Source organism: Schistocerca serialis, chromosome 2 (assembly GCF_023864345.2).
Source record: "Schistocerca serialis cubense isolate TAMUIC-IGC-003099 chromosome 2, iqSchSeri2.2, whole genome shotgun sequence".
NCBI classification, from domain to species: domain Eukaryota; kingdom Metazoa; phylum Arthropoda; class Insecta; order Orthoptera; family Acrididae; genus Schistocerca; species Schistocerca serialis.
Window position 1 is genome coordinate 377,539,952 of NC_064639.1, and position 144,179 is coordinate 377,684,130.

At 43.1% G+C, this 144,179-nt stretch overlaps 2 non-coding genes across 2 annotated transcripts; one reads left to right on the plus strand and one right to left on the minus strand.

Annotated features, from left to right (window-relative positions):
* Window positions 1-14,768: 14,768 nt before the first annotated feature.
* On the minus strand, window positions 14,769-14,843 carry Trnas-uga (transfer RNA serine (anticodon UGA)). Its single transcript has one exon. It is a non-coding gene; the product is annotated as a tRNA-Ser (tRNA).
* Window positions 14,844-14,938: 95 nt separating this feature from the next.
* Window positions 14,939-15,013, plus strand: Trnas-cga (transfer RNA serine (anticodon CGA)). Its single transcript has one exon. It is a non-coding gene; the product is annotated as a tRNA-Ser (tRNA).
* The last annotated feature ends 129,166 nt before the right edge of the window (window positions 15,014-144,179 follow it).

The window sequence follows — 144,179 nt, forward strand, 5'->3', positions numbered from 1 at the left end:
TCATCTTCAGTATTAAAGGCTTTCCTTGAAATAGTACACATGGATAACGCAGCACCCCAAAACGACCAGAACGATAAAGCACCATTTACCAAAACTTTCATGTTGAAAAATGAACAAATCTGTTGACCGGTCTCCACAATTAGTATTCCTTCTGTAAACACTTCCTGAGGGAAGAGATAATACAACGTAACTCGAGCCTCAGCTGTTTTCAGTATCTCATATATTCAGACAGAGAATGTCTCACGTTACCACAGATAAGATAGCTTCTTCAGATCCACTTTGCTACTGGTATGTTTCCACAAACACATCGTACGGACTCAAGTACCCATGAGTATTTGTGACACGTCTTCCCAAGTAATCTCAGTTCCACAGCTGACTGTTGTCAGTTAATACCTCAAATGGTGTGGTCAGTCACTGTGATATAACACCTATGTCGAGAAAGTTAGGTGTCTTGATAAAGCAAATATTTTCCTTTTCCAGCTATCCACAGATTTTTCTTCTGTCTATCCTCTGATTTCCATTGTAGTGAAAAGACGTTTAGCTGGCGAATTCCCGGTGGGAAATTGTCGAATGTTGGCACTACCCGATGTTCACGGACTGATGCTAGTCGTTAAGAGAGTAAATAACTGCACAAACAAATACACAAAAATACACACAAGCACGCGCAATCCGAAAACATAGGACACGTAAATCCAACCAGAGAAAACGCTAACAAAAAGGGTAAAAATAAGTAAATAGAAAGCAGAGAACGAATACTGAAACGTCCCCGTTTGAACAATTATACATGACTGTGCTTAAACTGACACCCAATGTTTTTAGCGCAACGCAATCTGACTTTCAATAATCCCTACAAAAGAATGGCCCTGACTAACATTAACCTATACCTTTCACAAATCACTTACCTCACAAAAATCTTCGTTACTCGAACTACTGCAATATAGCGAGCGCCACTACTGCCAGATAAATAAAAGATTCTAACTACTGAAGGCACTAACTACTGATAGGCACAGTTAGCAAATGAAAGATTTTGATAGAGAACAAATGATGTATTTACCTTAATAGTCATAATATATATAGCAGTTCATGACATCCAGTCTTACAAATTTCAAAACTCCGCCATCTCTCTCCCCACATCCACCACTGCTGGCGGCTCACCTCCAACTGCGCAACGCTGCGCGCTGTTAACATCCAGCTGCCCAACACTACAATGGCAGATAACAATGCAAACTAGACACAGACTGCACACAGCACAGCCAGTGATTTTCATACAGAGCGCTACGTGGCGTTACCAATATAAAAACCTAGACAGCCTACTTACAATACTACCAAAGGATGTTGTGCATGCATAAACAGAAAATGTGGAGTCAATAATCAAGAACTAAACACGACTCAGAGCTGGAAAAGGAAAATGCAACCTGGATGCGATTTACAATGTATGTCGGTATCAGAATGACGAACAAAGGAAAGTAAAAGTTACAAGAGGAATAATTATCGGTTTAGGCCGGCCGGTGTGGCCGTGCGGTTCTAGGCGCTTCAGTCTGGAACCGCGTGACCGCTGCGGTCGCAGGTTCGAATCCTGCTTCGGGCATGGATGTGCGTGATGTCCTTAGGTTAGTTAGGTTTAAGTAGTTCTAAGTTCTAGGGGACGGATGACCACAGATGTTAAGTCCCATAGTGCTCAGAGCCATTTGAACCAATTATCGGTGTAAACACTTCTTCGAGCGTTCACAAAAGCTCCCAAATTTCGTGATAATATTACTTGCAAAAAGAAACACTGTGGTGCAACACACTACTGAAGATCGTTTTACTTGAAAAGGGAACTGTTTGCTTTCGTCGTGAGTTTCACATTACAATGAAAAAAAAAAAAAGAAACTAGAAAAGTGCAGTAATTTCAATACCAGCTGTGAGAATAAAACTAAGATAGGAAGCGAAGCTATAGTTTTACAGAGTTATCTGGAAACATTCATTTTAACGGTCATTGCAGTAACATTTCGTGCAGCGAATGTCGAGAAAAATTACGTTTGCTTTTGTACACATAGTGGGTATAAACTTCCTCATCGTCGTGTCGTTGCGCAATATGGCAGAGCGGAAATTTCCTCGTCTGGCGCTTCCTGTAACCACACGGCTTTTTTCAGGATTAATGGAAGACTACAGCGCTCATTCAGTCAACAACGGGGGCATACATTATGAATCAAACGATAGCCCGGGTTTTGTGGAACGTTTGCGATTCCATACCTCAAGAGATTTAGTTGTGACTGACGCTGTTTCAAGGAAATATCACCCCAGACACAGGTGCGTTGGCGACGAAGTGGCCTTAACTGCGGATTCATATTTGAGTCCTTAGTGGCCACCATTGTCACATTCCGTACAGCTACCTGTGTTTGGAAGACGAAATCAGCGGTAGTGGAGCTTCTGTTTGATAATGCGAGAGATATTTGCATTAAGGAATGAAACACAAACGCATTTGTTAAAATAACGCATTTACTAGAATTATCTCTCTAACTACAGTTTTTACTTACTTGTTGTCAGCCTGCTTTGCTGAGTGGTAACGTATTTGCTTCCCACGCAGCGGGCCTGGGTTCGAATCCCGGCCAGGTTGTCGATTTTCGCCGTTTCTGGATTGAGTGTTGTGTTAACCTCATCATCCTTCATTATCATCACCGGCGTCCAAGTCGCCCAATGTGAAGTCGACTGACATAAGGCTTGCAACTCGGCGGCCGAACTTCAAGAATGGTTCAAATGGCTCTGAGCACTATGGGACTTAACTGCTGTGGTCACCCGTCTCCTAGAACTTAGAATTACTTAAACCTAACTAACCTAAGGACATCACACGCATCCATGCCCGAGGCAGGATTCGAAACTGCGACCGTAGCGGTCACGCGGTTCCAGACTGAAGCGCCTAGAACCAAACGGCCACTGCGGCCGGCGGCCGAACTTCCCCGGATGGGGCCTCCCACCGAAAATGCCGCAGGGGCATTTCATTTTGTTAATTTACTGCCCGAGATTAACTAAAGAGATTATCAAAAAGACAGCACTAAATCAGTCTGACGGACACTGGTAAGTCGTTTAAGAATGGCAATTACCTTTGCGATGATGATGATGATGATGATGATGATGAAAACCATGAAATGAAAATGCTCATAAACTTAGTGTCGTAGAGAATTTAGAAAATCGTAAAGAGGAAATGCGGAAGGTTAGTCTAGCTATATAGTGGGTGTCAGTGAAATGAAATGGAAAGAAGACAGGGATTTATGGCCAGACGAACATAGCAGAAAATAGTATAATGCGAGTAGAATTCCATATGAATAGGAAGACAGGTCAGAGAGAGTATTACTTTGAACAATTCATGTGACCTTTTTCATCAGAATACTAGTCCGCAGCTCGTGGTCTATTGGCCAGCGTCGCTGTCTCTAGCCGGCCGCTGTGGCCGAGCGGTTCTAGGCGCTTCAGTCCGGAACCGTGCTGCTGCTACGGTCGCAGGCTCGAGTCCTGCCTCGGGCATGACTGTGTGTGATGTGCTTATGTTAGTGAGGTTTTAGTTCTAAGTCTAGGGGACTGATGACCTCAGTCCCATAGAGCTTAGAGCCATTTGAACCACTTTTTTCGCTGGCTCTGAATCACGGGGTAATGGGTTCAATTCCCGGCCGGGTAGGGAATTTTCTGTGCCCGGGGACTGGGTGTTTGCGTGGTCCTCATCATTCCTTCATCATCATCATTCTTGACAGTGGCTGGATTGGACTGTGTCAAAATTGGGACCTAGTACGGACGCTGATGACTGCGAAGTTGAGCGCCTCATAAACCAAACGTCATCATCAGAATAGCAAACCGACGCCAACAACAACAGTTCACAGGAAGTTTGAATACAAACTTCTTCAGTCGCAATTTTTCGTGTTTTATTAAATTATACGTCGCATTTCGAACCCTGTGGGTCCAATTTCAGGTGCACATCGTCTCAAGAATAATTTATATGTGCTCTTGAGTGAGGTGAAATGCATTTTCCTATTGCAAAAAAGTTAGATGTTAGCTTTCGTGTTTCGTGAATCGAGTGTGGAACTATGCGAGAAGCAGTGGGAAACAACAGTGAAAAACTTACCGAACAAACAAGGAAGAACATTTTTAACTTTTTGAGGTCAGAATACGTTGGTTTATTTATATTGTCGTCGCACATCATGTCACTCAAAGCGCACATTTGTTTACACTGTTAAAACACTTCACAGAAGTAACTTAACCTGATGTGATCAAAGATGATGTTTGACACATAGTGTCAGAGATCTGAGTTCTAAGAAGTCGATAAGTGCAAGAAATAAATTTAAAATAAGTCCTTAAAATATCTAAAATAACTATGACCATCGGAATCTTTTTGTTCATTTAACATTCATACACTTCGGATTTTTGATTTTGTGGAGGTATATTTCCAATTGTTCTAACAGATTTAGGGTCTTACCACTGGCTTCATTGTGTAGTACTGTCAAATTGCTTTCTATCTCATCGATCAGGTTTTTGGTTATAGCATATGCCGTGCAATAACTGATTTTCAAAGTGGTTGAGTCTGGAAGCATTTACGTGTTCTTCGAAATGGGTTTTGAAATTTCTGCCTGTTTTCCCTATATAGTAGGCAAGACAGCTGGGACATGATACTTCTCCACTGTTGTTGAAATTTTGGGTATCTGTTTTTAATTGCGGACATAAGTGTCCTAACTTATTATTAATGGCGAATGCAACTGTTGCATTTTTTAAGGTTTGCACTGTTTTGTGATACGAAGCCTTGGTATGAGATGCTGCCGAACATTTTTTTCTTACTTCTTAGTGTGGCACTTCGTTGCTTTATTTTTATGTATTTGTGTGTCCAAATTACAATTGTTTTTGCTGTGTAACCATTGCTAAGGCTGTACTTTTTATTCGTCCAATTCTGTCCTAAGACTTTTTACTTCTATATCAACTGAGTGTGCTCTGTGTAGCATGGACCTAAAGGTAGCACATTACAGTACAGTGGAATGGCCTGCTGAGTTGTCAATTGTTATATCTGTGTACGTGTGTTTTCTGCATGTCGAAAGTGTGGTACTGCCTCAGAATTCAGAATAACGGAGAGGTTTTGTTATAGCAACATTAAGGCACTTAAGAATGAAATAAAAGGAAACTAAATTGAAGCGAGGACGAAATGCCTACATGGAGGCTGTGAAGAAATCCAAAGAGACTTGGTAGTCGGAAGGCTAGCTTCAGCATATACGAAAGTAAAAGGAGCGAATGTTGCGTTTTTAGATGTCCATTGTTTTTACATAAGACGACAGCCACGTATTTTGTGACTGTGATTCGGGTTTATTCTGTGTTTATGTTTTATATGCTTTTATACTTCTGGACTAGAACAAGGAAAAAACAAATAGATGACTTATGTGCTTTACTGGTGCTTCGTAGAATGTTACCTCAAGAGTACTTCAACATTAGAGTATCATAATTTTATGTGTTCGTTGTTTTGTAGTTGTTTATAGAAAATCGAAGTCTGGTACAATTATAGTTACGACGTACGTTACAAGGAGATAGTCCAAACAACGTCAAAATTAAAATTTGTTAACCTGAAAGAAATAATGAATCGTACTAACGATATGGTAACAAGTATCAGACGCAGTTGTGGCTACGTGTCAGCCCATAAGCTTTTCGCATCCAACAGGGACGTATCACACCGCACAAGCTCGTAACATTAAAAAGTACGGTGTCGCACAAAGAGAAGTTTCTGCTTTACTGCTTGCCTACATACGACAAGACATTAAAGTAGTAACATCTCTACGTTTTTAGCTTATAATGCCTTCTCATTTCTATATATAGGAAATGGATGCACTAATGTCATCAAGAAGCAGTGTAAGAATTTTGTCCTAGTGCATGTTTCTGAAGTAAGCGCATACTACGTCACTTAATGGCATTTTATCGCATTCACAAAGTGGCAAACATGAAAATGAGAAATGTGGCTCCATAACCAGTATAGTTTAACGGAATCAACAAATATCTAATAAGCTATCCACAAACTATAAAAACTTAATGATGTGTCACTTGTCGAAATCGTAACATTGTCTTCCTCAGCCGACATAGCAGTATGCGAATTTGAATCGAATGTTGAAATTTATCATTCCATAGCATGCATGGAATAAGATTTTCAGTACCTACTCCTGCCAATATTTACAGGATTCAAGACAACTGCCTTCAAAAAGTTCTTTTTTCTTTTTCTTTTTTACAATTAGTAGGTCTGGGATTCAGTACTTTCTTATTAGGAATGATATCGAACGATTACATCCCTACAGTATTGCCAACTTTTCAGTCAGACCAACTCCCTTTTATGTGAATGTATCAGTGTATGCCACGAACACAGATGTGAAGTGGTCACAGTAAAAGTGATTACTAGGCAGTCAATAACTAACACCCGAGAAAGTGATTCCGAAAGTTTCGTTACTATAATATATTATCATTAATCAAATTATTTCCTTTTTCATCTTTGTTTGTTCTGGAAAACAGTAATTGCTTCAAAACTTACTTTTGCGAAAGGTAACTGCAATCAATCTACCCACAATTAATAAAATATTCCGGGCTATTATGCCGTGGTCGAATGGATTCACCTTAAAACACGACGTTTCGCCGCCATCTGCCGACATTTTCAAGGGGGATCGTAGCTTTGTTGGATGTCCGATTCAGACACTGGCTCGCTACTGACGGACATTCAACGAAGCTGCCATCCCCTTGGAAAACGTCCTTCGCAGATGGGGACGAATCGTCGGTTTTTAACGTGAAATCCATTAGGACCAGAATATTTTATTAATTGTGACATTTCCGGCCTTGAATATTAACATTTTACAATCAGTCTATCCGCGGTCGAAAATAGATACATTTTGTGTAAGCAAAAAAAAAAAAAAAAAAAAAAAAAAAAAAAAAAAAAAAAAAAATAATTTGAAACATACGCAATTTAGATTAGAGCAGTTGGTGCACTTCGTCCTTTTATTCGATATTTATTGCAAGTACCGCACTCTGATATGGCAAACTGACAGCAACCATTTTATAATTAATAAATGCAGTTAATCATAATTTGTTTCCCTTTGCTTCGTCACAATAAATATCACTACAACTTGTTTTCTTAATACACCTTAACAGAAGAATAATCTCTACTATATTTTCGAATGTATTATACTTTAACGAATGGCGGCAAATAAATTTCGTGCTGAATGTAAGGAAAAATTTTGCTTTTTTCAGTTCCAAATTGCTGCTATAGCCCTGAAACTTGATACAACAGGTTGAAGACAACAGAGGTTACAGACAATAGTTTCATGCATTACCGAATCCGTTAAAAGCAATGACGTTCGTCTGTGTAACGCGCAATACTGGCCATACCGTCCGCAGCTCGTGGTCGTGCGATAGCGTTCTCGCTTCCCACGCCCGGGTTCCCGGGTTCGATTCCCGGCGGGGTCAGAGATTTTCTCTGCCTCGTGATGACTGGGTGTTATGTGATGTCCTCAGGTTAGTTAGGTTTAAGTAGTTCTAAGTTCTAGGGGACTCATGACCACAGATGTTAAGTCCCATAGTGCTCAGAGCCATTTGAACCATTTTTGAACTGGCCGTGCCAGATGACTTTTCTTATTTCAGTGCCTTACTTGCGAACTCTACAACGCCGTGTAAGGCTAAAGTAGAAAACGCTTGTGTGTGCAGTGCACGATTCGAGTGTAACAATGTGACTAATTTAGCCTCTAGCTGTTGCAGGTTTTATTTCGGGACAGAGACGAGGGATAGAGTTTTAAGGCGGCTTATCAAGAGAGAGCTTGCAGTGCACGTGCCAGGAATAATCCCCAGTCTTTATCGTAAGCAGGGAATTTCAGTTAAGCTATGGAGATGCATCATGAAGGATATTTCTGGATTAGGCTGCTATATCTTGGGAACAGCTGAAATGGTATGCTCAAAGTACTGATTCAAAATAACTTTCTCAGTGGACAGTTTTCAAGTTCATAGTCGCACAAAAATACACCACACATAATGAAATTCGAAATTACTGATGAGCATCCGAATAGCACATCTGCGACTTTGGTAACTGCGCGAGAAGAGGCAAGTGAAAAACTGTCGGAACTAAAGAACACTCTCTCCCCGCATATCATCCACAAATACACTGCGCAAAAGAATCAAAGGCTCACTTTTTAAACCCCTATCATTTTTCTCCATTGCGATCAGAAACATGCGATTTGGCTGAAAGGTTTCACGTGCCCGCAAGCAGGCACTAGAGCAGCAGTGTAACATCACTCAGCTGTAGGATGCCGAACGGATTGGCTGCCTGCAATAACCCAGAAATCAGTGAAAGGTTGTCTCTGTATTGATGCCGTTTGATTGTTAGTAAACTGACGGCGTTCCGAGTGCTGCAATGTGGCTGCATGCATTGCACGATGCTGAAACATTTTAGATGTGTTCATTAATCGGTGCGATCGTCGCAGTATGCTGAGAAAAATGATGTTCTACTTTCTGGCGCCAGGTGAAGATTTGGCGCTGTAAGCAGTCAGAATATGAGTATTACCTGTTTAGACGTCAGTGTGCTTTTGTCGCTTGGTGATGCGTCTTGATTTCTTTTCTGAAGTGACCGCTGGTGTAATAGGTTAAGAAGATTGAAGATTTTCGTACGCAACGTAATGGCTATTATGATTAAAGATTGTGCACTGATAGTAAAGTTGTTTTCCCGGAGCGGCATCAATAGAGGTGCTGCAATGTTGGAATATCGGAGACAGAAACAGCTGCGAAGAGGCCCCATGTTAATAAACAGGCCAAAGAAAATGTCAGGAAATTTGAAGAAACAAGTGATGCAGTCAGAAGAGGGAGGTGGCCCACTCCCGTGGCAGTTGTTGATGAAACGACTGTAGCTCTAGCGGGCCGTGCACCACATGCCAGAAATATTGTAATCTACATCTACATCTACATCGATACTCCGCAAGCCACCCAACGGTGTGTGGCGGAGGGCACTTTACGTGCAACTGTCATTACCTCCCTTTCCTGTTCCAGTCGCGTATGGTTCGCGGGAAGAACGACTGTCTGAAAGCCTCCGTGCGCGCTCGAATCTCTCTAATTTTACATTCGTGATCTCCTCGGGAGGTATAAGTAGGGGGAAGCAATATATTCGATACCTCATCCAGAAACGCACCATCTCGAAACCTGGCGAGCAAGCTACACCGCGATGCAGAGCGCCTCTCTTGCAGAGTCTGCCACTTGAGTTTATTAAACATCTCCGTAACGCTATCACGGTTACCAAATAACCCTGTGACGAAACGCGCCGCTCTTCTTTGGATCTTCTCTATCTCCTCCGTCAGACCGATCTGGTACGGATCCCACACTGATGAGCAATACTCAAGTATAGGTCGAACGAGTGTTTTGCAAGCCACCTCCTTTGTTGATGGATTACATTTTCTAAGTACTCTCCCAATGAATCTCAACCTGGTACCCGCCTTACCAACAATTAATTTTATATGATCATTCCACTTCAAATCGTTCCGCACGCATACTCCCAGATATTTTACAGAAGTAACTGCTACCAGTGTTTGTTCCGCTATCATATAATCATACAATAAAGGATCCTTCTTTCTATGTATTCGCAATACATTACATTTGTCTATGTTAAGGGTCAGTTGCCACTCCCTGCACCAAGTGCCTATCCGCTGTAGATCTTCCTGCATTTCGCTACAATTTTCTAATGCTGCAACTTCTCTGTATACTACAGCATCATCCGCGAAAAGCCGCATGGAACTTCCGACACTATCTACTAAGTCATTTATATATATTGTGAAAAGCAATGGTCCCATAACACTCCCCTGTGGCACGCCAGAGGTTACTTTAACGTCTCTCCATTGATAACAACATGCTGTGTTCTGTTTGCTAAAAACTCTGCAATCCAGCCACACAGCTGGTCTGATATTCCGTAGGCTCTTACTTTGTTTATCAGGCGACAGTGCGGAACTGTATCGAACGCCTTCCGAAAGTCAAGAAAAATAGCATCTACCTGGGAGCCTGTATCTAATATTTTCTGGGTCTCATGAACAATCAGTGCTCGAGCTGTGCCGTAGGAATTCTCTCTCTCTAGGTCAACAGTTCAAAAGGTTTTGCAGCTCATTTTAGGCTGGTATTCTTACAAGGTTCAGAATGTGCTCCAAATGAAGCCCCAAGATAGGCTACAACGCCGTGACTTTGGCTTCGTTTTTTAGCGTGCAGGGAAATGGATGACACATGGCCAGGCAATATTCATACAAGAGGAAAATTTTACTCTGCACGGTGCCGTGAAAGTACAAAACTGTCGAAGAGGGGGTCCGACTCAACCACGTGTTGTGCAGGAACTCAGCTTTTGTGGCTCTGTGGTGTCGTTTCACAAGCTCTTTCATTTTCCACCTGTTTTTCTTGGAAGAAATGACACCTCGTGTGCCTGTTAGCTGTGCAGTAACATCTGCACCTTATAAGGACTCCAGCTTTGCAAGAACGCAAGTGTGTCCACCCCACTATTTCCACGCAAGATGAGGCAAAACCACATGTTCCTCGGCACGTGAAACATTTGCTTCGAGAATCCTCGGTAACGACGGCATCATCTCTCAGCAATTTAGAGATGTGTGGCCTTCCAGATTCCATGATGTAAATCCATGTGACTTCTGGTTGTGGGGATATCTGAAATATCGTGTTTATCAAGGATGTATGCAGACTCTTCCAGATCTGAAGGCTAGCATGCAATATCATGCTGCTGATTACACTGTGTATGATGCGATCAGCTGTTGACAACGCTGTGTTACGGATGTAACAAGTTCCCGAGTCAGGAGATAATATTGAACATATGTTGTAGCTTGTGACCATGTACTGATAAAATTGCCAGAACCAGTGTTATCATGTGTTTGACCGTTCCTCCCCTTTTTCTGCACCCACATCAAGTGGGTCAAATGGCTCTGAGCACTATGGGACTTAACTTCTGAGGTCATCAGTCCCCTAGAACTTAGAACTACTTAAACCTAACTAACCTAAGGACATCACACACATCCATGGCCGAGGCAGGATTCGAACCTGCGACCGTATCGGTCACGCGGTTGCAAACTGTAGCTCCTAGAAACGCATTGCCTGGTGGCAGAAATTAGAACTATTACATTTTTTCAGCATAGTCCTCGAGCGCACTGATTGACGAACATACTAAGTTTAATTATAACCACCTAGTACATTTTTAAAGTCCTCAGCAAAGGTGCGTGGATGGCACCGAGGGTGTTGCCAAAAGGGGGGGGGGGGCATTAACGAGATCCTTTGCCTTTTTATTCATGCACATGTCAATATCGCAGCCCCCCTTCCAATGATCACGCCACAGGAGATCGCGAAGCAGGCGTTCTGAAACAGCGTAAACAACCTTTGCTGGTTCTAATCGCGTTAAAATTTCATCGTACGGTTTTGAACATTCCGTGTTGGTTCCGGCCTGTATACCAGAGCAAAAAGTGTTTCCAGCTACTGAAGTCGTTGTGTTGCAACACGACGATGTCCTTAGAGAAGGATTGAATCGTCCACGGAGTGACAGCAATGTTCAGGGTTGTCAAGAACGTCGCTGTGTTGCACATCACACTACAAACTTTCGGTGCAGACCGCTAAATGTGAACAAACGTGTGGGATACTGCCCACTCGTCTAACATAGGGTGCCTAGGAAGCTGTTTTCTCGGATAGCTAGACAACATGCAATCAAATCTTATTAACGGAGTTTATTACAGGGAATTGAATTGACAATACTTAACTTTGCCTTTTCGCAAACAGGTTTCGCAAGCAATTGGCGGCATGCAAGTAATAAAAGTCCTTCGATACATACAACTTCCATGCAAGCAATTAATATAGATCACAAATCACGACTAAAGAATTAGGATGAGAGCTCGTGCGGCATTTCTAGGGCGCGTCTTCTAGCGCGACCGAAGCTAGCTGGAGCGGTGCTCGTATTCTCTTCGTATAAGTGCTACTCCTGTCGTGGTCTCGTCCCAGTCAGCGTTCTATTGGCTGACGTGCCGGCACTTGATGTTACGCCGGAACAAAATGGACACCGCAAGGGAAGGGGATGTTTCATTGACGCCCTTATACTACCTCCTGAGGCCTTTTCGTGTTGATTCTGGCTGGTGATGGGTCTGAAATGTTTTCGGCGGCCGCCTATAAGAAAATCGGGTGATTTCAACACTCTCTTCCTTGTAGTGGGGTGAAGACCAGGGGTGATACGTGGGTAAGAGGCGAGGGGGTGGGGGGTGGATGAACTTCTCATCGCATGATCACGATGGCGATGGGCAGAACTGTTGTTAAATTTGGTGCCAATGTGACCATGTCAACTGACCTTTTACCTTACATGAATACCTGAGCTCTTGCCTTACTCCTCGTATTTGTCGACACCAAGCTGTTAGAAGCATCGCCGAGCCAGGAGTGACGTTGCAAGGCGCCACACCGTTGCGCCATTACAGGAGAGTGTTGTCGGCATCTTTGAGCTAAATTTTGAACTTCATAGCAATTGGAGAGAGTGAAAGGGTTTCGAAAAAATTGATCCACTAATTCTTATACAAGTTATAAAATGGAGATGGTGAACGGTGAGGTGGGGAATAGGCCGAGTGCATGTACACCAACTACTTACCGGACCTCATATGCTCTTATAACTTTGAGCAACCGATAACAGTATCGGCTTAACTCGAAATAATCCGTATTGTTCGAAGTTTTAGGGGGATTTACGTGAAGTGTTTTGATGTTGATGTCAGATCTCAGTGATGAGGAAACGAGATTGTGATATACTGACGCATCGTATTCAATAAAAAAAGAAGATAAAAATCTCAAGGACTGAGAGATTAGATTAGATATATTTTTCGTACCAATAGATCCATGCTTAAGACCTGCCGAAAAACTGTCTTTTCTTATAATGACTATGTATGTAGACTGTTTAGATTTTTATGTTGGTAACATCACGTAGCACTCTGTATGAAAATCACTGGCTGTGCTGTGTGCAGTCTGTGGCTGGTTGGCATTGTTGGAATATTCGCTATTGTAGTGTTGGGCAGTTGGATATGAACAGCGCGTAGCGGTGTGCAGTTGGATGTGAGCCGCCAGCAGTGGTGGATGTGGCGAGAGAGATGGCGGAGTTTTGAGAGCGGATGATCTGGACGTGTGTCAGCCAGAAAGAGTAAATTTGTAAGACTGGATGTCATGAACTGATATATATATTATGACTTTTGAACACTATTAAGGTAAATACATTATTGGTTCTCTATCAAAATCTTTCATTTGCTAACTGTGCCTATCAGTAGTTAGTGCCTTCAGTAGTTAGAATCTGTTACTCAGCTGGCAGTATTGGCGCACGCTGTATTGCAGTAGTTTGAGTAACGAAGGTTTTTGTGAGGTAAGTGATTCGTGAAAGGTATAGGTTATTGTTACTCAGGGCCATTCTTTTGTAGGGATTTTTGAAAGTCCGATTGCGTTGCGCTAAAAATATTGTGTCAGTTTAAGCACAGTAATTCATTAATTTTTCCAAGGGGAGGTTTCAACTAAACTAATGCTTATTGTTACAGAGTGTCTTTGTCACTCTTCGGCTTAGCATGCACTAGGCAGTGAGTCTCACTTTCCAGTGTTTTCTGTTGTTCCGCGTGTTTCTCGCGGCTGGGGCAATGACGTGTCACGCAGGCTGTGCTTGCAGTAGTGGGATGGAGGAGTGAGCAGTGATTTTGGGAGTTATAAGTTGAGAAATTGAGGACGTCTGTGTTAATATCTGGGGATAGAGTCGCGGGAAATGGAAGATGACAAGAAAAGTGGAATTTTTTTAAGGAGTTATATTGAGGGATGCATTATTTTGATACACAAAGGGTAATTAGAAGATGTCAACTAGAGATCCTGTCGCAGAAGTAAATTTACGGGTTCGGAAGTCAGCTCGCCTCAATAACTGAATGTCGCTCGGCAGTTCGAGATTCGTATCAGACATGGTTGATAGAGGAGCACGTATCGTTACAGGTTTATTTACTAAGTGGAAAAGCTTCACGGAAATGTTTAGCCAACTCCAGTGGTAGACGATGAAAGAGAGGCATTCTGCACCACGGTATTATCTACTGTTATTATTCCGAGAATGTACATTCCTGGATGAGTCAACCAATATGTTGCTTCTTCGTACTTATATGTTTATAAAAGACTATAGACAGAAATAGAGAGATTCGAGCCCACAAAAACTACTCTCCGCCACACGCGTGTGAATAGCCATTGTTATTGTGGACACAGGCACGCGGAATAGTTTATGTGGAACCAGATTATATTAGATTTGAAGTGAACTACGTGAGTTGGATAAAAGGTAGTGGTAACACAGCCGAAACATGAAGGATGTGCGTTAAATGGCATGCGCGCGGTCTAGAGCTGACAGCAGAAGGTCAGTTGAATTGGTACAGTGAGCAATGACGGCTGTGTTTGAGTCTGCTGCAGTGTGTACTGTCCGAAAGTGCAGGAGGCCAGTTCAAGCTCCTAGACAGTCAGTGGCATGCGCTACAGCACAGCAGATGACATCGTCCGTGCCATAGGGCGGTCCTTTCAATACATCGACAGAGACAGACGAGCTGATGTTGTTCGACGCCTTCCATCTGTTTGGGGGAAGGTGATCGATGTGCGAGGCGATTATATTGAGGGCATGTAATACGACGAACGTACGCCATTAACGTCTGGTGCGATTTATAACAGTGTTAGCACTAACATGAGATTTTCACTCTGCAGCGGAGTGTGCGCTGATATGAAGCTTCCTGGCAGATTAAAACTGTTTGCCGGACCGAGTCTCGAACTCGGGACCTTTGCCTTTCACGGGCAAGTGCTCTACCAACTGAGCTACCCAAGCACGACTCACGCCCCGTCCTCACAGCTTTACTTCCGCCAGTACCTCGCCTCCTCCCTTCAAACCTTACAGAAGCCGTGAGGACGGGGCGCGAGTCGTGCTTGGGTAGCTCAGTTGGTAGAGCACTTGCCCGCGAAAGGCAAAGGTCCCGAGTTCGAGTCTCGGTCCAGTGCACAATTTTAATCTGCCAGTAAGTTTAGGTGTTGCCACTACTTCTTACACAACCCATGTAAAACGAGAAACTGCGTGTAGCTTCTCTGTTATGAACGAGTTTTCTATTGCGAATTAGAAGGATATAGGTTGTTTTGTAGTTTGAAAAAAAAATGGTTCAAATGGCTCTGAGCACTATGGGACTCAACTGCTGAGGTCGTTAGTCCCCAGAACTTAGAACCAGTTAAACCCAACTAACCTAAGGACATCACAAACATCCATGCCCGAGGCAGGATTCGAACCTGCGGCCGTAGCGGTCTTTGTAGTTTGAAGATTGATAAACTAAGTCAATGGACATCGTCTATTATTTACAGAGGATCCTTGACACTGTTATAAAATTTGTGTCACAGTTAGCCGGCCGAAGTGGCCGTGCGGTTAAAGGCGCTGCAGTCAGGAACCGCAAGACCGCTACGGTCGCAGGTTCGAATCCTGCCTCGGGCATGGATGTTTGTGATGTCCTTAGGTTAGTTAGGTTTAACTAGTTCTAAGTTCTAGGGGGCTAATGACCTCAGCAGTTGACTCCCATAGTGCCCAGAGCCATTTTTTTTTTGGTGTCACAGTTAATTACAGTCACGTCGCGGGTAGTACGCATTCTTTAGCTGGCGTGATCTCCTTGTAAGTATCCTTCCTTCGTCAGATCCGATTGCTTTCGAACTAAACGAACTGTAGTATTTCGAAAAAGAAAGGAGAAATTACAAGGATGAGACATTTCCTAGGTCCAGAACGAAATCCCATTTACACTCGTTCAGATTCGTGTCTGGAATTTTTCGTTTGCTTCACCCAGGTCATCTCCAGTTGCATGTACTCGCTGTTAAAGAGCTAACATAACCTCCAACATAAACATATTTCTGTAGCTAGTGCTGCTTTGTATTACACTGGTTACATCAGTCTCATCAACAAACCTTTTCGTACTGTGCTGAAACTGGAAGCAAATTGCTGCGTAGCTAGTATTGGCTGCTTTGCTAGTGTTTAGGTGAACATGAACAGTTAGCGAACAACGTATTTACTGCATAGGAAATACCTCGCTACGAAATTATTACTCCGTCCGAACAGGCCATGAAGGCCCAACGGTACTGACCGGCCGCCGTTTCATCCGCAGCCTACAGGCGTCACTGGATGCAGATATGGAGGGGCATGTGGTCAGCACACCGCTCTCCCGATCGTGTGTCATTTTACGAGACCGGAGCCGCTATTTCTCGATCGAGTAGCTCGTCAGTTTGCCTCACAAGGGCTGAGTGCACCCCACTTGCTAACAGCGCTCGGCAGACCGGATGGACACCCAGACAAGTCTAACCCAGACCGACAGCGCTTAACTTCGGTGATCTGACGGGAACCGGTGTTACCACTGCGGTTATAGTTAGCTTGAGTTAAAATGAATTTTGTACTTACATCTTGGTCTTTTAAAGTATATTGGAGAAACATTTAATTACAAACAGTACACAAACATTGTATTAAATACATAAACAATTCCAAGATGTGTATTAGATTTGGCTTAGGGTCTTCAAGAACTCTGAACCTCTTTTTTCTTCTTTTTTTTGCGTCTAAATGCAATCACATTTCTCTGTTGCTCCGTTGTGAATCATACTGTGACAGTCTTCTTTCAGCGTGTTAACTGTTGCCTTCCATTTCACAAATTATATCTTTATTTAACATATTGTTAATCACTTTTTTATTTATGCATGAGATACATCTATAAAGTTTGTGAGTGTTTCGGAGTGACAGAGAGTGTCAGTATCAAACCGATCTCTAGATACTGCCCCCATAGCAAAAAATCATAGATACGGCGCTAATATGGCACTAACCGAGACACTTCACTTTACTTTTTATCACTGAGTTTTCAGTACAGAGGTCGATTCAGGACAAAATGAAGACAAAGTTTGCAGAAAATAGCTCGGCCTGTAGCTGCACGGACGGCGTGGTAGAAGAGGGAATGTCAGCAGTGGTTGGGACTCTGTTCTGCCCGGTAGGGCAGGCGTAGTTTGGCAGCTGACGCTGTGCACGGACTTATATCTCGCATAATGTGTGTGCTATAGGTAGGGAGACTGCAAACGATCATATTAATAAGTTATGTCAGGATGACTACTAATTTGAAGAATATAGACGTTCACAGTCGATAGTTTCTCACAATAATACTCAAAAAGGAACAGTCACATAAACAAAAGATCAACCTATCCAAAAGAGAAACATAAGATGAAAAATGAAATGAAACCAATGCAAGTCTTTTCAGTTGATGCCACAGCGGGCGGAGCGTGTGTCGACGATGAGGACATCAGAACACCCACACCCCTAGCGGAAAATTTCCGACCCGGCCAGGAATCGGGCCCAGGAGAGCAGCGTGGCCGTCACACATGCTGACATTTTTGCTAAGGGGCGTCAGTAAAAGACAGAGAGAGAGAGACCGAAATAAAATTAAATAAATTCTGATATCGGCTGCAATTGGGCATTGAAATTAATTCAATGACGACAAGTAAAAATTTTGTGATGGACGAAGACTCCAAATCGGATTTATCACTTTATGCAAGCCGTCGTCACAACAAATTCGCTACCCAAGCACGTTTTCCGTCCGACCCAAATTCCCATCTTGTCGCACACTATTTACGTAACGCCCCTTGTCCAATATACTCATCGTTCGTCGCATAAAGCTGGATTCCCGCACGTGTTCAGGAATGAGAGAGACAGGGCATCTGCAGTGAAATGATCTTATGGTTGTCAGTCCACATGTATTTATATACACTGATGGGAAAGAATCTCAACACGAAAAGATAATTAACGTAGAGTAATGAAATTTCGGGAATATATTTTTCCAGGTAACATACTTAACTGATAAAAATTGCAAGATCACAGGTTAAGGCAAGCGCGAGATAAGCCATTTCAAATCTGAAATTCTGGAACATTAATGACCCGTGTTAACGACAGGCCGTTGAATGCAAGCATGCAAACGTGCATGCATTGTGGTGTACGGGTGACAGATGTCAGTTTGTGGGATGGAATTCCTTGCCTGTTGCACTTGGTCGGTCAGCATAGGGACGGTTAATGCTGTTTGTGGATGACGCTGGAGTTGTTCTCGATTGGAGAGACGACATGTAGACACTCTATAGAACATGTCGGGCTACAACAGCGCTATGTGGGCGAGTGTAATCCTCTTGGAAAACACCCCCTGGAATGCTGTTCATGAATGGAAGCATGACGGGTCGAATCACCAGTTTGACGTGCAATTTGCACTCAGGGAGCGTGGGATAACCACGAGAGTAGCCTTACTGTCATGTGAAATCGCAACTCGTACCATAACTTCAGCTGTAGGTCCAGTGCGTCTACCACATAGACAGGTTCGTTGTAGGCACTCAACTGTCCTCCGTCTAATCAACATACAGCCATCACTGGCAACGAGGCATAAATAGATTTCATCAGGAAACACAACATACCTCCAAACTGCCCTCCCATGGGCTCTCACTTGATACCACTGAAGTCACAAATGGCGGTGCAGTGGACACTGTAGGGTGTCTGGCTCGGAGCTATTCTTGAAGAAATCTATTTTAACAGTTCGTTGTGCCACTGTGGTCCAACTTCCGCTCAAATTGCTCCTGCAGACGCTGTACGACGCGCCAGAGCTGTAGTGCTTCATGATCGTAAGGAGCCGGTCTTCTTGAGACTGTGTTAATAATGACGTCTTTGTTGAAGGCAATTTTGACTAACATTAACTTACCACCTCCAGTATCAAATCTAACGCTCACGACCGTGACAGCGTGTATTTATAGCGAACTTAATATGCAGTCTCACAGTGGAGCTACTAGCACCACTCGTATGCGACTAGCGCGAAATGGTAATAGACATCACCTTTCATACGTAGAAACACGCCTGCCAACTTTCGTTTATGTCACACAACTGCTTCTTGTGTTGCGATTTTTTCTCCATAGGTGCACAAAATTTCCTTATCCTTTTTCTCCAAAGTAGCGAAGTACTTTTGAAGACGTTTTCCGAAAAGTCTCTGTATGTTCATATTTTCAGCGATGGTTGCGGTACCTCGGCTGTTCAATACAGAATGTCAAATAAAACAACTTTCAGCCTTTATTGGACTACCAGTTGCGGCGCTTATTACACCTTCTTCAGGCCCCGCGACTGACATATAGGAAAATTCCAACCTCGATTCCGGTCAAAATAGAGGCCAGCATTCAAAGACTAGTATCTGTAGATATCTGCTTGATACAGCGAACACATTTCAGCAGGATAATGCACGACCGCATGTTGCAAGTCCTGTACTGGCCTTTCTGTACACAGAAAATGTTCGACTGCTGCCCTGGCCAGCACATTCTCCAGATCTCTCACCAATTGAAAACGTCTGGTCAACGGTGGCCGAGCAACTGGCTCGTCACAATACACTAGCCACTACTCTTGATGAACTGTGGTATCGTGTTGAAGCTGCATGGGCAGCTGTACCTGTACGCGCCATCCAAGCTCTGTTTGACTCAATGCCCAGGCGTATCAAGGCCGTTATTACGGCCAGAGGTGGTTGTTCTCGGTACTGATTTCTCAGGATCTATGCACCCAAACTGCGTGAAAATGTAATCACATTTCAGTTCTAGTAGAATATATTTGTCCAATGAATACCCGTTTATCATCTGCATTTCTTCTTGGTGCAGCAATTTTAATGGCCAGTAGTGTATTTTCAGCGTAGGAGCATACTACAAAAGTGTCACCAACATACCTTCACAATACTTTGGGCTTCAAGTTAGCAGGTTCCAGAGCAGTTTCCTAGAAAGCTGGGCACGAAGGGCGACTAAAGACTACACATGGCGACATCGACTATCTGTTCATAAAATTGTTATTTCATTCATCAGTGCCGCTGAAGAAGCTATTCGACCTCTTTCCGCTGAATTAACAGAAGAAATAAGACACAAAACTTTTCGAGCAATTATGAAGGCTAACCTACAATGGACTTCAATGGCAAACTAAATTCACTCAATCTGAACAGTTCTGATATGTTAACCAGTTTCGATGTAGTGTCCTTGTTCACAAACGTTCTTCTTTCAGAATCATTATTTCTCATTGGCAAAACCTTTGATAAAGCTATTTCAGCTTTGTTTGAACGTGTTTTTGCTTAGCAGGCATTTCATCTATTCTTGGGGCAGTAAATTTTATTACAGCAGCAATTAATATACCATCAGAAAGAGTAACTCTAGAACAAACTGCATGTCCCAAAATGCCATCATGGGTAGTCCCTTGTCGCCCTTGGTGGCCAACTTTTTATGGTGGACTTGGAGAAAAAGGCGCTGGAACTTGCTGGCTTGAAGCTCACAGTATTTTGGAGGTATATTGATGACACGTTTGTAGTATGGACCCACGGTGAAGATAAATGAGAAGAATTTTTAAATCATCTGAACTCCATCCATAAACAATTTCAGATCACGACATAAATCGAAAAACAAACTTGCCTTCTATTTTTGGATGGCCAAAAAATCCTTCAAGATGTGTCCGTATATTTCGTTAGAGAAATAGATTTGGTAACAGGAAACGAGGGAGCCTCTAGGATTTTTAAAGAACAGTAAGTCCTTATGTATCAGTACACGACTTTATTTCAGCCTTTAACTGGATCCTTACGCGGTGACACGTTCCATCAAAATGGATCAGTTCAGCGGCAGTGGACGAGCAGTACATTCCAGATGTATCCGGTTGACTACCAGGCACTGAAAATTCAGTACAACCTCATTTATCTGGCGCTCATCAATTCAGACTCCGCATCTCCAGTTTTTCTGGATCGATTTTTTTAAGTACGATAACTGTACAATATTTCACAAACCGGAAGCAATAGCGACGTTGAGGTGCAGGGTACTGAACTACAGCATTTGTTTACAGACGAAATTGTAAAATGAAATTAAAGAAAAAACGTGAGAGGTCTGTATCGCATATGTTGGCCGGGAGTCACCTTTTGGAGAGTTCGGCTGGCTGGTGCAAGTCTTTATCTTTGACGCCACTTTGGCGTCTTGCGTGTTGATGATACTAAAATCATCGTAAGGACAGCTCAACACCCAGTACCCCACCGGAAAGACCTCTAAGCCGGTCGGTAATGTAACCCAGGCCCCTTGCAAGGCAGTCATCCACTTTAACCATTCACCTACGGAGGTGGACATCAGAGAGAAAGAAGGTGGTAGTGTCTATGGCCAGAAATTTTTGGAAATTAAGATCCTATGGGACCAATCTGCTAATGTCATCGGTCCCTATGCCTAAACACTACTTAATCTAACTTAAACTAACTTACGCTAAGGACGACACACACACCCGTGCCCGAGGGAGGACTCGAACCTCCGGCGGGGGGAAGCCGCGCGAACCATGACAAGACGCCCTAGACCGCGCGTATGGCCAGAAAGGTGCGTTGCATACAAACTACAAAAGAAAATTGTTGAAGGTAATTGTTAGTAAATTTGGTGTCGAGACTTACGTGGTGTCATACTGGTAGATTAACCAGACGCAAACTGAAGGCATTTTGTTCCAAAATGATGATACCTGAGGGCGAAACTGTATCTGTTTGTTCATCTGCAAATAATTATGATATTTATGACGGATTACTTGGCGAACCTTGCGTCTATTATGGTGACATTATGATATACAGGGACAACAATGCAACTGGACAAAATTATGGTTTGTTTGGAACGCTAGGCGGAAATAACATCGGCCGAATTAATGCTGGTGAAACACCTGTTTGATAATGTTGCACATAAATAACACGAATCTGGCTCAAAAGGAACTCACTAATTATTTCAGTGTATAAAATTCACTCTTTCTTTTCCAATATCTCTTCAAGATATAGGTGAAAATATTGTGTAATTTATGTGTCTATCTCTTCCTTCAATCATTTTTTTAACTACTCGAGTAATAGGTCTTTATTATTGAATCTTGTTTTTGTAAGATTGCTTACATTTCTCGTAAGAGCGACAAACATTTTGATATTGCTCCAAATACGACATTATGGCGATTTGAAGTAGAGTAATTTTTTATTTGTTTGTTCAGTTATGATCTGGCAGACTGCATAGAGATAATGAGAAAGAGGAGTTACTGTAAGTACCCTAATGTAATGAGGGATGTTCTGAGAAGTTGCGCAAAGACTATATCCATGAAAATCCTGATATTACGTGACCTTCGGTTAACATGACAAGTCACAAGTATGTTATCCAAATTTCTAGTTCACATACAGAGTGACGAGGTTACATTATCAGCCCAAAGCGCTGCTTTATCTGATCACCCGCATCAGTCACAAACTGATAACTACAAGTGGTTTGGTAAGTGCTTCAAATTAAACTACAATTTCTGCAATAATACGTCAAGGCCATGGACAACAAAAGCGATTGCTTCAAATGCCAGTGCAAAGAATTCTCTGTGCTCTGAATGATAACAGGAAAGGAACAGCTCTGACAGACCTGTAATTGACAGTAACTGGGAAGAGTTTGCTTAATAATGCCTTCAGTGTCATTTCTGGAACTCATGAAGATCTCACTTACACAGTATCGCGGAACGGCATGATGGCAATCTTCGATAAGCTTACTCGCAACACAAATTTGGAAATATTGTTTATTTCCTTGTATCTTGACTCTTGTCGACCCGAAAATTTTGACATTTTTACTGAAGGGAAGGGTAGAGGACGCGGTAGGATATGACGCAGGAAACAAAATGCTGTAACTTTCTCATAGAGTTGATTTCGTGACAGATACGACAGCTGTGATATCCATGCAGTTTCATCACAGAAAACTTGTTCCGTAAGTTCTTGTGAGTTACCTGGTGTTTTTATTCTTGCAGTTGATCAGTCGCGTTGTTCAACACCATACCTGCGAGTTCAATAAAACCGCGACCGTCCACTCAAACACTCCCCTTAAAATTTTTCTCTCTCTTATTGGTCCACGTTTGCTTAAGAGTTTATCTACAATTCGCATACGTACCATACTGCAGTTACAGGAGATGAAAGGAAGACAGTATTGTGGAAGAAGTGATGCATGGGTGTAGCTATGGCCTGTTATATTCAAGCTGTATATAGGGAAAGGAGAAATCTGGTTGAGGAATTCAAATTTATGTATAAGAAATAAAAATTTAAGGTTTGCCGTCAACTTCATAATTCTGTCAGAAATAGTGAAAGGTTTGAAGATCAATTAAACGGAATGAAAACATCAACAAAAGTAAAACTACGGCAATGGAACGTAGCTAGAATAAATCATGTATGTTGTTCGGGCGACAAAATAAGTGACGATCACCGAAATGAGCCGGCCGCGGTGGCCGTGCGGTTCTAGCGCTGCAGTCCGGAACCGCGGGGCTGCTACGGTCGCAGGTTCGAATCCTGCCTCGGGCATGGATGTGTGTGATGTCCTTAGGTTAGTTAGGTTTAAGTAGTTCTAAGTTCTCGGGGACTGATGACCTAAGATGTTAAGTCCCATAGTGCTCAGAGCCATCACCGAAATGAAGAAAATATAAATTGCAGTCCGGCAACAACAAAAATCGTCTTCCTCAAAAGCAAAATTTTGGTAACTTAACAGTCGATTTCCCCGTAGGCAATGCCCACTCTTGCTACAGTAATCACGTTGAAGTGTTTGTAGGTAAGAGAGGCTATTCAGAACAGCAGAGGCTTGCGCAGATTCAACTAGCGTGGGAGGCTGCAGCAAACCAGGCTTCGGACTCAACAACCACAACAACAAAATGCGTCTTAAGTGTCAATGTTTGTACGAAAAAATGAGAGATAGTACAAGCCTGAAATGAAGACCTCCACGAGGAATGTCTGCCATTCCGCGCTTGTTTTTATGTGAAAATTCCCTACAAACTTAGCATGTGTTTTACCGCTGTCTTCCTCTTTTCTCGAGCTGTGACAAACAATTAAGAAAACTGTTCGGTAGTTTTTAACGCACGTATTGCTGGACAGCAAAGTTAAGAGTGCTACAGTGGAATACTCACCTCTTCGCACACTACCAATTGCGGGAAACACTAATTGCGCGTATTACGTGCGATATCTTGTAGAGCGATTAATTTCTAGTTTCTTTCTGCTTTGTTACGTAGCCATTTTTCCGAAGGTCTTGCAAAGGATAAAACCATTTCGCGTTCTACCTAGACTGCTTTATTCTTGAATAACTTAATCTATCATTCACAGTGGAACGAACGGAAGCGAATACAAAGTATCCGAGAAGCTGACATGTTGATTTCAGTGTTTGAGAAACTGAAATGGCTTAGTTTGTGGTTTTCATATTTATACTTAGGTGTTACGAAAATACGCAATTTTAATTATACACCGCATTAAATATCTCACCGAAACGCTTCATTTTTAGTATGTTTTCTTGTGCTGAACTGTTGGAAAGTGTACGTAATCTGAAATGCTTGGAGGTAGTGCATTTAACACGAACTGAAGATCCAGCTTTCCTTAACACTAGTCCAAAGCGCTACGTGTATGAAAGTTGACGCTTTTTTCTGGCTTCTCATCACAACTGAGTACGAAATCTGAAAGCAGAACTCTAATAATTGACTACCAGCGTAACCTGGAGAAAGGCCAGTATTAACACTCTAGTTATTATATGTGACTGTGTGGTGTCTGTTCTTTCGGACCGTCCGAAAAAACAGATACCACGCAGTCACGTATTATGTTTTGCCTAGATAGGCAATGAATCGACCACCTTAAGTGCGGATGCACATTTACTTTCCGCCTCCTGCGGGACTTTCAAAGTAGCGAGCGTGGAGAACATGGACGTGGCTGGGGACAAGTGGTGTTAGCTCGGAATGTGGGTCACCCGGGAGGTGGCCCGAGATATTTCGCGCAGTAGCGTGGTCTAGGGGTAGTGTCTTTGATTCATAATCAAAACGTCTTTGGTCCCGGGTTCGATCCCCGCCACTGCCTAAATTTTGACTTCCGACATAAGAAGTCTGCCTCATTCTGCCAACGGCCTTGTCAAAGAGGGCGGAGGAGCGGATAGAGGTTCAGGGCACTCTCTTGTCCTGGGGGTGGGAAATTGCCCCTAAAGGCGGAATAATCAGCAATGATCAACGACATGAGGATGCAAAAGGCAATGGAAACCACTGCATTAAAGACACGTAACGTGCATCCACAGGAAATGTGGGCTGTAATTGAAGAAGTGTCATGATGATCTCTCCATTGGCAAAAGATTCCGGAATAGTCCCCCATTCGGATCTCCGGGAGGGGACTGCCACGGGGGAGGTTGCCATGAGAAAAAGATTGAATAATCAACGAAAGGATAACGTTCTACGAGTTGGGGCGTGGAATGTCAGAAGCTTGAACTTGGTAGGGAAACTAGAAAATCTGAAAAGGGAAATGCAAAGGCTCAATCTAGATAGAGTAGGGGTCAGTGAAGTGAAGTGGAAGGAAGACAAGGATTTCTGGTCAGATGAGTATCGGGTAATATCAACAGCAGCAGAAAATGGAATAACATTTGTAGGATTCGTTATGGTTCAAATGGCTCTGAGCACTATGGGACTTAACATCTGTGGTCATCAGTCCCCTAGTACTTAGAACTACTTAAACCTAACTAACCTAAGGACAACACACACATCCATGCCCGAGGCAGGATTCGAACCTGCGACCGTAGCAGATTCGTTATGAATAGGAAGGTAGGGCAGAGGGTGTGTTACTGTGAACAGTTCAGTGACTGGGTTGTTCTAATCAGAATCGACAGCAGACCAACACCGACAACGATAGTTCAGGTATGCATGCCGACGTCGCAAGCTGAAGATGAACAGATACAGAAAGTGTATGAGGATATTGAAAGGGTAATGCAGTATGTAAAGGGGGACGAAAATCTAATAATCATGGGCGACTGGAATGCAGTTGTAAGGGAAGGAGTAGAAGAAAAGGTTACAGGAGAATATGGGCTTGGGACAAGGAATGAAAGAGGAGAAAGACTAATTGAGTTCTGTAACAAGTTTCAGCTAGTAATAGCGAATACCCTGTTCAAGAATCACAAGAGGAGGAGGTATACTTGCAAAAGGCCGCGATATACGGGAAGATTTCAATTAGATTACATCATGGTCAGACAGAGATTCCGAAATCAGATACTGGATTGTAAGGCGTACCCAGATCACAATATAGTAGTGATGAAGAGTAGGCTGAAGTTCAAGACATTAGTCAGGAAGAATCAATACGCAAAGAAATGGGATACGGAAGTACTAAGGAATGACGAGATACATCTGAAGTTCTCTAACGCTATAGATACAGCAATAAGGAAGAGCGCAGTAGGCAGTACAGTTGAAGAGGAATGGACATCTCTAAAAAGGGCCATCACAGAAGTTGGGAAGGAAAACATAGGTACAAAGAAGGTAGCTGCGAAGAAACCATGGGTAACAGAAGAAATACTTCAATTTGATTGATGAAAGGAGGAAGTACAAACATGTTCCGGGAAAATCAGGAATACAGAAATACAAGTCGCTGAGGAATGAAATAAATAGGAAGTGCATGGAAGCTAAGTCGAAATGGCTGCAGGAAAAATGTGAAGACATCGAAAAAGATATGATTGTCGGAAGGACATACTCAGCATACAGGAAAGTCAAAACAACCTTGGTGACATTAAAAGCAACGGTGGTAACATTAAGAGTGCAACGGGAATTCCACTGTTAAATGCAGAAGAGAGAGCAGATAGGTGGAAAGAATACATTGAAAGCCTCTATGAGGGTGAAGATTTGTCTGATGTGATAGAAGAAGAAACAGGAGTCGATTTAGAAGATATAGGGGAGCCAGTATTAGAATCGGAATTTAAAAGAGCTTTGGAGGACTTACGGCCAAATAAGGCAGAAGGGATAGATAACATTCCATCAGAATTTCTAAAATCATTGGGGAAAGTGGCAACAAAACGACTATTCACGTTGGTGTGTAGAATATATGAGTTTGGCGATATACCACCTGACTTTCGGAAAAGCATCATCCACACAGTTCCGAAGACGGCAAGAGCTGACAAGCGCGAGAAATATCGCACAATCAGCTTAACAGCTCATGTATCGAAGCTGCTTACAAGAATAATATATAGAAGAATGGAAAAGAAAATTGAGAATGCGCTAGGTGACGATCAGTTTGGCTTTAGGAAAAGTAAAGGGACGAGAGAGGCAATTCTGACGTTACGGCTAATAATGGAAGCAAGGCTAAAGAAAAATCAAGACACTTTCATAGGATTTGTCGACCTGGAAAAAGCGTTCGACAATATAAAATGGTGCAAGCTGTTCGAGATTCTGAATATAGTAGGGGTAAGCTATAGGGAGAGACGGGTCATATACAATATGTACAACAACCAAGAGGGAATAATAAGAGTGGACGATCAAGAACGAAGTGCTCGTATTAAGAAGGGTGTAAGACAAGGCTGTAGCCTTTCGCCCCTACTCTTCAATCTGTACATCAACGAAGCAATGATGGAAATAAAAGACAGGTTCAGGAGTGGAATTAAAATACAAGGTGAAAGGATATCAATGATACGATTCGCTGATGACATTGCTATCCTGAGTGAAAGTGAAGAAGAATTAAATGATCTACTGAACGGAATGAACAGTCTAATGAGTACACAGTATGGTTTGAGAGTAAATCGGAGAAAGACGAAGGTAATGAGAAGTAGTAGAAAAGAGAACAGCGAGAAACTTAGCATCAGGATTGATGGTCACGAAGTCAATTAAGTTAAGGAATTCTGCTACCTAGGCAGTAAAATAACCAATGACGGACGGAGCAAGGAGGACATCAAAAGCAGACTCGCTATGGCAAAAAAGGCATTTCTGGCCAAGAGAAGTCTATTACTATCAAATACCGGCCTTAATTTGAGGAAGAAATTTCTAAGGATGTACGTCTGGAGTACAGCATTGTATGGTAGTGAAACATAGACTGTGGGAAAACCGGAACAGAAGAGAATCGAAGCATTTGAGATGTGGTGCTATAGACGAATGTTGAAAATTAGGTGGACTGATAAGGTAAGGAATGAGGAGGTTCTACGCAGAATCGGAGAGGAAAGGAATATGTGGAAAACACTGATAAGGAGAAGGGACAGGATGATAGGACATCTGCTAAGACGTGAGGGAATGACTTCCATCGTACTAGAGGGAGCTGTAGAGGGCAAAAACTGTAGAGGAAGACAGAGATTGGAATACGTCAAGCAAATAATTGAGGACATAGGTTGCAAGTGCTACTCTGAGATGAAGAGGTTAGTACAGGAAAGGAATTCGTGGCGGGCCGCATCAAACCAGTCAGTAGACTGGTGACCAAAAAAAAAAGCTAAGCACTCTGTGTCCGGGTGGCGCACCTGCCTGATTAGCAGGAAATCCAATGTTCGAATCTCGGCTCGGCCCCCATTTTAAATCGTCGCCGCTGATTCCGCATAAAGTTCCGATGCGACTGACATCAATAATTACTTTTCTTTCATTTCCTTTCTCCGACCTCCACCCTCAATTTACGTAATTATGGTTATTAGCAACCGCAGACATTTACGTTGGTGAGTGTGTCGCATTTCAGTAGATGCTATATTTCAGATAGTTCTGTTGTCTGCAATGACATATGCAAAGTACTTAAAAGATTTTATTAAGCTACGTGTAAGGAAGATAATGTCAATAAAATATGATTAATGAAATGTGAAATAGACATACTACCTACTACAAAGATTGCTTGATAAAATCTGCTGTATAGGTTGTTGTCGGGCGGATAGAGTGAACACTTGTCTGTCTGTCTGCGTGTTCGACTGTTAAAAATCTTTTGTCTCTCGAAAGGGTATAAGCACCAAGTTGAAATTTGTCACATATTAAGATCTACAATCCATTGGTGGTGTAAAAAAATTAAGCTTCTAAGTCATTGCAGTCAAAAAATATGGTCAATAATGCCACATATTTTGACACTCGCTTTGTCAGTCAATAAAATCTATAGGTTATTCCCCATTGGCCCAGAATCATGAAATTTCGCAAGAAGGAAGATTTCACAGTACAAGTAAAAGAAAAAAACCGAAAAATATTAATTTGTAATTATCTCACAAGAAAAAAATTTTGTCATTAGTTACCTGACTTTCTGTCTGCCTGTCCATCTGCTAAGACTCCTTTTTCTCAGGAACTAGTAGACGTATCGAGTTGAAATTTTTGTCACATGCTAAGGTCTATAGTACCTTGGCGGTCTATTAAATGTAAACTTCTAAGTTAATGTAGTCAAAAGATACAGCGATTTATGTAACATATTTTAATGCTCGCAAACTTACTCAACGAAGCGGATAGTCTAGTGCACTTCCCGGTAACCTAGACTCATGAAATTAGAAGGAAGCAAGCTTTCACAGCACAAGTAATGCAAAAATCAGCATATTGTTAATTTGAAGTTATATTACACAAAAGAAATAATTCTTTTGTCACTTGTTGTCCGACTTCAATCTTAAAAGGTTCTCGAAAGTCTTGGAATTCCCGGGAGCGGTATCTTGCCAGTATCAATGTCGGAAACAGGCAAAAATCGTCAAGATTCCTGAGTCCCTGGATGGATGAACTGTCTACATGTATAGTTAAGTTTGTGCAGAACCCTCAGAGCGAGAGTCCAATTCGCACCTGGCCAATTTTTTGTTGTTCATTTTCAGGTACCTGTCTTCAGTCTTGATACACATTGAAACCCTCGAGCCACAGTGCGGTAGCACGCAGATAGGGAATTCAAAACGACATGATGCAGCATATTGATAGAGTGGACTATCGTGTGGTAATTCACTTTTGGCAGCAGCGGAGGCCTTGCTCCTGTGTGTCCAGTGGAGAGAACTAAAGCCTTTATCTGGATCGGTCTATACACCATCGACATTTACACTGCTGCTATAAACGAATTAGCGCACGATACCTCACTCTATCAAAGGTCTGCGTCCCCGTTTTGAATCCCCTAGCAGCGTGCTACGGTACTGAGGCAAGGAATGAAGGCAAGTGAACAAACAAAAATTTAATTACGTAACTTTGATATTTTCAGGAGGTACTTAAAACTTTATGACTAACCCACGTAAACATTTTTCTTAGGAATTCCTTATCAAACATCAAGCATATGATCAGTTTTACCATTCCAGACCTCTGGCGTGGTTAAGCAGTAAATTAATTAGTGTCTTTTTGTGGATTTTCTCAATCTAAAAAGTCTTGCAAAGAATAAAATCATTTTCAGTTCACTAAAATAAAAGTTGTAAAAATAAACCCATACATTTTTATATCGTTGCTAAGTTAGTTGACAGCTATGGAAATATCGTAGGTGAAGAAATAGGAAACTACAGCAAAAGCGAGTAGTAAATTTTATAGGTCGTACATGTGACTAATAAACTAAACAAAACAGCTGCCTATTCCACGTTTGACAACCACTAACAACTGGCGTCCAGTTGCCATCTCGCATCTGCGAAGGACGAAAGACTCCCACAACACTGACAAACAGGCGTAATTGCCTGGAGCTCTGGCAACACAATGAAATTGGCGTAGAAACTAAAAACATAATCGGGTTAAACTGTATCACACGTCCGAAACCGATTTAAAGGCTTGGGCATGTCATACATGTTTACTGATGAGCCAAAACATTACGGCCACATGCTTAGGAGCGTGATGGGCTACCTGTGGAACGCAATACAGCAGCGATTCTACGTAGCATGGACTGAGCAAGTCCTTCGTTGGTTTCAGGAGGTATATTGCATCAGATGTCTAAGCACAGATTATGAAATTAGTGTAAGTTACGAACTGGTGGTTTGTGGTAGTGGAGGTGGCGCCTGATAGCGTCCCATATGTGTTCTATGAGGTTCAGATCACGAGAATTTGGTGACCAAGACATCAGCATGAGTAGCCTGTCACGCGGCTCAAACCAGTGTGGCTCGATTCTGACCTTGTGACACAAAACAGTTAACTATTAGAAGATGTCGTCGCCATCGAGGAAGACATCATCTATGAAAGGATGCATATGGCACTTGTAGTACTAGCAATACTATTAATAGCTTTTGTTGTTGTTTTATATATTTGTAGATGTATTTTCCAGAGGTACCGGCCATGGTGTTCGAATTTAAGAACAACAGAAATAAAATAATTCACATGCACAGATATTTGACGACTCATAGGTCTAGTATGACAAGGGTGCGACAGATAGTTTTGGCTTTACAGTAGGAACCACCCTGGCTCTTGCGTCAAATAATGTAGGGAAACCACGGAAAACCTAAATCAGAATAGCTGGATGAAGAATGAAGCCTGCACCCTCCCGAATACAAGATCTCTCTGTTTAAAAAATCCTACCTCATTCAGTTTACCCCTCATATACAATAATGTATTACAAATAAGTTATTTAATAATGCCAAAGGCTGATGCTACACTGTCCATTCATTTCTCACACTCAGCCACTGCACACATTAGAAACATTACACCATATGAAATGTGGCTGGCAAATCTGCATGCCTTTTTCATTAACTTTTATATTGGCTTACTAATTTAGACAATAAGAATGGTGGGGTTGGAATAAAAAATTATTTATTAAAGATCTTGGACTACAGTGGCGTTTCTTTAACATGGTGAAGGACTCACTGATTTCTGAACACACGACTGGTTTCGCGCCGGCTAAAGTATCAACACGACTTTAGGGACGATTCAGGTTAATGATATTTTACAATGCATCATAATTCCGATAACAACATTAATTTATATGCATCTTTCAACGACAAATCAGATATTAGTGGAACAAAAGATTCGTATTCTTTTGAAACTCACAATTCATTTCTTTAAATTTAACCTGCTGTTCATTTAAAATATACTGATAAAAAGCTTCATCCAAGCTACTCAGGTGCTGAATAATTACTTCAATAAGTATCTCTGCTATTTCGACCTCTTGTTCTTCTCAAACGCCTTTTAATGTTGGGCAAGAATCAAATGCATTGCAGGTTTCCGTCTGGTCTCTGATAAATACAACTTTGTGCGCTGTCTGTGTTCCATTCATGCAGACAATCCAGATTAGTGACTGGAAGCAAAAGTTAGTTGTTATTCAACTTTTTTTAATTTCCTGGATACACACATATATATATATATATATATATATATATATATATATATATATATATATATATGCGGAACCTGTGGGGGATCTCCAAGGCATTATCGGGGTTCGGCAGAATACAGTTTAAGAAAAACTGATTAAGAAGCTAACTATTAAGACACAAAATCTGACAATCAGTGCTCCCACAAACACAAACGGGACGGCAGACGGCTGGGCAGCTGTGAGGACGAGTGCAGGAAGTGATGTAAGGCCGGCTGGGCTGCTAATTTGGCAGCGCTCTATGCGTTTGCAGAACCGCAGGCAGCTCGCCAAACCGGGAAACCCGAGCTGCTCACTGCGTCCGCATCACGGAATGGCTCTGTTACCACTACGTCCCCCCCTCCCCCCCCCCTCCCCGCCCCCCCCCCCCCCAACGTTCTGACGTTTTGGGTTGACAAATCGCCCAGGCCTGTCAAGGTCGGGTGATGTACACCGCGTCCAAACGAATTTGGACTCTACAAACGTCACGTAAACCAACAGGCCAAAGACATGTCACCTTCTACGACTTTAGCTGCTGAGACTGAGGTTGGACAAGCTTCTTGATCTCTCCCAGGTGGCAATGCTGCATCGTAGCAGTGTCCGTGTGGGCGGAAGAGTTTGTGATCCGATGAAGCTGAAAGCCTTACCGGCAGTAGAGTAGCTACTGTAGGTCTAGCCTAGCCAGGTTGGTCTTAGCAGGGTAGCCAGACAAATCGTGTCTCACAAACACACACATTCCTCGATTCTGTTGCCTAATCACTTCTTATTTCACACCCCTTCCTTTTAGTGAATAATTGGCGCAGCAACTACGGAAACGACGATCGGCAGTACGGCGGTGGTGCTGGTGCAGAGGCAAGCTAGTCATGAATAGCTAAGGGAGTAAACCCCTACAGAAAATCAGGGCCTGGTGAGCTCTATAGGCGTAGGGAAGTCAACCGCCCTAGGGGAGAAAGCCCGGTACTTATAGTACAGTGAAACACATGACGTATCAGTAGATAACGTCACAGACCATCCGTGTTCGGGTGATATTTTGACCTATGAAGGACTCGGTGAGGTTCTGTCAAGAATAAAAAATAGGTAGGTGACCGGGAAGGATGGAATAGAGCATATAAAAATACAGTGGTACCTTGCTAAAATTATGAATTTTCCATCTGTTTAGTACGTTCTGAAAGAATGGGCATATATCCAGAGTGAAATTGACATACCTCTTTTAAAACAGAAGAAAAAGGAATAACTGCGATAATTATGGAGGAATACGTTTGGTAGAAGCAACCTATAATTATTGGCAAGAGACTACAGGTTGTAAGTGAAACTCTCCTTTTATGACTAAAGTATGGTATCCAGAAGGAAAAGTCTTGCGGTTATTTATTATAAAACAGTTAATAAAGGAAAGGCGCATCAGATAGTGCTGAAAAAGTAAGTCTGAGAAGGCAGCGCGCAGAACCGCGGTTTGGGGAGGCCCTGGTGCTCCGTTCCTATTTCAGTTAGGAACGTGGAGTGAGAAGCTTTTGGTTTACCTCGGACCATCGGCCATTTGTATGGCCCTTCGAACAACTGTCTTACTGTAACTATGTCCAGCATATTAAGCAAGATTTGAACGACGAACCGGAGCTGGCTCTCAGGCAGATTCTGCGAATCGATTAATCCCTTTTGCAAAAGATTTTAATTGGGCTGAAATTAATGCTCAGCTAAAGGCACCATTTCTATGTGCCCCTTCGGATTTTACGTGCAAAAACATGCAAAAAACGTGTTTTTCTGGGAGGTTTCTGAAGCGCGCCGCTTCCATACATTAAACTTGTGCGAATTGGTTCAAACTTTGCACTAAGGTAAGTATACGGATAAAACCAAAACGATTTTTTTTATCCAATAATTACTAGCCGTTGTCGAGAAACGATCATTTAAAGTCCAGCTAAACGTGGCAATTACATAAAAACAGTTTTACTGGGAACTTTCAGAATCTCGCAGCCTCTATGCTTCAGACTTGTGCGAATCGGATCAAACTTTGCACGAAGACAGATAAATAGATAAAGTCAAAATGAATTTTTTTTTTATCCAATAATCTTTATCTGTTTTTGTGATTCGGTGGTTTCAAACCGAGCTACATGTAGCACGTACGATACGTTATTATATTAAATCGATTCGTAGAAACAATTTAAAGTGAATAAAATAAATAAAAAATGCATTCCTACGATAAAATTGAAAACTTGCTTTCAAAAATGTAGTTTCATTCGGATTTTATACGCAAAAAAAAAAATTCCGTGGGTTCTTTTACGTGCGCCGCTTACATTTCCAGTGCTGTGTGAGCCGGTTAAAAATTTTGTAAGAAGGTAGACAAGTAGGTGTAATTAATGGTCATCCTGTTGCTTTATGAAAGCGTTATGCGTTGCCACGATATAAGCAACATTGCTCAAAAGACAACAAAGAAACCTTGCCGGATCTACGCCTGTTGCCAAACTGTAATTGTCCGATTTCAAAATGATGGTAGAGTAAAAGTTGAGAACCAGAATAAAAACTGGCCTTATCATAGCACAAAAGAAGCGAATATGTTCTGAGCACAGTTTGGGATGTAGAAGAAGGGAACTAATTATCCGATACCTGGCACCTTCAAAGACATTTAAATCAAAATACCCATTTTGACGCTTTTTTACAAGTTAATCCTACTTCCCCAGCGCAGTGAACTCTCTTAGCTGCAAGGTGTTGGCACACCTGCATCTTGCAGTATGGTATATAAGCTAAGTTCCCTGATCCTAAGCCCAAAATTCGGTAGATTCGTCAACCATAGTAAACGATGGATAATGCCATATGGCTGAAGAGCATATACATAATAGCTAACAAAGTTTTTCTGGGGAGATAAGTCGTCCGGGGGTGGATTTGTCCCTGGGAGGGGGGTGGGGGGGAGGGGGGGGGACGCTGAAACAATTTTTTTATTTCTTTTTGTGTGGGGGGTTATTTTTTGCGTAAGGGACACTTTATCCCCAAACCCCCCCTCCCTGTAACATGTATGGCGACGGATGTAAGAAAAAATAGACACAGATTTATGTGCTTCTAGAGAGTGGGATGCTTCTACAACAGGAAGTACCTGAGAGTGTGGGCGTATCTATAATAGGCGTTATCCTTCATTTGGGGTGCATGCAACGTAAATTTTAATGACACATTATGTCATACTGCATGACATGACGAATGCGAAGTTAAATGACATGACTGCAGGTGTCATGTCATAGAACATGAAAACATGTATCAAGTTAATTTACTTGACACGATGCATTATATTACATGAGATTGATACTAATACTAACAAGCAAAAAAGCGCGAATATGTGAAGATGTTTTGTTTAAATGTCTTTGAAGCTGCCAGATAATTCGAAAAGATAGTTTACATCCTCTACATCGCTGACGCTGCCCAGGACATATTCACCCCTTTTGGTACTATAGCAGGAGTATTTTTCATTCTGGTAAAAGTAGGGCTGTGACGCAACTGCTGCACGGGAGTGAAAGCCTAGATTCTGACAAAGAGAGATAAGAGCAAAGTACAGGCAGCTAAGATGACATTTCTATGAAGAGTGATTGGTTGCCCGCACCAAGACAGGTTTGGGTATGAACAAATTGGAGAACAACTGAATACTGAGGGATAAACAAAAGAATAGATAAGTATAGAAACAAGTATAAATAGCATGTGAGCAGAATGGCAGAAGAGATACTGACGAAATAACTGTAGAGATAGAGGCCAAGAAGAAGAAGAAACCCAAGTTGGCCCAAAATGAGAAGGCATCAACCATAACCTTTGAAGACGGAACAGGCAGTTAGCCTAACCCGTGGATGTGATGATGATGATGATGATGATGATGATGATGATTATGCAAGCTTCCGGATGCGGGAAATACATAAGTCCAAACACTTCTGCAATAACAACTCGATCATGCAGCAACAACTTACGTACGGCAACAGTCATTTCAACGGAGAGAAATTGTCAGACGCAAAAGTACAGGGTGAGTCGAAAATGACTTTCCAACTTTGAAATGATATAGAAATTTATTGAGATGACTTACAGAGTCACAAGATATGTCATTTTGTCGCAAATAATCTCAAATTTGACATAAAAGTGTCAAGTGTCATTTTGGTTCGAGGTGACTACTATTTGTGATGCGCCGAACATCTCACTGGTAATCAGTTTCTTCTCACACTTGTGCAATGGCAGCTTATATACAATTTTTCAGTCGAATAAATTGTTTGCTATGGGAGGAACAGACCCACGTTCATTAATGAAACCCCAGAGAAAGAAAAATGGTTCAAATGGCTCTGAGCACTATGCGACTTAACTTCTGAGGTCATCAGTCGCCTAGAACTTAGAACCAATTAAACCTAACTAGCCTAAGGACATCACACACATCCATGCCCGAGACAGGATTCGAACCTGCGACCGTAGCGGTCACGCGGTTCCAGACTGAAGCGCCTTTAACCGCACGGCCACACCGGCCGGCAGAGAAAGAAATCTGGTGGTGTCAAGTGTGGGAGAGCGAGTTGGTTATGCGATTGGCCCTCGGAAGCGATTATCGAGGAAACTCGTTTCAACAAAGTTCTAGTGCCAAGAGTAAATTGTAGGCGCTCTTGGAGGTTCTTAAGCTCCTTGGTTGCGAAATTTACGCCGAACTGTTGCTGCAGAGTTGACACCAAGTCACACAGCGAGCACGCTCTGCACTAGTGAACGTAGCCATTTTAACTGCGCACGACGTTGGCGCTCCTGGTGACGGAATGAAGTACTGATGCACTACGAGAATCAAACTTGAGGTTTTTTCCTAGAAAATGACATATCTTCCGATTCTGAAAGCTACCTCCATATCCTCCCCCATGAACCATGGACCTTGCCGTTGGTGGGGAGGCTTGCGTGCCTCAGCGATACAGGCGGCCGTACTGTAGGTGCAACCACAATGGAGGGGTATCTGTTGAGAGGCCAGACAACGTGTGGTTCCTGAAGAGGGGCAACAGTCTTTTCAGTAGTTGCAGGGGCAACAGTCTCGATGATTGACTGATCTGGCCTTGTAACACTAACCAAAACAGCCTTGCTGTGCTGGTACTGCGCACGGCTGAAATCAAGAGGAAACTACAGCCGCAATTTTTCCCGACGGCCTGCAGCTTTACTGTATGGTTAAATGATGATGGCGTCCTCTTGGGTAAAATATTCCGGAGGTAAAATAGTCCCCCATTCAGAACTCCGGACGGGGACTGTTCAAGAGGATGTCGTTGTCAGGAGAAAGAAAGCTTGCGTTCTACAGATCGGAGCGTGAAATGTCAGATCCCTTAATCGGGCAGGTAGGCTAGAAAATTTAAAAAGGGGAATGGATAGGTTAGTTTGATATAGTGGGAATTAGCGAATTTCGGTGGCAGGAGGAACATGACTTTTGGTCAAGTGAATACGGGGTTATAAATACAAAATAAAATAGAGGTAATGCAGGAGTAGGTTTAATAATGAATAAAAAAATAGGAGTGCGGGTAAGCTACTACAAACAGCATAGTGAACGCATTATTGTGGCCAAGATAGACACGAAGCCCACACCTACTACAGTAGTATAAGTTTATATGCCAACAAGCTCTGCAGATGATGAAGAAATTGATGAAATGTATGATGAGATAAAAGAAATTATTCAGGTAGTGAAGGGAGACGAAAATTTAATTGTCATGGGTGACTGGAATTTGAGAGCAGAAAAACGGAGAGAAGGAAACATAGTAGGTGAATATGGATGGGGGAAAGAAATGAAAGAGGAAGCCGTCTGGTAGAATTTTGCACAGAGCATAACTTAATCATAGCTAACACTTGGTTCAAGAATCATAAAAGAAAGTTGTACACATGGAAGAAAAAGACAAGGGAAAAGCTGCACGGTCATCAACAGTAACTGTTCTTTCGAGAACAAGTTACTGTCTTCTAGTTAAAGGGTACCCAGTCATTGACCTTCGTCTGTGCGAATGCGCACAGGTTGCCCAAACTCTTACGGGAATCGCCAAAGCGTGCGCGAGTAATGAGTGGGTGTGCAAATGTCTATAAGGTACAATACATATATAGAATTGTGGACAGTTGGGAATGTGAGTCTCACGGGAAGCTTTCAAGGGATAAGTCCCTGCAGCTATTCATATGTGTCCTCGGTGGCTCAGATGGATAGAGCGTCTGCCATGTAAGCAGGAGATCCCGTGTTCGAGTCCCGGTCTGGACACACATTTTCAGCTGTCCACATCGAGTCATATCAACAAAACCTGTCGGCAGCTGAGGTTTTCATTTAGTCATCATTTATTCCAGGGAAAAGCTGCACGGTCATCAACAGTAACTGTTCTTTCGAGAACAAGTTACTGTCTTCGTAATGAAGAGGTATTGAATAGAATTGGAGAGAAGAGGAGTTTGTGGCACAACTTGACAAGAAGAAGGGACCGGTTGGTAGGACATGTTCTGAGGCATCTAGGAATCACAAATTTAGCATTGGAGGGCAGCGTGGAGGATAAAAATCGTAGAGGGAGACCAAGAGATGAATACACTAAGCAGATTCAGAAGGATGTAGGTTGCAGTAAGTACTGGGAGATGAAGAAGCTTGCACAGGATAGAGTATCATGGAGAGCTGCATCAAACCAGTCTCAGGACTGAAGACCACAACAACAACAACAACTTCCATATATTTCTATATCATTCCAAAGCTGTAACGTCCTTCTTGACTCAAACTGTAAGTCTGGGCGTACCCCAAAGGAGGACCATTATTGCTCATTGTATACAGGGTGGTCCATTGATCGTGACCGGGCCAAATATCTCACGAAATAAGCGTCAAACGAAAAAACTACAAAGAACGAAACTTATCTAGCTTGAAGGGGGAAACCAGATGGCGCTATGGTTGGCCCGCTAGATGGCGCTTCCATAGGTCAAACTGATATCAACTGCGTTTTTATAAATAGGAACCCACATTTTTATAACATGTTCGTGTAGTACGTATTGAAATATGAATGTTTTACTTGGGCCACTTTTTTCGCTTTGTGATATATGGCGCTGTAATAGTCACAAACATGTGCCTCACAATTTTAGACGAACAGTTGGTAACAGGTAGGTTTTTTTAAATTAAGATACAGAACGTAGGTACGTTTGAACATTTTATTTCGGTTGGTCCAGTGTGATACATGTACCTTTGTGAACTTATAATTTCTGAGAACGCATCCTGTTACAGCGTGATTACGTGTAAATACCACATTAATGCAATAAATGCTCAAAATGATGTCCGTCAACCTCAATACATTTGTCAATACGTGTAACGACATTCCTCTCAACAGTGAGTAGTTCACTTCCGTAATGTTTGCACATGCATTGACAATACGCTGACGCATGTTATCAGACGTTGTCGGTGGATCACGATAGCAAATATCCTTCAACTTTCCCCACACAAAGAAATCCGAGGACGTCAGATCCGGTGAACGTGCGGGCCATGGTATGGTGCTTCGACGACCAATCCACCTGTCATGAAATATGCTATTCAGTACCGCTTCAACCGCACGTGAGCTATGTGCCGGACATCCATCGTGTTGGAAGTACATCGCCATTCTGTCATGCCGTGAAACTTGTAGTAACATCGGTAGCACATGACGTAGGAAATCAGCATACATTGCACCATTTAGATTGCCATCGATAAAATGGGGGCCAATTATCCTTCCTCCCATATTGCCGCACCATACATCTACCTACCAAGGTCGCTGATATCCCACTTGTTTGCAGCCATCGTGGATTTTCTGTTGGCCATTAGTGCATATTATGCCGGTTTACATTACCGCTGTTGGTGAATGACGCTTCGTCGCTAAATAGAACGCGTGCAAAAAATCTGTCGTCGTCCCGTAATTTCTCTTGAGCCCATTGGCAAAACTGTACATGACGTTCAAAGTCGTCACCATGCAATTCCTGGTGCATAGAAATATGGTACGGGTGCCATCGATGTTGATGTAGCATTCTCAACACCGACGTTTTTGAGATTCCCGATTCTCGCGCAGTTTGTCTGCTACTGATGTGCGGATTAGCCGTGACTGCAGCTAAAACACCTACTTGGGCGTCATCATTTTTTGCAGGTCGTGGTTGACGTTTCACATGTGGCTGAACACTTCCTGTTTTCTTAAATAACGTAACTATCCGGCAGACTGTCTGGACACTTGGATGATGTCGTCCAGGATACCGAGCAGCAAATATATCACACGCCCGTTGGGCATTTTGATCACAACAGCGTTACATCAACACAATATCGACCTTTACCGCAATTGGTAAATGGTCCATTTTAACACGGGTAATGTTTCACGAAGCTAATACCGTCCGAACTGGCGGAATGTTACGTGGTACCACGTACTTACACGTTTGTGACTATTACAGCGCCATCTATCACAAAGCGAAAAAAATGGTCCAACTAAAACATTCATATTTCTTTACGTACTATACGAATATGTAATAAAAATGGGGGTTTCTATTTAAAAAAGCGCAGTTGATATCTGTTTGACCTATGGCAGCGCCATCTAGCGGACCAATCATAGCGTCATCTGGTTTCCCCCTTCAAGCTAGACGAGTTTCGTTCTTTGTAGTTTTTTGGTTTGATACTTATTTCGTGAGATATTTGGCCCGGGTTGGGGAGTTTTCTCTGCCCAGGGAATTGGATGTTTGTGTTGTCCTCATCATTTCATCGTCATCATCATTGTCGTTCGTGACAGTAGTTAGATTGGACTGTGCAAAAACTGGACTGTGTAAAAACTGAGACTTTGTACTGGCGCTGACGACCGCGCAGTTGAGAGCCCCACAAACCAAATATCATCATCACCATCATCATTCGACCCGAAGCCTGCCAGGACTGTAGACATCGCGCAGAAGTTCGTCTTCAACGGCTGGAAGCGTCCATCATTGGGTGCACAACAGAGAAAACCCAGTAAGGTAATTCCTACGGCTCAGAGCAGCCTAGTTCTGAGCATTCGTTGAGAGCGGTTTCACTATTGTACTTTTAGCAGCTTTGCTTAATATGGCGGGTTACTGGAATTTGTTTTCAGGCTGGACCGTTTAAAAAGAGTGTTTGAGCTACCGGCCCGTAATTTGAAGGAGCTGTGCGACCTGTGCATAGACCTCTGGTACCACATGCATCCAGAAACCTACCGAGGACATGGTCAGTCCATACCAAGCACAAACGCTGCTGTATTCCGTTCCAAAGGTGGAACAACACGATGCTAAGCTGGTGCTCATAATGTTTTGTTCCATTAGTGTATAAGAAAACTGAGAATGCTCAAATAAAATATACAAAACACATAAGGTTGACAAACAAATAGCCTTCATTTTGTCATTAACAAACAGAACAATAACAACAATTTTTTATACTTTCCATCGTTCCTTAGTTGCATCTATATTCTTGAAGATGTGATGTATCTACGCCACTCGCATTTCACTTCTTTTTAGGATTTGGTTCTATTTCAGATTTGCGAGTTTATTAATTCATATGTGTCGCTCCCATTAGAACATAAAAAGAGCGAATATGCTCCTGTTTAAAAGACTCTGACTGAAAAGTGGTGTGCATCATTCTATCTTCCTAAGCACCATCACAAATTTTCCAAAAGTTTTGGCATGTGAACATACTAGCGCTCTTTTTAACAAGCAACTCACATCTCACTCCCACAAACTCTCCCAACCATTACTCGCTCACACCCACCAGGCTATCGCTGCAAGCCACTCAAAGCCGCCCACTCCCATTGCCCAGTCTCTCCCACTGATTCAGCCCAACACATTGTCATTTCTCTTTGCCTTTGTCTAATTGTCAGTGTCTCCTGTGTCACAGAATGGTCTCTTTCTTTCTGTTCTTCACTACTCACTGCCACTATCTCCCTCTTGATATACTATGTGAACAAAAGTATCCGGACACCCCCAAAAACATACGTTTTTCATATTACGTGCATTGTGCTGCCACCTACTGCCAGGTACTCCATATCAGCCACCTCAGCAGTCAGTAGGCATCGTGAGAGAGCAGAATGGGGCGCTCCGCGGAACTCATGGACTTCGAACCTGGTCAGGTGATTGGGTTCACTTGTGTCATACGTCTGTACGCGACATGTCCACACTCCTAAACATCACTAGGTCCACTGTTTCCGATGTTATAGTGTAGTGGAAACGTGAAGGGACACGTACAGCACGAAAGCGTACAGGCCGACCTCGACTGTACTGACAGAGACCGCCGACAGTTGAAGAGGGTCGTAATGTGTAATAGGCAGACGTATATCCAGACCATCACACAGGATTTCTAAATGCATCAGGATTCACTACAAGTACTATGACAGTTAGGCGGGAGGTGAGAAAACTTGGGTTTCATAGTCGAGCGGCTGCTCATAAGCCACACATCACGCTGCTAAATGCCAAACGACTTGTCGCTTGGTGTATGGAACATAAACATTAGGCGACTGCACAGTGGAAATACATTGTGTGCAGTGACGAACCACGGTACACAATGTGACGATGCGATGGCAGGGTGTGGGTGTGATGAATGCCCGGTGAACGTTATCTGCCAGCGTGTGTAGTGCCAACAGTAAAATTCGGCGGCGATGGTGTTATGGTATGTTTTTCAAAAAAATGTTCAAATGTGTGTGAAATCTTATGGGACTTAACTGCTAAGGTCATCATTCACTAAGCTTACACACTGTTTAACCTAAATTATTCTAAGGACAAACACACACACCCATGCCCGAGGGAGGACTCGAACCTTCGCCAGGACCGGCCGCACAGTCCATGACTGCAGCGCCTCAGACCGCTCGGCTAATCCCGCGCGGCTATGTTTTTCATGGAGAGGGCTTGCGATGCTAGTTGTTTTGCGTGGCACTATCACAGCAGAGGCCTACATTGATGTTTTAAGCAAGCTCTTGCTTCCCACTGTTGAAGAGCAATTCGGGGATGGCGACTGCATCTTTGAACACGATCGAGCACCTGTTCACAATGCAGGGCCTGCGGTGGACTGGTTACACGACAATAACATTCCTGTAATGGACTGGCCTACACAGAGTCTTGACCTGTGACAACTTTGGGATGTTTTGGAACGTCGACTTCGTGTCAGGCCTACCGACCGACATCGATACCTCGCCTCAGTGCAGCACGCAGTGAGGAATGGGCTGCCATTCCCGAAGGAACCTTTCAGAACGTGATTGAACGTATGCCTGCAAGAGTGGAAGCTGTAATCAAGGCTAAGGGTGGGCCAACACCGTACTGAATTCCAGCTTTACCGATGGAGGGCGCCACGAACATTTAAGTCTTTTTGAGCCTCGTGTCCAGATACTTTTGACCACATAGTGTATCTCTTACGGTTACTGTCTCATTCTTTCCTTCCCACTGCTGCTGTCTATTCACACTGTCACTATCTCTCTCTTCTCGTTGTCATCGTCATAGACGCTGCTCTCATTATCGCTGGCTCTCACCTTCTCTTTATTCCTGTTCCACCGGCACTGTCTCCTTCACTCTTGCCCTAACACTGTTCAGTCACTATCAACTTTGTTCCACTGCCATTGTGTCCTTCTCTTTCTCTCTTTCTGCACGCAACCACTGTCTACTACCTTCCAGCATTTATTACTTTTCCCCCCTCCTTCCCATTGTCACTGTCCCTTTCTCTCTTAGCATAAAAACTCACAAATATTAATGGAAACAAAACTTTTTAAAGATGCTCATTAAGGCAGAATGAGGCAACTGACACCCTACTTTTCAGTCAGAGTCCTTCAAACAGGCATATATTGACGTTTTTTGTACTTCGATAAGAGCATTCTGCCTCTGGTTTCCTTCTTTCCCTGCCACAGCAGGACATGTCACTGATATGAAAAGAACTTTATGAGTCAGTAACGCAAAATTAATTTTACACCTCAGACAGCTGTTTATCTTCACAATAATTTTCCACGTGCTTCATTACTATATCATGGCGTTTCCAGAACCCCTGTGATAATAACGGAGACACTTAATAGCAAATTTCTAGTGCAACGTCAGTTTACGTTTTCGCCCCACAAAAAATGGCTCAAATGGCTCTGAGCATTATGGGACTTAACATCTGAGGTCATCAGTCCCCTAGAACTTAGAACTACTTGAACCTAACTAATCTAAGGACATCACACACATCCATGTCCGAGGCAGGATTCGAACCTGCGACCGTAGCGATCGCGCGGTTCCAGACTGAAGCGCCTAGGACCGCTCGGCCACACTAGCCGGCTTCGCCCCACACCAGATTTTGCAAATGTCTTTCACGTGTTAACAAGTAGTGTAACGCTGAACACCTGTATCTCAGAAACGGATGAAGATCAAGAAAATTTTCAAGGTATTTCGCGATCAGTATCTCGGGAACTGAGGTATGAGCTCCCGAAGATTATCGTTTCTATGTGCAGCTTATTGGAAAATATTAGGTAGCGCATGCTGTCTCATGTATATCGGTGGTATTTTAACCGCATCAAACTTTTGCTACAAGAAATGGTTTCACATCTATCACGAAAGAATAACAAGAAACTGTATTGTAGTAACATATCGTATAAACGTCATTATTATATACAGAAAATAGAGATGTAGTACAGATCACAGAAGATGATTAAAAAACGCGTATGGCACAAAACAAGCAGCGTTTCATTTAGTTACACAGCCGGATAACATCTCCAAGAAAATAATAATCAAGTCTGCGAAAAAGGAAAAACAGAAGATATAAAAAACGATAATTAATCACTTGATTACAGGATTGAAGCTGAAGTGACCAAGATTAGCGAAAAAATAAGTGGTCTTGCGTAAAGATAATGCATCTGCTTACACATGGGCAGCTTCAGTGACGTAAGTGCAAGCGAGAAGCGCCGAAAATATTCTATTCCCATTAAATCCCGCAAATTTTGCCTCTTGTAATTTTTTCTGTATTCTATCCTAAAAACGCTTTGATGGTAGGAATTCCGCTTAAAATGGTGACATTAGCCGTGCTGCAAATCAGTATTATGAGCGGTTCGAAACACATTACTTGTCACCTGTAGATGTTGAGATGAACTTGCTCAGCACTAAAAATTCAGGCTTTTTCTTAGCAGCATGTGAGATGGTAATTCACTTCCTTACAGCTTAAGATATCAACTGACATGGCAACATATTACGGAACACGATATAATGAAGAGGGATCGTACATTCACATACATGTTAACGATGCTAGCTGTTGATTCGTGACAATCCTGTATTTTGATTTAAACTGCAAAGATCTCGGACAAATTTAGATTATTGCAATCAAGGACTACCTTAAGTCCTCGGTGAATAGGTAGCAGATAGTTCTTGATTATGCTGCCCTGCAGATAGCATTGTGTATTAAGTCACGTGTTCTGCACACCGGATAGGGAATTGCATCGTGGGTGTGATTCTGCACGGTCCAGTCACGTTAATGTGACCACCACTTCCGTTCAGCGTCATTGTGCAGTAACCACTCACAGACGGTAGGTGGCAGCACCGTGTTGGAGGACGCTACAAACAGTGCGGTCGTTGTCGAAATGTGGAAGCGGAGCGAATTATCTGACGTCCAAAAGGGAATAATCATTGGCTTTCGGGCCAAGGATGGAAGATTTACGAAACGGCCAAGTCTGTAAACTGCTCCCTTCCCACCGTCGTAAAGTATATTAGTCAACCACAATACTATTCCGGGAGTTGGTGGTCTTACTGTGAGTCAGTGCGTTATCGGGGGTGATATACACATCTCAAAAAAAAGTTTTGCATGACTCCGGTTTCCAGAACTCCTCGAGACAGACGTTGACTCTGGACATTGTATCACAGACACAGTCCCTTTGACTGTTCAATGCTGTCACTTAACCCGACCAAAGATGTAAACAACCATTCATGAGCAGCCCCTATTAGACGGAGGGGGTCCGACAGCCGAACAGTTCCAGTCATTCCACCTCGAAGGAGGTAACGGCTCGTGTTGTCTGTAGTTCAACCAGTCAATACCGCGGTTCGATCGCGTTCGCTTTGTTACTTTGTGTCAGGAAGGGCTCTCAACAAGGGAAGTGTCCAGGCGCCTAGGAGTGAACCAAAGCGATGTTGTTCGGACATGGAGGAGATACAGAGAGACAGGAACTGTCGATGAAATGCCTCTCTCAGGCCGCCCAAGGGCTACTACTGTGGTGGATGACCGATACCTACAGATTATGGCTCGGAGGAACACTGACAGCAACGCCACCATGTTGAATAATGCTTCGTGCAGCCACAGGACGTCGTGTTATGACTCAAACTGTGCGCAATAGGCTGCATGATGCGCAACTTCACTTCCGACGTCCAAGCAAGGTCCATATTTGCAACCACGATACAATGCAGCGCGGTACAGTTGTGCCCAGCAACATGCCAAACGGACCGCTCAGGATTGGCATCACGTGCTCTTCACCGATAAGTGTCGCATATGCCTTCAACCAGACAATCGTAGGAGACGTGTTTGGAGGCAACCCAGTTAGGCTGAACGCCTTAGACACACTGTCCAGAGAGTGCAGCAAGGTGGAGGTTCCCTGTTTCTTTGGGGTGGCATTATGTGGGGCCGACGTACGCCGCTGGTGGTCAAGGAAGGCGCCGTAACATCTATACGATACGTGAATGCCATTCTCTGACCGATAGTGCAACCATATCGTCAACATATTGGCGAGGAATTTCTCCTCATGAACGACAATTCGTGCCACCATCTTTCAGGATAACGACATCGCTCGACTAGAGTGACTAGCATTATCTTTAGACATGAACCCTATCGAATATGTCTGGGATAGATTGAGAATAGCTGTTTATGGACGACGTGAACCATCAACCAATCTGGGGGATCTAAGCCGAATTGCCGTTGAGAAGTAGGACAAACTGGGACAACAGTGCCTTGATGAACTTGTGGATGGTATGCCACGACGAATACGGGCATGCGTCAATATAAGAGGACGTGCTGCTGGGTGTTAGAGGTACCGGTGTGTACAGAAATCTGGGTCACCACCTCTGAAGTTCTCGTTGTACCGTGTACCAACAGTGTACCTCAACGACTGTCCAGCGAACGCTGCTGCATGTGGACCACCGCAGCAGGCGCCGGTCCATGAGTGCCGTTCGTCGGCTACGAAGGCTGGAATTTGCACGCCTTTACCATAGCTGGAAGTCCAATGAGTGGCGACAGGTTGTCTTTTTAGATGAATCACGTTTTATGTTCCATCAGACAGACGGCTGTTGGGATGTACGGCGTGAAACGACAGAAAAAAAAACATCCTGCAACAGTTATCGGAAGGCTCCAGGCTGGAGGTGGAATCGTTAGGGTATGGGTAATGTTTTCGTCGCATTCCCTAGGAAATCTCGTCGTTCTGGAATTCACAATGGGTCAACAAAAGTAGGCATCTAGCCTTGCGAACCATGTCCTCCCCAGCAGAATGATGCAAAGTGTCCATCAGCTCGTAGTGTACGTGAGTGGTTCAAAGAACACCAGGATGAGATTACCGAACTCCCTGGATTTAAGCCCAATCTAGAATCTGTGGGACCACTTCGATCGGGATGTTCACGCCACGGATCCTCAACCGAGACACCTAGCGCAGCTGGCCGCTGCACTGGAGTCGGCATTGACTCTTTTCATGCACGTCTTGCAATGGTCCAAAATGTCGTTGTTCAAGATTTTGACAGGTAGTCACATTAATGAGACTGGACACTGTAAGACGTACTTCATTCCTAAATGACTGACTACCCGGCTTGCAACTTCTGTTTGCTGCTACTTGCGTCTCAATTTACCAGCTAAAATTCGACTGGGCTTTTCAGAGCACTTGGATGCTTGAATCGGCAATAACGCTGTCTGAGACAGATAAAAATCCTGGATCGAGCGCCGGTCCGGTAAGATTCCAATCTGGCAAGTAATGCAGCATCAGCGTAACTTTCATTACAAATAGTAAGTTCCAGTACGTTTGCCAATGTGCTTCGTTATCAAAGTATAAGAGCAGTACTGCGACCCTGCTGATGACATTCTATTGGCTGACAGCGCAGGAGAGAAGCTTGATAAGTTGAACCGTTGCAAAACTCGCAAGTAGATGGATCATAAAGAGTGCTTACGACTTCCGTATGCGCATAAGGCATACGTACGAACTTCAGTTAGCCTCTACATAAGATGCTCATCAGTTAAGCAGATTTGGAAACACAATATAAATCGGTAACCCTGAAATCCTGGAAAAGATTTCAGAACTATGTGTCATAAGTCTTATCACAGAATTTCGATTAAAAGACTGATATGTTCAGTTTTTGTCATTTAGATCCATATCTACAGCCAGAAGTTCGACAAACAGATTACTGCGTGACTTCCCCACACTTTCAGATACATATTAAAGATAGGAAGAGACCTTACGACTCTTGACACAACAGCGTACTGTAACGTTACTTAAAAATGTTGTCGAGGACTTGGAAATTCACTTACGGCTTGATAAGCGAAAATTTGAATTCAGGGAGACGTGCTCGTGAAAATCAACAAAAATTTGAAAAATATTCCTGGTCTGTGGAAAAGAGCATTTCATGCTGATTACTTGGTTGTAACAGCCAAGTAACTACCTACTGTGTGAATGATGGATGTATGGAAAGCAGTCTTAAGTCTGTAAATAGTGGAGGTTTAATTTTAAATCTTGTACATAATCTGACTGTTGTTAACTGAGGATCAATGAAATCAGTAATTTACTTTAATTTTTGACAATACTTGGTTGTAGTATCCAAGAAACTAGGAAATGTCTGAATGATGGATTTAATGAAAGCAGATGTAAGTATTAAACCTGTAAATATTAGAAGTTTATGTACATAATTTTACTGTTTATTGACTGAGGATCATTAGAATTAATGAAACTCAAGTTTTTCTAATTACATTTTTGTAATGTGTTTATCTGACATGTTCCACACCCAGGAGGATTCCCTCTTTTATGGGTCTATGGAACGCCAAGTACAGATGTATCTAGAAGGCTGTGGCGAAGTTGCAACCAAAAACCTTAAGATATATATCTTCTTTTCGGACTTTGAGTAACTCCTACTTAGTAGTTACACCTGTGTTGTTTGATCACAGTTTATGTGTTTTCTGTGCTAGAAATACCGAGAATAAAGAAACTGAACATCAAACGGAGGTTTCGAGGCACCTAGTTCAAAGCTACGTCGAATAATACACATCATGTGATTCAGAAACTGAGCCGTGGCAGCTTTTTCGCAATGTATCGATATCACTATTATTGTTATCTTTGACTGATACGTTGTCGTTGGAGCGCAGCGCCCCCTGGTTTGACTGCTCCGGGCGTGGTGGCCGGTTTGGTAGGTAGCATGAGCTGAGGGACGAAGCTGTAACGAGTTTTCCGTAGGGTCTTTTCGTCGCGGTGTTAACCGTTGGAGGGCGACCAATACTGGGGTCATGTTACCCCATGTAAGCTATCAAGTTTCGGAGTGACTTGGGCTGTGATTTATTAGAAGGGCGCCGAGTTGTCATGGCAGCGTTCACTGCAACGTTGGTCTGTCTTCCTTCTGTTTGTTCGGTAGGACGTCCGTGTCTCCATGGTATTCAAAGGGGAATGTGATTTCAAGATCTGGCAGACATTTTAAACTGATTCACTGTCTGATATCTTATTATAATTTGTTTTTCCGTGGTGCTTGTGATCCCTTAGCCAGTGTAAAGCACCGTGTTCTAGAGGAAAGTTCATCAGGAAATTTGGCGGTGTGTATTAGTGTATGCGTTAGCTGTTATTATCCGACTTCCATTAAATCTTCTGATTTTTAAAGTAAATAATTGGTCATGTAATTTTCAATTGGACGCGCAATGAAATGTTTAGTATTACCAGTTACCACGTATATTTAATTGTTCATGTCAGAAAGTGTGTCGGTTTTGGTATTTTATTGGCCCGTTAATCATTTGCAACCGTTTTTCTGATTTTCTTTAAGCTAATGCCAAGGGTCTATGCCGACTAAGAAATTATATAGTGCGTCTGTTCTATTTAAGTGGCTCAGATAAATTTCAGACTGTTCCAGGACACATTTGTCCTCTCCGAACCGCTATGGACTAATGAGATTTGAATGTCATGCGAGTGTCTTTGTGGCCGCTTTAATGGCTTACGTAAAGAATATTGTCATCTTGGGTTAAAGTTAACTTTAAATTTTCTGTAAATTATTTAACTTTAAATTTTCTGTAAATTATTTAACTTTAAATTTTCTGTAAATTATTTAAATTGGCATTGAAATTTAAATGACAGTCTCATTGTTTTAATTAATTAAAAAATAAGTGTAATTGCCTACTATATGATTGAAACTGTGTAAAATTAGTTTGTGTTCTACCAGTGAAAGAAGTGTGTAAAATCCCCACTGGTCCAGCCCTTCCCGGTTTTCCTACCTGTCTGAATTAAGAGGCCTTAATTACCATTTAAAAAAATTGTGTGTTTAGGCAAACAGTACACTCACAAACATTCCTTGCCGTTCTCCATAGTCTCTCACGTAATCCCAAAGACATCTTCAACAGCCGCATAAGAGAGCGAATATCGAAAATAATATTTGTTGGGCTGAGAGTGTTGAAGATAGATGCAATGGATGCATTAATAAATTTCAATGACGGTGCAGTTTATAGGATTCATCTGAAAAAAAATTAAGTATACAGATTGAATGGAATATAGTTTCAACTGTGTTACTGGTCAGCTGTGAATAACCGAAGCGGAGAGACATACAGAAGCTGTTATCAAGGAGTCCAGGATAAATAAAAGAATGGAGAGAGAGTGAGAAGGATAAAGAAAGACATGACTAGCAGGGATATGCAACTTCAATGTTCCAAAAGTGTATATCTGGTACTCAAACGAATCACGCACATTTTTTAACAGATCAGCATTACAAGAAGGAATTTGGGGTATAACATACTTCCCTGAATGTTGTCTGTAGCTTGACCGTTTTTCTAAGCTGTGCAGGAAGTGGTAGCAAAGAAAATGGTATCTCAGTTAAATCCTGTTTATGTTTTTAGCCTTTCATAATTATTGTTGTCAATATCGCAATATAATGATTATCCAAATGATTTTTTGTTAGTACAAATTTTGAGCTGCTTCTGCTTTATAGATCAGTAATGCTGTGGGAGGGGGGGGGGGGGGGAGAGGATGCTAAAAACGTAGCCAGTTCAGGGACGGGCCCCCTTAATGTGTTAATTATATCCGTCAATGACAGATAAGGACAACGATAAAACGACAGTCAAATAAACCAATTTCGTGAAACATTTCTTTTGGTGTATGGGAGACAGCATTTCGCGAGTGAAACTGTGCCGTGATGAGTACGGCATCGTTTCTGCTTGAATTTCCCGGCGGAGCTGTCAAGCGAGGCAATTGGGCGATTCAGGGTGCGTTGTTGTCCTCTCCTTGGACCGTGTGGACGGATACGACCCGCCCGGGGTGAGTCTTGCGCGGGAGATGGACCGGACAGCAAACAGCAGACCGAAGTGCCGACCGGGCATGGCTGAGTTGGTGCGCGGCGAGCTGACTTAAAGCTGCGTACTTCAAAGTGTCGGGCAAAGCATGACTGCTTCGTCCCGTGGTCGTTACAAGCTTTTTCGAGACGGTTGTTCGATATATCTCCACTGCTTGAATAATTTTCGGTGTGTCACCTCAGTCGTCACTTATAGCGCAGTCTTCAGTAACTGTTCCTTAGCGCGCCCGGTTAGCCGTTCAGTCTAACGCACTGCTTTCAGGGCGGGAAGGCGTGCCGGTCCCCGGCACGGATCCGCCCGGCGGATTGTGTCGCGGTCCGGTATGCCAGCCGGTTTGTGGATGGTTTTTAAGGCGGTTTTCCAGCAACCGTGGCGAATGCGGGCTGGTTCCCCTTATTCCGCCTCAGTTACACTATGTCGGCAACTGCTGCGTAAACACCGTTTCCACGTACGTGTACACCATAATTCTTCTACCAAGAAGAACAGCTTAAGGTTATCGCCATGTCATGGGGAAGGTGAATGGCACTGATTTTGCCGTTTTGGTTAACCAACAACAGCGATTTACTGCACATGACTGAAAGCCAATATTTGGTGCCCAAGGTTTATCCTCATCTACTTTAAGGTCGAAGTAATGGTAATATGCTGTCTTTATTAATGGACTCATTTTACATTTTCGAGAAGCAAACGTCACTTAACCGTACACATAGCATTGTTAATACACTCACGTGGTATCAAGTTGAATTAAACTGAAATGTAAACAAAAAAATTTAACTAAGAAAATTTATACTATGAATATTTGTTTTGCACTCACGAACATAAACGTTTGAGCTTCATTTCTTATTTACCTGTGAAAATTTGATTTCCAACACGGAGAATTACTGAGAAAGAAGAGCAGAGAGGTTCTCTAAGCACAAAAAATCGCTTTTATTTAAACACAAATACATGTGTACTCAGCGTTGACAGCCTTTATCTGTAACAATAAAAAATTACCAAGATTGCGAAATTTCCGTCAGTCATAAAATTAATTCCAGTTTTTTCAAGGAAGCGAGAGATAAGTAAACATTTTAAATATCTTACTAATTTTTCACATCCAAATAAACAATAATTAAATATGTTTAACTCGGACAGATTTTCAGAAATACTGACGCGTGTTTCTAAAGGGGCAGGTATGGTAAGGGGAAATGGTCCTAGTCGCTTGTCAACTTGTAGCTGCCCCTGCTCATCAACAGCAGAGGGCTCGTGTGATTAAGGGGAGCTGTTCACAGTCAAACAGCTGTTCGGTATCAGGGGACGGCTGTACCGGTTACATCTGGATTATCCGATAGAGGTGCGCCCAGAGCAGAAAAATAATCAGTTCCCCATTGAAAACGAAGTCCATTACCTGCAATTCATTCCCTGCCGTAGTATATAACGAAATAGAAAGCTGTGTCACATCAAACAGTTCCGCTATTTTTCAATAAGTGCGAGTGTGACGATTATTCCTTGGTGAAGCATTAGCATTCGTTTCGGCTTCAGGATGTTCCCAGACGAATCCCTTCAGGATACCAGCAAGTCTGCAACGAAGTAGTAGAACGAGCCGATAACAAAGACTGCGTGTGTCTCACTGACCCATAAAAAGTTACTTTTCATTAATGTGACATGCAAACGCACCCTCGTTTTCTGTAGAAAGACTCCTTCAGCAGTCCTACAGCTATGGCCAGAACTTTTCGTTCAGTATTTCACCTACCGATCTGTTCTCTCTTTCTCTCTCTCATCGTAATACATAGTCCTGCATACCAATAATTACATTTTTAACATCATTTGCTTCTGCTCTCTGCGTTGTCAGTACAGCAGCCCTAATCAATGTAATGTTCCGTCCTACATGTAAGTACCGCACTTGAAGATGGCTGTCTCCGTAAAATGCATTCACGAGTCAATTTTACTTCCGTGTTAAAATTTCTACTAGAGCTGCTGATCGATCTATACTAAACCTAGGATGAACCTTAGATTCCCATATTCTAAATATGTCGTCCAGTTGGAGAGCTGCATCCTACTCTGCCTCCATTATTTGTGAGAACCAGTTCTCTTAGTTTTCCATTTATATTCGTACAAACTGTTTTTATCGTAATATAGCTACGTAAAATAAGTGAACAGAACACCACAGTCTGACATCCAGTCCCACATTAACATATATGGTGAAGAAAAATTAGGGCGGTCGGTATTCACATCTCCACACATCGCATATGTACAATACAAAAACGTGTAAAAATTTTTTTGCCCTGTACATAGTTTCAGTAAATGGGTATCAGAGGATGGCAATTTCGCATTACAGTGATCACGTGTGGAACAAGTACCTTCATTCAACATGTGCAAGGCCACCGTCAAGTTGGGCGTAGCATGTTGGATTCGAAAGAACGGGAAAGCAGGGTTCGATCCTGTGTGTAGGTACGAGCGCTGTTGGGAAAGTAAGTTTCGATCGGACGCGAAAAGGGAACCAGTGTGAAAATCCGATGGAGCTTTCCATAGATGCGTCGGGCAGTGTCTTTAGTACGCCTGTCGACCGCTTCGTGTCACTCTCCTCAGTTCCGAGCGCACAGGGAGCACATAAAGATGCCTAGAAAATAATGTCTCTCGTCAAGTATGGGGGCCTAAAGCTATGCAGCCTACATAACACAATTGCCAAGCGTTTCCTTCTTCAAGACAATTCTCACCTGCATTCTGCAGGGGCAATGAAGAAGTGTGTTTTTGATCACCCACGATACACCCTGTAATAGGCTCCCTCTTAGTTTTATTTCTGCTCACTTGAACTGCTTGTTATGAAGACAACATTTTCTCACAGAGAACGGGCTGTAGACCAGATGAGAGAATTGGGGGAAAACACTGGTGGCTGCCTTCTATGACGAGGGTGTTCGAAATTGGCACAACGCTCGACAAGTGAGAGTCGGAGCTGGGACTATGCAGAAAATTAGCTGGAAGTTGTATCTAACTAATGCAAGTAAAACATTTTCGATTTGCGTAGTGGTTTCCATTTCGCATTTACCCCTTGTATACAAGCTAATTTTAGTGTGCATTTAGATCCTTCGGTATCTGGTTTGTTTATCGTTCTACAGAAAGGACATCATTTCTCGAGCAAAACACAAGCAACTACTTAATACGAACATGTAAATTATATAATCGTTTTCATTACTACACTTTCAAAGACGTGTTTTGCCTTTAAATGTTCATTCTGTTCGCTTGCCACACGTTACATCCTTCGTGATTTCCTGTCCAAGGTCATCATTGCTTCTTCTTTCTTCAGTTACGCCCCTTTGCCCGAATCAAACACTATCAGGGTTTGGAAACTGACTCCGACTGGCGTTGCTAATTTTCCTGAAGAGCCTCTAAGCAAACACAATGACAAATGGTAGAAATCTATGGGCACAATGGCAGAAGGGTAAATTAGAATCTGAGTTCGAATGTAATAGTTGATACAGCTACGTGATATAGATCTGTGATGTAGCTGTGTGATGCTTGTGGTCCTACCTAGGAGAAGCACGAATTCAGTAACAGAGTATGAGACAACTGGTGGTAGACCAGTACAGTGGTGGGTGGAGTTGATGTTTCACTTTCGGAGCGTAACTAAAGGAGGCAGAAGCAATGCTGGCAATGAAGCGGAAAAGATTGCGGAGTGTAGTCTGTGGTAGGAGAACAGTGTAATTGGAATGGAGTAACAAAGAAACCGCACTCTCATTTCTGGGTTAGTATTAAGTAATTGCACATGTTCTGTACAAAAACTGCTATAGCTGCAGCATAACGATTAAGAGTTCAGAAAGCATTCGACAAACCAACGCCAGCACAGAACCCCTTGCCTACAGGCCTATAGCAGTAATCTGACTGGGAAGCGCTGTTCTACTTACTCATTGTAGACACCTGTTGTGATCTGTTTACAGTGTTTCCAAATTTTCATCCTTTGACGAACATTTCCTGCCGATTTTCGGAGAAGGACGTTTGTTATAGAAATTTATGAGCCACTAGCAAGCAAGAATTTGAGCTGTATAGTCTGAGTAAGCGAATTATTGTGCTTCACCGTATAGAACCGCGGATTTGTTATGTCTTACAGTAATGGAACCTTTTCGTCAGTAGAGGCAAGAATTAAGAGGAAAACAGAATACTTGGTAATTTCTGTTTTATGGACATTACTCCGAGGTCTAAGGCCTGTTTCTGCACGTGATGTTTCGTCTACCAATGCTGGAGCCATCCTCAGGGGCTATAAAGCTCAGAAAACCGAAATTTGGCAGCAGTCAAATGATGTCACGATGCAGCCGTTGCAAGGTTACTTATAAATAGTTTGGTTGACTGAGCTTGTGTAAGTCTGATAATTAACTACTTCTTTATAACCGCTGAGGACGTCTCCAGCAGTAGAAGACGAAACGTTAGGAACAGAAACATACCTTAGGTCTCGAGCTAATCTCCATCTATGTTACCAACCGGCAAATAAGGCGCACGATCCCAGTTGCCGGTTGCCTATCTGTTCCCAAGGGCAACAAAAACTAGATTTTCAATATTCCGTATCATTACTAAGCGAATTTAAATTTTTTTAAATGTTGTCATAGTCTACGCATTAAGAGGTAGAATCTCACGTAGCGTTTAACACAATAAGTCAAGTATTTAAGTCAGAAACTGTGTGTACGCGAAAGGCAGCATAACTCAAGGCGCGCAGATTACCCAGACTATATTCATCCAGTATTTGAGAATGCGAGCACTTAGCGATTTCCAACGAACTTTAACCGTAATTTCAAATATTTAAGAAACTTTTCCTCGCAGGCCATCGCTCACAAAATTATGACAGGAAAAGTTTAACGTTTACTGCATTTTCGCTGTTCATGCAGTAACACTTCAGCTTAAGGCACGACAGTTTAGTTTATTATAAGGGGGGGGGGGGGTCAAAAATTTTCCGTTTGAGGGCATTGGTGCAGTGTATAGGCAACGTAGCGGTATTCCGATACGGATATCTAAGCGCCACTTGTAGGCATTGTATTAGCGTACCATACGTGTCTTTCCGACTGCGTACGGTAAATGCGGAAAGGTGAACTGTGGCGAAGTTATTATCTAACGCCTCCAAACAGGACCAACGCGCTGCTGTTCTTTTCTTGGCTGCCGAAGGACAAACACCGACACATATCAATCGGAGAATAAAGAAAGTGTATGGGGCAACATGTCCGTCGAAGGCCACCGTTGTGGAATGATGTGCCATGTTCCTTGATAGTCGCATATCGTCACAAGACACCGGTCGGTCTGGGAGGCCAGCCTCAATTGGAAGACACTCGAGCATCTGCCTTATAGACATGATCTCTTCTTATGTGATTATCAAGCCTTCTGTCCCCTAAAAAAAGTCCCTGAAGGACGAAAATGCCTGTCGGACGAGTATGCGCCGTTGGCAGTTACGAACTTCTTCGCACAGCAGGACACGGCGTTTTACCAAACGGATATCTTCAACCTATTGCTGGGATGTTTGCTTCAGTCCACAGAACGTTTTTCCTGTCCGCGTACCGATTCTGAACTGTAGGCGTTAGAACGGAAACCTTTTGATTGTCCGGAAATACGAACCCTATTCACAACGATTTCGTACACAATATCCATACATACCAACGAACTTACCCGTAATACTATATCACTGTACGCAGTTTAATACAAGGAAGTTAGAGTCTTTAAAAAAACAAAGAGGGGAGGGGGAGCGGACGGAAGGACCTTACGGTAAAATAAATTCACCAGACATTTAAATATTTGCTTGAAAGCGTGCCTTGTCGGACCAAATAAAGTCAAAATACTAATGAAAACGCGCAGTCTGTGTGCCTTACTAAATGCATCCTCGGACGATAAAAATGGTGCACCATCGGAGTTCCAGACAACACGAGAACCTGTATGACGCGACTTTCGGGAACAGAACACAAGTGTATCGACTTATGCAGTACAGTCACCATTGAAATCACTCGACTTGTCGCACGTGAATTGCCTCGGACAGCCTTGGTAAACAACGGTGGCCCTCGACTGCGAACCCACATCGACATCCATCGATTACTGCAGGTCGATACAGGACCATGTGGCAACACCCTGCCTCTCCCCTCCCCCCCCCCCCCCCCCCCTCCCAACGCCATCCTGGGAAGACGCCGGTAGCTACCCTCCGCGGTTCCGCTCCACTGGTCTGTGGCGATAACGGCAATGGCTCTGTTAGGTCTCAATACGCTACTCACAGAAAGGGGCTCCACTCCACGTCCTCGACGTCGCGGAAGGCGACTTTGCGCGGCATGCTGGTCGCTGGAGTCCTCACGGAGCGCGAATCGGCTCGGATGGCCGCCGTCTCGGCCGACACTGGATGACTGTTGCTCTGGTGAACGCCGCCGCGCGCTTATCTCTCCGAGGCGTGCCACTTAGTGCTGGATGGAACCGGACACTTGATCCGAGTATATTGCCTGGGCTACCGCCAAGGTCGCCTCGCCGAATGACAGGTGTGTCTGAGACAATGGTACTTGCCTTCTTTGCCAAATCTCCCTTTCTCTTTGCAGATTAACGGCTTTTACAGTTCTGCTAAATACAAGTGTGGATTACCGAGAACATCAGAAATAGATACATAGGGCGTTTCAGTGACGACGATGATGATACAAATTTTCGAGTGTGAAAGTGTAGGGCTCGATAAGCAAGACACAACTCCGAAAACGACTCAGAAGCTATTAAGCCAAGTGGAATAACTGTTCCAGTGGCGCGCGAAAACACATTTGCGTAAAGTGATTTATTATCTGCATAAATCTACACCTATATCTTTCGGTTCTATCGTAATTAAACTGACACGGGTGAAAGTAAACGATAGTAGAAGCACAAATCATTCTATTAAACATTCCTTACGAGCTGTTCACACTTATTAAAAATAAAATCCTTCATAATAGTTGTTAACAATGCTCCCTCCCAACACTGTCTCTGTGTGTCACCTCGTTTCATTATTCATGTTGCAATCCGTTCCAATCACCCTCATGTGCCACATACGGTTCCTTCAGTGTTCCCTTATGGCAGTAATCTTTCTCATCTCCATAATAAACGTTATCGAACACCATCATATCGTAACAGTATAATCATCATCTCTACACGTGTTTATCAACCTATTGTACAAATACCCTGCATGTGCGCCGATTATTACTCATTAACTTAGCTTATTTTACCTCATATACTCGAGCTCCTCGTATAAATTTTATTGCTTTGGTTGCTACCTATATTCTTTAAATTACAGTTTAACAAAACATTACATAAATGATTCTTTTTTCAACTCCGATCGGTCGCGAAAAGGAAATCACAGTGAAAATCAAAAACGTTTTATTTGCAACATTTAGCTACATGCGACAGCTACTTCCCTAGACAGTCGTAGCTCCGATTTTTTTTTTGTCATAGAAAGCAGCAGTCTATCATTTCCGTTAATTTCCTACGCTGGTCTGCTGCTCATTATCTGTGCCAAAATGTAGTCCTCATAGCCAACGGTTCGTATGAATGTTGACGTGAAAAGTAGATTGAGTCAAGTCTGGGCTGTACGCTTGGTCTGGCGCTGCAGTCTGGGACCGCGAGACCGCTACGGTCGCAGGTCCGAATCCTGCCTCGGGCATGGATGTGTGTGATGTCCTTAGGTTAGTTAGGTTTAACTAGTTCTAAGTTCTAGGGGACTAATGACCTCAGCAGTTGAGTCCCATAGTGCTCAGAGCCATTTGATTTTTTTGTACGCTTGGTGATCAAATAGTTCCCATCGAAACCGCTGCGGAAGCGCCTTCGTTGTACTTGCAGCGTAGGGCCGAAGAAGGAAACGCATGACAGTTTCATTATGTGGGCTGCATAAAATCAGGCGAAACCTCTCATCAGGCACTTCATACATGGTGGAAGACACTGTCGGTAAGGCATCTTTATGTGCTGACTATGAGCTCAGAACTGAAAAGTACGACATGCCGCCGTAGACGGTCATACTAGAGACACTGTGCAACACACATACACAAGGCTTCGCCTGAATTTCGGTGTGATTTTAACCTCGCGATCGAACAGATGTTGAAAAAGGTAGCCCTCGCAGCTGTTTCTCGCATCCTAGCCTCCAAAGTCTCTCTCTCCAATCTTCCGCCAGCAAATTTCTCTCTGACATAACTCTTCTGACTACCTCTTCCCATGTTATTTGCAGGTGTTCTCTTTTCTTCTATTTGTTGGAACCCATTCCATTACCATCTGGGGCCACCTGTCCTCACTCAAACGGCATCATGCCCACATTTTAATCGTTTTATTTTGACAGTGGTGACGAAGCTCATTCTCTTGGGTATGCCTTAATTTTTAATTCATTGAAGTGCCAAAGCAACTGATAGGCATGATTATTCAAATACACAGATATGTAAACAGGCAGAATACGGCGCTGCTGCCGGCAACGCCTGCATAAAACGACAAGTATCTGGCGCAGTTGTTGGATCGGTTACTGCTGCTATAATGGCAGGTTATAAAGATTTCAGTGAGTTTGAACGTGCTGTTATAGTCGGCGCACGAGCGATGGGACACAGCATCTTCAAGGTAACGATGGAATTGGGGTTTTACGACCATGTCACGAGTGTACCGTGAATATCAGGAATCCGGTAAAACATCAAATCTCCAACATCGCTACGGCCGGAAAAAGATGCTGCAAGAACGGGACCGACGACGACTGAAGAGAATCGTTCAGAGTGACAGAAGTCCAACCGTTCCGCAAATTGCTGCACATTTCATTGCTGGGCCATCAACAAGTGTCAGTCTGGGAACCATTCAACGAAACATCATCTATTTTGGCTTTCGGAGCCGAAGGGCCACACGTGTATTCTTGATGACTGCGCGACACAAGGCTTGATGCCTCACTAGGGCCCATCAATACCGACATTGGACTGTTGGTGACTGTAAACGTGTTGCCTGGTCGGACGAGTCTCGTTTGAAATTGTATCGAGCGGATGGACCTATACGGGTACGGCGACAACCTCAAAGAGTACATGGAGCCTGCAAGTTAGCAGGAGACTGTTAAAGCTGGTGGAGGCCTGTAATGGGGTGGGCCGTGTGCAGCTGGACTGATGGAAAACCTGATAAGTCCAGATGCGACTCTGACAGGTTAAATGTACGTAAACATCACGTCTGATCACCTGCATCCATTCATGAGTATTGTGCATTCCGACGGACTTGGGTAATTCCAGCAGGACAGTGCGACACACCACATGTCCAGAATTGCTACTGAGTGGCTCCAGGAACACTCTCCTGAGTTGAAAGACTTCTGCTCACCACAAAACCTCTAGACGTAAACACCATTGAGCGTATCTGGGTTGCAACGTGCTTTTCAGAAGAGATCTCCACCACCTTGTACTCTTACGGATTTATAGACAGCCCTGCAGGATTCGTAGTGTCAAATCCCACCAGCACTACTTCAGACATTAATCGAGTCCATGCCACGTCGTGTTGCGGCGCTTCTGTGTGCTCGTGGGGACCCTACACGATATTAGGCAGGTGTATGCCTCAATCTGCAGCAACACCTCCTAGATCAGATCTCCACTGACAACAGGATCCTTTTAATTAATTCTGCGCCTTATTCTGCTAAACTTTTAAATACCCTAATTTTCGTTTCCGTTGCAGAACGTGTGCTCCACGAAATACCATTTACTTGTTTGGTTGCTTGTCTACATTAGCCAGTATGGTTCTTAATTTCGCTTTTACTGGATCCATCTTTGTTAATAATGACTCCAAAATATACTGTTGCGCAAAACTTAACGACAGAGCTAATTTTCGCATGATATGTCACCGACAATTAGCACTGCTCGACGAAAAAAATGGCTCTGAGCACTATGGGACATAACTTATGAGGCCATCAGTCCCCTAGAACTTAGAACTACTTAAACCTAACTAACCTAAGGACATCGCATACATCCATGCCCGAGGCAGGATTAGAACCTGCGACCGTAGCGGTCGCGTCCGCAGCTCGTGGTCGTGTGGTAGCATTCTCGCTTCCCGCGCCCGGGTTCGATTCCCGGCGGGGTTGGGGATTTTCTCTGCCTCGTGTTGACTGGGTGTTGTGTGCTGTCCTTAGGTTAGTTAGGTTAAGTAGTTCTAAATTCTAGGGAACTGATGGCCATAGATGTTAAAACCCATAGTGCTCAGAGCCATTTGAACCATTTTTGAACGTAGCGGTCGCGCGGTTCCAGACTGTAGCGCCTAGAACCGCTCGGCCACCCCGGCCGGCCTGCTCGACGAAATTTGGGCCATACGCAGATAGAATTTCTACAGTATAGTACATAAGATAACGGAAAGAAATTCGCAATGACACTGCGATTTATTATGGTCCCATGGACAGTACACCGAAGATGGGATATGGTTCTTAACAGGGCGTGTGTCGGCCATGGACGGCAATGCATGCTCTGCACTGTGCTCCCATGCTGGCCACAAGTGTGGTAAGGGGTCCATGTGGTAGAGCATACCGTTCCTCCACCAGCGCGGTTGACAATCCTGAGTGGTCGTTGGTGCACATGGACGTACTGCAATAAATCTGCAAACGCATTCCACACGTAGTCAATGAGACTTAACTCGGAAGAACGGGCAGGCCAATCGGTTCACCGAATATCCTCTCGTTCCAAGACACTCTCCGCCTGCGCTGTTAGATGCTGTCGCGAACAGTCATCGATAAAAATGAAGTCAGGGTCGCACGCAGCCCTGAACAGACGAACAATAACGTTGATCGGTGAGTGTACGTGTTCAGAGGTTTGGAGATCAGTAAGCCGGTGCAACACTATACCTCCCCCCACCATAATATGTGGACCTCCATAACGATCAGGTTCGACAATGTTTCAGGCTGCATTACTTGTTCCTCTCGTAATAATACAGTACGTGCAGAATCAGTACTGAGACTGAATCTGTTCTCATCTGAGAAGAGCACTCGATCCCACTTCCTCGGAGGTCCAGTACCTCCAATGTGCGGTTGTCAACGGAGCACAACGTACTGGTCGTCAGACAAAGATAAAACCGCAGTGCAGTCGCCATGCCATTGTGGTGCGTGAGATTACCACCTTGCAGTCCTGTTAAATGTGGTAGTAATTGCATCCGCTGTTTGTTATGGGTGCCTACTTCCTGTTGCATAATGCTGGGATAGTCTGCTGCTACAATTGACCCTGGTCGACCAGCTCCACTCTTTCGGGCAGCGGTGCCTTTAGTTCGGAATGCTGTCCCTTCACAGGAAGCAATGTTGTGACCAATACGAAACTCCTGCGCTACACTTCGTGCTCCTTCCAGTTTTCTCCGGTTTTTCCCCGTGTGATGTCATCCAGACGTTGTCTCCGACCCATGTTGTAATGAAGGAGGCCACCAAAGTGCACCGTAACTGCTCGCTGACTGACACTCACCGTGTTTTGCTGTTCCTTCAGCTGCCTTCCGTTGAGGAGCTATAGTCATGCTTGCCACACACCATGTGACGTCCAGCTTTATGCGGAAGACTTTAAGACCGCTGGAAACATGATCCCACAGTTTCATTCATTTCAGCTGAGCTGCTAATATATAATGTTCAAACTTCCTGGCAGATTAAAACCGAGTGCTGGACTAGAACTCGAACCCAGAACCTTTACCTATCGAGGGCAAATGCTCTCTACCAACTGAGGTATCCGAGCGCGACCAGCGACCCGTCCTCACAGTTTAACTTCCGCCAGTACCTCATCTCCTGCCTTCCAAACCTTGGAATTTCGTATCAGCGCACACTTCGCTGCAGATTGAAAATTCATTCGTGAGTGTGTTATGTTACTTTATGTATCTCATCCTTAAGTTTCGCAGAACACTGTGTTTATGAGTTCACTCATTTTACTGTCCCAAAATTTTGATCTACTACTCCAGTAACCAAATATTCCTTATCCTCTAAGTTAATGGTTAAACCCCATTTCTGATATATTCCGAGCAACTTTTGAACCATGAAGCTCATATCATGTTCATGCTATGCAAAAGTGCCTTCAACAAGATACAAAGTGAATAAGCTTGCCCTCATTTACAGAAACACCAATACTACGATGGGTCCCTGTTTAGTTAGCAGTTGTATAACTCTGAACATTTTTATATTGATAAGTGGTCATTGTCAGGTACCAGTTGGCTCCCATTGTAACTAAAAGAGTACAAAATGAATTCTGGCTGGATTCACAGATGAAATGACCCTTCTTGCTTCATCAAAAGCACTATTATTGTGCCGAAGCGAAGAATGACCGATTCCGAACTGCTGGCGCAGTATGAGAAGCATTCTGTTATATGTAGTAACGCTCTTTGTTCAGCGACCAAAAGTAACAATCCGAGCTCAAACCGGCAAAAGTTGCAACATCATCAAATCAATTTATTAGATGTTTTAGAGTGATGACTAGATCTTCTCCTTCTATAACGCTCCCGTTTCACGATAACATACAGGATGTTGTACATGGGCACAGCCTCTAACATTTGTCTCTGGTAATGTGTGGAATATAGTAAGCAACTAGAGTTGGTGACTCTTCCAATGGGAGAGGAGATGTTTGCTCACAGAACACCAAACTATCAGAAGTTCCGAGACGAAGACAGAGACCGGCAACAGCGCGCCTCGTTGTCTGGCAGTGAACTTTTAATTCGGGAAAATACGGCTCAATAATCTGTATTCTTCCTTTGCTAAATACAAGCACAAGGTGATAATATTTTTCATTTATACGTAGGTCTGGTAGTAAAGCGTATTTCTTTGTAAAAACCTAGTATATCAATTTCGACCGCGTGAATTCTATCGTTGGGAAATTACATTCGTGATTACGACCATCCTGTAGGTATTGCGCTGTTTGAATTGCATTGTAAATGCTCTTATTATGCTTAATTTTTGCTCTCGTATGTAATGTTGGATAGGATAAATGATTATATAATTGTTTTTATTTCATTGAAACATAAGCTAGTTTCGTCGCTTGACATTCTGCGCGCTTTCGTCTGTTTGTTACTGTTTACGAATATGTGTGTGAACTGCACGATTTAACTGCATTTTTAATATATTGCTGTATTGTACGTTATTTTTGTATCTTTCTATATTTCGTACCCTCGCATTTAATGGACGTCATCGAAATATTCATTGACTTCTGTCAAAATGTACTGTTTGTAGTACCTGTTAACACTGTATGGAAACATCTGCGTAACTACTATCGCATTTTTAGCATTTGCAAAGAAGACAGCCCTAATCACCAAGACTACTCGTCTACATCTGCATCCGTACTCTGCAAACCATTACGAAATGCGAGGCAGTCACTGGAAAGAAGCAACATCATTCAAAGCTGAATTACATACCCATTCCGTGACAGGATGTAATGAAGTTGAGTATCAATACTGTAAAAACCTGCTAACACAGAGTTCTTTAAATGCTAGAAAGTACGGAAAACGGTGACAAACAAAAATAAAATAGAATAAATGTAATATATTTAACATTTGAATCGTGCAGTTCACATACAGGTTCGTAAGTAGCAACAAATACACAAAAGTCCACAGAACATCATATGACGAAACCAGCTGCTGTTTTATATGAAACGAAACCAAATACTGAATCATTTATCCAACACAATATTACGAATGCGAGCAGAACACAATCCGAATACAACCAACATGTTTTGCAATGCAATCGAAAGAGTGAAATACACACAAGAACTCGTAATCATAAACACACTGTGGTGAAACCAGATTCCGGTAACTACGAAACCAAAAAATATATAGAGGACTAAAAATCCGCCAATAAGAAAGCGAGGTGATGGACTGATAAACTTGCAGCGCACCAAGTGGTCTGGTAGTGAACCAAGGAGTGTTACTGGAAGTCCCTATGTGGGTGTCATCCTTCTGTGTTTATTCAGATACCTGTACTTAGTGTGTGGGACGTTGTGTGACTGTAATTCAAAGAAACAGCTGCTTCAGCGGAAAGAGCAGCAAGCTGGTCACACGAATTTCTCAGTTTTAACTAGAGGACAGCATTCTCGCACTTGTGGGAATCAGGATCTAGCGGGCTTCTTCATCCATATCCTAGTCTGACGCATTCAACTTGTTACTGCACTCTAAGAGAAACACGTTGTGCTTAAATTGTAGATTTAGGCACTATCGAAAAAGTGGAGTAGCGCATAGGATCCCGTTTTTTCTGGGGACGACGCATCTTGTAATGGACTCTACAAGACGTCCAAGGTTTGGTGGACTTCAGTGATCCATGACCGTCCAGTTGTGGCATACAAATGTCTGTTCCTCGTTTGCCTTCGTGTCCCACTGATGAAGGATACAGAAACAAATGTCTGGGTTCATGATGGAATGGATTCTACGAGATATCCAAAGTTGGTGAACTTAAGTGGTCTGTGACCGTCCAGTTGTGGTGGGCAAATGTCTGATTGGTCGGGTCTGCGTTCATGATGGGTTCGGAACGTGCACATCTTGATCGGCGGGGTCGCACAATTGAAAAACAGACTTGGGGAAAGAGCACCAGATACTCACACAAGTAGCTTCACGCCTGTGGAGTGTTCCTCAAACCATCCGGACACAGTTCAAGAATGGTGCCTTGGCCGGTGTTTCGCTGAAGACAATGTAGCCTGTGTGGTTCTGTATACTTCATCAGTGAGACACGATTGAAAACGAGGAACAGTTTTATCCCACGAACACATCCCCCACAGTACGAGAAAAGCTCCACCAGCTGTCTTTAACGGTCGTCTGCTGGGAATCGAGATGCACCTCATGTCTTCGACATGCTCATAGTCTAGGTGGCCTTTTGCTGCACTTTAAGATTGCAATAGCTTTGTTTCTGAGCTCGTACTAATCTGTGCGTGCTGTGAATGTGCGCTGAGTAGAGATCAACGTGTGAAGCAGTGGCCTCTGCACTCCATAAAAAGAAGAAGGAAGTGGTGGATGGAATGGCTGACCACCGATTGCTGTTCTTCAGCACAGAAATGACGAGTAGTCTGGTGCATTGTGGTTCATCTAATTGCCCTAACAAGTTATGCTTGGCAACGACGGCCCATATATATTCCAACACGGTGTTACTCACTGCAGTTGGCTCAGATAGCGTCGATTTCCCTCAAATCGATGTTCTAATGGAGCATCTCTTCAACCCAGCTGCTACTTCCAATTCAGTTTTCACTACCGTATTTAATAGAAACTAACTCATTTCGTTTACGTCTGCTTTAAAACGGAAAAGAATGATAACCGAAAGTACCTGACATCATCGAAAATATAACTGCAAAAAAACGGCTGCGGCTCTGATATTTCGCAGACAAAATCACAGTATCAGCTGGGCATTATCTGTGAATGTCGAGGGTATGAACCGCCACGTACTAGCTTTAACTGAACGGAGTCAGTGACGTTCAGCTTAGTCGGTGCACCAGAGCAGTTGGTGCCAAGGACAAGCTACAAGGACAGGAAGGCACTTTTCCGTCCGAAGTACATGGGTCATAACAATTAGAGCAACCAATCAAGATGTCCTGGAACTGGAGCAACGATAAATTTATACGAGAGGTAAGGAACTCGAGGGCTATTCGACACAGATATTAGTTTCCGACCGTTCAATTTCTCCTCACAACACTTATTCCACTTATTCCTGATGTTGATAGTGTTACTCTTTCGTATTTGATTTACGATGAAACTTTCACTTAACATTGTGTGATTAATTCGTAAAAAACCATGTACGGAAACTTTACAACTTTACAAACATAAGTTAAGACATCTCCCACGTAACACGAAAGAGTTTTGAAATATGACACATTTGACCAATGCATCTAAAAATGGCCACAGGCTGAAATTGGCCAGTAATTTACTACATGACGTAAAGAAGTTAACTGGTACAAAAAGCACATGGAAAACATACAGTGGACACTTAAATCATTGTAGCATTAAATAAATTTTATCCAAAGTGGGCTGCTATAATGGCAGGTTATCAAGATTTCAGTGAGTTTGAACGTAGTACTGTAGTCGGCGCACAAGCGATGGGACACATCACCGAGGAAGCGATGACGTGAGGATTTTCCTGTACGACCATTTCACGAGTGTACCGTGAATATCAGGAAACCGGCAAAACATCAAATCTCCGACATCGCTGCGGACGGAAAAAGATCCTGCAAGAACGGGACCGACGATGACTGAAGAGAATCGTTCAACGTGGCAGAATTGCAACCCTTCTACAAACTGCCGCAGACTTCAATACTGGGCCATAAAATGTCAGCATGCGAACCATTTAACGAAACATCATCGATATGGAAGTTCGAAGTCCAGGGCCCAGTCGTGTACCCTTGATAGCTGCACGACACTAAGCTTTACCCCTCGCCTGGGCCTGTCAACACTGACATTGGACTGTTGATAAATGGAAACATGTGGCCTGGTCACATGAGTCTCGTTTCAAATTGTATCGAGTGGATGGAAGTGTATGGGTATGCAGACAGCCTAATGAATCCATGGACCCTGCATGACAGCCTCCATGACAGACTCTGCAATGGTGTGGAGCGTGTGCAGTTGGAGTGATATGGAACCCCTGACACGTCTAGATACGACTCTGACAGGTGACACAAACGTAAGCATCCTGCCTGACCACCTCCATCTATTCATGTCCATTGTGCACTCCGACGGATTTGGGCAATTCCAACTGGACAATGCTGCACTTCCAGAGCTGCTGCAGAGTGGCTCCAGGACCACTCTTCTGAGTTCAAACACGCCCGCTGGCCACCAAACTCCCCAGGGATGAAGATTATTGAGCATATCTGGGATGCCTTGCAACGTGCTGTACAGAAAAGATCTCCACCATCATGTACTCTTACGGATTTATGGACAGCCCTTTAGGATTCATGGTGTCAATTCTCTCCAGCACTACAGACACTAATCGAGTCCATGCCACGTCATGTTGCGGGACCTCTGCGGGGTCCCTACACGATATTAGGCAGATGTACCAGTTTCTTTGGATCTTCAGTGTATTTGAAACACGATCGATTTAGGGATTATGCCCATCTTCAGGTGATTACATTGACTTGCGTCTTTATGCATTCTACGTTGCGTTTCACAGCTTAACATAAAAGGTAAATTATGTGAGGTTTACTACGGAGACGTTAAGTGAAAGTACTGAAAGTGGAAACAGACATGAGTCGAATATATAATGTAGTAACATACAGATCGACTTTCAAAAAGTTAATTGCTTATTTGACTTCAGAGTAATCATCTAAAGCACAATATTTCTACATTCAGGCACTCATTCTGCTTAAAAGAGTATGAAATATGAGCAAAACGGGACTATTACCACCCAACGAATTTACATTCGTATACAGAAGTTATGCTCGAAGACGTTAGAGGTAAGAGGTAAGGAGATGTTACATACATGGAATGACAGAAGACACATAAAAGCTGAGAATGGGTGTTACCTCCAACCGGTCAGATTTAAACCATCAACTTCCAAAAGTGAGTGTAGAAAATTTTCTCCAAAGCCACCTTTCATGGCAACTTGAACCAGACATGGAACGTTTGGCATGTCCCGCGGGGGCATATCATGACGTTTAATGAGATCTGCCAAATAAAAGTAAGATAGTAACAACAGAACTTTTATTTCAATGCAAAGCAAAGACCAAAGTGAAGTGCGAATAAAGTATCAAATTGTGACTTCTGAGTCATCAGTCTCCTAGAACTTAGAACTACTTAAACCTAACTAACCTAAGGACATCACACACATCCATGCCCGAGGCAGGATTCGAAACTGCGACCGCAGCGGTCGAGCGGTTCCAGGCAGTAGCGCCTAGAACCGCTCGGCCACGAGTAAAGTATCAAAAAATGGTTCAAATGGCTCTGGGCACTATGGGACTTAACTGCTGAGGTCATCAGTCCCCTAGAACTTAGAACTACTTAAACCTAACTAACCTATGACACACATCCATGCCCAAGGCAGGATTCGAACCTGCGACCGTAGCGGTCGCGCAGTTCCAAACTGTAGCGCCTAGAACCGCTCGGCCACTCCGGCCGGCCGTAAAATATCAATACTAAAAGTAAATAAAGTAGGAAAATACATAAGAAGTACAAGAAATCGTCAGCCATCAAGATAGCTCTCTTGAACTGGTAGATTTAATTAAGCACAAATTTTTGGCCTTTTACCAATGCGTGTCAGGAATCCTGGCACCTCAGAAATTTCTCTTTCTTTCACCGCACTGGATACAAATAATTCTATCTTTCCCCGATGTAGCCGGGCCCTATACTTCCCAAGCTCGAAGTTTCCGCTAACGACATTGCGGAGATGCTGACGGGCGAACAGGCGTGTAACTGTTGAGCAACTGACCACCCAGACGAAACAAGAGGCTGCCGACAGTGTCTCATTCATTTACTCACTCACTGTCTTGGTGTAGGTGAGCACTCTCGATATCCTGAATGATTCGTCTCGCATTTCCACATCAGTGCTACTGCCTGACAGGAAATTAAGTTTAACAGTAGAATCAGCACATTTTATTAAATCTCTGTCGTTTCAGAATCATTTCCCTACGTATGTTGTTCATCTCATTTTCTTATATTTTTAGTTACAGCGCTTATGTCCTCCTTGCTTAAAACAGGCCTTATAAATGATGATTTTTCTTCTACATCTTTCTTAGTGTCGCATTGATTTATTTATCGTGTGACACACACAATGTATAAGTTTGCTTTGGTTGTTTGCGAGTAGATCACTACAGTCATCTGATTAACCGACACACAAGCAAAACAAGAAATCTGTCAGTGTTGTCCAGTCTCCCTCGTGTGCCTGACGGAAGATGAAAGTTGCTCTTCATCGACACTTCGATGCAAGTGTGCTCCAATCAGTTTCGATTAATCGATATAAGTACCGTAGTAATCAGTTTCTTTTTTTCTTTTTTTTTAGTTCACTACTTCTTTGGGAAGTCAATTTGTTTTCGACCAATGGAAATAGTTCCCTGGTTTTAGACCACGAGACCCTCCTTTTGTGAAAGAGAAGTTGCGATTACGTTGGAGCCTGTTTCTGTTACAGGTTCTGTTGGATGCTAGTTGGTGAAGCGCTTTTTACAGATAAGACTGTCTTTGTCTGCTGGAAGTCCATGCTGTTGTAGAGATTCTACAATGAATAAGGATTCGTGCGAGCAATTTTAATGTAGTTGTCATGGTGAAGGTTACTTACATTGGCTAGGCTATATTTGCATCATTTGGTGGTAATGACTCCGCGAGTAGGAAAGGAGTCGTGTGCTTGCGAGTAATAAAATGGGGACACGGGTTGCTCATACTTGAATGAAAGCTGATCGTAGTGTAGTATCTTTTCAGTTCCTTACGCCGAAAATTCGAAGATGTTGCCCTCTCCTGAAGTATAAAATAGACATAATTCACATTAATGTGACCACAGCCTATTTTCGACGTAGATGTGCAGTCACCACTCACAAAGGGCAGGTCCCAGCACTAGCAGTAGAGGTATATAAAGCGAGTCGAGGGGACGCGGAAAACAATCCCGTCGTTGTCGTAATGCGGAAATGTAGCGATTCATGTGACGCCCAAAAGGGCGTGATCACTGGCTTTCAAGCCAATGGTGGAAGCATTTCCGACATAGCTACGTTTGTAAACTGTTCAAAGTAGTGCTATCCAAAACCGGATACGAGACAACAGTGGTGCGCCGCGGCTCATAGGCAACAGTGGTGAACAACGATTGCGGAGATGCTGACGGGCGAACAGGTGTGTAACTGTTGAGCAACTGACCGCCCAGACGAAGCAAGAGGCTGCCGACAGTGTCTCCTCAACGACCGTTCGTCGAACGTTGCTGTTTATGGGCCTCCGCAGGAGAGACCTGGTTTACACACCCATGCTGACTGCTGTCCATACGCGACGAAGGCTGGGACTTGGACGCTAGTACCGCAGATGGACATCCGCTGATTGGTTACAGGTGGTCGTTTCAGGTAAATCACCTTTATGTTCAGGAAAGTCTGAAAATAAACACCCTGCATGAATCGTCGGAAGGATCCAAGCGGAGGAGGGCGCTTTGTGCTCTGGGGAATGTTTTCATGGCATTTCCAGAGCGATCTCGTCCTTCTGGAAGGCACAACGGATCAACACATACATGCATCTGTCCTTGGGAACCACGTACACTCCTATATGTGGTTTGTATTTCTCGGCACCATGGCATCTATCAGCAGGACAATGTAATGTGTCACACAGCTCGCAATGTACGTCAATGGTTCGAAGACCACCAGGATGAGTTTACCGTACTCCAAATGGTTCAAATGGCTCTAAGCACTATGGGACCTAACATCTGAGGTCATCAGTCCCCTAGACTTAGAACTACTTAAACCTAACTAACCTAAGGACATCACACACATCCGTGCCCGAGGCAGGATTCGAACCTGCGACCGTAGCAGCAGCGCGGTTCCGCACTGAAGCGCCTTGAACCACTAGGCCACAGCGGCCGGCTACCGTACTCCCTGGCCTCCAAACTCCCCGGATGTAAACCCAATCGAAACTCCGTGAGACCACCTTGAACTGGCTGTTCGCACCATGGACCCTCAACCGAGAAACCTCGCGCAGCTGGCCACAGCGCTGGAGTCGGCATGGCTCCACATCCTGTCGTTACCTTGCAAAACCTCACTGATTTTCTTTCTGCATGTCTCGCAGAGGTACGCGCTGCACCATGTGGGTATCAGGCCTTTAACAGATGGAATGTGGTTATTAAGGCTTTTAACAGGTAGTCACATTACTGTCACTGGACGTTGTTCGTAAGACCACGAGCGGAGAATTTGATGTTCCGATTGCTTGTTGCGAATCTGAATTTCGTAGAATCGAGTACTTATGTGGGCTTGTGAAATTATTTCTCGTTTTCCGTCACAATATAATCGCTTATCCTCTCCTTTCAGATTTACTTGAACGCACATCTTATCATTCTTTGCATTTAGTCACGTTGCATGACTGTGGTCTACGTGAAACTTGTGGCTTCGCATCACGATCTACAAATACTCAGGCCGTACCGGAGATCAAATATTGAATTCCGATATCACAAGACATTGATAGTAAGCTACTTTGTTTGCGTGCTATTAGGTTTCAGGTCCAGCTAAGGTACGTTCATTGATGCTGCTTCGCCGATTGCTATTTGTTATACAGGGGCTTAGAAAAAGGTTCGAATATATTGTAGGTGGTAATCCCACTAAAACAAGAAAAAATATATAATAAACATGGGCTATAAAATACTAATTTAAGCGATATGAGGACTTGTACATCTTTGATACTGTGAAACACGTATCTCCTGCTGTAAGCTCTTTGCTTTCCATATTTTTGGAGGAAGTAGTATGAATCAAAATGAGAGGAGGAGGAGGAGGAGATTAGTGTTTAACGTCATGTCGACAACGAGGTCATTAGAGACGGCGCGCAAGCTCGGATGAGGGAAGGATGGGGAAGGAAATCGGCCGTGCCCTTTCAAAGGAACCATCCCGGCATTTGCATGAAGCGATTTAGGGAAATCACGGAAAACCTAAATCAAGATGGCCGGAGACGGGATTGAACCGTCGTCCTCCCGAATGCGAGTCCATTGTTCAAAATGAGAAAAAATGTCTAGTAAACATGGGCTCTAAAATTCATGCTTTAAAAGCTATGAACAGTTGTCCAGAAGAAAAGATGTGTTTCAAAGTAGCGAAGATTCCTTCGGCTCATACTACTCCTCCCACAATATTTAAAGCAAATAGCTTGCATTAGAAGATAGGTGTTTAACAATACAAAGATGAATAAGTGGTCATAGCTCTTAAGTTATGTATTTTAGAGCTGATGCCCACCAGACTTTTTTTCTTGTTTTGGTGGGTACTGCTACCTCTCAAAATATTCGTCAGTTTTGGCTCTGAGCACTATGGGACTTAACATCTGAGGTCATCAGTCGCCTAGTACTTAGAACTACTTACACCTAACTCACCTAAGGACATCACACACATCAATGCCCGAGGCAGGATTCGAACTTGCGACCGTAGCAGTCGCGCGGTTCCGTACTGAAGCGCCTAGAACCTCTCGGCCACCGCGGTATATCCTGCAGAGAGATTTCGCACTTTATTGTGACGTTACACAAGGATGATATTCATTAATTACATTTTGGTCCGTGTGGTTTAATGGTATTTTGTACTGTAAGGCAACAATTACAAAACTGAGGCAACATGCTCATACCACAGCCGGATGCTATAACCGGAAAGCTAACTCAAGTTCAGTTTAGTTCAATGCCTTTACGAATCAATACTCGCTGCGCAATATTAAGGTATTGGCTATGCAAACCAATGTTTCTTTCCGTTACGCTGAATTATGAAAGTACATGTCGATTAAACATTACGAGTCACATAACGTTTCCAAATTGCTTGTGTGGGGCAGGGTAACTATACATTTTGCCTAGCTTGAAAGTTTCAGATCTTGATTAGCATTACTTATTAGAGTTGTCTTTAGTTTTTATCGCAACACGCGTCTTTCAACGTGTCGTAACGAGGCGCAGCAGCCTGAAGCAGCCATGCTGTGGAGCTGAGTTGTCCCCGTACCGAGTGAGCGGCATTTATCTCATAAGGCAGCAAGACCTCTCCTCACATAACCCTTCGTTACACTTCGTTGGCGCACAGGCAAGATCGCTGCCACGAGAACAGACCTCAGTTACACGGAGGAACAACTTCTCGTTGAGGTGACTATAGAGGAGCTCGAGCACAAGTCTGAGGCGTTTCAGGGTCTCTGTCAGCTGCCGGTGGCTAACAGACCGAAACATTAACCTTTTCATCCCACTGTTCCATTTTTGGAACAAAAGTTTGTAACTTTTTTGTGCACAGGGATATTAGATTTTGGTAAGCTTGTCACACTGCTGGCCTTCTAGATGCTCTTTGCTTTCACACAAAACTGCCAGTTGTGCTGCGAGCATCTGCACAGCAACATTGTTGGTGATGTAGTAATTGCTGTTTATGGAAAAATGACTACAAGGAAGTGGTAAGTAAGTTTTACTATATTTGACAGTGGATAACGATATTGTAGTGTCTAAATATGACGTATAAATACAAGAATGATAGTGTGTGTGTGTGTGTGTGTGTGTGTGTGTGTGTGTGTGTGTGTTATTTGTTCATATCTGTTCTCAACAATGGGTTATAATGCATTATAGCTAAGTGTTCAGTTTTTGGAACAGTGGGATTGAATGGATGCATTGAAATAACAATATAGCACTTGGAATTTAGGTTGACTGCCGATGAAATTGTAGCGTTATTGGAAGAGGATATTGATTTTTCTGATGCTGATTTATACATAAATCCCCCTGATGACCCATAGCGGTCAGATGAAGGTTCAGCTGACGAGTGTGAAAGTGATATAAATCATCTAAGCAGCCATCAGCTAAGATCTGTGGCAGAAGCAAAAGTTACAAAATATTGTGATGGGGAAATTGTTACTCAAGAGGTAAATATTAGACACTACTATGTATTGAAGACTTTGATTAGGAAATACGCTTACTGAAACACAAGATGGAAATACGCTTATTGAAACACAAGACCTGAGCTTGGTGTAGGTGGTTCAGTTGTGTGAGACCTAGTATCAAAACTTCCATTTGCGAATGAACGCAAATATGATGTGTTCTTTGATGACTTTTTTACTTCATTGCCACTTCTGGATGCACTAAAAGAAAAGGGCTTCACTGGAGCAGGAACAATTCGCTCAAATAGAACAGAGGGTGCTCCTCTGCAATGCCTCCATAAAATGAAAAAAGCTCCAAGAGGAACATATGACCAAGTAACAGATAATAAACCTTATTGACTCTGATTCACTACAATGACCACAGCACTGTTGCCATCGCCTCAAACAGAAATGGAGTTCAACCAACTGGCCAATCCGAAACGATACAGTAGGAGTGAGAGACAGTTTATTGATACAATTACTCCTTCGGCAGTTGTTAGCTACAACACTTACATGGGAGAAGTGGACAGACTTTATGACAACATCGAAAAATACAGGATTAATTTTAGAACAAAGAAATGGTACAATCAACTTCTTGCTTTTCCGCTAAATGCATCAATAAACAATGCTTGGTTGTCATATACACAAACAATACAGTATTAGGGCAATCCACTCGATCTTCTTGGCTGCACAAGGTATGTGGTCAACTGCTACTTTCAGAAGTACAGCTCCCGAAAGTAAACTGCCCATACAGTGCGAAATCCAAAAGCCTTACATAAAATAGTGCTCAATGATGTACGCTAAGGTGGAAAAGATAATCTGATTGTACCATTAGGCAAACAACTAAGATGTGGCCAGTGAAAGAAGAACACAACACAACAAAACAATGTAAAAAATGTAAAATTCCTTTGCATGCAAATTGTTTTGCGCAGTTTCATACAAACTAAAGTTGAAACTGAACTCACTAAAACACAGCGTAATTTGTTTATTCCTTGTTCGGTTATACATTCACATTTTGTATAATCTGTAAATAAGTTGTATAAAATATGCAGTGAGAAAAATAAACGTAAACATGAAAAATTTACATTCATTTCTCACAGTATTATATGCACGGTACCTGTACCCTCTCGTTCCCACTGTTCCATTTTTGGAACGACCATTTTTTTGTACTAAATATATTGTTACAATCATGAAAGTGGTATTTATAATTTATCTACAATCCAAACATAAGATTTAAACAGAAATTCGTAAAAGTTTTGAATGGCAATCCTTCTTGGGATCAAACGGGTAAAAGTAAATGGCTCTGAGCACTATGCGACTCAACTTCTGAGGTCATCAGTCGCCTAGAACTTAGAACTAATTAAACCTAACTAACCTAAGGACATCACACACATCCATGCCCGAGGCAGGATTCGAACCTGCGACCGTAGCGGTCACGCGGTTCCAGACTGAAGCGCCTTTAACCGCACGGCCACACCGGCCGGCCGTAAAAGTAAATCCCTGGATCAGAACGGAAATGTACGAAAAGTTACACAGAACTACATTATCATAAATATGGACTTATTTCCCGATGAAATGTTTAATAGCCGTGAAACTGGAGGAAAGCAATAAATAGAGATTGATCGTTTTGGCAGTTTCTATAGCGATACTTCGTTGATTCTATTGGAAGACCGCCATTCGCAGAATGGGATAGTCAAAAAATTTTAACCTTCCACGAATGCAAAATATATCTTTTACCAGGACTCGATGTGCGGGTTAAACTTGTTTTTCGTTGCAGCAGGACTTCTCAAGAAATTTTAATCGCCAACTTTCTATTCGGAGTGTGAAAATATTTTGTTGCTTTCCACCTGCATAGGTAGGAATGATCTTCATACTAAAATATGAGAAATAAAATCTCTCACGGGAAGATGTAAGTGTTCGTTTTCCCGCCCGCTCTTCGAGGGTGAAACTGTGGAAAAATAGCACGAAGGTAGTTCGATGAACCCTCTGCCAAGCACTTAATTTTAAATGCAGAGTAATCACGTAGATGCATTAATTTCATTCTCTGAATGGTAGCGATCTCGTAAAAGAAATACTAAAAGTCCTGCAGCTTGAAATTGAGGAAAGGAGGCTTAATGTCCCATCCGTGATGAGGTCATTATCTACTGAGAATAAGCTCGGATTGGGGGAAGGTTGACGAAGGAACAGGCAGTGCCCTTTCCAAGGTAGTTACTTAAACTTAATTGCTCTGACAGTAATATCAATGTTCAAAATTCAAATGTGTGTGAATTTCTTAGGGACCAAACTGCTGAGGTCATCGGTCCCTAGACTTACACACTAGTTGAACTAACTCATGCTAAGAACAACACACACACCCATGCCCGAGGGAGGACTCGAACCTCCGGCGGGAGGGGCCGCGCAGTCCGTGACATGACGCCTCAAACCGCGCGGCCACTCCGCGTGGCGACAGTAACGCATCGGGCAACAAGTTTCGTTCAGCGAGCTCTCTCAACTGCCGGGTATACAATTTCCTCCCAGTTCATCTCCATGCACTATAGATGACGAAGCGTGCTAAAAAGAAATGCTTCCAAATTTTTTGTGAAAACTCAAAGCTTTCTAAATCAAACAAACGTTATTGTCCTTCTGCATCTTTATTCTTCATATCTGCATATTTATTTCTCAACTTATTCAGCCTGGTGACGAATATATGTGTCCCAACCAGCGACCAGTTTGTTGATACCGTCCCTACAGAATATTTGGCTTTGTTGACGGAGCAACAGCCTCACCTCCGCTTCCACCGTTTCGTCACTATCAAAGGGAAATCATCGAACTATTGCAACCAGATGAAAATCGTGAGGCGCCACGTCTGGACAGCAAAAATGATGATCGATAACAGTAAAACTTGTCGCAGCACTCGTTTGTGGTCTGGCATTGACACGCTGAAGGAGAGGATGCTCCATTTGTGGACGAACTTGTACCGTGTGCTAGTGGGAATGTCAGTTGATAGAAGACTCTTGGTTTAAAGGCAGATTAATAGCTACGAACAATTATGAAAATGTAAAAGGACATTCTACAATTACGTTGTCCAGAAAATGCGGCAGCGAATCTCTATACAAAAATGTATATTCTCTGAAGCAAAGGACATTCAGCACAATGTAATACCACAGATAATGGCTGTGACGCTGTCTCATGCACTCTTGTCCGAGTAGCGGGCAGGGTCGGCCATTGCCCACGTTAAGTGTAGACTACTACTGCGATACCTCTATGCCAATTAAATGATATCTAGTGTAAGATTGCAAATACTGAAGTATTTCGTGGGTCCACCGATCCTCCCAAGGCAGGATACCTTTATGCCAATAACATGGTATCTAGTGTAAGATTGCTATTATGAAGTATTTCGTAGGTCCACCGAGCCTCGCAAGGCAGGATATTTGTACGGGTTTTCAGACAGCTGTGCTGTGGTTCTACACTGCACTTCCTGTACGAGATACGGCTGCGAGTACGGCATATACGTACTCTGCAAATAAATTTCAAATATAGAAATAACAACTGTTTTAAAATTATTAAGAGCCGGCCGAAGAGGCCGTGCGGTTCTAACAAGGGAACCTCCCCATGGCACCCCCCTCAGATTTAGTTATAGTTTGGCACAGTGGATAGGCCTTGAAAAACTGAACACAGATCAATCGAGAAAACAGGAAGAAGTTGTGTGGAACTATGAAAAAATAAGCAAAATATACAAACTGTGTAGTCCATGCGTATCATAAGCAACATCAAGGATATTGTCAAGTCCGGAGTGCCGTGGTCCCGTGGATAGCGTGAGCAGCTGCGGCACGAGGTGTCCTTGGTTCTAGTCTCCCACCGCGCGAAAATTTTAATTTTTTATTTTCAGTTTATGTGACAAACTCTTATGTTTTCATCACTTTTTTGGGAGTGATTATCACATCCACAAGAAAACCTAAATCGGGCAAAGTAGAAGAATCTTTTTACCCATTCGCCAAGTGTACAAGTTAGGCGGGTGGACAACATATTCCTGTCATGTGACGCACATTCCGTCACCAGTGTCGTATAGAATATATCAGACGTGTTTTCCTGTGGAGGAATCGGTTGACCTATGACCTTGCGATCAAATGTTTTCGATTCCCATTGGAGAGGCACGTCCTTTCGTCTACTAATGGCACGGTTTTGCGGTGCGGTTGCAAAATACAGACACTAAACTTATTACAGTGAACAGAGACGTCAATGTTCGAACTGACAGATCATAAATTTGCGAAAATAAAGAATGTAAACTTTTCACTCGATGTGGGATTTGAACCAAGAACTTCTCGTTCCGCAGCTGCTCACGCTAACCACGGGTCAACGGCGCTTCTGTGCTAACATTAACCTTCGTGTTGCTTATCTTGAGTATGGACTACACAGTTTGTATATTTTGCTTATTTTTTCATAGTTCCACACAACTTCTTCCTGTTTTCTCGATTGATCTGTGTTCAGTTTTTCAAGGCCTATCCACTGTGCCAACTTATAACTAAATCTGAGGGGGGTGCGATGGGGAGGTTCCCTTGTAAGCGCTGCAGTCTGGAACCGCGAGACCGCTACGGTCGCAGATTCGAATTCTGCCTCGGGCATGGATGTGTGTGATGTCCTTAGTTTAGTTAGGTTTAACTAGTTCTAAGTTCTAGGGGACTAATGACCTCAGAAGTTGAGTCCCATAGTGCTCAGTGCCATTTGAACCATTTGAAAATTATTAAGAAATTCAACCAGAACTACAGTCCAGTGAGTTCTTTAAGCCGCTTCTCGGCCAATGTTTTATTAATATCTTTTGGAGGATTAAAGAAAAAGAACACTAAGCAAAGAAATTATTAACAGTTGCATACAATATTCACAACGCGACTCCAAAATAATTAATTTCTCATGCTTTTCATCTGTGTTAAAACCTTGAGATAAAAATTCTGTTTGTAATATTCTTACGCACTTAGTTACGTGGCATACATTTAGACGCTTCACGCTGAATTATAAATAATAAAAAAGATGTATTGATAGTAAAGAAAATCTAAAAGAACCCAATTCACATTATTCCATTTACTGATATATAGATACGAGCTTGAATTATTGTATATATTTACCTATTTGTATATGTTTGTAACATACAATGTGTTCTTTTTCGTCTACAATCTACACGAGTCTGTACATACATAGACGGGACAAAAGGAGAAATTGAAGTAAACTATTTACTGAAATTTAATCTTGCGTCAGTAACTAAAACTGGAGAGACGCGTGAAGTAACAAAAAATTAATGAAGGTAAGGATACGACTGCATGGTCTCCCAAATTTCAGGAAGTCAGGCAATTAGGTTTCTTGGGGCCATGCATGAAGATTAACTTACATAAATGGAAGATAGCTTCTTGATGATTCTGTATGAAATCTGAGATTTCCGGTGGTTAAAATCAATTTTTTACGTGACATAGTACAGAAGGGTACTTAAGGTGTCTCAGTGTTAAAGATAGTGTGTTTAGATAGCGAAAAACAATCTTCTAAGTAAAGCAGTAGAAAGTGTGCCTGCCTTAGTTTTTAAGTGCAGAAAGTTTAAATCAACCTTTTTAAGCGACTTTGAGCGGAAATGTACTTACGGTGTCGCATTACTGAAGCACTAACAGATTCATGTAACTGTGTTTCATTTGCTTCACGTGAAAGAGTTAATATTAATTTAATACAGTCAGTGATGAGGCAGTAGTATTTTATATTTGTGGTGTATATATGTGTATGTTTGTGTATATTTGCAATGTGTCATTGATTGTTTTTGATGGGAATTTGTAAAGTATAGAACATGGGTAGACCACGTAAGAAAGACAAAGCTGAGGGTGAAGCATCATCCGAAGTCGAGATGACGGAGGATATGCAAGAAGGGAATTTAATGGAATTAACTGAGGAAATCCACTCGTGCAGCCAATATTTCGAGACCGACATCATGTTAAGGCAAAATGTTGTGACCGGATCTAGCGCTGAAGCGCTGGAACAGCAGACAGCACTGAATCAGCTGGCGCTTTAAACAAAGTCGAATCGGCTACTGCATCAGCTAAGGTAATGTCACAGTTGTGGAAGCCCAATGACTTCTTGACGTTATTGTTAGCGCGGCGTGTGGAAAAAAGCAAAGGAACGTGAGAGGGAAGAGAAAGACAGACAGAAGGAGCGGGAGAGGGAGAAGAGAGATAAACAAAAGGAACTGGAGAGGGAACAGGAAGAAAAAAGGATAAAGATGACAAACTTTTAGAAAGATTCAACGAAGTTTTGGATGACAGAGATAAAGCCATTATACACACATGAAAAAAGTTTTGCATCACCTCGGTTCCGAGAGTTCCGGAACCTGTACAGAAAATTGGAATAGAGATCAAAATAAACATCATTTCCGCCCTTTTTATTACTCACGAAAACCACACATTGCATGTTGTACCACGATACAACGAGACCTCCAGAGGTGGTGGTCCAGGTTGCTGTAGACACCGGTACCTGTAATACCCAGGAGCACGTCCTCTTTCATTGATGAATGCCTTCATTCGTCGTGGCGTATTATCCACAAGTTCATCAAGGCACTGTTGATCCAGATTGTCCCACTCCTCAACGGCGATTCGGCGCAGATCCCTCAGAGTGGTTGGTGGGTCAAGTCTTCCATGAACAGCCCTTTTCAATCTGTCCCAGGCATGTTCGATAGGTTTCATATCTGGAGAACATGCTGGACACTCTAATCGAGCGATGTCGTAATCCTGGAGCAAGTCATTCACATGATGTGCACGATAGGGGCGCGAATTGTCGTCCATGAATACGAATGCCTCGCCAATATGCTGCCGATATGGTCGTCGGAGGATGCCTTTCACGTATCATACAGCCGTTAAGGCGCCTACCACGACCACCAGCGGCGTACGTCGACCCCACATAATGCCACTCCAAAACAGCAGGGAACCTCCACCATGTTGCACTCGTTGGACAGTGTGTCTAAGGCGTTCAGCCTGACTGGGTTGCCTCCAAACACGTCGCCGACGACTGTTTGGTTGAAGGCACTCATCGGTGAAGAGTACGTGATGCCAATCGTGAGCGATCCATTCGGCATGTTGTTGGGTTCATCTGTATCGCGCTGCATGGTGTCGTGGGTGCAAAGATGAACCTCGCCATGGACGTCGGGAGTAAAGTTGCGCATCATGCAGCCCATTGCACACAGTTTGAGTCGTACACGACATCCTGTGACTGCACGAGAAGCCTTATTCAACATGGTGGCGTTGCTGTCAGTGTTGCTCCGAGTCATAATTCGTAGGTAGCGGTCATCCACTGCAATATTAGCTCTTGGCAGCCTGAGCGAGGCATGTCATCGAGAGTTCCTCTCTCTCTGTATCTCCTCCATATCCGAAAAACATTACTTTAGTTCACTCAGAGACACCTGGACACTTCCCTTGTTGAGAGCCCTTCCTGGCACAAAGTAACAATGCGGACGCGATCGAACTGCGGTGTTGACCCTCTAGGCATGGTTGAACTACAGACAATACGAGCCGTGTACCTTCTTCCTGGTGGAATGACTGGAAATGACCGGCTGTCGGACCCCCTTCGTCTAATAGGCGCTGCTAATGCATCATTGTTTACATCTTTGGGCGGGTTTAGTGACATCTCTGAACAGTAAAAGGGACTGTAATAAAATAGCTGCAGTCAACATCTATCTTTAGGAGCTCTGGGAACCGGGGTGATGCCAACCTTTTTTTGATGTGTGTATTTCATTTCAAGAAGGAAATGAATGATCTCAAAGAACAAATGGCGAACTTGATTATTCAATCAAAAGACATGCCGAGAAAGGTTGTAGAACTGCACACTAAAGTGAACTGAACACGAATGTAAACAGTTTCGACAACGCTCAGCAGAAGCTAGGTTGAGGCACTCTGTACTATCATGGATGAGTTGTCGCAAAATATAGAGCAGAAAGTAAAGGGAGAGATGGCCGCTTTTAAAAGACTGAATATGGGTGTTCAGCGCGAAAATCTTGAACTGAACACGCAAATTCCTCAAGACATGAACGAAATGTCACAACGTATTGCATCTCTAGAGAAGGGGAATAAAAGGGAACATGGCAGTCCGTCAATTTCGAGCTGATGCACGGTAACGCACATATACACTCCTGGAAATGGAAAAAAGAACACATTGACACCGGTGTGTCAGACCCACCATACTTGCTCCGGACACTGCGAGTGGGCTGTACAAGCAATGATCACACGCACGGCACAGCGGACACACCAGGAACCGCGGTGTTCGCCGTCGAATGGCGCTAGCTGCGCAGCATTTGTGCACCGCCGCCGTCAGTGTCAGCCAGTTTGCCGTGGCATACGGAGCTCCATCGCAGTCTTTAACACTGGTAGCATGCCGCGACAGCGTGGACGTGAACCGTATGTGCAGTTGACGGACTTTGAGCGAGGGCGTATAGTGGGCATGCGGGAGGCCGGGTGGACGTACCACCGAATTGCTCAACACGTGGGGCGTGAGGTCTCCACAGTACATCGATGTTGTCGCCAGTGGTCGGCGGAAGGTGCACGTGCCCGTCGACCTGGGACCGGACCGCAGCGACGCACGGATGCACGCCAAGACCGTAGGATCCTACGCAGTGCCGTAGGGGACCGCACCGCCATTTCCCAGCAAATTAGGGACACTGTTGCTCCTGGGGTATCGGCGAGGACCATTCGCAACCGTCTCCATGAAGCTGGGCTACGGTCCCGCACACCGTTAGGCCGTCTTCCGCTCACGCCCCAACATCGTGCAGCCCGCCTCCAGTGGTGTCGCGACAGGCGTGAATGGAGGGACGAATGGAGACGTGTCGTCTTCAGCGATGAGAGTCGCTTCTGCCTTGGTGCCAATGATGGTCGTATGCGTGTTTGGCGCCGTGCAGGTGAGCGCCACAATCAGGACTGCATACGACCGAGGCACACAGGGCCAACACCCGGCATCATGGTGTGGGGAGCGATCTCCTACACTGGCCGTACACCACTGGTGATCGTCGAGGGGACACTGAATAGTGCACGGTACATCCAAACCGTCATCGAACCCATCGTTCTACCATTCCTAGACCGGCAAGGGAACTTGCTGTTCCAACAGGACAATGCGCGTCCGCATGTATCCCGTGCCACCCAACGTGCTCTAGAAGGTGTAAGTCAACTACCCTGGCCAGCAAGATCTCCGGATCTGTCCCCCATTGAGCATGTTTGGGACTGGATGAAGCGTCGTCTCACGCGGTCTGCACGTCCAGCACGAACGCTGGTCCAACTGAGGCGCCAGGTGGAAATGGCATGGCAAGCCGTTCCACAGGACTACATCCAGCATCTCTACGATCGTCTCCATGGGAGAATAGCAGCCTGCATTGCTGCGAAAGGTGGATATACACTGTACTAGTGCCGACATTGTGCACGCTCTGTTGCCTGTGTCTATGTGCCTGTGGTTCTGTCAGTGTGATCATGTGATGTATCTGACCCCAGGAATGTGTCAATAAAGTTTCCCCTTCCTGGGACAATGAATTCACGGTGTTCTTATTTCAATTTCCAGGAGTGTAGATGCTAGGCGGAATGAACCGTTGTACCGCGAGAATGCGGATACTGTCAGTCCTCGCGCTTAGACGGGCATTGTTGGTGAAGCAGAAGCAGGTGTAGTGTCAACTGTTGCGCAAGTTAACCACTATGAGTCTCTAATTAAACAACGGCAGTTCCAAACATTTACAGTGGAGAGGAAATCTGTCCATCATGTGATTTTTAATAAGAGTTTCAAAAACGTGTTGCCGGTATCTTGGAAAGAGAAGCAAAAGATACACATCGTGGTTTCATTTACAACCATAGACGCTGTTCTCTGGGCCATGGAAGTTTTGGATACTTGTGAAACATATCCGGATTTTGAAAAAAAATGTTTTTGTCAAGGTTTTGGTCAGCCAGTATTCAAGAAAAGTTACGTAAGCAGGTGTACAACCTCGAGCCTTACCAGGCACATCAGGGGAATTTGAGAAAATATTTTGAGAGGTATCTCAAAATATTGGGATGAGCCGATGCCAGCACGAGATGTGCTACACATACTAAAGAGCCAGTTTCCCATACCCAACCGCGAAAAGCTTGCGCACGTGCCAGACACAGACCTCATTCTTTTTATGGCAAAGATCGACTCGCTCGACCTATTTCAGGAAGACGCAAGGCAGAGTGAGTTCAGCAACGGAACCACAATAACAAAAACCGAAACAATGGAGGGAACGGATATGCCCTAGAAAGTGATTACCAGACAGACAATAGTTCTGGCAGACAGACACCAGGGTAACCAAAAGTGGTTGCAAAAACGCGAACAGATCACCCCGAAAAAATGGAAATAACAACAACTACTTCAACCGAAAACTAGACAGCGAAGGAAACTATAATTCATCCTTTGCTAACAAAAGTATGAGGACAGCCAATGAGCGGTGGCAAAAGTCTGGCCCTGAGAATTGGCAAGTGTAACAAAGCAACTCCGCAAGGAATGTGCCTGTAAACAATATAAATGCAATTACTATGCCATCGCCTAATGTGACACCGCATTGTGTACCGCCGCCTCAATATGTACCGCAACAGCACTCACCGCAACAGCAGGAGACGGTGAGAATTGTGAAGGTGGTGGACGAGACAAAACCTAACAATGCGAACGTGTCAAAGACAAACCGGCTGATGTAAACCTTCCGAATTTGGCCAGGAAAACGCAGAGGGGTGGGGGAGGTATCTATAGAGATGTTAGAGATGTTGATGTGTAATAAGCAGGAAGTCTATCCTGTCAGAGACAGAGCACCTCACGTTTCTGCTGCTAATAAGGCGTTTACACTGTTCGTTTGTTATACTCGTATATTTTTATGAGCTTCCAACAGGAGCGACTTACTTACTGATATATATTAACGATATAGGAGATAATCTTAGTAGCCGTCTTACATTGTTTGCAGATGATGCTCTCATTTACCGTCTGAAAAGTGATAAGATGACCATAACGAATTGCAAAATGATTAGATAAGATACCTGCATGGTGCGAAAAATGGCAGTTGACCCCGAATAAAGAAAAGTGCGAAGTTATTCACAAGAATACTAAAAGAAATTCACTAAATTTCGATTACGCGATAAGTCACACAAATCTGAAGGCTGTAATTTCAACTAAATAGTTAGGAATTACAATTACAGATAACCTAAATTGGAACGATCACATAGATAATGTTGTGGGTAGAGCAAACCAAAGACTGCCATTCATTGGCAGAACACTTAGAAGGTGCAACAGGTCTTCTAAAGAGACTGCTTATACCACGCTTGTCCGCCTTATTCTGGAGTATTGCTGTGCGGTGTGGGATCCGCATCAGGTGGGACTGACGGATGACTTCGAAAAAGTACAAAGAAGGGCAGCTCGTTTTGTATTATCGCGAAATAGGAGAGATAGTGTCACAGACATGATACGTGAATTGGAGTAGCAATCATTAAAACAAAGGCGATTTTCGTTGTGACGGGATCTCCTCATGAAATTTCAATCACCAGTTTTCTCCTCCGATTGCGAAAACATTCTGTTGGCACCCACCTACATAGGGAGAAATAATTATCACGATAAAATAAGAGAAATCTGGGTTCGCACATAATAATTTAAGTGCTCGTTTTTCCCGCGTGCCGTTCGAGAGTGAAACGGTAGAGGGACAGCTTGAAGGTGGTTCATTGAACCCTCTGCCAGGCACTTTATTGTGAATACCAGAGTAATCACGTAGTTGTAGATGTAGACTTTACGGCATTTTCACATCTCTATGATCATTCAAGCACTGGTGATCATTTGACAGCGCAAGAGTTGTTGCGACGAGTTTTCTGATAACCCTATACATTCACTTATAATACATTTAATTTATTTTATTTTATATACATTTACTGTACGTAACATATGACAAATTTTAAATTTTTATATTAACTTATAAATCTGTAGATGGTCTTTTATACTTGGAAACCGTTATTGAAAATACTAAAAATTGTTGTCTAGACTGTAATATTCAAACAGAATAAATACAGTAGATCACCGTGACGTCTCCACAACAGTGTGATTTTAGCTATAAGCCTGTTCTTTTAGTCTCCTGTCTACGTGTCGTACGAAGTTTGCTGCGGTGTTTTATCAATATCAGGCTTCTTGCACTTTTCAAGAGTCGTCGAATGTGTTTGTTATATTATTCATGCAGAGAAACGTGTCAAGTGCCGAACTTTGCAGGATGTCGGAGTTAATATTTTCCCACACTGAAGTTAGTCTCATTCCCGTGATATCATCTGGTAATGTGACCCTTTGTTACCTATTGTTACGACATGACTCCCTCTATGCGGGAGTGGTGACTGACGTTTAAGTTTCAGTAGCACATTTTCGCGAAATGGACAATGCTAGGCCTCGAAAAGACTACAGAAAATGGCAACAGTGTACTATTCCTTCTTTAATTCTACAACAACTGAATTTCTATGGTCAAATGTAGTTTTAACTGCAGAGAATTCTTTACGGGAGCCGCAATGAGCAGTTTCTAAAAGGTTAATGCGAGAAACGTGGCACAGTATTTTATTATACTGCCGGCCAACGATATTTTAAGCAAAGGGTAAAGCAGCTGTCAGCAGTAATGTAGAAATTGTACGTACATTTAGTACCGTGGAGTTAGATGTTGGAGAAGAATCTCGGTGCCTCCAAGACGGAGGAACTCGCCCACGGCTTGGCGGGCAGCCACATTCCTCTGGCTCCGTGGCAGCTGCTGCGCGCCCTCGGTGATGAATGAGTGTCATTATTGTTCGCCAGCTACACGACATTTCAGTTGTCTTTTAAGAGGAAAGGAAAGGTGCTGGTTACAACGAAATGAAATAAAACTATGCCATTCAGTCACAATCTGCATCAACATCTACATGATTATTCTGTACTTCGCAATTAAGTGTGTGTCAGAGGATTCATCGAACGATCTTAAAGCTATTTCTCTACCTTTCCACTCTCGAACGGCTAGCGGGGTGGACGAGCACTTAAATCTTTCTGTGCCAGCTCTCATTTCTCCCATTTTATCATGATGATCATTACTCCCTATGTAGGCAGGCACCAACAGAATAGTTCCGCAATCGGAGGAGAAAGCTTATGATTGAAATTTCACGAGAAGATCCAGCCACAACCAAAAACGTCTTTGTTTTAATGACTAACATCCTAATTCACGTATCATGTTAGAGTTCCCCTTGTTTGAACTTTTTCGATGTCCTCCGTCAGTTGCATCAAATGCGGATCCCACACCGCAAGCCAATACTCCAGAAGAGGGTGGTCATGCATGGTGTAAGCGGTATCCTCAGTAAACCTGTTCCACTCTCTAAGTATTCTGCCAATAAATCGCAGACTTTGGTTTGCTTTATCCATAATATTACCTACGTGATCTTTTCAATTTACGTTATTCGTAACTGTAATCCCTAAGTACTTAGTTGAATTTACAGCCTTTAGATTTGTGTGATTTATCGTACAACCGAAATTTAGCGGATTTCTTTTAGTGCTCATATGGATGACATCACACCTGTCATTGTTTAGATAAATCATCACTTTTCGCGCCATGCAGTCATCTTGCCTAAATCGTTTTGGTTCTGATGACTTTACAGGACGGTAAACGACAGTATCATCTGAAATCAATCTGAGAGGTTGCTCAGATTTTCTGCTATGTTGTTTATGTAGATCAGGAACAGTAGAGGGCCTATAATGCTTCCTTGGGTAACGCAGGTATTACATCAGTTTTACTTGATAACTTTCCGTCATATATTACGAACTGTGACCTTCCTGACAGGAACTCACGAATCTGTATACAAGTAATTTGAAAGTAACATAATTATATGATGAAAAAGATTTAATTAGCGATTTTTTGCGATATACTGATATTGAATCTAAAATAGTTAAACTAAACGAAAATCTGAACTAAAATACATCTAAAAATCGAGGAAATCTTAAACCTCCATCGCAGCCACCTTGCAATACACAGTCTGCATCCCACGGCAAGTCTCCCACATTCTATTGCTATCCGCATTCTATGCGATCCTGCTGGTGCAGTTCAGACTCTGAAGATTTTCTCCTCTTAAAGAGCCGTTTTTAATATTAACTAAAAACTGCATTACAGAGTAACAACTGAACTCTGAACTGAAGGTGTCCAACAGCTTTTTTACAATATTCTAATCTTAAATTGGGAGATATGTCAGCCTAAGTGCTCTTAACCTACTCAGGGTGTAGGACTGGCACTACTTCTTCTTATAGTTCTGATAGGAGTGTAAGCAAGGAAGTGGACACCTAACGATATAGCATTGAGTATGACAGGGACGTTTTACTCATCGTGAAGCACGGCAGTCGTATCAGTCATTGTTGCTGCACACTCTGAAACGACCTGCAACATCTCATGGAATGTGCTCTTTATCGTTATTCGTTACTGATGTGCCCTCCAGCAGCATTTTACAATAGCCACTAGTGTGTAGATCATACAGTTTGTTTACGAAAAAGGATTCACGTAAAATAGCTGCGTTAACTCTGTTACTGACCGTTGAAGAAGGAGGGAATCAGCCAGTGACGTACATTGCAGTTTTACGACTCATTGATCTATGTTCGCTAACACATTCACAAAATCGAACGAACTCTCTCTTTGAGGGAGAGCACACTTATTTATAAAAAATAACACAGATGCTGCCGACTATACATCTATTAAATTAGTAAGAAACTCCCAGAACCATTGCTCAGCACTAAATGCAGTTAAATGGTATCACATTTTCAATGTTTTCTGCTTGTTTAAGCCGTTATGGGGTTAAGTATCTTTTCCTGACGTTTGCAGGTCAGCTATGATTAAGTAGCATGTATTACACGTCAAGTAAATATTTTTTCCATTATAAAGATGATCAATGATCGAAACAGGTTGCGAATAAATAAACTGAAGAGCCAAAGAAACTGGTAAACCTGCCTAACATCGCGTAGTGCCCTCGCGAGCTAGCAGAAGTGTCGCAACACGATGTGGCATGGACTCTGATAACGTCTGAAGTAGTGCTGGAGGGAACTGTCTCCATGAATCCTGCAGGGCTGTCCATAAATCCGTAAGAGGACGAGGAGGTGGAGATCTCTTCTGAACAGCACGTTGCAAGGCATGCCAGATATGCCCAGTAATGTTCATGTCTGGGGAGACTGGTGGTCAGTGGAAGTGTTTAAACTCAGAAGAGTGTTCCAGGGACCACTCTGTATCAATTCTAGACGTGTGGAATGTCGCATTGTTCTGCTGGAATCGCGCAAGACCATCGGAATGCACAACGGACATGAATGGATGCAGGCAGTAAGACAGGATGCTTTCATACGTGTCACCTGTCATAGTCGTATCTAGACGTATCAGGGGTCCCACAGCACTCCTACTGCACAAGCCCCACACCATTACAGAGCCCCCACCATCCTGAACAGTCCCCTGCTGATATGCAGGGTCCGTGGATTCATGATGTTGTCATCATTCCCGTACACGTCCATCCGCCAGATACAATTTGAAACAAGACTCGTCCGACCGGGCAACATGTTTCCAGTCATTAACTGTCCAGTGTCGGTGTTGACAGGCCCAGGCGAGGGTAAGAAAAAATGGCTCTGAGCACTATGGGACTTAACTGCTGTGGCCATCAGTGCCCTAGAACTTAGAACTACTTAAACCTAACTAACCTAAGGACATCACACACAGCCATTCCCGAGGCAGGATTCGAACCTGCGACCGTAGCGCTCACGCGGTTCCAGACTGTAGCGCCTAGAACCGCACGGCCACGCCGGCCGGCCGGCGAGGGTAAGGTTTTGTGTCGTGTCGTCATCAAGAGTACACGAGTGGGCCTCCGTCTCCGAAAGACCATATCGATGATGTTTCGTTGAATGATTCGCGCGCTGACACTTTTTGATGACCCAGTATGAAATCTGCAGCAATTTTCAGAAGGGTTTGACTTCTGTCACGTTGAGCGATTCTCTACAGTCGTCGTTGGTCCCGTTCTCGCAGGATCTTTTTCCGACCACAGCAATGTTGGAGATTTAACGTTTTAGCGGATTCCTGATATTCACGGTACACTCGTGAAATGGTCGTACAGGAAAATCCCCACTTCATCGCAACCTCGGATAAGCTGCGTCCCATCTCTCGTACGGAGACTATAACACTACGTTCAATGTCATTTAAATCTTGATAACCTGGCGTTACACGAGCAGTAACCGATCTAAAAATTGCGCCAAACAGTTGTTGTCTTATATAGGAGTTGCCGACCGCAGCGCCGTATTCTGCCTGTTTACTTATCTCTGTATACGAATACACATGCCCATACCAGCTTCTTCGACGCCTCAGTGTACATTGTAAGACAGCACAGAGTGTACCATGCATTGCTCTAAGAAATACTGTCAGTTTTGAACAGTCGTTTATTTGGGATGGTAGATCAAGAGTGAAAGAGTTACATATTCTGTCTGGACAGTTTTAAAGAAATGTCATAACTAATTGTATTAACAGTCCTTCGAGAAATCACTACGAAAACTAATTCAAAGAGTATCATCGAAAGAGTCAGCGATCGATACATTGGAAGCCATCTGATATTGTTTTGCTGTTGCGATCATTTGAGTTCCCAATTTTTTTTCAAGAAAGTTACATAAATAATCTCAGTCCTCTTCTTCAGGGTTAAAGGACTTGCATCCAGATACGATCAATCATACTGTCTATCAAGGGTGAGCGGTCCTAGTCGTACCACTCGACAAAAACTTGAGCATGCTCAATTCTGTCGTGGAAGGACCGTGGACACAAACCCAGAGAAGCGCACATACACTATATACATTTATTCAATAATAAATTACCAACAAAAAACAGTCTGAACAGTCTACAAAATTTTCAAATCACAGTGGCGTTGGCACACAATGAACAGCATAACATCCAAACAAACAGCTCATACGACCTAGCTGGCCGCTGCGTTCAAACACCTGTTGGGTACAGGCAAAATAAAAAAAACAATTGTAATAAAAGATTACAAAACGTGCAATGACAACTAATCGTTCAACATAATTAAAGGAAGGCTGCTTGACACATATGTAGCCAGTCTTACGGTGAAAATCATGTTAAATTAGGTGGGTTTATGAACCAATAATAAAACTTTATATTCACTAAAAGGTTATGACCAGGAGTGGCATACAAAATTTTTAACAGAAAATGCATTTTATTTTAAGGTAGAATTTTAACACCTGGAACATATGTAAAACTCAGTTCGGCTTAGTGCAATCAGGGGAAGGGAGCCACAAGTTGGCTGTAATTTTTCGTAACTTGGTTCAAGCATCAAACCATTTAAGAACGCTTAAAATTGATTTTAAACAGTTTAACCTTTATTCTTAAAACAAAAAATTCTTAAACCTATAAAAGCCTTAGAGCCAGTCAAATTCCGGAACTTCAAAGCCCAGAAACATACCCAAACGTTCACACAAATGAACCACTTGTTAACTGAATCTTCCGTCGGTTCTTGGTAGAACAACATTATAATAAATGGAAAGCACTTTGTTTGCTTTTGTTCTACAGTATTACTTATATTGTGTTAACCAGTTTTCGGCTTAAAAGACATTTACTAATTTTTGTTACCAAAGAAGTTGCAATGTTTGTAAACAATATTGGAAGAGGTTACACGACTAGATTGAAGCAAAAATGTACAGTTAATAACATCTTTGACAATGTGGTGGTAATACAATGTAAAAAGTAAAAAAACTGAACAGCAAATAAATAAAAACAGAGTAAGCAAGAAAAATTTTAAGACCGAACAGGAACAGCAAGCCTGCAAAACAGTTTATATTAATAAAATAAAATTAGAACTTGACAAGACTACTTCAGGAGGTATACAGCATGGAGAGTGATACACAAACCAGTTAAAAGAAGAAAGAATTTATCAATGTGACTACAGAATATATAAGGAACTTAAGCAATGAAACTTCCTGGCAGATTAAAACTGTGTGCCGGACCGAGACTCGAACTCGGGACCTTTGCCTTTCGCGGGCAATCCCGAGTTCAATTCTCAGTCCGGCACACAGCTTTAATCTGCCATGAAGTTTCATATCAGCGCACACTCCGCTGCAGAGTGAAAATCTCATTCTGTAAACTTAAGCAATATCAATAAGATAAACACATTAATAAATGCAGGAAAATGGAGGAGTGCAAGGGAACATACAGTAAATGCAATCATTGAGTATGTGGTAGTACTGTATTTTAAAAGGTAAAAAAGGACTGAAAAACACACAGATACAAAAAGAACAAACAGGAAAAGCGTTAACATTATACTCAAAACTGTGACTATGCAACAGTTTGCATTAAATAAATGAACCAAGTGAAATAAAAACAATACTTGATGAGACAATTACAAGAAGCATTAAACATGGAAGGAAATACAAGTACCAATTAAAATAAAGTCTTGACAACTGAAACTACAGTCTATATGGATTACAAAGACAATTTCACTAACTTAAAAGAAGTTAAAGATTGCGGGAAAAGACAGTGTGGGATGTAATGAAACACAGAGAGGATTATATGAAGTTTAGGAGAGGGCAATTGTTGAGCTGTGTCTGTACATTTCTGCTTCAATCTAGGCGAGTAACTTCTCTTCCAATGTTGTTTACAAACATTGTTACTTCTTTGGTGACAAAATCCAGTAAATGTCTGAAGATGGACTTGTAAGCCGTAAACCGCTAGACAGCCGTGTGGTCTAAGGCTCCTTTCCTTGGCTCGCGTGGCTATCCCCGTCGTATGTTCGAATCCTCCCTCGGACATGGGTGTCTGTGGTGTGGTCCGCAGCTCGTGGTCGTGCGGTAGCGTTCTCGCTTCCCGCGCCCGGGTTCCCGGGTTCGATTCCCGGCGGGGTCAGGGATTCTCTCTGCCTCGTGATGACTGGGTGTTGTGTGATGTCCTTAGGTTAGTTAGGTTTAAGTAGTTCTAAGTTCTAGGGGACTGATGACCATAGATGGTAAGTCTCATAGTGCTCAGAGCCATTTGACCCATTTGTGTCTGTGGTGTCGTTAGCTTAAGTTAGTTTAAGGTAGATTAAGTAGTATGCAAGCCTAGGGACCTATGACCTCACCAGTTTGATCCCATAGGAACTTAGCACGAATTTCCAATTTCCAAAAACCAGTAAACACAATAATACTGTAGAACATCTTGTCCTCATGCCAGTGAAAAACTATCTGCATGCCGACGTGCACTGAAGAGTTGCTTTGTTCTCCATCATCAATCATATCTCCGGAAGCATCCACAGCAGGCGACTAATGTGGGGAATAGCTAATAACTCCGTCTGGTGTTTGTGCTCGCCGGCGTGCAGCACCCTTATTAAAAGGCCGTATCTGGCAAACATACACTGTGGCTACCATCGTTACTCCATTGCAAGGTGTATACGTCGGCCAGTGAACGACACCACACATCCAACTGCCATAGCGCCGCCGCGCAACTCCTGCAGGGTCTTCTCTCATCTCACAACGACAGACTCGGCAGTGCAGACACTACTCGTCCAGCGCCATACAGACCACTCGTGGCAGGCGGCACCCACAGACCATTTAGCCAGACCCTGTGTGCTCTTCTACACTCCTGGAAATGGAAAAAAGAACACATTGACACCGGTGTGTCAGACCCACCATACTTGCTCCGGACACTGCGAGTGGGCTGTACAAGCAATGATCACACGCACGGCACAGCGGACACACCAGGAACCGCGGTGTTCGCCGTCGAATGGCGCTAGCTGCGCAGCATTTGTGCACCGCCGCCGTCAGTGTCAGCCAGTTTGCCGTGGCATACGGAGCTCCATCGCAGTCTTTAACACTGGTAGCATGCCGCGACAGCGTGGACGTGAACCGTATGTGCAGTTGACGGACTTTGAGCGAGGGCGTATAGTGGGCATGCGGGAGGCCGGGTGGACGTACCACCGAATTGCTCAACACGTGGGGCGTGAGGTCTCCACAGTACATCGATGTTGTCGCCAGTGGTCGGCGGAAGGTGCACGTGCCCGTCGACCTGGGACCGGACCGCAGCGACGCACGGATGCACGCCAAGACCGTAGGATCCTACGCAGTGCCGTAGGGGACCGCACCGCCACTTCCCAGCAAATTAGGGACACTGTTGCTCCTGGGGTATCGGCGAGGACCATTCGCAACCGTCTCCATGAAGCTGGGCTACGGTCCCGCACACCGTTAGGCCGTCTTCCGCTCACGCCCCAGCATCGTGCAGCCCGCCTCCAGTGGTGTCGCGACAGGCGTGAATGGAGGGACGAATGGAGACGTGTCGTCTTCAGCGATGAGAGTCGCTTCTGCCTTGGTACCAATGATGGTCGTATGCGTGTTTGGCGCCGTGCATGTGAGCGCCACAATCAGGACTGCATACGACCGAGGCACACAGGGCCAACACCCGGCATCATGGTGTGGGGAGCGATCTCCTACACTGGCCGTACACCACTGGTGATCGTCGAGGGGACACTGAATAGTGCACGGTACATCCAAACCGTCATCGAACCCATCGTTCTACCATTCCTAGACCGGCAAGGGAACTTGCTGTTCCAACAGGACAATGCACGTCCGCATGTATCCCGTGCCACCCAACGTGCTCTAGAAGGTGTAAGTCAACTACCCTGGCCAGCAAGATCTCCGGATCTGTCCCCCATTGAGCATGTTTGGGACTGGATGAAGCGTCGTCTCACGCGGTCTGCACGTCCAGCACGAACGCTGGTCCAACTGAGGCGCCAGGTGGAAATGGCATGGCAAGCCGTTCCACAGGACTACATCCAGCATCTCTACGATCGTCTCCATGGGAGAATAGCAGCCTGCATTGCTGCGAAAGGCGGATATACACTGTACTAGTGCCGACATTGTGCATGCTCTGTTGCCTGTGTCTATGTGCCTGTGGTTCTGTCAGTGTGATCATGTGATGTATCTGACCCCAGGAATGTGTCAATAAAGTTTCCCCTTCCTGGGACAATGAATTCACGGTGTTCTTATTTCAATTTCCAGGAGTGTATTTCCGCCGAGTCGTGGCTCTATCGCCTCCTAGCGAGACGGCAGGGTAGCGCTGTCTCCAACGCGGCCCGCGATCTTTGACAATCGATCACGGATCGGTTCAAAGGGAAATGGTAAGATAGACAATACTTTGATGTATGTCGTTGTTTCTACATGGCGACAAAGCCCTCCAGTTAAGAGATAGTAATGAAAATCAAGCCTTGTCCTACTAACAGGAGGAAAATATAACTTCGTAATTTCCCTTCATTGTTCACGTATATAGCAACTACGCTACAGCTCTAACATAGAAGCTTTGCAGGAACTGCAGGAGCCGGATAAGTGCGGTCGTGCGTCTCTGTTATCCATGACCGGCAGGAAGTTCGCTTCTTGCTGTCTTGGATGCTGGGCATTAGATTTGCATTAGTGAATACAAAATAAAAGTAATCTTAGATGACCGATAGTAGTACGGAAATCATAGATCATCAGTATTGTTAGACGGACTGCTTGGTGGCGTTTCGCCTCTGAGAATAAGATTAGATGTGGAAAGAGAATTATATAAAAAATAATTGGAAAGAACTGACAATAAAGTAAAATCCGACTTTTTGGAGTCGTTAGGCTGCTTAGTGACAGTCTCAATGAGATTCGACCTTTGCCAATCACCCAAGAATTTATTCGTTTTTACTCCCTGAGGGGAAGCCAAAATTATAGTATTTATGATTTCTATACAGAATTAATATTGTTAAAATACGTAAATAAACTAAGCTTGATTTTACGCTGCAGACATGATGCGTTCCTCTTCCTGTCTAGTATAAGACTGGGATCAGTAGATAACCATTTTAGTTGTGGTCTTCAGTCCAGCGACTGGTTTGACGCAGCTCTCCATGCTACTCTATCCTGTGCAAGCTTCTTCATCTCCCAGTACCTACTGCAGCCTACATCCTTCTGAATCTGCTCAGTGTATTCATCTCTTGGTCTCCCTCAACGATTTTTACCCTCCACGCTGCCCTCAAATACTAAATTCGTGATCCCTTGATGCCTCAGAACATGTCCTACCAACCGATCCCTTCTTCTAGTCAAGTTGTGCCACAAACTCCTCTTTTCCCCAATCCTATTCAGTACTTCGTCATTAGTTATGTGATCTACCCATCTAACCTTCAGCATTCTTCTGTAGCACCACATTTCGAAAGCTTCTATTCTCTTCTTGTCCAAACTATTTATCGTCCATGTTTCACTTCCATACATGCCTACACTCCATACAAATACTATCAGAAACGACTTCCTGACACTTAAATCTATACTCTATGTTAACAAATCTCTCTTCTTCAGAAACGCTTTCCTTGCCATTGCCAGCCTACATTTTATATCCTCTCTACTTTGAGCATCATCAGTTATTTTGCTCCCCAAATAGCAAAACTCATTTACTACTTTAAGCGCCTCATTTCCTAATCTAATTCCCTCAGCATCACCCGATTTAATTCGACTACATTCCATTACCCTGGTTTAGCTTTTGTTGATGTTCATCTTATATCCTCCTTTCAAGACACTACCCATTCCGTTCAACTGCTCTTCCTTTCCTGTCTCTGACAGAATTACAATGTCATCGGCGAACCTCAAAGTTTTTATTTCTTCTCCATGGATTTTAATACCTTTTTCTTTTGTTTCCTTTATTGCTTGCTCAATATAGAGATTGAATAACATCGGGGAGAGGCTACAATCCTGTCTCACTCCCTTCCCAACCACTGCTTCCCTTTGATGTCCCTCGACTCTTATAACTGCCATCTGTTTTCTGTACAAATTGTAAATAGCGTTCCGTTCCCTGTATTTTACCCCTGCCACCTTCAGAATTAGAGAGAGAGTATTCCAGTCAACATTTCAAAAGCTTTCTCTAGGTCTACAAATGCTAGAAACGTAAATTTGCCTTTTCTTAATCTGTTTCTAAGGTAAGTTGTAGGGTCAGTTAGATAACCATAAATACTGTTAAATTAGTACTAGCATTAGTATTTCTACAATTTTCCAGGAACTTAAAGAGATTTCGCAACATTAGATCATTACAGTCCAGGTATCCCATGGTACAGTGTTATATTACTTAATCCGAAAACCGATGAAACCAACACAGTACTCAGCAACACAGACCTTAAAAAGGTAGTTGAGTAACAAAGAAAACAGTCGTCGACAAGTGAATTCATACCACGACACTCACTCATCGCATTCCTACTTAAAGTAATAGTCCGATAACCATAATTAATGGTAGGATTCGCAGTTGCAGAGGAAGGGAGGATATAATCAGATGTTAACGGGGATGAATGCAGCAAACTGCACAGCACAATTCCGTAAAATAAATTCGCTATGTTTATGTACAGTTTTAAAATTGGCTGGTCGTTATCTACGTAAACGTGCTTACTCCTAACTCGGCTAAATTAATGACAAATGCTTTTTATAGCTAATAATGAAACTTAAAAATGACGCATTGTAATAGTTATGAACTGCCCCTACACAGAAATGTACAAGACTACGTTTTTCTGGTCGTCGTGAGTGGATTCGCCGTGTTTTGCATTTCCTACGTGGTTCTTTCCGGGTCGCCGCTGTTGGATAAGGACGGGTACTGTGGCCAGGGCGAATAAAATGCCCATTTACTTTATTCTCTTGCAGATAGCTGTAGGCTTGTGGCGAACATCTGAAGCTAGTGAAATATACTTATTTGGTTCTGTCATCGAGGTCCGTTGCAACATCTGCTCGCGATCGTCTGCACTGAAGTGTTTTGTGTTTGCTCTACGTCTCATGTTAGGCAAGTAACTAATTCATTTGCTTGTGCTTAAAAAATACGTATTGCGAAAGTCAATTGCTACAATTCTGGTGAAATGTTATGCCTTTATCTTTGAATTCATGTGTTTATGGATTACTTCGGTTATATAATTCCGTATTCAGACAACATTTAGCGTAATGGCGTCTAGTCGGATGGCCAGTCGCCTGATGAGACAAAGCGGCCACTTTGCTCGAACATATATATTGAAATGTATGTACTTTGTTTCGAGACAACAGAATTGATAATAAGAGAAGAGTATTTCATAAGCATACTAAGTCACTAGTTTATAGGCAACTTTCTGAAAAGCTGGTTTCTTACTACAGGTGTATGTTAAGATGCCATCAAATTATTCAAAACAGTCACTATAGCAATCATGGCATAACAAATCTGTGCAACAGGCATTCGATGCTCTAAGAAAGAAAAAAAATATGCCGTTTGCAATAGCAGCCAAACTATTCACTGTCTCAAGAAACACACTTAAAAAAAGGGTTAAAAAACAGCGATTCTGCTGAACACAAGAAGATTCTTGGGAACTTCAGATGAGTTTTCAACCAAGGGCAACAGGAATAACTTCTTAATTATATTTTTGACATGGAACAGAGATATTATAGCACATCAGTAACTGATTAATGCATTTTGATATTTTTGCTTGCTGAGTGGAATAATATATCACACCCATTCAACGAAGAGAAAGGAACGGCAGGTAAGAAAATACATCCAAACACAAGCCCTAGGAAACCAGATTCCTCTTCGAACGAGTCTTGTTTTTCCTTTTCTCTGTCTCTGGCCACTTTGTCCTACCCACCAGGCAAAGTGACCATTTTGCAGCCTTCCATTTAAGCTCACTTTTCTACTGCAGAAAGAGGATCTGAATAGTAATGCAGTATTGTTTTGCAGTTACAGAATATATTCAGTTTATACAGATACACTTCATATCCTAATCTGTGATAAGAGGTCAGAGAAAAACATTATGTAGCTTTGCAACGTATTTGATCAAAGGACGTAATGTCTAAAGCAAGTAATATGGGAGAAACTTTAAGAAACATGTAATACACTTTTACTAAATTAATGCACAATACTCATAGTGTTGATAGGTTCGTGGCACTGGAGTTCAAGACCTATGGTCTAACTAACCTAAGACATTGGAAGTTAACTACCTGATCTATAGACTTCTGTTTGGACTGCTATCTAGGACATTTACTAACTTCAGTCTCTGAATAGCAATTTCACTGGCCTCTTGGCGTCTAACTGTCCGGTGATCAGTCGTAAATAGGAACAACTGCCGATCTGCGTCGGCTAGAACTGTAGACTGAACTGTAGCATGGAAGAACTTAATCACCTTTTCATGTCCATTCTGACAGTTCAGTGTGTGTACACCGGGGTGACAAAAGGGATGGGAAACATCCTAATAGTTTCGGACCTCCTCCTGCAGGCGTAGTGCAGCAAGTCGTCTTGGCATGGGCTCAACAAGTTGTTGGGGGTCCCCCGCAGGAACATTGCGCCATGCTGCCTTATCGCGAAAGTGTTGCCGGAGCAGGATTTCGAGCACGAGTGACCTCTCGGTTATCTCCTGTAAGTGTTCGATAGGATTACGCTGGGCGGCCTGGGTCGACAAATAGTTCACTTGAATTGTCCAGACAGGTCTTTAAATCAGTCGCGAACAATCATGGTTCGGTGACAAGGTGCAATATGGTGTCCAAGAAGCCGAACATGACTGACTGAATCAAAGGACGCAGTCCATTCCATGTAAACACAGCCCATAGCACTACGGAGCCACCACCGGCTTGCACAGTGCTTATTTACAACCTAGGCCGTGATCTGCGCCACACTCGAACCCTACCATCAGGTGTTACCGACTGAAATCGGGGCTCGTCTGATCAGACCACGGTTTTCAAGTCGTGTAGTGCCACGAGCCCAGGAGAGGCGCTGCAGACGATGTCCTGCTGTAGCAATGGCACTCTTGTCGGTCGTCTGCTGCCATAGCCCATTAACGTCAAATTTCGCCCCACTTCCCACACGGATACAGTCGTCGTAAGTCCCAGTTCTGGGAGTATTTCACGCAGTGTTACTTGTCTGTTAGCACTGACACCTGTATGCAAACATCGCTGTACTCGATCGTTAAGTAGAGGCCGTCGGCCACTGCGATGTCCGTGGTGAGAGGTAATGCCTGAAATTTGGCATTCTCGGCACACTCTTGATCCTGCGGAACTCACAATATTGAATTCCCTAATGATTTCCGAAATGGAGTGTCCCACGTGTCTAGCTCCATCTGCCATTCCGCGTTCCAAGTGTGTTAATTGCCGCCGTGCGGCCGTAATCACGTCGAAAACCTTTTTACATGAATCACCTGACTAAAAATGACATCTCCGCCAGTGCACTGCCTTTCCGTATCTCTTGTACTCGATACTATCGCTCTCTGTCTATGTTTATACCGCTGTCCCATTACTTTTGTAACCTCAATGTATGTTCAAATGGCTCTGAGCAGTATGGGACATAATTTCTGAGGTCATCAGTCACCTAGAACTTAGAACTACTTAAACCTAACTAACCTAAAGACATCACACAACTCTATGCCCGAGGCAGGATTCGAACCTGCGACCTGAGCGGTACCGCGGTTCCAGACTGACGCTGCTAGAACCGCTCGGCCACTCAGACCATTAATAGCGGTAGTTAAGCATATTGGCAGTGCTCCACTGGTTGACCTAATATTATATGTACATTATGCTGTAGATGTAATACGCATTCTGTGTACTAATATTGGAGAGTACTGTGAGATATCCATGTGTGTAACCATAAGTTTTTCGCTTTGTATTTGTCCCGCACGAAATAGTCGTCGGCAACGATATTAACGAGATATAAAAAGTCAGTTGAAACACATGTTAACTGAATGTAAAGGGAATTATCGAGAGTAAGGTATCAAATCAAATATATATATATATATATATATATATATATATATATATATATATATATATATATATATATATATTTCAAAAATGACCGGTATATTTGAAACGGCAGTAAAAACTAAACGAGCAGCGATAGAAATACACCGTTTGTTGCAATATGCTTGGGACAACAGTACATTTTCAGGCGGACAAACTTTCGAAATTACAGTAGTTACAATTTTCAACAACAGATGGCGCTGCGGTCTGGGAAACTCTATAGTACGATATTTTCCACATATCCACCATGCGTAGCAATAATATGGCGTAGTCTCTGAATGAAATTACCCGAAACCTTTGACAACGTGTCTGGCGGAATGGCTTCACATGCAGATGAGATGTACTGCTTCAGCTGTTCAATTGTTTCTGGATTCTGGCGGTACATCTGGTCTTTCAAGTGTCCCCACAGAAAGAAGTCACAGGGGTTCATGTCTGGCGAATAGGGAGGCCAATCCACGCCCCCTCCTGTATGTTTCGGATAGCCCAAAGCAATCACACGATCATCGAAATATTCATTCAGGAAATTAAAGACGTCGGCCGTGCGATGTGGCCGGGCACCATCTTGCATAAACCACAAGGTGTTCGCAGTGTCGTCTAAGGCAGTTTGTACCGCCACAGATTCACGAAGAATGTCCAGATAGCGTGATACAGTAATCGTTTCGGATCTGAAAAATGGGCCAATGATTCCTTTGGAAGAAATGGTGGCCCAGACCAGTACTTTTTGAGGATGCAGGGACGATGGGACTGCAACATGGGGCTTTTCGGTTCCCCATATGCGCTAGTTCTGTTTATTGACGAAGCCGTCCAGGTAAAAATAAGCTTCGTCAGTAAACCAAATGCTGCCCATATGCATATCGCCGTCATGAATCCTGTGCACTATATCGTTAGCAAATGTCTCTCGTGCAGCAATGGTAGCGGCGCTGAGGGGTTGCCGCGTTTGAATTTTGTATGGACAGAGGTGTAAACTCTGGCGCATGAGACGATACGTGGACGTTGGCGTCATTTGGACTGCAGCTGCAACATGGCGAACGGAAACCCGAGGCCGCTGTTGGATCACCTGCTGCACTAGCTGCGCGTTGCCCTCTGTGGTTGCCGTACGCGGTCGCCCTACCTTTCCAGCATGTTCATCCGTCACGTTCCCAGTCCGTTGAAATTTTTCAAACAGATCCTTTATTGTATCGCTTTTCGGTCCTTTGGTTACATTAAACCTCCGTTGAAAACTTCGTCTTGTTGCAACAACACTGTGTTCTAGGCGTTGGAATTCCAACACCAGAAAAATCCTCTGTTCCAAGGAATAAACCATGTTGTCTACAGCACACTTGCACGTTGTGAACAGCACACGCTTACAGCAGAAAGACGACGTACAGAATGGCGCACCCACAGACTGCGTTGTCTTCTATATCCCTCCTACATTGTTCTAAGCACCTGTGATATAATTGCATATCGCTGAGCCAAGAAAGTGCACCCCAATAGCTCCAGTTTTATTACCAGGTGATTGCAATTAAAGTAGCCCTCCCCGTTAGCTGAGTGGTTAGCGTGGCGGATTGCCCTCCTACGGGCGCGGGTTCGATTCCCGGATGGGTCGGTGATTTTCTTCGCTCAGGGACTGGGTGTTGTGCTGTCTTCATCAGTCATTTCATCCCCATCCGGCGCGCAGGTCGCCCAATGTGGCGTCCAATGTTTTAAGACCTGCACCAAGGCGGCCAGACCTGCCCCGCAACGGGCCTCCCGGCCAATGACGCCAAACGCTCATTTCCATAATTAAAGTGCAGCTATTCACGAAGATCTGTTGTGGGCTGTAATTATCGTATGGCACCGAAATTTGGTATTATGCTATTGCGTCAGTGCGGAACTGATTTACGATGGAAAAACAAATTAGTTTCAATTGTGGCCACCCGGTGCAAATCGCGAGCTGTGAATGCAAGAAAGACGCACAGAAATGTTTCCGAGTGTAATGGATTAAGAACGGGATGTGAGCAGCAAAAGGTCAAAAGAAACACTGTGATATTTCCTAAGTCAACCAACATTGTAAATTCATCTGTTCTGCAGTACAATTGGAATACCAAAAATACGTTCACTGGAACTAAACAAGTTGCACGACAAGTTGCTGTTTCATGTTGCTGAAGGAATAAACAGTAACAGCTAGTTATACAAGCCGCCTCCGAAACTTCACAAGCGTCATGGGTGAGTTTCACAACAGTCTTTAATTTTTCTGTTCCCCATATTAACAATCGCCAAACGTGGATTTAAGTTCTCATTTAACCAGCACGATTTATACTGTGCGAAGTTACCTGTATCAGTGTGGTTCATCCAACAAACAAATGGCTGTGTCTTTCTCACCGAGCGTGTGAGTCAATGGTTAAGTCTGTGGGCCTCTAGACGACAGGAATGAAGTTCAACTCCCAAATTAGGTTTTCTCTAAACCACATCAGGCGATTTACGGTACATTTCTTTACCCACAGTTGATTTCCTCTCAGTCTTTGGCCTATCGAGCTAATATTATGCCTCTAATGATCTACATGTCGACTTGAGGTTAAATCCTAGTCAACTTTCCTTAATTTTTTTTTGGCAGCTGAATTTCATATCCGTATGAATTCTCCTCATTGCTAGAAACGCTAAGACCAAAGACAAGAAGAAAATAAAAGCCTTGACCTAAACGTACACATAAACATTAATATGCATTTTGTGCTAACTATGCGATGGAGGTTTAAAGGGGAAACTGTAAAGTGTGTAGCTAAGTGAAAAACAACGCAGTCAGCTTATAAGCTTGTGAAGCCTTACTATCAAGGGACAATTAATTAGGCTGGAGAAAAAGAGGGACTTGAGACCAAAATTTAATTCAGTATCTTCAGTAATTAATGAGTGGGAAAATTTCCTTATCAGGTTTATTTGAGATATGAGAGCGGTTGGGAAATGATAAGCAGATGTTGATGATTAAGAGATACAAAGGTATTTTTTCTTGATTTTTGGGTGTAATTATCTACCTGTATTAAAAAAATTGTTACTTGTCACCACGATGGCGATTTCTGTTAAAACCAGGTCATTGAAGGACATTGAACGCTTACATTCTCAGGCTTACACCTGTAAGGTGAACTTGGCCACTTAACGTCCCAAAGTAGTCGCGTCAGAACTACTGTAAAGTACACAGTTACGTTGGCCAAAAAACATAGTACCAGATTGATTTCTTTAGGTACCGAGTTTATGCATAACAGTCAAAGAGAGAAGTGGCTCTCACTTTTTAACGTCAACACATGTTCCCGCTGTAAGGAAGCCTCAGTGCCACAGGACCACCGGCTTAGGTGTTTTGGTGCAGCGGTACATGATATACTGAATAATATTCACCATGGTATCAACTGCATAGAGCAGGGAAGCGGTAGTTACAGAGCTCTAGAAGAATTATGTTTTAATACAACTGCTTTTATTTTCCAGAGGTCTTCACAAAGAAAATTTGGCACAGTCTTTTGAAATATATGTTATAGTTAATGTAATACAGTTTAAATAAAGCACTCTGTATCAACCATCAAATAAAATTAAATAAAACAATGATTTTAAAGATCTTTACCATTAAGATTACTGCTTGACGTAAGCAATTACCATTAGCAAAGCAGTTTTAAAACCAATAAAAGAGTAAACTAACACAGTTCAATCAGATCTTTAAATACTTGGTTACTAGCAAGACACTGATAGATAGGCTTCAGGAGAAATAACAATTCATAATCAGCTCCCCCCTAACAAGTCCATCCAGTCAACACACGAAATAAGCTCGGCTCAGTGCAGATGGTGTGGGCGCCTTACAAGTCACGGAACAACGGGCACCAATGGGCCCCTTGGAAATACTGAAAGGAAAGTTACACGCATGCCATACAACTGACTACATACAAACTAAAACCACTCAATGGATAGTACAACTTGAGATGCCTGCCAAGAATAATTACTAGTTAAGATATGATTGGCAGTACACTGTACTTAATAAACTGGAGGCACAAACATCACCAGTTTATGTAACATCAATGCCTAGTTGAGTTGTACTTTACATTAACAGATTTCTGGAAAGTAAATAGAATAAAAACAAGTATCACGACAAGAAAAGTCACTTAAAACCGTTTTCAACAGAAATACTTTTAATACTGCCAAAGTGTGGACAGAGACAGTTATAATCAAAACGGGCCTCACCAAGAAAAAGACGCACGGCTCACATCAGCAAATAGAGCCGCATCATATTCAAGGCCACCCTGATGCGCAGGTGAGATGGCCGTAATTCATCAGTGGATATGCCTCATCATCCTGCAGCCAAGTATAAACCTAGCCTGGAAGAAGTAGTCAGTGCAAGCGATGCAACATGCTGCCCGACGGAGCCCATGAGAAATATGGCTCCACAACGAACTTGTGACGTCATACCGGTCGGGTTCTACGCCACTCTCGGCTCCGTGCAGGTCCCACGAGTAATCAATATGTAACTGAAGAGGTACCCACAAAAGGTCTTTGTCTCGCTATCGAGTGCTTTCATGCATTTAAACGCGCAGTCAAGAATTATTAAACTCTTCTAATATAGCTCCTCGCTCGCAACCGGAGACGGCTGCTGGGACTAATAAGACCTGCAGTGTCACATTCTGTGACATGCGCGCCGCGGCCGGTCTTTCTAGTGAGCCTCGCTTCTGGACTACAATTCTCGATAACAATGCTTCTCAAGGGCACCAAACACCGATAAACAGCCGGTACGTAGTGCAACACCTAGCAAAAGTTCCCCCCCCCCAACCCTAAATCCCCCTCCCCCTCCCCCCCCTCTCTCTCTCCCTCTCTCTCTCTCTCTCTCTCTCTCTCTCTCTCTCTCTCCGCCGTGCAGCGGTAAATCCTCTGTTTTCAACTTCACGCGCCTCCCATCGGACGGCGGCGAAGTCTATAGTGCCACGGTAAGCGACAGGATCTTTGCACTCGTTGAGTATTGAAAGAAGTCTTGGTGTAGCAGTATACCTCAGTATTATGGAGTAAAACAGTCCAGACGACTTAATACATATCTTTATTTACAACGTCGTTGTGGCTACTGACATCGCTAGGAAGAAACTTAGAACTTGTAAAACAAGGCTTGGTGCCAGTACCTTTACAGTCTATCAGGATTTTTGGGTTTATTGATACTGACAAAGTGCTTCGGTCGTGATCATGTATGGGAAGTGGTTGAAGGACAGTTATGTTTAAGTCAGCGCCTAATCACAGAAAACGTGCAGGGTAGGTGACTGTCTGTGACAGGTGCAAGTGCGGGCACAACTGTTTAGGAGCACACCATTCAGCCCACATTGTTGAAGACGGTGCTCCCATGCGTCGTGTTTCCATTTCGATTCGATGACTCAATTACGATTGCAGCAATCGTCTAGAGCATTTCGTGGAAACGCGTCGTCCGATCAGATGAAACGATTTCGATGGTCTATGATAGGTGGTCGTGTCCGGATTTGCCATCATCCACGTGAATGGCTGCCCAAAGTATGCACCGCGCCACGGACGTAGGCTGGTGCGGCCACTTTCATGCTGTAGGGGATACTCATCAGGGCTCACCTTGGGCCTGCAGTAGTAATCGATGTTTTCCTCAAAGATCTCAGTAACACCAGACCAGAATTGTGGTACAGTGGTTTGAGGAGCATCACAGTGAAATCACGTTGATGTCTTGGCTACCAATTTCACCTAATCTATACCAGATGGACAAAAAAAGTCACGGGATGGCGAAATCACTTGTACAGATGGCGGTAGTATCGCATATATAAGGTATGAAAGGGCAGTGCGTTGGTGGACCTGCATTTTATTTATTTATTTAATCGTATGGCTAGGGCCCCCCGTCGGGCAGGTCGTTCGACGGGTGCCGGTCTTTCAATTTGACGCCACTTCGGCGACCTGCAGTCGATGAGGATGATAGGATGATGATGAGGACAGCATAATGCCCAGTCCCTGGGCGGAGAAAGTTCCCCGACCCAGCGGGGAATCGAACCCGGGCCCAGAGGATTGACAATCCGTCACGCTGACCATTCAGCTACCGGGGGCAGACAGACCTGCATTTATGGTCAGGTGATTCACGTTAAAAGGTTTCCGCAGTGACTATGGCACCACGACAGAAATCAATTCACTTTGAACGCGGAATGGTAGTTGGAGCTAAACGCATGAGACGTTCCATTTTGGACATTATTAAAGAAGTCAATATTCAAAGTTCCAGAGTGCCAAGAACGTGCCGAGAATCCAAAATTCACCATGGAAAACTCAGTGGCTGACGGTCTACACTTAAGGACCGAGAGTAGCAACATTTGTGTAGAGTTGTCAATGCTAACAGACAAGCAAAACTGTAACCCCAGAAATCAATGTGGGACGTACGACGACCGTATCTGTTACGTCAGTGCGGCGAAATTCGGCGTTAATGGGCTGTGGCAGCAAACGATCAGCGCGAGTGCCTTTGCTAATGGCACGACGCCACCAGCAACATCTCACCTGCGCTCGTGACCATTTCTTTTGCTGCTGAGACGACTGTAAAGCCGAGGCCTGGTCAGGTGTGTCCAGATTTCAGTTGGTAAAAGCTGACAGTATTGTTCGAGAGTGGCGCAGGCCCCACAAAACCATGGACGAGGCGCTGTGCAAGTTGGTGGTGGCTCCATAAAGGTGTGGGTTGTGTTTACACGGACTGGACTGTGTCCTCTGGTCCCACTGAAGCGATCGTTGACTGGAAATGGTTATTTTCGGCTACTTGGAGACCATTTGCAGCCGTTCATGGACTTCATGTTCCCAAACAGCGATGGAACTGTTATGGATAACAATGCGCCTTGTCGCCGGACTGGGATTGGTTTGAAGAACATTCTGGACAGTATTTGCCTACTAAGGTCGCCTGACATGAATCTCAATGAACATCTGTCGGACGTAATCGAGAGGTCAATTCGTGCACAAAATCCTGCGATAGTAGGATGTATCCCATGACTTCTGTCACGTCAGTGGTTGAGACGGTATTGAGCACCAGCAGTGGGCTCACAAACCACCTACCCGTAATTCACGGAAACTGCGCGACCTGTTTGTATGCATCTGGCCCCACACTCGGGGAAACCCAACAAGAACATAGCGAATCCATACAACACAGAATCGCTGCTCTGTTCCTTGTTCGCCAGTGCGACCTCCTAAAATCAATGCAAAGTTAACCCACGCTCTCCAAATAGTCGTATGGGTAAAAAATGTAAATGTCGTGTGACTAGGGCCTCAAGTCGGATAGACCGTTCGCCGGGTGCAAGTCTTTCGATTTAACGTCACTTCGGTGACTTGCTCGTCGATGGAGATGAAATGATGATGATTAGGACAATACAACACCCAGTTCCTGAGCGGAGAAAATCTCCGACCCAGCCAGGAACCGAACCCGGGCCGTTAGGATTGACATTCTGTCGCGCTGACCACTCAGCTACCGGGGGCGGACATCGTGTGGGTAAGAATATGTGTATGCATGTTACTGCTACTGTTTTCCTGCATATGCCTCGAGTACCGTACTTCAATGGAGTAAAGGCTACAAAATAATTTATACCTAAAGTACATCTACATCTACATCTACATCTACATGATTACTCTGCAACTCACATTTAAGTGCTTGGCAGAGGGTTCATCGAACCACAATCATACTACCTCCCTACCGTTCCACTCCCGAACAGCGCGCGGGAAAAACGAACACCTAAACCTTTCTGTTCGAGCTCTGATTTCTCTTATTTTATTTTGATGATCATTCCTACCTATGTTGGTTGGGCTCAACAAAATATTTTCGCATTCGGAAGAGAAAGTTGGTGACTGAAATTTCGTAAATAGATCTCGCCGCGACGAAAAACGTCTTTGCTTTAATGACTTCCATCCCAACTCGCGTATCATATCTGCCACACTCTCTCCCCTATTACGTGATAATACAAAACGAGCTGCCCTTTTTTGCACCCTTTCGATGTCCTCCGTCAATCCCAGCTGGTAAGGATCCCACACCGCGCAGCAATATTCTAACAGAGGACGAATCGTATCGTATCGTAGACAGTGTTCTCTCGATTTCAGCTCGTATGTAGCATCATTTAAAAAGTATCAAAAATCACAGACGTAGCGACTCGGTCTTCAGTGAGCATGTTATGGACTTGCATTAAGTGCACTGTACTTGTCAGCTGAATTAGCGATGTTATATTGTATGAGCTTAAACAGTTATACTTTCACTGTGCTTCCTTGCCACAGATTTAAATTAAAAGAAGTCCCCATCGCCCAGTTCTGACCAAAGTTCCCCTTGATTGTATGGCGCATGCCGATTCTGAAAATCCTCTCCCAAATATTTCCATTTGGGACCCCCTCTTATCCACAACCAGCTCGCCAGTAATTGCCAAAATTAAACTATTCGAACAGCGTGCTCTGCTTTAAGGGCGATAAGTACACACACACACACACACACACACACACACACACACACACACACACACACACACACACACACACACAAAACAATTGACGTTCTGGTGTGTTTAATATTCATCGCACTTACTATAACTTAACCCGAGAGATGCTTAAAGTCTACAATTGTGAATCACTCAAGAAAGCGTTGGGCACCAAGATATTCCGTTCAGTTGGAGAGGTACGCCTCGAGGTGCGTAAGTGGTTCGCAGACTCCGAAGTGAATTCCTTTAGACGGAATTTCAGGCACTCCGTGAGCGTTGACGAACTTGTTTTGAGCGTCGAGAAGACAATGTCGTTGGCGCTGCCTGTACTATACGGTCTTCGACTGTCTCATCGCCATACACTACAGAGTTGTATCACAGACCGTCACGGTTCTCGGAATTCCAGTAATGCTGGCTGCTACTGTCTTGTTGACGACGGAAGAGACATACGTGTTCCTTAAAGCAGATAGTCCATTTGTTGTTGTCCTGAGTCATAAATTACATTTGGAACGATTCCAACCTTGACACACACCCAAGTACTGCGTAAACGCTACGCGATATCAGTACTCGTCGAGGTACGGGCGTGACTAAAACTCTACATAATTCGGATACGAGACACATGCTCAGCAGGTTGCTGGAACCACTCAGTTTATTCCACGAAATAAACAGGTTACAGATATTTTTTTCCTGTCTACGGGAAGTTAATGCGGTACAGTAAAGTTGCAGTGCCATCATATCTGGAGTAAAAGGATTTTTTAATTTATTTTTAAATGGCATGCAAAACCGCGCATGTCATTATGGTTGCTTTATTGATACGAAACAGGTAAAGGCAGCTTGTAGACACCATGGAATGTGAAATAAAACGCATTACATATAAATTACGTTAGCGAAAAATATCATTTCTTTTAAAAAATTTCGAAAACGTTACTTACTATCTTTCAAGAAAGGGATTAGTAAGAAAATTTGGAGAATCCAATTGTGTATGGTATACTAGGGTCCATAGCCACCACATATCGAATAAGATAACCACTTTGTCGCATTTTCTGGAAATTTATTTGAAGTAAAATGTATTGGCCTACATCGGTAATTGGTACTGGCGTTGTCGCAGTGGTCACACCGGTTCCTGTCAGGTCACCGAAGTTAAGCTCTTCCGCGCTTGGCTAACACTTGGATGGGTGACCTTCCGAGTGCTGGCAAGCGGAGTGCACTCAGCCCTTGTGAAGCCAATTGAGGAGCTACTTGACTGAGAAGTAGCGGCCTCACTAAAACTGACAACGACCGGGAGTGCGATGTGCTGAAAGCACGTCCCTCCATATCCACATATGGTAATGACTATCGGCAGAGGATGACAGGGCGGTCGGTCAGTACCGTTGGGCCTTACAAGGTTAGTTCGGACGGAGTTTTTTTCCATATCAACCATTCGGTCGTTTTAAGTGTGTATAGCAGTTAAATATTGTGTGCATTATGTCTTAAAATAGACCCAACATTTGAAAACGCGCCAAGAATGTCGGCCTCCCGAAAATGCTGCTAAAAGTCTGTCTTTAACCTCTCTGTGTTCACTACGATAACGGGGATGCGCTCCATGGTGAGACTAGGCATACGTTTGCGCAATGGCGGAGTTTCATAGTATGGTTTAAAAGACAACTGTTTTGGAGTGCTCTCTCATGTATGATTCCTTATTCTGACACAGATTACGAAGTGTCAGTGCTATAACATGAGCGTATTTACTTGTGCCCGTAGAATGACAGAACGTTTAGAATTGGCCAGCAATATGAAATAAAATACACTTCAAATAGATAACGTAGGCGGAAAATATAGTTTCTTTTGATAAATTTCGATAACGTTACTGATCATATTTCAAGAACCGGTTTCCACCTACGGTTGCGTAAAAATCGAGAACAGACGAATGAATTAACTGTGATATGTTCAATCCGTGGAGTAATATGCATGAAGAGAAATTCTGAGAGCATCTGCACAATCAGTCCAGCATTGTCGCACTTTAAAAAGCTTTCTTTATAATCCTGTTTTTGAGCTGATCGTGTTACTGGCATGCAGCGCATCTTGTGACAAGATTATCGCGTGACTCTTGAAAATGAGAGCTATCATTCTAACACATCTTCTAATAAAGTATGCTGTCCATTCGATGGGATCTTTATAGGTGACTCATTGCTTACTCCTTTACTGTCTGAAAATTGTGATTTACTGCTCTACGAGATTGCGGTCAAGGTGTGGGAGTCAGCCAGTGGATAATCAATTCAGCGTATTTGACTCAGGTAATTGCGTAATTCGCAGACAGATATCGTACATCAGTTACATTTCCAGGAGAATCGTTCATCGGGAAAGGTACAGCATTCATCGGGATAAAATATGAAGACGTAAGATGGGGATAATTCATCTAGATTATCGTCAGGTGTACTTGAGAGAGCAGAAACTGTAATATTATGTTTCCTATATCAGAATATTGTACGTTGTTCAATTATCGTCAGGTATGTTTCATGACTCTAAGTTGTCCTCAGGAAGTGCTCATATTTACAACCGCGACGGGTTCCCAGTCGATTTTTTAAATTACCGAAACTACTCAAACACAAATGGCATAACTGATCATAGAGTATAGATAGTTCGATATCGCAGTTATATTGACGTTCGGCCTACTGTTTGATTGATAATTCAATATCAGTGCTTGCTCGAGAAGATTAGAATTGAATTGGTCGATATGGATGAAACGTTTCGAAGCATTAGGACATACTGTTCTTCTAGGTCGAAATACATTCATGCACTAGTACTCCGTGACAAGTAGTTTCTTAGCAAACTGAGCAGGCTTGTTTCTTTTGCATCGAGTTTGTTTTACAAAACATTTGTGGAGGTGTTAAAACGTTGGTTAACAAAACTCACAGGGAACGAGGAGCTAAGGAAATAAGTAACGGTGCAGCTATGATTTAATAAGTACATCGAGATTTCATAAACCGACATCTTCGAAATTGAAATCGATACCTAACAAATTAAGAGATGATATTTCGTCGGTCGTTGGCGAAACTACAGTCAAGGAAATAGTTTATATGCGAATACTTTCTCATAGTACGTAACACAGAGCATTTGCAAAAGATTAAAGCGATTTCGCAAGACTATACCTTCTACGTGTATGAAGGTGGAAATTTGTGAAGGGATTTATCTATAGCACTGAAACAAAAAACGCTCTGAGTTTTCCTGTTCAACAGGTGCAACTCTGTTGCAACATGTGGCATGGTATTCGTCGAGATTATGGCCCTGCACCTCCTACAGCGTAAGCGGCGAAAAGAATCTCGCATAGCATCATTGGCCTCCATGGTCGCCTGAACTCTTAGTATTGTTTCTTGTGTGTGTGTGGGTGGGGGGGGGGGGGGGAGAGGGGGAGTTGTGAAAGACTCCATGTGCCTCACCTTCAAACAACTTCTGTGAATTATGAGGCTGCACAGAAAAACCAGTAGCTCCAGACATGAGAGGAGTCTGACTATAATAAGGATGTTTTTCCTTTCGTCCTGTGAAGGTAAATGAATGTGAAAGCGAAGTTAAGCTTAACTTTGTTCCAAAATCCAAATGCAAACAGTACCCAAAGTTGTATATGCATATATTTAAAAGTTATACCTTGGTTCTTTTGGAAACACAAACTTAATAGTGCTATGTAAAAGTTACAATTCACCTCTGGTTTCTACCTCTTAAGCAGTTGACGAGCATGGATCCACGATACCGATTACGATCAACACCACCACCTGCCATCGTCGTGTAATACACTGAGGTCACAATATCATGTCGGACCTCCTCTTACTGGCGTACTGCAGTAACTTCACGTGGCATGGACTCAACCAGTCGTTGGAGGTTCCTTGCAAAAATACTGAGCCATCCTGCGTCTATAGCCGTCCATAGTTGCGAAAGTGTTCACGGAGCAGGATTTTGTGCACGAACTGACCTCTCAATTATATCCCATAAATGTTCGATGGGATTCATGTCGAGCGATCTGGGTGGCCAAATCGTTCGCTCAAATTGCCCAGAATGTTCTTCAAACGCGAAGAAATGTGGCCTGGTGACATGGTGCATTGTCACCCACAAAAATTCCATCTTTGTTTGGGAACGTGAAGTCATGAGTGGCTGCAAATGGTCTCCAAGTAGACGAACATAACCATTTGCAGTCAATGATCGGTTCAACTGACCAAAGCACCTAGTCCGCTCCACGTAAACACAGCCCACATCATTATGGAGTCACCACCAGCTTGCACAGTGTCTTATTGACAACTCTCAACTTTAACATACCTTTGTGGGGCCTACGCCACATTCGAACCCTGCCATGAGGTATTACCAACTGAAATCCGGACTCTTCTGGCCATGCTACGTTCTGCTAGTCGTCTAGTGTTCAACCGATATGGTCACTAGCACAGGCGAAGTCGTGCTGGTAACAAAGACGCACGCGTCGGTCGCCTTCTACCACGCCGCAACCCATTAACGCCAAATTTCGCCGCACTGTCTGTTAGCACTACGCGAACGCCGTTGTCTCGGCTGTTAAGTGAACGCCGTCGGCCACTGAGTTGTCCGTGGTGAAAGGTAATGCCTGAAATCTGATATTCTCGGCCCATTCTTGATACTTTGGATCTCGTAATACCGAATTTCCTAACGAATTCCAAAACAGAACGTCCCATGCGTCCAGCTTCAACTACTATTCTGTTGTCGAAGTTTAATTCACGACGTGTGGGCATAATCACGTCAGAAACCTTTTAACATGAATCAGTTGACTACAAATGACAGCTTTGCCAACGCAATGCCCATTTATACCTTGTGTACGTGACACTACCTCTATTTTTATACATGCATACCGTTGTTCAAATGGCACTAAGCACTACGGGACTTAACATGTGAGGTCATCAGATCCCTAGACTTAGAACTACTTAAACCTAACCAACCTAAGGACATCACACACATCCATGCCCGAGGCAGGATTCGAACCTGCGACCGAAGCAGCAGCGCGGTTCCGGAATGAAGCGCCTAGAACCACTCGTCCACAGCGGCCGGCCATATCGTTGTCCCAAGACTTCTGTCAGCTCATTGTATGGCTTGAAGATGCTCATACTTTGACCGAAATCGGTTACTATTGCCAATAAATAGGTGATTGCACTCAAGGCTGTTTTCAATTAAATTTTAAAATGTACTTCCTGCCTCTACATATATTCCGCGGAAAGACCACGAAGGTAAAATAAAGAGGAATTCGAGCTCGCATGGAGGCATATCAAAATCCGTTCATCCCGCGCGCTATTCACGACTGGGAGAGGAAAGGTGAGGGAAGTCTAGGTGAGAAGCGACAATGATACCCAAGTATCTTCTGACACACACCATAAGATAATACAGCAATCACCGTTGTGGACAAAGTTTTCAAAGGGGTAGAAAAGAAATTTACAGCAGCGCTCGAGAACTTGTTGATTACAATAATAATCATCTAAAGTGCAACTCTGAGGGAACACAAATATGTGCTTTCCATTTTCACAACAGAGAGGCAAAGAGAGAACTTACTGTAACATCGAATAGATATAGCCTCTTATAAAGCGCTAAATCGAAATATCTGGAAGTCAAGCTCTATCACACTATTACTTATAAGGATCACTGCATGAGTACAAATATGAACGTATGTGCCCGAAACAACATAGCTCAGAATCTGACGCACACCATATGGGGACCAAAACCCATATTTCCTCTTACGTCTGCTTTTAATTTGCCCCACCAGGGAATATGTGTCCCCTGAAAACACGAAATTCTACTCATGCAAAACGATTAGGTCTGAATTAGACAGGACGTATCACTTTATGAACACAGCCCTCGCAAAAGTTAGCAGAAGAACGGATGCAGAGGATGGAAAACAAATGCAAGAGAGATCCGAGACACCCTATATTTGGACATTCCGCAGCCACTGGAGCTGAAATCTAGGTTTTTTTTATAATCAGCCAAAGCAACCACTTTGTTTATAAACTCAGAGTAGAGCAGTGATGGATCTCGTCTCTAGTATGTCCATGGGACAACCCGAAGAACGAATTTTCTGGGTGTTTACGACTTAGAAAGACCTGAATCACCTAAAGACGGATGTATTCCGTTGTAAAGAAATGTTGAAGAAATGGGGCAACACTAGCAATGATGAACATAGCCAATGTGACAAACTGTTACATCAACCCTACTTGCTAGTCTACAGAAAACTGGGCGAACCGAGCACCTTAGACTTGCTTACAGCAGATAACAAGGCCATTCAGACTGCTGTTTCTTGACCAAATTTGTAACTTAAATATCTGAAAACTTTGGTGGGAACCTTCTTCATTCCCACATAATACAGAGTTATTTTACATGTTTTAAATCGGTTGCGTTAACTAAGTTCGTTTTGCTAAATAATTTATTGTTCCTATTGTATAATGTTTTGGTCAAGAATAAGTAAACCGTATGATAACTAGTGCTGTATACATGAAGCTGCAAATGTAAGCAGGGAGACTACAGATCCCTTTGTGAAACAAACTGATTGTCTGAGGCACAAAAGTGTAAGGGGTGATCAAAAAGTTTACGTTCGAAGGTCGTACAGTCCCGAATTGCATGCCAATCAGGCAAAATCGCCGTTACCGTTGAGGCAACCACCTTACCAACGCACCAGCTTGAACATACCTGTTTGGTAAAACACCATGTCCTCCTACGTGGAGAAGTCCTAAACGTCTGTGTGACATCCTCGTCTGACAGGAACTGTCCGCCCTTCATGGCCTTTCGTAAGGGATCGAAGCCGTGATAATCGCATGAGGAGAGAGTTTATGGCGGGGGCTCGAGTGTCTCCTGCTAGAGTTCACGTAACTTCTGACTCCCACATCGAGCGGCGTCCTGTATCGAATCGCGACCGGCACAGAACACGGCACACCATGCCACAACCGCGGTTTTCGACAGACATGCTGCCGCACACACTTTATTCATTCTCCGATGAATGTCTACCGGTGTTTGTCGTTTGGCTGCCAAAAAAGAATAACAAAACGTTGATCCTGTTTATACGCATTTGGTAATAACGTGGCCGTAGTTCACGTTTCCACATTTACCACACGCACGTCGGAAATACACGAATGTCACATTAATCCCTTACCTACACGTCGAAGCATATGGTATATCCCCACATCGGAGTCGCGCTACTTTGCATAGACTATACGCTGCACCAGCGCTGTCAAAAGGAAACTTTTTGATCGCCTGTTATTCAAACGAAATAGGGGGCACTGGAGCAGATGAGAATTGTTTATGTAATGAATACTTTCCTCTGATCCTCTTCCTAAATCCTGCAAGACACCCAGGACTTTTACTCGCCAGAGAAACAAGGACGCTCTCTTTCATCTGCAGCACTAGGGGAAAGAGGCAAATTTCTGTAGGGTATCAGAACTAATAGAAGTATTGTAGGAGGAAATTTCTGAGAATATACATTTGGAGCAGAACATTGTATTGCACTGAAACATGGACTGTCGGAAAACTGGAACACAATAGAATCCGAAGCATTTGAGGTGTGGCGCTACAGAAGCGTGTTGAAAATTAGTTAGATTGATAAGGTAAGAAATGAGGTCTCCTCAGAATTGGCGAAGAAAAGAACATATGGAAAACACAGACAAGAAGAAGGAACAGGATGACAGGGCATGTGTCAAGAGATCAGGGAATAACGTCCTGTTACTTAGGAGAGCTGTTGAGAATAAAAGCTATAGATGAAGACAAAGACTAGGATATATCCAGCAAATACTTGAGCACACACATGGTTCACATGGCTCTGAGCACTATGGGACTTAACTTCTGAGGTCATCAGTCCCCTAGAACTTAGAACTACTTAAACCTAACTAACCTAAGGACATCAGACACATCCATGCCCAAGGCAGGTTCCGGACTGTAGCACCTAGAACCGCTCGGCCACTCAGGCCGGCACTTCAGCACATAAGTGGCAGGAGCTATTCTGAGATGAAGAGGTCAACACACGAGACGAATTTTTGGTGGGCAGCATCAAGTGACGGCTTGTGAATCTGTAGTGAACTATATCTACAGTAATACAGTGTGCAGTGTACTCGCTGTTGATGTACAGTGTCAGGCGTCAGAGAGGAAAAATAATGCTTGAAACTGAGGGATTACAAGACACGGCTAGTGAAACCTACTAAAAGTTCATGGCACAGCTCCTTTGAGATACAGACAGGGAGTGCTGTTAACGCGGGCCGGCCGGGGTGACCGAGCGGTTCTAGGGGCTACAGACTGGACACGCGCGACCGCTACGGTCGCAGGTTCGAATCCTGCCTCGGGCATGGATGTGAGTGGTATCCTTAGGTTAGTTAGGTTTAAATAGTTCTAAGTTCTAGGGGACTGATGACCTCAGAAGTTAAGTCCCATAGTGCTCAGAGTCATTTGAAGCATTTGTAAACACGGCTCCATTTTAAGCAATATTCTTTGACTCATTGTTTCCTTCTCTGACGATAGGACCTTATGTAATTTTCTATACTACTTCTGATATGCTCTGACGCCGGCTGAGGGCCACAGCTTTAGAAATTCTTTCAGTGATGACATTAATCAGGTGGATTACCTGTCTACTTCAGCTGTAAACTGAAATCGTGTTTTACAGAGGTAGGAACGTTCCATCAGCGAAATTGTAGTCAACTACGCTCTTTTTTTTCAGTTTGAAAAAAAGTTCTTTGCTGGACAGCAGTATACCTTAACACCCGTTGTTCAGAGTCCATTTGCAAACCTCAACAACTACTGGATGAGCTCTCATTACGAATGTAGGTCGGAGGAGAGTAGCTGTAAACAAATTTTTAAATTAGTGGCTGCCCTGGACAACAAAGTAACGGTTGCTTCCACAAGGCTTTCATGCCTATCTCACTGTCATTAAGTTAATCGTAGCGGGTTATCCTTTCATTGTACTCACAAGTGTTTTAATGTCAGCAAATGGACTTGTGGTGCAGGTGTATTTCTCATTTTAAGCGGTTCGTACTTCTTAACGATAACCTATAGTGTGATAGCACTTAGCGTGGATGGCACTTAAACCATGAATCAGAAATCCGCACGGAATCACTGACTTTCGCATGCATAAAATGATCTTCATTCTAATCCCGCTCAGTCATACTGAATCTTTCCTGCAGAATTTCTGCGTATTTTTACCGGGCTTGGTCACGGTCGAATTTTTCTTTTTCATTAGCTTTTTTTTTCGAGTTATTTGCTGCCCGTTCCCTTCCCTCAAATGCTCCAGTTTCCACATCTAGTTGCCAGCGTTAATATTTGAATGTGTAGGAAGACAAAAGGACCACAAATACATGGTCAAGTGATTTCTCGATTTAGTTCCTTCTAGAAGCCTCTACAGAACTATATTCACTTCTAAAAATTACCAAAATGTTCTGCAGAACTCTGTTCGTTCTACTGTGCTAACTCGGTCTTTAGTGTGATCTGGAATGTGAATATGTCTCCAGAGATAGTTGCTGCGACGTTAATATCGGTCGTGAAACTTCTTGGAAGATTAAAACCGTTTGAGGGGCAGGACTCGAACTTGGGGCCTTTGCAACTGCTCCACCGACGGAGCTATGCAAGAGCTATTTACGACCTGCCCTCCCTTCTGCCAGTACCTCTCTGTTACCTTTCAGACCTTATAGTTCTCACGCATACCTTGCGGGATCAGATTTCCCATGCAGATGGGCACAGAAAAACATCACACGTTTTATAATTAGTAACGGCACCCGTACGTTAGAATGATACACTTCAAAACACAATGCTTATACGTTTACTGCATGTAAACATTCCAGTCTTGAACTTACGAGTAATGTTACCGAAAATAATTCTTATAGTATTTTTGGGTCTCTATCTTCATGCAATGGACAAATTCATGATGACAAGGACACCAAAACGAATTATGAAAAGTTATCCGCCCTATTAATGAAGGTCTCACAAAGAGTAACTAAACAGCTAAGAAGAGTTCAGTAAAATAAGAACCCACCAATGATAACACAAATGCCCGCATCTCGTGGTCGTGCGGTAGCGTTCTCGCTTCCCACGCCCGGGTTCCCGGGTTTGATTCCCGGCGGGGTCAGGGATTTTCTCTGCCTCGTGATGGCTGGGTGTTGTGTGATGTCCTTAGGTTAGTTAGGTTTAAGTAGTTCTAAGTTCTAGGGGACTGATGACCATAGATGTTAAGTCCCATAGTGCTCAGAGCCATTTGATAACACAAATGCATTGAAACATGTTTATGTGGGTTACAAAAATAGATGACACCAAATCCTATGACTCATTCTGCAGACACGGCTGCTGTTACAGTATCAGAAAACCAAACGATGTTTATACATAAATAAAAATAATGAAAGTGAGAGAAGAGAGAGACTGTAAGATAATAAGCGGGAAATCCGGGTTCGTGTCTAGGTCCGACACAATTTTTCACTGTCGTCATTCCATTCTACAGCTGATGGTTGTCATTTTTCGCAATTGCGAATACATTTAATATATTGTAAGATAATGTTCCTATGATCAGGTTCGCTGAAAATACAGCCTCATGAAATTCCCAAATAACTTGTCAGCCTGTATTACGTTACACAGCGTTGCTTTCGACTTTTGTTGAATGGGGAACCTCTTGTTTTAAAGATTTATGGGCTAGGGGCGCTTCTGTTTACTGATATAATTGGTAACGGTATTGGTACTAAGTATACAATAATTTCATAGTATAGAAAGGAACATCAAAGTATCGGAATCAAAAGTAACGAATGGTACTGGGAAATACAATAAACCTTTCAGTCACTTTAATTCAGATTAAAATAATGCTGTATCTCTGCAGTATACAGGAACCGCAAGAGCAATAGTAAAAATTACGTACCATGTACAGTCTACAATAAACATATCAGATACCAGCAACGTATAACCATTAGTTTACGTACGTACCTACTATCTTGAAAAAGTGATTACATTTATTTTATGTCAAGCTCGTCGTAGCTTGTTTGAGTGCTGTTATTACAACGTACCTCACACAAACAGAGATGCAAAAACATTGGTTATGTTATTTTTGGTAACAAAACTCACAGAGCAAAGCTTTGCTTATAAACTCTATAAACATGCCCACAACATGTAGATAAACAATGCATTTTGAAATTTATTTGACTTGTGAGATCTGTTTGTAAAACGAACGTGTGCAATGCTTTTGCGCCTCCATCTTCAAGCGAGGAGGATGATAAGAACGCCGAAGGAAGGTCCCACAACGCCTAGCCGTCACATAATTAAGATTTCAAGAACTTAAGAAGTCAGTGTTGATGCCAAGTATATGCTGAAATATGAGTATATATATCTTTATTGTTCACAAAGGCAGCTGGAATTAATTCTTAATTTCCATATTGTGTCCTTAGCGACGTAGGATCTGTGGGCATTAAACCACAGTCCAAGCCCTAAGGCATGTCTGTTGAGTCTAGCGTAGCTATTTAGTTTTCAGACGTAGATATGCTCAGGCTGCTATTAGGCATACTCGTCTAACTGAGTATATTTACTGTTGAAAATTAATTACGTCTTTGTAGCCTCTGACGATGTCTCCTCGCCCACAGGAGATGAAACCTTTGGGACGTAAATATATCTTGCACTATTGCCGACTCTTTAATGGGCTGTATCTCAAACAGGCCGTTGTAATCCTTATTAGAGGGGATGGAAAGTGAAAAAAAAAAGATTTAATATCAATACAATCAGTGTCAACAAGGTAACAAACACTGGCCGTGAGCACCTACATGTATGATAGCCTATTTTATCTTTTATTCAAAATGAGTGCTTCAGTCTTCAAACACAACTAAGTGTCAAGAAGTGCTTTTCATGAAGACCACACTGGGTTTGCCGTTGGAATGTTTTCCTTTACTTCTTGCGTTCCTACATAATTTCCCATCAGGTTTGATTCACATAAATATTGTATAATTTCCATATTTAAATGAAATGACACAATTTAGGAGACTTTACTGGCCTCATACAGATATTATTTTATGTTTATAGAATGAAGTGGCGAGTGAAAATTTGTATAAATGCCGGGAATCGAACCCGAGTCTCCTGCCTATTAGGCAGGTGCATTAGCCACGAAGCCGCCTTGATACAGTGATTCACACTACTGCATGGGTTACCCTGGCACGCCTCCCTGCTCCATCCAAATTCTCACTGCCACCCCAGTCTACTTTAAATTCCCCCTTACACACAAACAGAACTGCCGAGGCTCTACATGTTCTGGAAGAAGACCTCAGCACCGAACGTAAATGAGGGATCCAGCCTGACACCCAGGTGCAAGTACCTATACAAACGAAATGATATTATTTCAGAGGCTTTACTGGTCTCATACAGCTACGATTTTACGTTTATAGACTAAATTGGCGAGTGAAAATTTGTACTAGGGCCTGGAATCGAACCCGCGTCTTCCGCATACTAGGAAGGTGCGCTAGCCATTAAGCCACCTTAGCACTGCGGTTCAGGCGACTGCAAGGGAATTTAATGTTGACTGGGGTGACAGTTGAAACGTCCCCTTTGAAAAATTTATGAATTACAGTGCTGATAAACCCCTTACGTTATGTTATTTTCAAACATCTGATCAAAACTGAACATACCCAGACATTTCTCTCTTTACTTATTCTGATCATCACTAAACTGACACACAATATTTTTAGCGCAACGCAATCTGACTTTCAATAATCCCTACAAAAGAATGGCCCTGACTAACAATAACCTATAACTTTCATGAATCACTTACCTCACAAAAATCTTCGTTACTCGAACTACTGCAATACAGCGAGCGCCAATACTGCCAGCTAAATAAAAGATTCTAACTACTGAACGCACTAACTACTGATAGGCATAGTTAGTAAATGAAAGATTTTGACAGAGAACAAACAATGTATTTACCTTAATAATGTTCAAAAGTCATCATATATATATATATATATATATATATATATATATATATATAATGATATCCAATATTACAAATTTACTCTTTCTGGTGGACACACGTCCAGGTCGTCCGCTCTCAAAAATTTGCCATCTCTCTCCCCACATCCACCACTGCTGGCGGCTCACCTCCAACTGCGCAACGCTACACGCTGTTCACATCCAACTGCCCAACACTACAATAGTGAATATTCCAACAATGCAAACCAGCCACAAACTTCACACACCACAGTCAGTGATTTTCATAAAGAGCGCTACGTGGCGTTACCAGCATAAAAACCTAAACAGCTTAGTTACACAGTGATAATTTGGATCGAGCAGGGAAGCATGCCAGGGTAATCGTTATTGTTGTGTGAACCGCTATGCCAAGGTCGCTTAGTCGCTAACCCACCTGCCTAGTAAGCAGCAGTCCAGGGTTCGATTCCCGGTCTTGGTACAAATTTTCACACACCAATTCAGTTTGTATACATAAAATATCCATATTTGGTCCTCTATTCTAAGTTAGTCCTTTTCTGATCAAGAAAACCTTGTCTGAGGACCCTCCACGCTAGTTTATCCTGTAAAAGCATCTTCATCTCCCGTAAACTACTAAAAGCTATATCGATCTGAACCTGCTTACTGTAGCCACGACCTGATCTGCTTCCACAGCTTGTACCCCAACAAACCAATTTCCTTCCGTTACTAAACTGTCGATATCTCGGTGCCTCAAAATGTGTCATATCAACGGATCCCTTCTTTTAGTCAAATTTTCCTCCCCAATAATTCTGACCACCTCCTCATTTGTTGTCCGATCTACCCATAAAATCTTCAGCGTTCTGTTTCGACACCATTTTGAAATTTTTTTCTCTTTTTATACTGTTTATCATTCTCGTTTCACTTCTGCATAAGGCTATATTCAGGGCAAATACCTTCACAAAAGACGGCCTGTCACATTTGTATTCGATATTAATGAATTTCGCTTTATCAGAAACGCTTTTCCTGCTATCGTCAGTCCGCATTTTACATAGTCTGTACTTAATATATGGTCACTTGCTTTGCTTCCCTAATAATAAAACTTATCTACTGCTTTGGTGTCTCATTTCCTAAACCAATTACCTCAGCTTGTTTTAATTCCACCAGATTCGGTAACGTACTGTATCATCCATTTCAGTTTTGCATAAATTACCCAATTCATTATTAAGAAATTATTTTCTTTATCCACGAATTTTTATATTTCTTTGTATGATTCCTGGTCATGTCGACCAGAACTTTGAATCGCTGGAACGAGTCCAGGTTGCTACGCGACCTTGAGGAGTTGTTTTGTCTTTTGTCATTCCTCTTCTGGGTTGCGATGAGTTAAGTTAGTGAGCAGTACCGATTCTGGCTACTCCTGGGTCTGCTATTATTGTACAAAGGTACGATTGGATTGGGAATACGGGGTGGAACTCTCAATGAACTTATATTGACAGTAAACATAATACCAAGTCACTTTACCACAATAATCCATAACTGACAAATTACTTTTATTACTTTGGTGGACTCGTGATGATAATCTAAGGACGGACGCTGCTACTGCGAGAGATGTATTGTGTAGTTACTCTTGCATATTAGCACAATAAAATTAAACGGGCCTGCTGAATTATAGTTAGAGGTGAAGTTACGACAACAATGCTGACAGTTGGTCGTCCTGCAAGATTGAAAGAAAGAGTTTTCTAGAAATATAAAAACTCGAAAACAGCAATATTAAAAATAAACCGACGCTACACCAAGCAACAATATTCATCTATCAATTTCGGTGTCTCATTTCCCAAACTAGTTCTCTCAGCATTGCCTAAGTTAATTCGGGTGCATTCGATTACCCTCATTTTACGTTTGTTTATTCTCATCTTACGAGCTCTTTTCAAGACAATATCCATTTCTTTCAGTTAGTCTTATATGTCCTTTGCCGTCTGTGGCTGAATCACAATGTTATTGGCCAAGTTCAGAGAGTTTATTTATCGTCGCTCGACTTTACAGGCAATTGCCTTTCGAAGTTTCTTCTTGCTTCCCTTTACTGCTTGCTCAGTGTACTGATACGGGAACACTGGTTTGATACAGTTCTGCATGATAGTCTATCCTGTACAAGTGTCTTCATCTCCGAATAACTACTGAAACTTACATCCTTCTGAATCTACTTAATGTATTCATCTCTTGGTCTCCATATACGATTTTTACCCACTCAGTACTTCCCTCCAATACTAAATTGGTGACCCATTGATGTCTCATAATATGTCGTATCAGCTGATCCCTTCTTCTAGTCAAGTTGTGCAACAAATTTCTTGTTCCCGAATTCTATTCAGTATTTCTTCATTAGTTACAGCGTTCTTCTGTCGCAATACTTTTCAAAATCCTTTCTTCTCTTCTTGTCTAAGCTGTTTATCGTCCGTATTTCACTAGCATACAGGGCTACACGCCGACAAATAACTTCAGAAAGGCTTCCTAACACTTGAATCTATATGCGATATTAACAAATTTCTCTCCTTCTGAAATGCCATTCTTGCTCTGCTGCCCAATTAGCAAAACTGACCTACAGCTTCCAGTGTCTCGTTTCCTAGTCTAATTCCCTGGACATCACCTGATTCAATTCTACTACATTCCATTATCATTGTTTTCTTTAAAAAAAAGTTCATCTTATACATCCTCCTTTCAAGACACTGTCTATTCCGTTCATGTGCTCTTCCGAGTCCTTTGCTGTCTCTGACAGAATAACAGTGTCATCGGCAAACCTCAAAGTTTCTATTTCTTCTCCTTGAACTTTAATTCCTACTCTAATTTTTTCTTTGGTTGACCTTATTGTTTGCCCAGTGTACAATATAAATAACATCGGAGGTGAGCTACGATCCTGTCAGGCTTCCCTGTCAAGAACTGCTTCCCACTCATGCTCCTCGACTCATAACTGCCGTCCGTTTTCTGTACAAGCTGTAAATAGCCTCTCACTCCATGTATTTTACCCCTGCTACCTTCAATACAAAGTATTAGTAGTAGTTGTTGTTGTTGTCTTCAGTCCTGAGACTGGTTTGATGCAGCTCTCCATGCTACTCTATCCTGTGCAAGCTGCTTCATCTCCCAGTACGTACTGCAGCCTACATCCTTCTGAATCTGCTTAGTGTATTCATCTCTTGGTCTCCCTCTACGGTTTTTACCCTCCACGCTGCCCTCCAATACTGAATTGGTGATCCCTTGATGCGTCAGAACATGTCCTGCCAACCGATCCCTTCTTCTAGTCAAGGTGTGCCACAAACTCCTCTTCCCCCCAATTCTATTCAATACCACCTCATTAGTTATGGGATCTACCCATCTAATCTTCAGCATTCTTCTGTAGCGCTACATTTCGAAAGCTTTTATTCTCTTCTTGTTCGAACTATTTATCGTCCGTGTTTCACTTCCATACATGGCTACACTCCATACAAATACTTTCAGAAACGACTCCCTGACATTTAAATCTATACTCGATGTTAACAAATTTCTCTTCTTCAGAAACGCTTTCCTCTTTCCTTGCCATTGCCAGTCTACATTTTATATCCTCTCTACTTCGACCATCATCAGTTATTTTGCTCCCCAAATAGCAAAACTCCTTTACTACTTTAAGTGTCTCATTCCCTAATCTAATTCCTTCAGCATCACCCGAGTTAACTCAACTACATTCCATTATCTTCGCTTTGCTTTTGTTGATGTTCGTCTTATATCCTCCTTTCAAGACACCGTCCATTCCGTTCAACTGCTCTTCCAAGTCCTTTGCTGTCTCTGAGAGAATTACAATGTCATCGTCGAACCTCAAAGTTTTTATTTCTTCGAAGTATTAGTATCGACACCAAATATCAAACGGAATGTCTTATCGGAACGTCCTTACACGGATTATACGGAATAAAGGCAGCCGAGGTACTCACAGAAAGGAGCTGCCGCGTATGTTCTGGATGTCCCGGAAGGCGACGGAGCGGGCCATGGTGTGAGCTGTGAGTGGGCGGCGCGCGTTGCCTGGCTGGTGTTGAGCAGACGGCGCACTCCCGCGACGGGGTGTCAGCTGCGCGAGTCGGCTGGCTGGACTGCCATGGCAGCTCCGTGTCCGCCTATCAGCGGTGCGCGGCCGGCAGCAGCCCGCCGTCCCACTGTTTGCCGGTGACTCGGCCCGGAGCGGCGCAGACCTGGAAACCCACCGCGCGGAGGAAGTCCACCATTAAAGACGTTGTGCCAGCAGCCGCAGCCGCCCAATTGCGGCCTGGATAAGCGTCACGTGCGCCGCCGCTGCCGCTGCCTCCTCCTAGGTGAAGCCGCGCTGCGTTGTCAGCCGCCTGGCTGGCCTGTAACCAAACGACACACTGCTGCGTCCCGCCTTCTACAGAGAGGTAGCTGTACGACAAACGAAATCAGACTAAAATGAAGGTCTCACACACAAAATTGCCGTTTTTTTTCTTTTTTTAACCAATACATTGGAACGAAATTCAAGAGGTTTCATCACCGATTTACAAGAAGTCTACAATATAAAGGCATGGATATCTGCGGGGAAAGTAACATTTTCGGTTGGACTAACTGTGCACAATCTACACTATGTGATCAAAAGTATCTGGACGATCCCAAAAACAACGTTTTTCGTATTAGGTGCATTGTGCTGCCACATACTGCCAGATATCAGCGACCTCAGTAGCCATTAGTCATCGTGAGAGAGCAGAATGGGGCGCTCCGCGAAACTCACGGACTTCGAACGTGGTCAGGTGATTGGGTGTCACTTGTGTCATACGCCTGTACGCGAGATTTCCGCACTCTTAAACGTCCCTAGGTCCACTGTTTCCCATGTGATAGTGCAGTGGAAATGAGAAGAGACACGTACAGCACAAAAGCGTACAGGCCGACTTCGTCTGTTGACTGACAGAGACCACCGACAGTTGAAGAGGGTCATAATGTGTAACAGGCAGCCGGCCGAAGTGGCCGTGCGGTTAAAGGCGCTGCAGTCTGGAACCGCAAGGCCGCTACGGTCGCAGGTTCGAATCCTGCCTCGGGAATGGATGTTTGTGATGTCCTTAGGTTAGTTAGGTTTAACTAGTTCTCAGTTCTAGGGGACTAATGACCTCAGCAGTTGAGTCCCATAGTGCTCAGAGCCATTTGAACCATTTTGTAACAGGCAGACATCGAACCAGACCATCACAAAGGAATTCCAAACTGCATCAGGATTCACTGCAAGTACTATGGTATTTAGGCGGAAGGTGAGAAAACTTGGATTTCATGGTCGAGCACCTGCTCATACGCCACACATCACGACGGTAAATTCCAAACGACGTCTCGTTGGTGTAAGGAGTGTAAACATTGGACGACTGAACAGTGGAAAAACGTTGTGTGTAGTGACGAATCACGGTACACAGTGTGACGATCTCATGGCAGGGTGTTTGTATGGTGAATGCCCGCTGAACATCATCTGCCAGCGTGTGTAGTGCAACAAGAAAAATTCGGAGACGGTGGTGTTTTGTGTGGTCGATTTTTTCATGGAGGGGCCTTGCACCCTTTGTTGTTTTACGTAGCGCTACACAGCACAGGCCTACATTGATGTTTTAAGCACTTTCTTGCACCCACTGTTGAAGAGCAATTCGGGGATGGCGACTGCATCTTTCAACACGATGGAGCACCTGTTCATAATGCACGGCCTGTGACAGACTTGTTACACAACAATAACATCCCTTTAATGGACTGGCCTGCACTGAGTCCTGACCTGATTCCTATAGAACACCTTTGGGATGTTTTGGAATGTCGACTTCGTGCCGGGCCTCAGCGACCGACATCGATACCTCTCGTCAGGGCAGGACTCCGTGAAGAATTGGCTGCCATTCCCCAGGAAACCTTCCAGCACGTGATTGAACGTATGCCTGTGAGAGTGGAAGCTGTCATCAAGGCTAAAGGTAAGCCAACACCATATTGAATTCCAGAATTACCCACGAAGGGCGCCACGAACTTGTAAGTCATTTTCAGCCAGTTGTCCGGATACTTTGGATCACATAGTATGTATCCGATAGTATGAAATGGCAATGTAGTATCAGTAACACTGATAGAATATTGCTTTATAAATCCCTAATTTCTTCAGCCTCTCAGCTGATTGTGAGATGTCACGCACCAGTTTCTTCCTTAAGTTGTTGGTCGTGTCAACAGTGATTGTGACAGTGTTTTTAAGGATGTCGGCTTTTTTGTCTTAAATGTTTCCTAAAAATATAATACATCGAGCGATCAAAAACAGTTTGAAAAGCTTGTAAGGGTGGTTGTGCTGAGAAACAACTGTTAAGAAAAACGATCGACAAGTTGCGCCTTTTCCGAGTTATTTAGTGCTAAAGTTAGCAAGACAGTTCGCCGCCAAACATTTTGTTCATTTGCTTTCCTCAAACTGAACAAACTTTGCTTCAGCTCACCTAGCTTAAAATTACCATTTGCGAAAAAGGCATATTAAAACAGGTAATGAGCATTTGAATAAGTGGTAACGTGCGGACCCACAGTTTAGCGTGTGCAGGGACTTGAATTTGAGAGCGCAACGTCCTGATTGGCTAACCTGAGTGCTGCCTAACTTGGGAACAACACAACATACCGCATTTTTTCTTAACAATTATTTCTCAGAACAACCACCCTTACGGGCTTTCCACATTGTTTCTCACCACCCTCCCTGTATATTTATGTCTTTGTATATTATTATGGGGGGAGGGAGCTGGCCGTGTCAGATTGTTTTATGAGCCTTTTTTATGTGCAATGTATTTGATTGTATTCATTTCTGTATCATAGTTTGCAGCACTAAGAGGAAATTTCTGCACTCTGTTTAAGGAAGGTCTAAATACAACTTGTTTATGTGAATAGCTGCGTATGGAGGACTTATCAGTGACGGTATTTGTGTCTGTTGATTTTCTGTGTACATTGATGTTCAGGATATGGTTTGTGTTGTAAGGAGCGATAGAAGCGTTTCCGTTTGAGAGCGTTGCTACAGCGTACATGCAACCTGTGTGACTCCGATGCCGGTATATAAGCACCGACATGTAGGCAAGGGGTTAGTGTGGACTTCGAACGGAGGCTTTTCCATCGCCTCTTGTTGTTTTAGTCATGTCTAAAAAATTCTTTTGTTAATTTCCTCTTGTTCTGTGGTTTCCAATTATCTGATTGAAAATATCAAAATATTCTGGTCTTACGTAAAACCAGTAAGCAGATGGACACCATTCATTCAGTCGCTTGGTGACAACAGTAACATCGAAAGCGAAAATGACGGAAGAGTGAAAGTTGTTACACTGCAGGAGCCCTACGGTGTGTCCTTTCAGTCATCGTACGATCATCGTAACTGCAGATATTGAAATAAGTGATCGCGGAACAGAAAATAATTAAAATCGTTAAATAGCGGAAAGGCAGTTGTACCGTATGAGATATCTGTGCGAAATTTCTTGACTTCATGGAACCATTTGATACAGTTTCGCATTACCATTTAGTGTACAAAACACGAAATCCGAGTACTGGGCCAGCTGTAAAATGGAATACAGGCCTTCCTTGAAAGTAGAGCTTGGTTCAAATGGCTCTGAGCACTATGGGACTTAACAAATGGTTCAAATGGCTCTGAGCACTATGGGACTCAACTGCTGAGGTCATTAGTCCCCTAGAACTTAGAACTAGTTAAACCTAACTAACCTAAGGACATCACAAACATCCATGCCCGAGGCAGGATTCGAACCTGCGACCGTAGCGGTCTTGCGGTTCCAGACTGCAGCGCCTTTAACCACACGGCCACTTCGGCCGGCGGGACTTAACATCTATAGTCATCAGTCCCCTAGAACTTAGAACTACTTAAACCTAACTAACCTAAGGACATCACACACATCCATGCCCGAGGCAGGATTCGAAACTGCGACCGTAGCAGTCGCGCGGCTCCGGACTGAGCGCCTAGAACCGCTAGACCACGCGGGCAGCAACGTAGAACTCAACACGTCTTTCATAATGGAACAAATCGCTAGATGTAAAGGTAACTCAGGGAGCTCCCCAAGGGAGGGTTATAGGATAATGTTGGAGGAGGAGCTGGTCTGTTCACAGGCGATGCTTTTGTCTACATCAAAGTTGCAACGCCATAAGACTGTAGCGAAATGCAGGAAGGTCTGCGGAGGATATGCGATTGGGTTCATCGAGCCGCCTTCAGACTATTTCCCTACAATTCCACTCCAGAAAAGCGCACGGGAAACATTAATACTTAAATCCTTCCGTACAAGTTCTCATTTCTCTTATTATTTTATTACGATAAGCGGTTGTCCCTACGTACGTTGTCATCAATGGAATATTTTCGCATGTATATGAAAAAGCCGGCCGCTGAAATTTCGTAAAAAGATCTCGCAGTAACGAAAAACGCCTTTGTTTTAATAATTTCCGCTGCAACTGGCTTGTCATATACGTGACACACTCTCCGTAGTTCGTAGTAGTACAAGACGAGCTGCCCTTCTTTGGATTATTCGATGTCCTCCATCTATTCTGTCTGGTAAGGATGCCACTCCGCACAACAATATTCTAGCAGACAAGGGGCAAACGTACTGTAGACAGTGGTGTTTTGTGTATGACAGCTGCCAAGATTAGCGATCTGTGTATCACAGCCGCTATAAAGTGATCGTCGTGCCTTGCAGTGCAGGCGCAGTAAGCACATGTGTATTTCCAGCAGTGCATGAAGAAAGCGCAACTTCTTCCCCCTTAACGCTACTCTTTCGCATCGGTTGTCTACGTGTTGTCTTCGCTAGGCGGAGCTTGATTCGTCGCGCCCACTTCGGTGAAATGTAGCAATCAGCACCCTTGCAAATTGGTAGCTTGCAGAAAGGGATATAATGACCAATGAGGGGCTTTAGCCAGATTTCGCACACCTGGGTTGAGTAATTTTTGCGTGTGGTACACTGGTGTACCAGAAGCTGTTGTTAAAATTCATACGGATTACTCTGAATACTCAACTTGGAGGCTGACAGGAATCCATTGAAATTCAGGGAATTTGGTTCTATCGATCAGCTTTTAAACTTCGTGTACATTTTTCTGCAGCTTGAATATTTTGGGGTGAACACTTGTTTCACTGCCATAGATCGCTGCATGACGTCAGTAGAATTTATAATTATGATAAACCATAAATAATGTCCAAAACTATACAAAACAAAATATATTTTAACAGTTAGCTCTTTCAGACGACGTGCTTCCGTTTTAAGCCACCTAGGCTTTTTTCATTTCGTGGCATATGCACTAAGCCTGTAGCCACCCTTTACGTCTCCAGTAGGTGCTGTCCTCTAGTAGCTGCAGCTTGAACTACTTCATATGTTTCAAATCGTTGCAGTTAGACGAGCAAATGTAGGAGCCATTTCTGTATGCAGTGCCTGTTTCCATATTGTGATTGAATTTGTTCCTATAATACATGTTTTGGGCATGAATTAGGTACAGGAAACTGCCTGTTCAAATTTTTAACTGTGCGTTGCGATAGTAAATAAATTTATGTATTTACTTTCGAAATTATTGTGGTGCTTCCTCTTGAAACCACTAAGGTCCAAAGGGCAATATCACTAGCTGTGACAGATTACTGTTTTTCCAGTTTCACACGATATACTCTCTAGTGTGCACTATGAGCAGGTGCTCCATCGCATTGAAAGATGCAGTCGCCATCCCCGAACTGCTCTTCAACAGTGGGAGGCAAGAAGGTGCTTAAAACATCAATGTAGGCCTGAGCTGTGATAGTGCTACGCGAAACAACAAGGGGTGCAAGCCCCCTCCATTAAAAACACGACCACGCCATAACACCATCGCCTCCGAATTTTTCTTGATGCACTACTCACGCTGGCAGATGACGTTCACCGGGCATTCACCATACCCACACACTGCCATCGGATCGCCGCATTGTGTACCGTGATTCGTCACTCTACACAACGTTTTTCCACTGTTCAATCGTCCAATGTTTAAGCTCCTTACACGAAGCGAGGCGCCGTTTGGCATTTACCGACGTAATGTGTGACTTATGAGCAGCCGCTCGACCATGAAATCCAAGTTTTCTCTCCTCCCGCCTAAGTGTGATAGTACTTGCAGTGGATCCTGATGCAGTTTGGAATTCCTATATAACGGTATGGATAGATGTCTGCCTATTAGACATTATGACCCTCTTCAACTGTCGACGGTCTCTGTCAGTCAACAAACGAGATCGGCATGTACGCTTTTGTGCTGTACGTGTCTCTTCACGTTTCCATTTCACTATCACATCGAAAACAGTGGACCTAGGGATGTTTAGGAGTGTGGAAATCTTGCGTACAGACGTATGACACAAGTGACACCCAATCACCTGATCACGTTCGAAGTCCGTGAGTTCCGCGGATCGGCCCATTCTGCTCTCTCACGATGTCTAATGACTACTGAGGTCACTGATATAGAGTACCTGGTAGTAGGTGACAGCACAATGCACCTAACATGAAAAACGTATGTTTTTGGGGGTCCGGATACTTTTGATCACATGGTGTATCTACACCCGTTCCTGAGAAATAGGGGATTTAACAGACGGCCAGACAACAAATGACAAAAAAGATATTCTTTTATGTGACATGATTACAAATTAGCAGTTTTCGGATTTTTTTATTTACTTATACTATGAAACCTTGCTTGTTGTTAAATTTTACGATTCTAGGTCAACGGGAAGTACCTTACGACGAGTGACTTTGCGACTATAGAAGTAAGTGATACAAATGGTCGTATCTTTTGATTGCACTGACTTAGAAGCTTAAATTTCTCATGCCGCTAAGGTACCGTAGACATTAGTACGTGAGGCAAATTTGATCTTGATGCCTCTATCCGTTCCTGAGAAAAAGAGATCTTAACACTACACACAGACAGACAGATAGGCGGGCTACAAAGTGATCGTATAACGGTTCCATTTTTTCCCCACTGAGATATGGAACCGTAAAAAAAGAAAAACAAAGATCGTTGCAGCCTTCTGCACTTTTCTGTACTCATATCCGTGTGGGACTGCCGGCGATGATCTTGGACGTGCTCGGTGCCCAGACTCAAACCCCTTTATCAACGGGGCGCTATATATAACCGAGATCGATTCCTGGCGTCAAACTTGTCCTTTATTTTACATTCGTGTTTTTCTCCCAGCGTCGTCTACAGCGTTCCATAAAACTTCCTCTGTTTTCCACCGCCGTTGCAAAACGCCGCGGCAGCGAATGTGTATGAAACATCCGCATAGGCGGCGTGAAAGAAGAGGTATGGCCGACGCCAGGAATCTAGTTCTGAAATACACCTTGCATCCAACAGCTTTAAATACGTGGGATATGATCTGGAACAACATGTGCAATTACGAAGTCAAGCTGTCTAAAGTAAAGCAATGCGTAAATCAGATTGAATTATTTACTTAAAAAATTTATATCATATTCAGTAATAACTTTTTGCTGTTTGGAAACAGCATTATTTCTCTATATTGGTAAACGATTAATTTTGAATTATTGTTTAATCCAAACACATAACTGAAAGTTAGTACTATTACCAAAGATATACCCACTGTTTAAAGGGAATATTAGTATCTCAGAGGTTAAGCCATAGATACTCAAACTGACAATGATAGCAGTTGTCATTTACGTGCCTATCTGCTGATACACACGTACAACGTACAAATATTGTATATCCAGTCTGTCCTTACTCCTGGAACAACTAGATAAACCTATAACCAACATATCATTGGCAGTATCCAAACAAGACCAGAAAATTATGAAAACAATGATGATCCCATGGCTCTATATGTAATGCACAGCAATTACAAAAGGATACACGTATTCTGTCTTCCTGCAAGCACAGAACGCTTTCTACAATGTGCCACAGTGTGGACCGATAACCACCTTATCGTCTTACCAGCAGAATGCGGAACAAACCGGACGGCGAATATTCAGCAGAAACGAAGGAAATCCCCATATCCCCAAGGAAGCATAGTAAGACTGCTGTTGTTCTCATTATACATCACTAGATTCTCATATTTGACTGGTGACGTCGTTGCTAACAGGAAAGTACCACCGCGATAATCACAGGAAATGCAGAATGACTTTCTACTTGATCTCGTCAGTGGTAGCTCACTTTAAATGTTGATAAGTGCAAGACAGTGTTCACCAACTTGATAGGGAAGAAACAACAGTATCATATTATAAATTTCGTGGTACACCTCTGGACCATCTCATATTGTTTAAACACCTGCGGAAATCACTACAAAGTTATATGAAATTTCACGAAATCAGTAGCAGGGATGGTGAACGTAAAACATATTTGAAGCGTCATCCCCAAACGAAAGCGTATACTCGTAGAAGACATTGATGCCACAAATTCTAGACTACTCCTGCAGCGTCTCGAGCTATTATCAATTAGGGACAACAGTAGAAATCCCTGACAGGATTGTAGCACGTACTACTAAATTACTAACGAATATGGTAAAGTGAACTAAATAGGAATCTTTGGAAGGAAGAGGGGATGTTGTAAGAAAACCCGCCGGTGAAATTTAAATAACTGGTATTCGAGCTAGTCATAAATAATTTTGCTGTCGCCATGACACATCTCGCTAATGGACAGTGAGAAAAATGCAAGACAGATTAGACGGAGTACCGAGATATGTAGACTGTCGTTCAGCCCTCTCTCCATTCGTATACAGAATAGGAAAGAAATGAGTGATGCTGGAACGAAGTATCTACGACTCCTGGCTTTACTGTGGCATGTATGTAAATGTACGATACAGCCTACTGTGCCGGTTCCACCTTTATGAAATTCCACCAAAACATTCCCTAAGACGATGGTCACAACACACAATGCATTCCGTTGTTGTGGTGGTCTTCAGTCTGAAGACTGGTTTGATGGAGGCCTTCACTCTAGCCTATCCTGTACAAGCCTCTTCGTCTCTGTATAGTTACTGTAATCTACATCCATTTTAACAATATCACTATAATCAAGCCTTGATCTTCCTCTACAATATTTTTCTCCCCCTTCCATTACCCAGCTTGATATTCCCTGATGCCTCAGGATGTTTCATATCCACCGATCCCTTCTTAGTTAATATGTACTACACATTTTTTTTCTTCCTCCGTTCGATTCAGTAGTCCTAATTAATTATATAGGCTACCCATCCAGCCTTCAGCATTCTTCTACAGCACACCATTTCAAAAGCTACCCTCTTCTTCTCTGCATTGGCTATCATCCACATTTCACTTCCATACAAGGATACACTCCAGAGAAACACCTTCAGAAAGAACTTCCCAACACTTCTACTAGGTGTTAACAAATTTCTCTTTTTCAGAAATATTTCCTTTGCTATTGCCAGTCTGCATTTTATAACTTCTCTACTAGGCCATCGTCCGTTATTTTGTTGTCTGTATAGCAATACTCGTATATTACTTTTAGCATCACATTTACTTATCTAATTCCCTCTGCATCGCCTACTTCATACTAATATCTTTGTTTTAGTTTTGTTGATTTTTCATTTTATAATCTCTTTTCAAGCCGCTGTCTAGTCCATTCAACTGCTTTTGCTAGTCTGTTTCCATGTCTTCTCCCTCAACTTTAATTTGCTTTCCAAATTTCTCCTCGGTTTTCTGCACTGCTTGCTCAGTACACAAAATGAATTACACACGGGATAGATTACAACCTCGTCTTACTCTTTTCTCAACTATAGTTTCCCTTTTATGTTCCTCGATTCTTACAACTGCAATATGCTTTCTACACAAGTGGTAAGTAATCTTTCAGTCCGTGAATCTTATCCCCGCTTCCTTCAAAATATCAAAGAGTGTAGTCAATTCCACATCGTCAAGAGATTTCTCTTTACCTACTAATGCTAGAAATGCAGATTCGTCTTACTTCAGCCTATCTTCCAACATAAGATCTAGGGTCCATTGCCTCACGTGTCCCTATATTTTTTTCCGGAACCCAACCTGATCTTCCTCGAGGTTGGCTTCTTCAAATTTTTCTATTCATCTGGAAATAATTCGTCATCTAGCGAGATGTATGTACAGTCACAGTTTTCTTACCATATATTTGAAAAGAGTAGGGCATACACTGGCTAATTTTGGAACGAAGCAAGCTCGACAAAGTATTGTACAGTGCTATGTACTCGTATGTAGTTGCATGACACAATCGCCAACCTACCCCCGCCCCCCCCCCCCCCTCTACCAAATTCCACTAAGGAGTTTCCCAGGATGACGGGCACAAGATGTACCAAAACCATTGTGAAAATGTTGTTAAATAGAAGCAGTCAAATAAAATCTAAGAAACCAATAAAAAGTCATTACAAACCGTTTCTTCTTAGTCATCTCGGATGGGAATCTTCAGTACCACAGAGTCTGGCTGCAGACAATGATGGCATTACACACGAAACACAAGCTCGAGTGAAAAGAGTGAGGGCAGCAGTTAACACAGTGGACTCGCATTCTGGAGAACGTCGGGTCAAGTCCGCGTCCGGCCATCCAGATTTAAGTTTACCGCGATTACGCTAAATTATTCCAAGCAAATTCCAGGATGGTTCCTTTGAAAGGACACGGCCGCTTTCCTTCCGCATCCTTTCTTAACCCGAGCTTGTGCCCCCTCTTCAATGACCACCCTGGCCACGGGACTTTAATCTTCTATACTTGCTTCGACTGAGAGGGGAAGGAAATCGGCGATATCCACTTCATACGAAACATTCCCCTCATTGCAGATTGAGTGATCTAGCACTGAGCCACCGCGTTCATTGAGTCGAGCACGTGTGAATCATCATACACATCTCCCGACAGCCGTCGAAATATTGTGCGGAGGAATGGGACGTCTTACCGTCGGCAACTGAAAACAAGCTGTTCTCTGATTTTAAGACTTACGGGAAGGTCCTGGTGGAGAGGCACGAGGAATGGGAGACGTTTTAAATTTCTTTCATACAAGGATTGTTTTTGTTATAGCGAAGGTTTTATCACTTCATTAATCATGCATTTGTGCATTAAAAGTTTTTTTATCTTATAACAAATTAAAAATGATGGCTGCAGCCTTTGTCAAAATGTGCACCTCATGGCGCTTGCTGGTTTGCACGAAGCGTTGTGGAAATTCGCAGCTATTTCTGAAGCCCATACAAATAGAATATTCGTAAATTGGAACGAATTTGGCGGCCATCACCATGGACTTGTGAAAAATACCTCGAAAAAAATTGCAAGTGTGTGACAAATATGTCAGTTTCTTGGTATGTTTTTCCAAGTTCAAATGTTTGAAAAAGTATTTGAATGTCGAATAAAAATAAAAGCTCTCGCTAAAGCGCCCAGAATTTAATAATATGTCGTTAAAAAAGCCAAATGTATCGGTTAATCGTTTAAAGTTTGAAGTAAGAAAAAGGAAAAGTTGTTTCAACCATAGAGGCATTCTTCCTGCTCCTCAAACGTGCACTGGTTCTAAATTTAGCGCTTTATTTTTCCATTCGGATTCTTTTAACAAACTGCGACATTCCTCGCCCCTCGGCGGCCACGTGTTTCCTGCCAGATAACTTTACGAAATGCTCCTCATCCCTACTACGACTGCCAAGACGTTCATAGATGTAAATAATCTTCGGTGAACATATCTGCAGCTGTATATGCTCCTGTTTCAACAGTTTTTTCCTCACAATAAAGATGTTTTGGTACCAGTTTCCAAACGCACGAGCTGAAGCTCTCTTTGTCATTTTGGGTACTGGTAATGGTGCATTTTTAAGCAAATCTTCATTGGACACAAATTCGTATACTGGTCGAATCTCTTCTTGAACTAATTCATGGAGCCCCTACTGCTGTCTGTATGTCAGTCGGCGCACGGTTTCCATTCAAAACGCTGTAACTTCTAAACTACTTTCACAATAAAAAAAAAATCCTTTTGCAGGTGTAATCTATATAGCTCTGAGATGAGAATAGGGTAAAACACATTTCTTCATCACTGTCGATCAGAATTTCCCATTAAATAATTTATACACGAGAAGACAGCATCTTTGGTTTACTATACAGTTGCTCTCATTTTCAAGACAGCGGGTGGTATATTATTATTGTTATTTTTATCGTCCGGATTAACGTTTCCTTGATACTGTGCGAAAACACCGATAATCTAAAATACACATGTATTTACCAGGAGCTGCTCTTCACTGCATTTATGAAACGTTTGAAAGCGCACTAAATTAGTTAAGCGTTATCCGGCGGAAACGGATCAGTTAAATGAAAAATTACGCTTATATCCCAGTTTATTTAGTATTACCTCCTTCAGTTCACTTTTTGGAAATAATCGCTGTTTCCGTTAGTGTTTTTCACTTGGTGATGGTCTCAGTCACCACAGAGTCAAACCAGCTCTTACTGCTCGTGTACCTATCCCATAATACTGAGCAAGTTTGCTAGCTTATTTATAACATCTAATAGCTTTGCTGTCGATAGATCAAGTCTTCATTGCTCAAAAAACGCTATAACAATAATTCATGCTCTTAACCCGGAATCATGTTGTAGACGTCTGTATAACGAGTTGGGCGTTTGGACTACTGCTTCACAGTATGTTTATTCCTTCATGTAGTTTGTTATAAATAATCCACTGCAGTTCAAAAGAAGCAATGATGTGCATAATTACAATACCAGAAGAAAAAGTGACGTTCGTTACTCCACGTTACTGTTGTCTACAGGACAAAAAGAAGTGCACAATGCTGACACCAAATTTTGGTGTGCCTAATGATCTAAAATACCCGACGGACGGCAGAGCTAAATTTGAAAACGAACAGAAAAAACTTATCCTTGACAACTTCTTCTGCACCGTAGAAGAATTTCTATTTTTGTAACATGTAAAGGGTGGTGGTAGGATTACAGGTCCATATCTTTATTTAAAAAGGAAAGAAAAAGGAAAGATTTGTAAATTGTCAGCATATAGCCTTATTTACATATTAATATGTAATTTGAATGTAAAATGGATCTTTCCACATCATAACTATTAATTGTACAAATGATTCACGAAACATGGATGTACAGTGATCGTACAAATGATCCCTGCAACGTGAAACTACGTAACTACCGATATACGTCGGCGGCTAGAAAAACACGATCGACCATGCATTCCTCCTGCCGATGTTCACCAATATGTTTTCATTACGTATCCATGTAGCGCAAGAATACTGAAGGAAGAGTGACTCAGAACAAATTTAAATCCATTTATTTTACTGTCGGCTCTAAGTAATTTGTAAACTAACGACATTTAGCTCATATGGAAAGGGCTAGACAAAGGTACAGAAACATACAGATATGTCCCCACCTTTATCTGAAGAGGTAATGGGACGCAACGGAAAAATATTTTTGAGATGTCCGCCAGTGGACCTAGGGCCCACCTCTTCTTTAGGACCGAGCGGGGTGGCGCAGTGGTTAGACACTGGACTCGCATTCGGGAGGACGACGGTTCAATCCCGCGTCCGGCCATCCTGATTTAGGTTTTCCGTGATTTCCCTACATCGCTCCAGGCAAATGCAGGGATGGTTCCTCTGAAAGGGCACGGCCGACTTCCTTCCCCATCCTTCCCTAATCGGATGAGACCGATGACCACGCTGTCTGGCCTCCTTCCCCAAACCAACCAACCAACCAACCATCTTCTTTAGGCGGTAAAATATGAGTCACGTGTATAATCGTGTACTCTAAACGAAAATATTCGATCCATGCACGGATAATCCTCAAACCAGATTATCCAAATCCTGATAACTGGAAGAATTTTTCATCAATGCAACAAGTTTCCGTGAATCTTATTTCAAAAACAGAAACTGGTTTCCGCTATATAATATGTTCCAGTAATAGTCACGAATTATTAAAAACTGCACACACATTCCTGTAAGAGTCTGCCAAAGTCGTGCTGTGTGTCGACGCGTAGGGGACTATTTTCTGTACCGTGGTTTCGTGTGAGGGTCTTCTCTCCGGCCAGGACCCCAGTAAGGACACTGACCACAAGCGTATTCGATCGTACGATGCTCGTTTGTGTGGGATATCGCCCGACCTCTACAGTACAGCTGTAATCGAGGGTCGACGGTCAAGGCCAGTCAATAGCTCGTCACACACAGGAAGTTGCCGACTGCCTCTCACGTCCCTCGGCCATATCACAGAACACCTAATTCCTTAAAACTTCTGAACGACTTTACTAAGCTATGAGGATACGCAATCTAATACTTACAAACTTTGCAATGAAAATATTACTTAGTGAAACAGAGTTTTTGTAAACTCTCGTAGTTACACGAATTTCATTCGTACGACATACTGTACCTAGTGCAATGATTCCACTACTAAGCACAAGATATTCAATTCTCGCACAGAACAGAAAAGAAAAAGTCATAGTTCTTTAATACACGCAGTTCTGCTAAATTAAGTTGTTTTTTCCTTGAAGAAAAGATATTTCCTCGGAGTTCCGATTCCGGTTTTCCGAACATAACGTAAACGGAAGGAATGTTAAGTTTTATGAACAGTGTATGTGGAGTGAAAAGTGAGCGACGTTTTAAGATTTGTAGTATTTATGTAGAAATGAAAAGAAATGTTCAGTAGGTTATTATACTGCACATACAATCTCTGAGATAAGAACAAACCTACACAAACAAGGAGTTCAGCTCGTATCCACCCATTGTGCATCCTATCCCTATCTTGCTGGCAGGCGCTTCTGAAAATCCCTGGTTCGTCTCGATATGCTGAAAATTGTCTCCACCGATGCAATAGGAATGAAGAAGATGAGAAATTTTTTAAACATGTGTCCCATGAGCTACACAACGACAAAGGTACTGAAGAAGACACAAACGAAAAGGCCGCTTTCGACCACACATTTCATTGCTTATATGGTGGTGTTATAACCACGCATTCTTCCACCCCCTGAATCGGAGCACACAGCTAGATACGACGGAAACCCACTTTCAAATTTGAAATCCGGACCACAGAAAACACGAAGATCGCTTCCATAGGTGATAGTAATTTGAAATATTGCAAAACTATCCGACCATCAGAAGAGCGAAATTTGATAATGGCTCTCACTGGCGGGATGGAGAAAGTAAGAAACTACCATTAATCTCCTATTACAAACAATTCCTACATGTTATGTATTCCTTCATACCAAAGGAGACCTTAGTGATGAGGTTTAGAGTTCGCTGCTACTGGGATACTCTGCTGCTCATCAACTTTCAATGTTAATTTCTGTAATAGGTCCTTTTGTATGATGAATGGGTTTTGGTTTACAGAGAAGCTTAACATCATTACTGTCCTTCCAGACACTGTTAGCGTTCCCAGAGCGAATTTTCACTTTGCAACGCGGTGTGTGCTGGTCTGAAACTTTTCCCTGGCAGATTAAAACTGTGTGCTGGGCAGGGACGCGGACTTGGGAACTTCTTTTCAGGCAATTGCTCTACCGACTTACACAACAGGTAGGACACACAAGCCGAACTTACAGTTTTTCCCCTACTCATGGTTGCTGAGCGGGCTCTTTCACAGCTTTATACTTCCCAGTCACTTATCCCAGTAGGCTAGGAGCGGGATTTCCAATTGGGAATAGCTGGGAGCAGACTTCCAGTTTCGGTATCAACAGATAATCAAAGCAAACATCTCGGAAACATTGGTCAGAACCAGGGGGTTGGAAATATATAAGGAGCAGACAAATGGAAGCGAGACTGATGATGAAAAGTAGTCCCAGTAACTGTTATTACATTTATCCCACTGTGAGCAAAGACAGTGAATCCCTTCATGGAAAAATGTTCGCGGCTGCCTGCGGATCTATGACTGTACCAGGCGTGCACTTCTTCGTCCAAAGCAAATCAACTGCCACGAATGTCTGTTTTCAGGGCTTCAAAATTATGGAAATCACCCAAGGAAAGCGGAACTGCTAGGAGGATGTGTAAGGGTTTCCCAGCGAAACTTCTGTAGCGTAGTAGACTGTGGGCGGGCCCTGATCTCTTCTCCTGCGACTTCTACATTTCTTACATTCGTGGCCGTCAGTTACTTCGGACGAAGAGGTGCACGCCTTGGTACAATCGTGGATCCGTAGACACAGCAACATTTTTCCCTGAAATGGAAATGTCGTGTGGCTAGGGCCTCCCGTTCGCCTGGTGCAGGTCTTTCGATTTGACGCCACTTCGGCGACCTGCGCGTCGATGAGGATGAAATGATGATGATTAGGACAACACAACACCCAGTCCCTGAGCGGAGAAAATTTCCGACCCAGCCGGGAATCGAACCCGGGCCCTTAGGATTGACAGTCTGTCACGCTGACCACTCAGCTACCGGGGCGGACATTTTTCCCTGAAGGCATTGACCGTTTTGTCCCACAATGGGATACATGTATGAACTGTTATGCCGATTACTTTTGTAATAAAAAAAACAGTTCATTTACTTTATTTCCTTCTGGATCGCTTTCATTTGACTGCCCTTATAATTTATTCCTGGGATGATGCTGAACTTTGTATTAGCCAAAAATTAATAGAATAGACAAAGACAATATATATATATATGTGTGTGTGTGTGTGTGTGTGTGTGTGTGTGTGTGTGTGTGTGTGTGTGTGGAAACTAAGAGAGAATAAACACACACACATACACACACACACACACACACTCACACACACACACACACACACACACACACACGGGGGAGTCAGGAGGAAAGTACGTGCTTTGAGGAGTGATAGTATCAGTGACTCTTGAATAACTCGAAAACCGCACCCACCAGCGAAAACGTGTCGCAGTGTAAAATTAATCTACATTAAATTTCGTACCAAAAAAGGTCCTATTAATTTTTTTCTCTATAAGTAATGGTTTGTGCGAAGAGAGCTCTAGAATGTTGAAAAACTCGCCCGACGAGCACTCGCTGTAGCCTACTTAGCTTTTGTAGCCCAATTTGAGGCAGCATATTGAGGTAGCGAGTTGAGACGAACAGTTTGATACAGGACACTTGTGGTCTGTCAAGTAGGGGAAACTACCTCAAATTGGCCTACAAAAGTTATGTAGGCTACAGCGTATGAGCATCGAGCGAGTTTTTCATCATTCTCGCGCTCTCTTCGCACAAACCATTAGTTCTAGAGAAAAAAATGAATAGGACCTCTTTTGTACGAAATTTAATGTAGTTAATTTTGCACTGCGACTAGTTTTCGCTGGTGGGTGCAGTTTTCGAGTTATTCAACAAAAACGTACAAAAGTGATATTAAATGTGTTCTATCTCGGAAACTATATATACACTGCATATATATATATATATATATATATATATATATATATATATATATATATATATATATATACTGCATACTAGTTGCGAGGCCGGTTGACTACTCAATCGCTAAAACATTTGCTAGACAGAAACATGAAGGTTCTGGGC